The 137,194-nt window shown below is 48.9% G+C and overlaps 8 protein-coding genes, 3 long non-coding RNA genes and 5 other non-coding genes across 32 annotated transcripts; 6 read left to right on the top strand and 10 right to left on the bottom strand.

The window, feature by feature from the left end:
• Positions 1–2,178: 2,178 nt before the first annotated feature.
• On the top strand, positions 2,179–3,783 carry Nt5c (5', 3'-nucleotidase, cytosolic). Its single transcript, XM_046449598.2, has 5 exons — positions 2,179–2,474; positions 2,747–2,847; positions 2,924–2,984; positions 3,183–3,297; positions 3,400–3,783. Exons 1-5 carry the CDS (start codon positions 2,289–2,291, stop codon positions 3,543–3,545), a joined length of 609 nt encoding a protein of 202 aa, XP_046305554.1. The 5' UTR covers positions 2,179–2,288; the 3' UTR covers positions 3,546–3,783.
• Positions 3,784–13,180, bottom strand: Armc7 (armadillo repeat containing 7). 6 transcript variants are annotated; one of them, XM_046449600.2, is made up of 4 exons: positions 12,798–13,180; positions 12,562–12,705; positions 11,237–11,289; positions 5,139–5,420 (listed from the first exon to the last, which is right to left on the bottom strand). In XM_046449600.2, the coding sequence occupies exons 1-4, from the start codon at positions 12,886–12,888 to the stop codon at positions 5,280–5,282; spliced, it is 429 nt and encodes a 142-aa protein (XP_046305556.1). In that variant the 5' UTR covers positions 12,889–13,180; the 3' UTR covers positions 5,139–5,279. The 6 variants fall into 6 exon arrangements, 5 of the variants coding, with proteins under 5 accessions (XP_046305555.1, XP_046305556.1, XP_046305558.1 ...); XR_006852771.2 differs by lacking the exon at positions 11,237–11,289 and adding an exon at positions 11,425–11,654 and having other exon boundaries at positions 5,290–5,420; XM_046449599.2 differs by lacking the exon at positions 11,237–11,289 and having other exon boundaries at positions 3,784–5,420.
• A 1,145-nt stretch (positions 13,181–14,325) lies between these two features.
• Slc16a5 (solute carrier family 16 member 5) lies at positions 14,326–26,175 on the bottom strand. 2 transcript variants are annotated; one of them, XM_046449610.2, is made up of 4 exons: positions 25,711–26,175; positions 22,285–22,428; positions 18,165–18,974; positions 14,326–17,042 (listed from the first exon to the last, which is right to left on the bottom strand). In XM_046449610.2, exons 1-4 carry the CDS (start codon positions 25,907–25,909, stop codon positions 16,795–16,797), a joined length of 1,401 nt encoding a protein of 466 aa, XP_046305566.1. In that variant the 5' UTR covers positions 25,910–26,175; the 3' UTR covers positions 14,326–16,794. The 2 variants fall into 2 exon arrangements, with proteins under 2 accessions (XP_046305566.1, XP_046305567.1); XM_046449611.2 differs by lacking the exon at positions 25,711–26,175 and adding an exon at positions 22,874–23,140.
• Positions 26,176–33,609: 7,434 nt separating this feature from the next.
• On the bottom strand, positions 33,610–33,713 carry LOC124096104 (U6 spliceosomal RNA). Its single transcript, XR_006852781.1, has one exon. It is a non-coding gene; the product is annotated as a U6 spliceosomal RNA (small nuclear RNA).
• Positions 33,714–42,027: 8,314 nt separating this feature from the next.
• On the bottom strand, positions 42,028–49,797 carry LOC124096052 (E3 ubiquitin-protein ligase TRIM47-like). Its single transcript, XM_046449567.2, has 7 exons — positions 49,767–49,797; positions 48,857–49,527; positions 47,232–47,327; positions 46,804–47,037; positions 45,638–45,800; positions 45,392–45,454; positions 42,028–44,706 (listed from the first exon to the last, which is right to left on the bottom strand). The coding sequence occupies exons 1-7, from the start codon at positions 49,795–49,797 to the stop codon at positions 44,150–44,152; spliced, it is 1,815 nt and encodes a 604-aa protein (XP_046305523.1). The 3' UTR covers positions 42,028–44,149.
• A 19,757-nt stretch (positions 49,798–69,554) lies between these two features.
• Kctd2 (potassium channel tetramerization domain containing 2) lies at positions 69,555–81,717 on the bottom strand. The gene is made up of 6 exons (XM_046449618.2): positions 81,295–81,717; positions 79,429–79,537; positions 76,777–76,868; positions 73,560–73,655; positions 71,592–71,717; positions 69,555–70,537 (listed from the first exon to the last, which is right to left on the bottom strand). Exons 1-6 carry the CDS (start codon positions 81,631–81,633, stop codon positions 70,508–70,510), a joined length of 792 nt encoding a protein of 263 aa, XP_046305574.1. The 5' UTR covers positions 81,634–81,717; the 3' UTR covers positions 69,555–70,507.
• Positions 81,718–81,808: 91 nt separating this feature from the next.
• On the top strand, positions 81,809–87,067 carry Atp5pd (ATP synthase peripheral stalk subunit d). 2 transcript variants are annotated; one of them, XM_058580982.1, is made up of 7 exons: positions 81,908–81,951; positions 83,260–83,335; positions 83,633–83,763; positions 84,034–84,130; positions 85,043–85,114; positions 86,696–86,758; positions 86,867–87,067. In XM_058580982.1, the coding sequence occupies exons 3-7, from the start codon at positions 83,642–83,644 to the stop codon at positions 86,996–86,998; spliced, it is 486 nt and encodes a 161-aa protein (XP_058436965.1). In that variant the 5' UTR covers positions 81,908–81,951; positions 83,260–83,335; positions 83,633–83,641; the 3' UTR covers positions 86,999–87,067. The 2 variants fall into 2 exon arrangements, with proteins under 2 accessions (XP_046305575.1, XP_058436965.1); XM_046449619.2 differs by lacking the exon at positions 83,260–83,335 and having other exon boundaries at positions 81,809–81,951.
• Positions 87,068–93,184: 6,117 nt separating this feature from the next.
• On the top strand, positions 93,185–100,442 carry LOC124096076 (uncharacterized). The gene is made up of 2 exons (XR_009227262.1): positions 93,185–93,323; positions 99,529–100,442. It is a non-coding gene; the product is annotated as an uncharacterized LOC124096076 (long non-coding RNA).
• Trnar-ccu (transfer RNA arginine (anticodon CCU)) lies at positions 93,949–94,021 on the bottom strand. The gene has a single exon. It is a non-coding gene; the product is annotated as a tRNA-Arg (tRNA).
• Trnar-ucg (transfer RNA arginine (anticodon UCG)) lies at positions 94,205–94,277 on the bottom strand. The gene has a single exon. It is a non-coding gene; the product is annotated as a tRNA-Arg (tRNA).
• On the top strand, positions 94,356–96,470 carry LOC124096077 (uncharacterized). The gene is made up of 2 exons (XR_009227263.1): positions 94,356–95,561; positions 95,962–96,470. It is a non-coding gene; the product is annotated as an uncharacterized LOC124096077 (long non-coding RNA).
• On the top strand, positions 94,468–94,540 carry Trnar-ucg (transfer RNA arginine (anticodon UCG)). The gene has a single exon. It is a non-coding gene; the product is annotated as a tRNA-Arg (tRNA).
• Trnar-ccu (transfer RNA arginine (anticodon CCU)) lies at positions 95,078–95,150 on the bottom strand. The gene has a single exon. It is a non-coding gene; the product is annotated as a tRNA-Arg (tRNA).
• Mrpl58 (mitochondrial ribosomal protein L58) lies at positions 98,987–105,634 on the bottom strand. 2 transcript variants are annotated; one of them, XM_046449617.2, is made up of 6 exons: positions 105,496–105,634; positions 102,815–102,851; positions 100,458–100,517; positions 99,840–99,922; positions 99,578–99,747; positions 98,987–99,315 (listed from the first exon to the last, which is right to left on the bottom strand). In XM_046449617.2, the coding sequence occupies exons 1-6, from the start codon at positions 105,592–105,594 to the stop codon at positions 99,231–99,233; spliced, it is 534 nt and encodes a 177-aa protein (XP_046305573.1). In that variant the 5' UTR covers positions 105,595–105,634; the 3' UTR covers positions 98,987–99,230. The 2 variants fall into 2 exon arrangements, with proteins under 2 accessions (XP_046305573.1, XP_046305572.1); XM_046449616.1 differs by having other exon boundaries at positions 105,409–105,626.
• LOC124096075 (uncharacterized) lies at positions 105,617–123,020 on the top strand. 7 transcript variants are annotated; one of them, XR_009227258.1, is made up of 7 exons: positions 106,115–107,304; positions 108,363–109,085; positions 110,025–110,209; positions 111,917–111,990; positions 112,224–112,715; positions 114,016–121,355; positions 122,498–123,020. It is a non-coding gene; the product is annotated as an uncharacterized LOC124096075 (long non-coding RNA). The 7 variants fall into 7 exon arrangements; XR_009227261.1 differs by having other exon boundaries at positions 106,115–108,470; positions 109,011–109,085; XR_009227256.1 differs by having other exon boundaries at positions 106,116–107,304; positions 108,363–110,209; positions 112,224–112,418; positions 112,546–112,715.
• Cdr2l (cerebellar degeneration related protein 2 like) lies at positions 112,136–125,749 on the bottom strand. 3 transcript variants are annotated; one of them, XM_046449613.2, is made up of 6 exons: positions 125,215–125,748; positions 123,652–123,739; positions 117,190–117,302; positions 116,748–116,896; positions 116,016–116,180; positions 112,136–114,709 (listed from the first exon to the last, which is right to left on the bottom strand). In XM_046449613.2, exons 3-6 carry the CDS (start codon positions 117,226–117,228, stop codon positions 113,818–113,820), a joined length of 1,245 nt encoding a protein of 414 aa, XP_046305569.1. In that variant the 5' UTR covers positions 117,229–117,302; positions 123,652–123,739; positions 125,215–125,748; the 3' UTR covers positions 112,136–113,817. The 3 variants fall into 3 exon arrangements, with proteins under 3 accessions (XP_046305569.1, XP_046305568.1, XP_046305570.1); XM_046449612.2 differs by lacking the exon at positions 123,652–123,739 and having other exon boundaries at positions 125,215–125,749; XM_046449614.2 differs by lacking the exon at positions 125,215–125,748 and having other exon boundaries at positions 123,652–124,861.
• Positions 125,750–137,194: the final 11,445 nt, after the last annotated feature.

Below are 137,194 nucleotides of genomic sequence, written 5' to 3'. Positions count from 1 at the left end.
CACGGGTGGCCCCATGCAGGAGCGGGTTCCACAGGGGCACTGTTCTTACTAAGTAACTTGACGCTGTGTGCATGATGCTGGTGCTTGACCATGAAATGAAAGTCTCATCTTTAAAATGTGTGTTGTACCTCCCGATCCTGGACTGTTGCTTACAGTAAACAATGCCCACATTTTGAAACATTGTGTCCTGTGTCTCTTTCATATTGTTTCAGTGTCCTTCCTTTTACTTTTTTCTTTGCCACTATAATCCTGTCCAATGATTGGATTAATTGAAGCGGTTTAAAGGTTCAAGGCCAGCTTGGGCAATTTAGCCAGACCTTATATCAAAATTAAAACAAGGCCTGGGGTGTGGCTCAGGGGTGGAGCCACCACGGGGTGCAATCCCCAGCAACAAGATTAAAAACTTTGTTTCCATTTTGTGAGGTCCTTATCAAGAGGGCGTGGTGGTTAAACAGAAGAGGACAACAAAGGAAGTGTCCACATAATCAGAAAGTGGTGGTGGCCAAGGCCCCACAAGTGCTCTTTGGGGTCTAGGCAGAAGGTTCCAGGTCAACATGTCAAATGTCCAAATCAGGCAGTAAGGCCTGTTTTGGTGTCACCCATGCTACTAACCTGCCGTGCTCCTCTGGGCCTCAGTTTCCTCATTGGCAAAATGAGACTTTGGAAGTACTAGGCACATCTTTTGGAAGAATAAGGGAATACCAGATAAATCAGTCATCAGTATATTGAAACCGGCTAGCCCTATAAATACTGGCCTATACCAGTATAGGCTTATACCATCGACCTGAAAAGGAGGGAAACTGCACCCTTCTCTTCCTATTAGTAAGGGTGGGGCTCCTGGAAAAGAAAGGTCTTTGGTTTTTGTCACCACTTGATAGTTGTTTTTAATTTTTTGTTTTATGAAGATAAGCAAACACTTAAAATGAAAGCTGTTCTGGGGTGGGGAACAGTTGAGCCAGTCACTTTGGGACTATAGAACAGATTTAGCACTGGAATGTGTTATGGGTGTTCAATTGCTACTCTGGAAAGTGAAGTTTTTTGATCTTTAAACCGTGACAAGATGACTACTAAGTTACCCAAGGAGCAACTTCATTGGCAGACCTCTTGGCCTGTTTGTGTGACTAAAGTACCTTGGTGAAGGAGGCCAAAGACACAGTTGGGCACTGAGTACATCTGGCTTAATGCTTCCTGCCTCTTGCACAGTTTGAAACTGACTCACCTTAGATCAGGTTCCCCCTATGTGATGCTTTTGACCCATTAGTGTGGGAGTGGCAGGGTCCTCAGATGGAGAACATCACGATGGAAGGATGATAGAGGCTTCTGCTGTATGTGCCATTTCCAGAGAAAGAACAGCCCTGATTAGCAGTGCTTGAAGGAAATGGCCTCCCCAAGTGAACAGGAGGTTTGAACTATATTCTCCCATGTTTCAAACCTATTCTGGTAAGGCTGGGCCTGTAAGATGCTTGCCTAGCCCGGGTTCAGAGCCCAGTGCTACAAAAATAAATCGACTCACAGACCCCATTACCTTCAACAGTTTCATTCACTTCACATTAACGAGCAGCCCCCATGATCCAGGTCTTCAAGCATCAGGGGCTCTGGTCTGGGGTCTCTAAATCCAGCCTCGTCAAGCAGTTAGGACAGAACTGTCGGTGGCCTCAGACTTCGAATTTAATATGTGCAGCCAGGCCCACAGATTTTAAACGCGTTGCTTCCTTGTTAGAAGGTGCTTCACAGGCTGGGCACCGTGGTGCACTCTTGTAAACCCAGCGACTCGGGAGGCTGAGGCAGGAGGATTACAAATCTGAGGCCAGCCTGGGCAATTTAGCGAGGCTGTGTCTCAAGAAATGAAAAGGGCTTGGGGATATAGCTCAGTGGTAAAACGACACCGGTTCAACCTCCAGTACAGAGAAAAAAGGACGGGGGAGAAAAAAAGAAGATAACTTCCAGTATTTTAGATCGTGCCTTTTTTGGGAGGACGAAGGGTGGGTCACGAAAAAGCTGAGGATCATAAAAGAGATCGCCTTCAGCCGTCCTGCCCTGGTATTCCAGAAGGGGTTCCTGCCACCGCAGGTCGACAGGAAGACAGGTTTGAGGACCTGTGCCGGGTGTCGCCCAGCGTCCCCACCTGCGGCCTATGCAAATTAGCCGGGCTAGTCTGACTGGGCTCCGCCCACGGCTCGCGGACCGGAAGCAGCGGCACCCGGCGCCCAGCGCTCCGCGCTTCCGGCCGGCTCAGCCCCTTGGGTCCGAGACCCTCGAGACCCCAAGACCCCCGCAGCCTGGAGGCGATGGCAGCGCAGCGCGCGCGGCCTGTGCGTGTGCTGGTGGACATGGACGGCGTGCTGGCCGACTTCGAGGCCGGCCTCCTGCGGGGCTTCCACCGCCGCTTCCCCGGGGAGCCGCACGTGCCGCTGGAGCAGCGCCGCGGCTTCCTGGCCAGCGAGCAGTACCGAGCCCTGCGGCCCGACCTGGCGGTAAGACACGGAGCCCGGAGCCACGCCGCTTGGACAGGAGCTCCTGGGCTTCATTCCGGGGACACCCCTTTTGTTTGAAATGAACAAAACTCCCACTTTTGCACCCATAGTTCACCCCGGGACAGGAAAGGTCGGGAGAGTGCCCGCCCACCCTCCGCGACCCTCCGCGACCCTCCTCTCTCCGAAGCCCCGGCCTGGGGAGCTTAATGGAGATGTCTCCGGGGCTCCATCTGCTGGAGGCGAGGCCAGGACCGAGAACTCTTCTCTTGCAGGATAAAGTGGCCAGCGTGTATGAAGCCCCAGGCTTTTTCTTAGACTTGGAGCCCATCCCGGGGGCCTTGGAAGCCTTGCGGGAGATGAACGCCATGCCAGAGTAAGGAGGGAGGGGCGGTGACGCCCGCGGGACAGCGGTGGCTTCTGCGGATCTAACTGGGCCCCCTTCTCTGCAGCACTGAGGTCTTCATCTGCTCCAGCCCTCTGCTGAAGTTTGACCACTGTGTGGGTGAGAAGGTGCGGCCGCCTGAGCTAACTTAGCTTACCAGATCATGATTTTGAAAATCAAGTCAGCCCATGAAGACAGCACCAGCTTTGGCCTCCCCGGGTGGGGGCTGGGGGAAGGAGAAACATTTCAAGGACTCCCACTCACTCTGCGCTGTCTCTGGACGCAGGGTTCCTCAGGCCCCGCTGACTGATCTGTCTCCCATACAGTACCGCTGGGTCGAGCGACACCTGGGACCCCAGTTTGTGGAGCGCATTATCCTGACAAGAGACAAGACTGTGGTCTTGGGAGATCTGCTCATTGATGATAAGGACACCATTCAAGGTTGGACCTGTTATCCTTGGCAACCTCCAGGCATCTGGCCTGCCTGGATTAGGTAGAGGGTAAAAATAACCAGATTACATGTTCCATGCCTTTCCTTCCTAGGCCTAGAGGAAACCCCAAGCTGGGAGCACATCTTGTTCACCTGCTGTCACAATCAGCACCTGGCCCTGCCCCCTTCAAGGAGACGTCTGCTCTCCTGGAGTGACAATTGGAGGGAAATTATAGAGAGCAAGCGGGCAGCTGTGTAGTGGGAATGAGCTGGACCTGCAGGCGACAGTGCTGAAGTGAAGGCAGGCAGGCTGGCAGGGAATCCCTGAAGAGCCAGGGGACTCCTGCCATGCAGAATGGAGACCAGTAACCTCTGCCTGCACAGGCCCAGCCACCCGGCACCTCCAGAGACGGCTGTACCTGGAGCACAACTGGCACAGAAATACAATGGAAAATCAGCTAGTCAGGACCCTTTTAATAAAAAAAACTTGGACTGTCTGGTCTCTTAAAATCCTTTATTTGAGAAAGGAGAGGGATAAGAGCGCCAGGTGGGTGCAGCTGGAACAAGGGCTTATGAGAACAGACGCTTCCTCCCTTCTCCATCTTGTGGCTCCTGCCCCTGCTTCCACACCCACTTGGATAGCATTCCTCTAGAATGGCCTTTGTATGGCCGTCTAAGGGGTGCACCTGAGAGGCCAGGGCCCTCCATTTTTCCCAAACCACAACTTTCCACTGGGACCACATTCCTTTCTCTGTTGACCAGCATCAGGGGGTGCACACATACCTCTTCTTCTCTACCTTGAGCATCACCCTTTCATTTGTGCCCCTGAAATCCATGGGCCTGTGGAAACATCTCAGGGCAAGCCTTACCTCCCTGGCTGCTTCCTGTGACAGCAGATGGCGGCCAGGCTTTTAGTTGGAAGCCTTGGAACAGTGAGGGGAGACTATCCCACTCTAAGGGGTCCTGCTTTTATTCTGATGTGTCATCACTCTCAGGGCCTTGGTCTTAATGCTTGCTGGCCATGTTAACATCACAAGTTTTCATCCTTGAAACCCTTATACAGTGCCTACTAGCTAGAAGGGCTGTGGAGATACTTTATCCCAGGCCATAGTTCCACAGGTCAGTGTCCACCATGGCCAGGAGCCCAGCCTGGAAACTTGAGGGGGAAGTGTGGTCTTCCACAGCCCTGGAGGGGGAGGTGTGACACCTCAGCTTCCCAGGGCTCAAGTTCTTTTTTCTGGTATTGCTGGGGTCACACCCAGGGTCTCATGCATGCCAAACACACACACCTCCACAGCTACACCCCTGCCGCCCCCCAGCCAGGTCCTTTTAACGATGAGGCTTCTCATATCTACCTCAAAATTACACCAGACACTTCTGTTAAGGGCTAGTCCCTCACTGCCTCAGGCCCAGGGACCAATCCCAAGCCTCAGTTCCAGCTCTGCTCCCCAGCAGGCCCTTGTGCTACATCTGGATTTAGGGCCCGTGCTTTTGACATGAGTGTGAGCCTGGAGGTGGTGGCACTGGGGGTAGGTCCCTCACTTCCAGTGTGTTGAGTGTCAGCTCATGAAGACAGCACCAGCTTTGACCTCCACAGGTCTCACGTCCCTCCAACTGCCTTTTCAGCACAGTGTACACACTTGTTGTGCTGAAAAACTTCACCTTTAAGATGGTAGAAAAGGCAACACTTTGACAGACTGTGTTCCCCTACTTCCCTGCCAGGACTGTGGTCCCCAGAAATAACAGTGCTGTGGCACTGGGAGCTGCCTGGGTCAGGGTTGCTGCGGGGCCTCAGTCCTTGGCAGTGGGATACCCATGGCAGAGTGGGCCTGCCAGCTGCGAGCTTCAGCCACCTGACTTGGGGAACAGTAGTCCTCCAGGAAGATCTGGGCCAGGTTCCGGAGCCTTGTGTTGGCAGAAAGAGAGAAGCGCAGCATGCACTGGACCACAGGTGTGGAGGTCAGCTCGGGGTGGGAGCTGGCACCTGGTGAGCTCAGGTACATGAGCGTGGTAACTGCGGACAACACTGTCTCCTCGTTGGGACTGGACAGGCAGTTGGTGATGAGTGGGATGCCACCTGCTTGCAGAATGTGGTCCTTGTTGGCCCTGTCTGAGCACAGGTTGCAGAGGCCCCCTGGGGAAAAGCAAGGATGGGTTCAGAGTCTTCCTCCTATCACCTCTCCCAGTTCCTCTCCATCCTGAGTCCCAGGGAGGGGCTCAGGCCTATAATAAGCAGTTGGCCCAGGGAAAAAGGGATGCAAAGCTCATTCCAGGCTCCAGCCCACTCTCTCAAGGTTCCAGAAAGGCCTGCCTGCTATTGCCTAGCCTTTCAGAAGTGGCACAAACAGCAAAGCATGGTGGCATATGCCTGTAATCCCAGGGTCTTAGGAGGCTGAGCCAGGAGGATCACAAATTTAAAGCCAACTTCAGCAATTTAGCAAGACCTTGTCTCTAAATAAAATATTTTAAAAGGGCTGGGAATGTGGCTTAGTACTTAACTGCCCTGGGTTCAGTTCCCTGTACCAAAAATAAGGTCTGTGGCCCAGTGGTTAAGTGCTCCTGGGTGAAACAAACAAACAAACAAACCACAAACACCCTGGGTTGAGCATGAAGATGGAACCAGAAGACCCTGGAGAAGCCACAGCCAAGGCTACTTTGAACTCCCACCCTTAGTCTACCTATGTGTAACAGCCCTGAAGAACTAAGGAAGGCTGTGGGGCAAGAGCCACACAGAAGGGCCGAGAGTGTAGCATCGTGGTAGAGCACTTGCCTTGCATGCAGGAGGCCCTGGGATCAATTCCCAGCACCACATTTTCAAGAACTGGGTGTGCTGGCCTATAATTCCAGCAGCCCAGGAGGCTAAGCCAGGAGGATTGCAAGTTTAAAGCCAGCCTCAGCAACTTAGTGAGGCCCTAAGCATTTAGTAAGACCCTGTATCAAAATAAAAACAAAGGGCTGGGGATGTGGCTTAGTGGCTAAAGACCTCTGAGCTCAATCCCTGGTACCAAAAAACAAACAACAAAATAACCCACAAAACAACAACAACAAAGCCACCAGGTCAAATGAAGGAAACCAGATAGAAGAGTATATCCTGCATGATTCCATTTACGCGATGTTGAAAAACTGCTGGTGCATGCCTGTAATTCTAGGTATTCAGGAAGCGGAGGCAGGAGGACCACAATTTCAAGGTAAGCCTTAGCAACTTAGTGAAACCCTGTCTCAAAGTAAAAAATAAAGGGCTGGGTATGTGGCCCAGTGGTTAATTCCTGGTACCAAAACAAAAAAATAAAAACATGAAAAGCCCTGGGATGTGGATCAGGGGGAAAGAGCCCCTTGTTTCAATCCCTGGTACAAAAAATAAATAGGCAAAGCAATCTAGAGAGACAGTGGTTAGGGCTGTCATTAGGTCAAGGTGGGAGGGGGCATGCAAGAACCTCTGGTAGAGGGAACATTCCACATCTTTTTTTTTTTTTAGTCATAGGTGGACACAATACCTTTATTTTATTTTTATATGGTGCTGAGAATTGAACCCAGTGCCTCACATGTGCTAGGTGAGCGCTCTACCACTGAGCCACAACCCCAGCCCCAACATTCCACACCTTAATTTAGGAGTTGCTCCATGGAGGTGCACATAACTTAATGAACTGCATTGCACTGAACTGCACTTCCAATATCTGTACACTTCACTGTAGGCTGAGAACAATGCAATTTTAGGAAATGACTACAAAACAAAAGAACAAGTTCTGACAGGCTAATGAACTTGCTTTGGACAAACAGAAAAGACAAGGAAAAAATAGAACAAAGACAGGAAGAAAAAAATAGAACAAAGCAGGACCCTTGTAGACATCAGGATCCATGGATACCACTGAGGAAACCTCAACTGCAGCCTGGGATAAGAAAACTGGGAAAGGCCAGGAGATTGACCTCAGGTCACATAGCAAGTAGGGTGTTGGTGCTGGGAGGGGCAGTCTGGTCCACAAGGGCAGAGTCTGAAGGTTGTCCCAGGGATTAAATGAGGAGATGCTGACGAGGGCTTGGTCAGCACTTGGCACCTCGCCACTCAATGAGCTCTTCCAGGTGTTCCAAGGTATTATTACACTTAAGGCCCTGCCTACTCTGGGGTACTGAGTTGATGCAGCCAGGTCTAAATCTTCACTGGGGTTGGGTCATGTGCACCTATAGTTCCAGCTACTCCAGAGGCTAAGGCAAGAGGATTGCTTGAGCCCAGGAGTCAAGGCTTGGAAAACATAGACCCTATGTTATGGTCTATTAGGAGCCCCCCAAAAGCTCAAATGTGAGATCACGTAACAACATTCGAAGTGAAATGATTGAGTGATGAGAGCTTTAACCTCATCAGTGAATTAATCCCTTGATGGGGATTAACTGAGTGGTAACTGAAGGCAGGTAGTGTGTGGCTGGAGGAGGTGGGGCATTGGAGGGCATGCCTTTTGGGGTGTGTATTTTATATCTGACAAGTGTAGTCTCTCTGCTTGCTGGTAATGTCCTGAGCTGGGTTTTTTCCAACTCATCCTGGGCCCTGAGGAATGGAGCCAGCTGTCTATTGACTGAGGCCTCTCAGACTGTGAGTCCCAAATAAACTTTTCCTCCTCTAAAGCTGTTCTTGTCAGGGTTTTTTGTCACAGCAGCAAAAACCTGACTAAAACACCCTGTCTCAACAAAACAGAAAAACTTCTGGGCATGGTGGCTCCCCCCTGTAATCCCAGCAACTTGAGGGGCTGGGGCAGGAGTATCACAAGTTCAAGTTCAGCCTGGGTAACTAAGTGAGACCTTGTCTCAAAATAAAAAAGGGGTGAAAATGTGTGGTGAAGTACCCCTGAGTTCAATCCCAGGACCAGTAAACAAACAAACAAATGAACAAGGCAGCTCTTTACAGGTATGTCAAAATATGTTGCTAAATTGGAAAAAAAAAAAAAAAAAAGAATGAATATAGATTCCTCATGTGTAGATGTGCCATGAAAATGACACATACAAATTACCTGTTTGTAAATCCTAAAAAAAAAAAAAAAAAATCTCTGGAGAGCATCCAAGCAACTAATAATGGTGGCTGCCTCTAGAAAAGGCAAACAAGGGGACTGGGGCTGCAGCTGGGGTAGAAAGCCTGCCTAGCAGATGTGAGGCCCTGGGTTCTATCCCCAGCACCAAAGAAAGAAAGTGGCTACTGAAGGAGTGATACTGTTCACTACACACCATTTTAATTGCATACCATGTGAAAGAATTATGAATTTACATACATCAATAAAACACAAAACAAACAGTGCTGCTTGGGCCTAGAGTTAAGGGAAAGGGGTATTGGTCTTTCCAAGTCACACAGGGATGACAGAGGTGGCCTGGCTCAGGTAGAAGCAGCCTGGAGCTAGCCTTCTGAGCGGGGAGAGAGGAATGGACCAGAGATTCTCATATCACCTCTTTTCTGTGATGGGACAGAATCTTGACACAGGTAAATAGCTGGGGGATTTATTTTAAACAGCACAATGTGTGAGCCCAGAAGCCCAGCTGATCAGCACAAGGAGGTGCAGGGAGTCAGTCACCAAATATAGCAACAGCTTTGTGTCTGACAGATCCAATTAGAACCTCAGTACTGCCACTTAGGGAGGACTAGGGGACCAGAGCAAGCAACTCAGCTCTAAGTTTCAGTTTCTTCACCAGTAAAATGGGCAGAGAATTAAGTGATGTGATTAGGGCACCTGGCTGGCACAGGGTCATATCAGCAATCCACATGTACAGAAAAGTGCTGGCACATCCAGGTAGGGTTTAACAATGAAGAGGCAAGTGCCCACATAGCCAGCATGAGGGGAGTCCTCAAGCCTCTGCACATCCCTTTCTGATGCAATCCTCTCCCTCCCTCAGAGGTACAGTTCCCTGATCAGGGCATGAGTTTTATATGTATCTGGCATCAATTATTTAACATTATGTTGGAAAGATTATTGCACTCGGTGCATGCCTGTAACCTCCGCAAGTTGGGAGGCTGAGACAGGAGGATCACAAGTTCAAGGTCCACCTCAGCAATGTAGAAAGCAATTCAGCAGGACTCTGTCTTAAAAAAAAAAAAAAAAAAAAGAAAGAAAAAAAAGTCGGGGGGACTGCTGGGATATAGCATCCTGGGTTCAATCCCCAGTATAAAGAAGGAAAAAAGAAAAAAGAAATTGAATCTAGCTGTAGATTTCATTTTCATTTATTAATAGTATGAATAGTTGATGACATGGGTGTCCATTTTATTGTTCAATCATTCCAGTTTGGGATTATTACAGACAATGCTGCTAATGGTGTTTTTCTGCATGTGTCTGGATGTGCATGTCTCTAACCCTATGAACAGAAGTGCTGGATCATGGGTTACATTTATCTCCCATTTTACTAAACAATATTTTCCAGAGAGGTCATTGAGGGCTTATTTACCAACCTTTATATAAACACTGCTACCATCTGGTGGCAGCAACATGTATTGCAGGAAATGGAACATAAGAAAGCCATTTAAGGGCTGGGTTGTGGCTCAACGCTAGAGCGAGGCCCTGGGTTCGATCCTCAGTACCACATAAAAATAAATAAAATAAAGATATTGTGTCCAACTACAATAAATAAATAAATAAATAAACAAACAAACAAATAAATAAATAAGAAAGAACTTGAAATGAATCCTGGAGGGCCACTTATTTAAGTCCCACTTTAGTAGAAAAACTGTCAAGAATTCTATATTTTAGGATTTAATCAGTTTTACTGGGAGCAAAGAATTCTCTCCTGATTCTTTTACATCTTCAGGTAGCATCTAGGATGATGCAGGTGTATAGGGCACCTGAGAGTCACCCAATGGTGCTTTGGGCAAACATTCCTAAATGAATACAAGGCCACCAATGTTGTAAATTGGGGTTTCAGTTCAGAATTCTTTCAACCAATTAGTAGTTACTTTACATCTGGTTCCCATAATTCATCCACTTCCCATCCAATATCTCAAGTTGGGGCAGCTCTGGCTTGATCAAAGCCATCTTCCAGTGGTAGTTCCTCTATGACACTGACCAGATATGGCCCTGGGGACTGTGGGCACTACCAAGTTCAGGGGGGATGACTTCCCATAAGAACTAGCTCAGGGATGTGAAGGAGGAGGCCAGGTGCAGCAGAAACAAAGAACAGGGGAAGCTGATGTCCTGGGGCCTGCATATGGGTTGTCAGCTGGGTCCCCTGAGGGCAGAATCTTCCAGAACTAGGGTAAAATTGTGGCTCCAGTCATCATTAACAGTGTGAACTTCCAGTACTAAACTAACTTCCCTAAGTAGTTCCCTGATATATAAAGAGGGCTCAGCACCACCTGCCTAGTAGGTGGTGACAGATTCAGAGACCTTGCAGGCAGTGGTACAAGGTGAGCTGTAGTGGTATGTGGTGGCAAGGGACCACTACAGCTTTCAGGCCATTGCCACAACTGATGGAAATAAGTACAGTCAGAATGAAGCCCCCAGCAGACACCTGACTTCCAACCTCAGACAGGGAGGCAAAGCCATTGGACCCTGGAGCAGATCTCAGCCCTGCCTCATCAGAACTGACACAGATATCTGCTACTGTGGTGGTCTTCAGGGACTGATGGAAGGAAGCCTGCATTCTGACCCTGCCCGCTGTTAGCCAGAATAGTTGCAGATATCTGTGCCTCAGATTCCTTTTTTTTTTAGTGTTGTAGATGGACACAATACTTTTATTTTATGTGGTTCTGAGGATCAAACCCAGTGCCTTCTACATGCAAGGTGAGCACTCTACCACTGAGCTATAACCCAGCATGGCAAGAACTCTTAATACTGAGCAACACCCTCAACGCCAGGCTCCTCTTTTCCCCTATTACTCAGTGATGTTTTTCCAGAGAGCAAAATCCCTGGAACAGATGGGTGGCTCCTTTGATAGGGTGTTATCTAATTCCATCTCATTTTTCTGAGAGAAAAGGAATCTGTTTACCCTCAACCAGGTTCTTGGGTGCAGGCCAACGGCATCAGCTGTAGACACCGACCCTAAAAAAGCATCATATTTCATTTAATTCTCTCAATAATGTAAAAGGGAGTTACTGATACTGTTCCTGACAAATGACTAGAGAAGGGAAATCACATATTCAGACAATAAAAAGGCAGAGCAAGTCTTGAACATACCTGTATGACTCAAAGCCCAGCTCTACCAAACCCACTGTTACTTGCCAACAGACAGACACTGGTTTTGGTTTTGTGAGCCATGACTAAGGGCAATCTGATCCAGTCCTTCTCTCTGCTAGTTATTCCAGAAGCAATCTCGTTCAGGGCCACTGCATCAAGTCATGGCCAGGACTGCACACACCACGTTGGATGAATGAATCCCCCCTTCAGGTGTCCCCTTCTGTTTTCCTCTGCCATCAGAGACAAAACACTCAAAGTCTCAAAGCCCAGAACAGAGCTTTTTAGCAGCATAATAGGTATTTGACAGTGTATCCACCCAGTTCTGGAAACATTATGAGAAAGGAAAATGACAGAATTCACTAAGCATGTTAAGTAACACTGGGACTCTCTTTTACAGTTATATATGATAAACATTTGAGAAATACAAACTGCAGAGGCGCACATGGAAGCATTTGATACTGAGATAGGCACTGCATTTGGGACTGAGCACCTAGCTCTAGTAGAAAAAAGAAAAAAAAAAAGAAGCTTAGAAAAGCCCAGTCCTGGGCTGGGGATGTGGCTCAAGCGGTAGCGCGCTCGCCTGGCATGCGTGCGGCCCAGGTTCCATCCTCAGCACCACATACAAACAAAGATGATGTGTCCACCGAAAAAACTAAAAAATAAATATTAAAATTAAAAAAAAAAAAGCCCAGTCCTTTCCCAAGGACTGGCTTATTTATTTTTAGCACCAGGGATTGAACCCAGGGGCCCTTAACCACATCTCCAGCCCTTTTTCGTTTTTATTTTGAGACAAGGTCTCCCTAAGTTGCTGAGGCTGGCTTTGAACTTGAGATCTTCCTCAAGTTCACACCTTACAGGTGTGGGCCACCGCGCGCGCGGTCCAAGGGCTCATTTCTTTCTTTCTTTTTTTTTTTTTTTTAAGATGTCTTTTTATTTTTATTTATTTATTTATTTTAGTTGTAGATGGACACACAATACCTTTATTTTTATATGTGGTGCTGAGGAGCGAACTCAGTGCCTCGCACGTGCAAGGCCAGCGCTCTACCACTGAGCCCCAGCCTCAGCCCCCAGCCCCGGGCTCATTTCTAACACTCTCCCCTGCTCATCAGGTATCTAGGTGACTAGCCCCAGGCTTACCAATAGCGAACTCCACCAAGGTCTCATTCTCTTCCGACAGAGAATCGAGGAATAAATCCACGACTTGTAGTTGCCGCAGATACTGGTAGTTGCTGGGGTCATAGGCGAAGTTGGCAAGGTTGGCGAGGACTTGCTCCTTGGCGTCTGCGAAGGAAAAGAAGCGCTGGAACCAGGCCCAGAAGGCGGTCGCGGTCGGACTCCTGAGGGTTCCCCTGGCGCCCACCCGCGCCTCTCACCTTGGCTCTCGGTTTCCTGGAATTCCGTGACCAGTGCCTGCAGATACCCCAGCCGCCCGACATGGGGGTCTACCTTCGGCTTCTGGGCCATGGTCGGGGCCGCGGAGGGCTTTCGCGGGACCGATGGGAGAGGGGAAGGCGAGGCCCTAAGTCGGGCGAGAACCTCACCTGGCTCTCCACGGGTGGACAGGCGGCACGTGGGCTTCTTTCCTGGGTTCAGGTTCGGCTGGAACTTGAAGATGGAACTGATGTGAAGGCCGAGGAGTTGGGTTCGAAAATCCAAACTGGGAGACTAGGGGGCGGCGGCCAACTGAAGCACCGACTCCGACTCCTAAACCCCGGGCGGAAGCCGCGCTCGACCGGCTCTCAGGGAGCGGAAGGGGCGGGCCGGCCCCGGGGGCGGGGCTTCCGCTGAGTTCCGCCGAGTGCGTGCGCCGAGCGCTGCCCCCGGTGCTGGGGCTGCTGCGGTTGGGCACTGTGCGGCCGTGTACGAGGCTGCGTGGTGAGAGGCAGGTGGCGCCTCCAGGGCGCTTGGGAGCGCGCACAAGTCGAAGCCCACGCGGCTTAAGCACGTCCATACGCCCCACGCCCGCCTTCTCGATCCTCTGGAGCGCGGGGGTCGGCTCTCTGCGCCCCCATAGATCTGTTGCCCTTACGGTGGCCCCTCCAACCCCCAAACCCCCGTCGGGACCCGTGAGGATCCGCCACCTCTGGCCAGAAATCACGGGGACTGGGTCAGTCCTAAGGCTCTTTGTCAGCCAGGCGCAGCGGGGCAGCAATGACGAGCCCTGAAAAGCGCCTCGTTTTGCACAGAGGTACAATTCTGGATATTTTGGACGCTGGAGCCGATTGACCTGATTCCTATCAGGGGTTTTCGGGAAAGTTTGTGTGATGGGGGTCTCATGATCGCAGATGATAGGTCTTGTGGTGGTAGAGGTTTCGTTTGTGAGCTTTCTGAGGACAAGGGACCGTGTACCTTCAGCTCTGAGCCTGCCTTAAAGCAGAGTGGCCTCCACACTCTGAGGTTTAAGATCCCTGTGATCGGCCTCTACATGACACACAGCCTCAGGGCAGGGGTTTTGACCTCAGTCTGGGTGGTTGGGTTCCCTGGCTGCTCAGTGAGGGCTCCAGGCCTTTGGGCTTCTGTCGGGAGCCTGTGCAGGCTCAGGGAAGTGCATCTCAGCTCAAGGTGGCCAGGGCTCTTCTCTGCCTCTCCCTGGACAATAGAAGCAAAGGCCTGAAGGTGAGCCCCACCCTTCCTCCAGGAATTGTCCCAGACAGTTTCCATGTAATCAACTGAGTGGGTTCTGGAGTCATGTGGGTCACTCCAGTTTCCCTTTTTTATGTTTGGTTGCTGGGTTTGCTCTCCACTAAAACACTCAGGGGTCACTCCAGGGGAATGGGCTAATTGGGCTGCGGGAAATAACCACACAAGAGACAGAAATACTTTTTTTTTTTTTTTTTTTGGGGGGGGTGTGCTGTGCCTGCTCCTCTGACCTTAAGGGTCTACAGAAAGAGAGAGAGAGAATGTGCTGACCCCTTTTATTGAAGAGAAGCTATTCAAATAAGGCAAGGGGTCATGTTTCAAGGGGCTGAGTCTAGCTTCATGATGTCTGCTATCAGCAGGTTTACTCACATCTAGGAAGGCCACACCCAAGGGCACAGTAAGAGAAGGGGACATACAAAAGGCATTTCCATGGAACATTCTATCCTAAACAGGGCAAGGGGTAATATTACAAAGGAACAGGTGAGCATAGCTCCACCCATGGGGCTGTAGGAAGGCACATTCATGCACGAGACACAGTCACCCTAGAAGACCAAGGCTATCCAGCAGCTTGACCAGTGACCACCGCTGGCCACACCGCTCAGCAGGGGAGTCAGACCCAGTCACGTGCTAGTCAGCCTCCCACATTTGGTCTTGTCCTCTTCCTAAGGCTTCAGGGACCCTCCTCGTGAAAGAATTCTTAGTCCTTGGTTTTGGGCTGATGACAGCGACCAGGTCTTATTCCTCTACCCAGTCTGTGGCACAAATAGATTTTTTTTTTGCGTGTGTGTGACGCTGGGTATTGAACCCAGGACCTTATGCATGCAAGATGCAAAGCAAGCACTCTACCAGCTGAGCTATATTCCCAGCCCCACAATAGATGGTTAATTAATATTTTCTTATTTATTGGACCATTCCACTCCTCTTGGTTTTTTGCTACTCTTGTGTGGAGACAGGAGAGGTCAGAATTTCCTATGCTGAAGGTTCCTGGATATATTTTTTTCCTTATATGTTTTCAAGAAGTGGGCCATTTAGGAGATACACAGCATCTCAAAACTTGATGGACCTACCTACCAGCCACACTTCTCTTCTTCACTGAGTTGAGATGGAAAAATGTATCCCTTCAGAACACAAGCTACAGCTATTGACCAAGCTCAGTTGGGTGGGAGGCAGAAAGGCAACAGGAATCTTAAGTATACTCACATAATCAGACTTTTCAGATTGGAAGAGATGTTGGCTCATCCAAGATAATCCCCTTTTTTCAAGGCCCAGAGATAAACAGTTTGCCCAAAGTCACACAGTAAATTGTGGCTGAGTCAAACCTGTATCCCAGCCCGGTGTCCCTTGCCATATCTCTGCACTACCTTCTCTGGCCATAAGAGGGCACTTGTGATGAGTCTTGGGACACCACAGCCCCAAGGATGGACATTCAAACCAGATAGACAGGTGGAGGAGGAAGGCTGGCATCAGGTCATAAAAACAAAATAATTTTTCTTGATAAGGTTTTCTTGCTGGAGCCTGGTTGAGCCTGAATCAACAAACATGGTCCTAAGCCCAAGCAGCCCCTGCCAAGCTGGGAGAAAGGAAAGGGGAGGGAGGAAACTACTCCAGACCTGTTCTCTGCCCTTATTAGTTCAGAGTTTATGACCCACTGCAGGGAACATTTTTGTGTATAATTCAAACAAACTCTGTTTTCCTATTCCCTGGGGTACCCTGCTGGGACAAGCCTAGGCTGATGACAGCCAGTCCTAGGTGATGACTTCAGAGAAGGGCAACAGCAAAGTGGGGATGGACTGGCAGCTGGCCCAGCCTACTACTTGCCCCAGAAGTGACACTTCTAAGCACCAGGGAGAAAAGGGTTCTCTGGAGTCAGGGAAGGTTACATGAAGTCTTCTGTTGCAAACAGCCCTATTTCTCACAATGGTGCACTGCCTGGTGAGATTTCGCCTCCCTGGGTCAGCCAGATGTCCTGCTTTCCCCTGACCCAGCATCACTTTTCCCACCAAGGCTATAGGGTGGGCCAAAGGAGGAGGAAAGCCCTGGAGTAACCTACTGGGATGACAAGGCACCCCTCAGGCTTTCCCAATTCTGGGACCCAAGCCAGGGATTCCTCTCCTCTCTACATAGGTACCAGAATGGACACTCCACCCAATTTTAATCTGTCTCCATCCTACATCTAGGCCCACTCCTCAGCCCTGTCCTCCACTACTGCCTGTCCCAGGGCTCCAGTCAGCCAAGCCCAGCCAGTTGTGTGGGGGCAACCACATCCACAGTCTTGGCTGCCCTGAGGGTGAAGATGGACAGGAGGGTGAGCTCTTCAGAACTGTCTGGAAGCCATGGAAAGATAAGCAGAGCTGATGTTGGAGGTATAAAGGTTTGGCGTGAAGGTCCAGTGTGCTGGGTTGTAGGAACGTCATTCATGGCCCACGGCACACTGAGCTTAATTGGCCCTGATGCATGGAGCAGGGCTCAGACCCACCTTCTGGGCCCAAGGAGGAAAGCCCATTCCTGGTTTCTGCTGACTGGAAGGAACTTTGTGTCTTCAGAGACTGGCCTCCAAGTTTCCAGGTCCTGGCTGAGTCCCAACTTGCAGAGCCTGGACAACCTTCAATCCAGGCCTCCTGAGCTATCTTCTATACCAGCACCCTTCAAAGCAGCTGGAAGCCCTGTTCCTGGGTTGAGAAAAGGTTCACTGAAGGCTCAGATGCTGGTCACACATGTGACCCTTGAAGCTCAGACACTGGTCACATACATGACCTCAGAACACAGATGCTTCTTGTGATCGTCCTTGTCTTCCAGGGTTGGATCCTTTACTGGGGTGGCCTCTGAAATGGCTCCTTTGGCCTTGGCTTCCCTGCCCCGCCACTCCTTCTTCTGCAGGGTATAGAAGCTGCCACCCATGAAGAGGGCAGCTGAGATGAGGAAGAAGCTTGACATGAAGAAAATGTAGCTGAAGTTGTTGCTGGTGTCCAGGAGAAACCCTGGGGAGCAGAGAGCAAGTTAGGCCACTGTCTGGGGCTACTACAACCCACCCCCCACACTGTAACTGTTCCTTAGTGATAGGAGGGATTTTATTTCTGACTCTTCTAGATAAGAAATTATTGCTGGCACCCACCAGGGACTCATTAGATTATGGAATGGAAGGAAGGGAGGAAGCAGTAGGCCTACCCTGGCCTGGTCAGGAGTCCTCAGACTGGAAGAGAGATTTTGGGCATGACTCCCTTACCCTTGGTGTCAGGGAGCAAGGAGACAAGGCTAGCAGAGTCTGAGATGTCTTCTGAGCCTCTTCCCAGTCCCATCTTTATCCCCTCCTGGGGAGCTTCCTCCTCTTACTTGCTTGGGGAACCCCCTTGGAAATCTGGACATCTAACACACACTGTCAGAGGACTGGACAAATCTTCCCCCGTTTACTATCAAAGTCACTCTTAGCTGCCCAGCAAGCTGTCCCCCGTAGGTCTCTCCTTCCAAATCATGTTTTCCTTCCCACATAAGCCACCACTGTGGTCATAACTGTCTCTTTGCTTCTACTCTTGACTCCTCCATTGGGAGGTAAGCCCCAGGAGGATGGTTTTGGCCATGTGCACCTAGTGACTGGCCTGGGTGAATGAATGTCAGAGCAGGTGCTCTCTTCTGCATTTTTGCAGTCTTCATTGTGGCTCAGAGAAGGACAGTGACTTGTTTGGGTCCCACAGGTAGGGAGTAGGGGAACCAGGGTGCTAATAACAGTAAGTGTGGGCCCAGCCCTTATGCACTTGGCTCTCTACTAAGTTCTTTACTGAGAGCCTCACAGCAAGCCCATGAGGCGGATCCTATTATCATTCCCACTTCTCTGAAAAGAAAACAGAGAGGAAGGTGGAGTCAGGTCTAAGTCTGGTGTGCAAATCCATATTTTCAACTCTTCGTACCCTGTGTGCTAGGTGGGGAACAGGCTATAGCACAGTTCCTGGGTGCCTGGGGTAAAAAAAGTCCCAAATCCCTGCCCTTGGAAATGAGAGTGGACTAGGACCACATCTGTCTGGACTGTTCCCCTTTGCCCAGCCCCATACTCTCCCCACCCAGCTCCCATCTGGGCACACCTGGCTGCCCTCCCTCCCAGGGCTTACCAGCCAGTGGCGGGGAGATGAGGGAAGCGATGCCACTTAGGATGGTGAAGAGGCCCAGGGCGCTGGGGAACCGATCCATGGGGACAATGTCCATGAGGACCTGGAAGATGAGGATGCCAATGCCACACATGGACACGCTGTACACCAGGCAGTAGCCCACCAGCACGCGGAAGTCCGCGGACACTGTGCACACCAGGTTGGTGAGCCCGTTGAGCAGCACTGCCAGGCTGAACAGGTACTTGCGGTAGCTGGCAAATCTCTTCCGGCCTACCACCAGCCCCGCTGTGGGCCGCAGGAAGATGTTGCAAAAACCGAAGATTGAAACAAGCAGGGCCGCCCTGTCCTCGTCTACCCCATGCCACCTGGCATATGGGACCAGGAAGACATGTGGCAGCAAGAAACCTAAGCTCATCCACGTCACTCCCAGTGTATACACGCAGTAGCCCGTGTTGTGCCACAGGATGTCAAAGGCCAGGTGGTGCCGGATGATCAAACCACACCTTGCCAGGCAGCCACGGGCAGTTGTCTTAAAAGGTGGAGCGGGAGTTGTTGTGGTCTCAGGGGCTGTGTTGGTGGCCACGGGCCTCATGATGGCTCCACAGACACAGCAGTGGAGAAGGACCCCGCCGATGACAAGGAAGGTGCCCCTCCAGCCCAGGTCTTCCAGGAGGTAGTTGGCAAATGGTGGCCAGAGGGTGACGCCCAGAGAGACACCCATGGAGGCCAGTGCATTGGCCAGCACCCGCCGGCGGACGAAATAAAAGCCCAGCATAGTGATGCTTGACTGGAAGCTGAAGCACATGCCCAGGCCTGCAGGGTGAGAGAGGCGACAACTCAGGGTGTTCCGGGGCCTTCCACCTGCATCCAGAGTGGCCACGTCCCACATCTGCCTCCTCACTTTTAGCCCAGACTGACTTCCAAGTTCCCGTGCACTGAAGATGGGGTCTGCCTGTCTCTCCACCTCCCTGTAAGCACCCCACCCCTCAGGTCTGCCCTCCTTGGGCTTCCAGTGGCACCCCACTTAACACCTTCCAAACACTTCCCGTCACACTTGGAAAACATCCAAAGTATTTACTACGCCCTGGCAAGCTCTGTGCAGTTTGGCTCTGGCTCACCTCTGGGATGCCATCTCAGGCCACTCCCTGTTGCTCACCAGGATCAAGCCACATCAGCTTCTTTCTCTTCCTCTGGATACCAAGCTGCTCCTACCTTAGAGGATTTGCAGTTGCCATCTCCTCTGCCTGGAATGTTCTCTACTCAGACATTCCACTTGCATCCCAGCTCAAAAACTACTCCCCAAGGGGCCCTCCTGCCTCCTCACCTGCTCTGTTCCTGTTTAGCTGTGTTGCTAGAGACCAAGTTCAAGATGACGCATGACCACTGGCCCCTAATGGGCCCTTGGGCAGCTCCTAACAACACTACGGGCTTCCTTGGTCATTCACTCATCTTCCCCCTCTAGGTGACCATTTGGGCCTCTTCTTCCTCTGTGTGTTCCAACACCTCTTCCCCAGCCTCACACTCAGTCGCTCATCTGGGATTATGACCCACCCATGCAGTCAGAGGCCAACCCTCTACTTCTCCCTGCAGCTTGTCCACTCAGACACATGTCCAGCAATCCCCCTCTCTTCTGCAATAGCCTTTCCTCCCATCTTTACTAGATCATTCTCCTTTATTGTATTTCCCCTATTATTAAAAAACCAAACCCTTTTGATGCCACAACTCCTTTTGGGTTCTAGTCCATTTCTTTGGTCCCTTAACATAGAAATGCTGGAGAAGGAGTTGGGGATGTAGCTCAGTGGTAAAGTGTGTACTTAGCATGTGCAAAACCCTGGGTTTGATTCCCAGTACCACACACACAAAAAGGAGTTGTGTTCTTTCAGTGTTGCATGCCTATAATCCCAGCTAATCAGGAGGCTGAGGCAGAAGGATCATAATATTGAGGCCAGCCTAAGCAGTTTAGCAAGACACCATCTGAAAACAAGAATTAAAAAGGTTGGGCCAGGGGGGCTGAGGATATAGCTCAGTTGAGCTTGCTTCATATGCGCAAGGCCCTGGGTTCAATCCCCAGCACCACATACACATACACACACACAAAAAAAAAAGGTTGGGCAGGGTACCATGGCACATGTCTGTAATCCCAGCAGCTCAGGAGGCTGAGACAGAGGATCACAGGTTCAAAACCAGCCTCAGCAAAAGCGAGGCCCTAAGCAACTCAGTGAGACCCTGTCTCTAATTAAAATACAAAATAGGGCTGGGGATGTGACTCAGTTGTGGAGTGCCCCTGAGTTCAATTCCCAGGGCCAAAAAAAAAAAAAAAAAAAAAGATTGGTTGTAGCTCGGTGGTAGAGTGCTTGCCTAGCATGAGTGAGGCCCTCAATACCATACACACACACAAAAAAAAAAAAAAAAAAAGAAAAAAAGAAATGCTGTAGAAAGTTTTTTGGTTTTTTGGTGGTGCTGTGGATGACCCCAGGGACTCACACATGCTAGGTGTATATCTGTTATCTTTAATCCCCTCCTGTATGCTCTGTTTTGTTTTTTGTTTGTTTTCTGTTTTTGGCGACGCTAAGGTCCAGGTATGCTAGGCAAGCACTCTCCCACTAAGCTTCACCACCACCGCCATCACTACCAGCCACTGGCTGTTTTCTTTTGGACCTGATTGATCAGACCTTGACCCTCACCTCGGCACCAGACTAGCTCTTATCAAGGTGTCCAAGGCCTCATTGATGCAGAGTTCCTCTGGCTCTCATCTCATCTGACCCATCAGCAGCCTGGCACACTTCAGCACTCATTTTTTATTTTTTGGTTCTGGGGATTGAGCCCAGGGGTACTTGACCACTGAGCCACATCCCTAGCCATTTTTTTTTTATTTTAAATTTTGAGAGAGGGTCTCACTCCGTTGCGGTGGCTGGCCTTAAACTTGCAAACCTCCTGCCTCTGCCTGTCGAGTTGCGGGGATTCCAGGTGTGCAGCACTGTGCCAGGAATTTTGTCACTCTGGAGAAACTCTCCTGACTCTTCTGCCTCCCAGATCACTTCTTCCTGTCCAGACCTTTGAGCTGGGGATAGCCTGGGCTCAGGCCTCTTCAGCCACCAACTTCACTCCCTCTCTGACAGGAGGGCGATGTCTCAACTCGACTTTGCTCCCACCGTGTGGGGACTCCTGAACTGCCTGCCCCAGCTCAGGTCTCTTTCTGGAGCTCCAAACTGGACCTGTCCAAACCTGAGCGTCCCATCGCGTTTCCCCCCTATAGCTAATGACTGCTCCAGTCTTTTAGCGGCTTAGGGCAAAAATCCCTTGTGTCACCTTTTTGACTCTTGGAACCTGGGGTCACCTTTGGCTCTTCTCTCTGCCCGTCACAAGCATCCAGAGACTGACTTCTCCCCATCACTTCCATCTGCTTGGAATGCTCCTACTCAGATTGCCTCAAACTAGATTCCCTCACGCCTGTTCAATCTCTGCTTTCTGTTTTGGTTTAGTGTCCCCCAAAGGCCAATGTTGAAGGTTCAGTCCCCAGCATGGTGCTCTTGGGAGGTGGTAGAAACATAAGGGAGTGGGGCCTAGTGGGAAGTCTTTGGGTCATTGGAGGTATGACCTAAAAGGGGACAGTGGGACCCCAGCCCCTTCCTTTCTTTCTCTTGCTTCCTGACCATTAGGTGAGTGGTTTTGCTCTGCCATGCTGCCTCACCACATGCCTCAAAGTAACAGGGTCAACTTGATCATGACCCTGAAACTGTGAGCCAAAAGAAACCTTTCTTCTTTATAAGTTGATTATCTCAGGTATTTGTTATAGCAACAGAAAGCTGACTCAAATGTCACCTTCTTTTTGAGGCCCTCCCTGACTATGACTAGCAAACTCCCCCTGCCTGGTTGTATTTCCTGCACTGGCTGTGCTAGATATTTATCTCTTGTTTCACATTTGCCCATGCCCACCCAGGGCCATGATGCCTTCACATCTTCCATCCTATCTTCTCATGCACCGTTAAGATTAGGAACATCTAAGCCTTCTTATATATCTGTCCATTGTCCATCTTCCAGTGGACTGAAAGCAGTTTCAGAGAATTAAGAGGCTTGTCCACCCTATCCACACCTGCCTGCCCCTTCAGAGAAGGCCAGTTACCTGTGATTATTCCTGCTGTAAGGTACAGCTGGCTGAGGGAACGGGAGAAGGAGCTGGCCACCATGCCCAGGCTGGCCAGCAGCCCACCCAGCATCATGGTCACTCTGCAGCCAAAGCGTCCCACCAGGATGCCGCACAGAGGTCCTGTGGGGAGGAAACAGTCAGTAGGCGGCAGCGGATGAGAAGGCCTGCAGTCCGGGGGAGAGGGTTTCAGTAGGAACTACCCAGGTGGTTCAAAGTGTACCCTCCTGGCATCTCCTACCCTGCTACAGCGTGGCAGTGTGGCCCAGGCAGGTCTTGGTCCTGCCCTGTGCCTCAGTTTCTTCCCCAACGGAGGGAGGGGTTGGGCTGGATGATGCTGACCCCGATAAGCATCCCCAGAGGGGCAGACCCAGGCCCTGCACTGTGCCCCTGAGACCAGTCCTGTCCAGATGAAACTGGACTGGTTCATGGCCATATCCAGGGACGTCTAAACCATGGTGGGCACTTCCAGTCCCACTTCTATGCTGCTCCCAATCCTCTGGAAGTCTGGCCATCCTCCCTCGCCTTTGGATTATGTAGTTGGGTGGGGCCCTGGACCACCTAGTACCTCCTTGCTCTGGTCTCTGGAGTGTTCTGGAGAAAATCAGGCTAGGTACCTTCTCCTCTCTCCCATAATGTCCGGCCACCATCAAAATCCACTCCTAGGGCTGGGGTGTAGATCAGGAGCAGAGTGTGCTTAGCATACACAATGCCCTTGGTTCAATCAAAAACAAAAAATGCCCCAAACCCCGAGCTAGGCTCTACTTAGCTCTATGTGGAGAGGGCCTGCCACTCTATCCCAGTGGGTTTTTTTTTTTTTTTGGCAGTACTGGAGATTGAACCAGAGGGTGCTCTACCACATCCTTAGCCCTTTTTATTTTTAAAAATTTTGAAACAGGTTCTCATGGAGTTGCTGAGGCTGGCCTTGAAGTTGCAATCCTCCTGTCTCAGTCTCCCAAATTGCTAGGATTACAGGTGTAAATCACCACACTAGGGCCCCAGTGACTTTTTTTAAATTTAAACCAGCCACACCCTGCCAGATAGAAAGCAGCTAGTCCAGCCTGCCGATCCTGGGGAAGGATTTGGTTGCCTACCTGTCCTCCCGCCCACCCTACACTTTCACCCTACACTGGCTCCTCTGCTAAGGCCCTATAAAAGCCAAACCCTCTTGGGGGCCAGATGCCATTTGCCCCCATGACCTGGCTCTGCCAAGGCCCTATGAAAGCCAAACCGTTGTGGGGGCCAGATGCCATCTCCCTCAAAAAAATGTTCCCCTCCGGTGCTGAATAAAGCATCACTGGTCCATGAGGTGTTCCTCCATTTCTTTTCTTTTATTTCTTCTTTCTTTCTCCTTCCTTCCCTCCTTCCCTCCCTCCCTCTTCCTTCCTTCCTTCCTTCCTTCCTTCCTTCCTTCCTTCCTTCCTTCCTTCTTTCTTTCTTTCTTTCTTTCTTTCTTTCTTTCTTGTCTTCTCTTTCGTGCGCTTTCACTGGGCACGTCGTAGGGGCCACATTCACACAGTGCCCTGCCCCCAAGCACACATAATGGAGCTTCTCCAAATTACTCTCCCAGAGTACAGCCAGAGGGACAGAGAGAGCGTGTGTGCATGGAGTGGTGCGAGGGGGCATGTGGTGTGAAACAGTGAGGCATAAGAGCAACGGTGAGCTAGCAGCCCGACCCAGCAGTCAGGAGGAAGCTGTGGCCCGCCATCCACCTGCTGCTCAGGGAAAGGCAAGGCTGCCGGTGGGTGTGACCGCTGGTCCTTGCTTCCTTCCTGCCAAGGAGACTTTGGCCTGACAGGGAAAGGTGACTTTGGGAAAAGCCCTGAGTCACTGACTACGGGGTGGGGCTGGGGTGGGGACCTGGAGGCAGGTGTGTCCCTGCAGGGGCCACTGCTGTTTCCCCACTCCCGCCTGTACTCCACTACCAGGGAAAGCCTTGCACTTGGTACTTACTGCTTTCCTCACCTCTAAGACGTGTGGGGCAGGTGAGCCAAAGGATGATGATGCTTTTGTTCAAGTTTAAGGTTTCTACACGACTCAGACTGAGTATGGGCTAAAGATTGTGTGTGTATGTGTGTGTGTGTGCGTGTGTGTGTGTGTGTGTGTGAGAGAGAGAGAGAGAGAGACAGACAGACAGACAGACAAACAGAAATCTCACACTGATGGAGATATTGGTGCTCTGGGCTACAAGGCCTAAAGCTGGATGGGGAGTGGCGGTCCTCATAGGATGCCTGATCCCCAGCCTCTGGCCCAGGCCCTTCTCTACCTGCATGAGAAAGAAAGATTCCCACTGCCCACTCCAAACTTGGGTCATGCTGAGTGGGCCAAGCATGACCTGTCCCCTTGCCCTGAGTCCAAGCTTGGGGCAGCAGATTCAGGGGTCATTTTGGAGGGTGCTGATTCCTCCTGGTCTCCTCACTCCCAGTGCCAGGAAGGGAAGGACCTGGAATAGCAAGCAGGCTGCTGGTGCCAGGTAGAGGGAGTGGCAGAGAGGGACGCAGGAGCCAGGGCTGCTAAGGTAAGCAAACAGGCACCCAGGAGAGCTCTGTGGGTGGTCGGGTCTGGATCCTGTTGACCAGTCACCCTCCCACTGGGGTCGCCATCTGTGGAGTATCCCTGGAGAGCTCCCAGGAGTCCAGGGCAGGACCTGCACCCAGGGCTCCCGTGAGAACCCTGCTGGGCACTTCCTGCCCTGCCTCCATCACTGGGGTCAGGGTGAGGCGGGCACATTCCTGGAGCTGTCAACCAGGCTCTGGGGCCTCTGAGCAAGGAGCAGGGAAAGTGGGGATGACCTTCCCTCCAGGCTCCAGCCCTTGCAGCCTCCTCTCTGCAAGAAGCCCTGGGGAGAGGGGGGGGCCTTGGCCTGCCCAGTCTTGTTCCTGGCATCGTCCTTAGGTCCCTCTTCCCATCCTGAAGCCCTGAAGAAGGTCTATAAAATACTAATGATTCGCAGCTCCATATGTTTCCCCGGAGCCCACGTGGTCTTCCCTATCATCCCATGCAGCGGCTGTGAAGGATGCAGGGTGTTACCTCCTTGTAGCAGAGGGAGAAAAGATGTTCCAAGAGATAGTCCAGCTGCAACATGGTGGAGCCATGTCTGCTGGCCCCAGTCTGGTGCTGAGCGCCCCTGCATACCTACAGTCTGGCTCAATCCTCCAAGGGCCACCAAGAGGACTCTCTAGGCTCTTGGCTGGCTTTGCACCTCAGGTGCCTCCTCATTCTCCCCATCCCCAGTCCAATCTCCTGGGGACACTACTCAGTCCAACCTAATTCCAGTCAGGGGGGGCCAGCCTGCTGAAATTAGATGAAATTTTAAGAAGGTACCCAGGAGAGAAAGCTTCTGTGACTTCCTCCCCATCCCAGGCCCCTTTTGTCTCCACCTCACCCCATCCCCAGGCTGCTCACCCCCAGCATGGAGCATAGCCATCAGGATGGAGGGGAACCAGGAGGTCTCACTGTTGCTGGCCTGGAAGTCTCGCTGCAGGTCGGTGAAGAACACGCCTATGCAGGTAGGGAAGGCCAAGGTGAGAGCCTGGGTCACCAGGGAGGCCAGCAGTACCACCCAGGCCCAGCTGCCGTCCGCGTGCTCCAGAGCCTGGGGCATCCTCTTCTACCAATACGGCCACAGTCCTGTTCCGCCTAGTGACCACTGCCTGGAGAGGGGACAGATGGAGCCTGGTGGTGGGCAGGCTGCCAGCCCTCCCTCAACTCACTGCCGTCTTCCCCAGGTGCCTGAATCTGTCTCTTCCTCATGCTGCAGCACCAGGTATCACAGAGGGGCACCACCCCCTGGGAGGTGGCTAGAGGCCATACCTTGGCCTCGGCATCTCCTTTCACCCACTTCCCAGAGACAGCCTGGCAGGAGGAGGCAGGAAGTGCTGCAGGGGTGGGGCAGGCAGTGACCAATGGCACCAGGCTGCTAGGTAGAATTCTTTCCAGTAGTTATGTCACCTGGCGGTCAGCAGGTAGAACCTCCTGAGACCACTCAATAAATACTTATGAGCAGGATTGAGCAGGATGCAGGTGGTGCCTTGGTAATCCCAGTGACTTGGGAGGTTGAGGCAGGAGGATCACAATGCTAGGCCAATCTGGGCAACTTAGGGAGACCCCATCTCAAAACAACAACAACAACAAATATATATATATATATATTGTACCAGGGTTACTTAACTACTGACCCACATCCCCAGCCCTTTTCATTTTTATTTTATTTTATTTTTTTTAATTTTGAGACAGGGCCTCACTGAGACTGGCCTCAAATGTGTGATCCTCCTGCCTTGGCCTCCCAAATTGCTGGGATTATAGGTATGCACCACCACGTCCAGCCAAAATTTTAAATGTGGCCTAATGGTACAGCACTCTGGGTTCAATCCCCAGAAACAGAAAAAAGACAAAAAAGCACTGATAAAGTGCACTTCTAGGGCCAGTGAAATCCTAATGTCCCCATAGGTGCACACAGATACATTTTCAAGCATTCTTGACCAGGCTTCCTAAATATTGACATAGATTTTCACAATGCCACACGAATTGCCTAAGTTCATTGTCAACACTGCTGGGAAGGCCAGGGTGAATGGGCAGGCACTGAGTGTATGCAAGGAGTACACAGTTTGGCTTGACAAGGGCGTGTGACCGGTGCTGACCTGCAGCTTTTAAAGATAAGGCAGGAGGTTCACTCCAAGGCTACAAAGAGCTCAAGGCCAAGAGTCAAGTTCCATGATCTCTTCAGTAATGATCTGCCATCTGCAAAGGCTCTTCTGTCACCCCTACCACACATACACACACACACACACAGAGCCACACAGGCATGGATACACACAGTCGCACACAGACACACACAGGTACACAAACTCATATGAAGACACACACTCACATAGACACACATAGAGAATTCCAGACACACAGACACATACGTCACTGACATGTAGACACACATGGTCACACACACTATGCAGCCATATGTACTCATCCAGAGGCACACAAGTAGGTACACAAACACGTTGGCAGTCACACACACAGTTACACACAGAGATAAACACACTCGTGTGCACACACACTCACATCTTTGCTCTGAAAGAGCGAAGCCGGGCATACCTCGTTCAGCACCACTGCCCAGCTCACTGCTCCCATCGGAGGAGCCTCTGCAGATCCTCCTGACTCACTTCCTGCTCCCTGCCTAGGCCTCGGGATCTCACCTGCGCTCAGGCCTCTGGGCTGCGACAGGTAGGGAGGGAGCAGCCTCTGCCTCAGGTAGGACCTCAACCTGCTGGTCCTACAGCCCTCCTCCCTTTGGCCCAGGGCCTTAGGAGGATCCCAAGCCCCAGAGAGATATTTTTCTTTTCTTTTCTTTTTGAGGTGGTGTCTTAAACTCCTCAAGTCATCCACCCACTCAGCACCCCCAGGTTTAAATTTAAAAATAAATGTATATTTATTTTTAAGAATATTGTTCTAGTTATAGTTGAACACAATACCTTTATTTTATTTATTTATTTTTATGTGGTGAGGATCAAACCCGGTACCTCACACGTGCAGGCGAGTGCTCTGCCGCTGAGCCCCAGCCCCAGCCCTGGGCCCCTGGGTTTTAAAACAGCATCAAAGCTGCTCACACCAAGCTGTCTTCTTCAAGGTTCCAAACCTCTTCCCTCCCAGAGGGCCCCAGAACACCTGCCCAGGTAGGAAGCACCTTACCACAGTCTCAGGGTGTGAGCTGAGCGTGGGTGAGCCTGTGGGTGGGGCAGGGCGTCTCCTGCTCCCCTGGGCCTGCGTGGCACACTCAGCTCTAGAGACATCCCAGCCCTGTCTTCCTCTGGTGGTCCAGGTCGGCAGCGACAGGTGCCTCACGTGGGGCTCCTCCAGTAAACCGGTTCTTACCTCTCCCAAGAGCTCTGTTCCGCCAGCAAATGGTAAGGCCCCAGGTGCTGCTGGATTCCCTGGTGCAGCCCCAGTGCCACGTTCCACAGCCTCTCCTCAGGTAGGACCTCGACCTGCCTCCCCTACCTACCGCCTACCTACCGCCCCTCCGACCTACCTTCATACCCAGCTCCCACCAGCCTCGGGCTCCGCCTGCCCCTCCCAGCTTTCTCTCCTCACCGACCTGCTCTGGTCCTTCTTGTTCTCTCTTGTCTTGTTCCCTTGGGGGAGAAGGCTTATGAAATTGTCACTTTCCTAAGCAGCCTTTTTGGGGACTTTGCCCATGCCGCTGGGATCTTTTCTCTGTCATCTTCCCCCATACCTGTCAGTGGGGCGGGGGGGGGGGGGCTGGCTCCTTCCTGGTGTCTCCTCTCCCTAGGTCTCTGGAGGCCCGATCCTGGGGTGCAGCCTACGCAGCAGAGTCAGGGGACCCTTTGCACTTGACTCAGTTTGTACCCACAGGGAGCTGTGTCCCAGCTCTGTGGCCCCAGTCTCCCTCTGGGACCCCCTGAACACTCCACCTTCCACAAGGGGACTGTCCCTTCCCGCATTGCCAGAATTCCCTGGTCACAAGCATAGCATTTACGTCCAGTTGGTCTTCCAGTCCCCTCCCTTGGCCAGATGGTTCCTCCTTGGCTGCCAGAGAGAATCTGGTTGTCCTTCAGGATTCAGCCCTTGCAGCACCCCTAGGAGCCTTCCCTGACCCCACCGCAGGCGGGCCAGGTCCCTTCCTGTTTGCTATTCTGAATAGTGGCCTTCACGTCACACTGAGGGGAGTCATCCCTTGTTCCTTTCACTAACATCCCTCCTACCCTCTTCTCACTGGGAGTCGGGCCTGCTGCTGAGCACAAAAGATCATGTCCACGTGACCCACCTGTGTTTCTGGGAGCAGACAAGCCCAGGACCAGGGGTGACCTGGCTTCCTGGAGGGCTGGTGCATTCCAGAGGACTTAAGTGGGACAGAGAAGTGCGGAGCCTGGGGGCTGCTCTCACCTCTGCCCTGGCAGGAAAGTGGCCTTTCCTTCGCACTGGGAACCATGAGTCATGGACATTGATGGGGCAGGATTGGAACAAGGAGGGAGACAGAGCCAACACAAGGTCTGTGCTTAGCTTCTAGACGGCCATCTTAAGTGACAGCCGCCATTTTAAGGAAAAAGTTTGGCTTTCCTGCCCAAGGGCCTTGCTGAGAAAGGCTCACCACTCCCTCATAACAACCCAACTCTTAGCCACCTGCATTAGGACCCACCTGGCTCTGATTCCTGAGTCTCCCCATAAAAGTCCCAGAACCCAAGTCTGTCCTGCCTCTCTCTCCCACAGAGAGAGGGCCTTTATTTGTCAGCTCTGACAGATAAACTCTCTAGTGTATCTCTGCCTGGTCTCCGTTTTTCGTTTCTCACTCGCTGGTCTCTGGTTCCTCGCTTTCCCTTCAGCCAAGGCACTTTGGTCTCACTTCCTGTGAGTCGGTGTGAAATGGGCCACAGGAGCTGCCGACCTCAGCTCTCAGGGACACCCCACCCAGTGAGACCAGCTCCATAGACAAGTACCTTGAAGCTGGGTTTGTGGGCAAGACAAAAGCTCAGATGTTTCTGGTCCCTCATGTCATGTCACAGTCTAGTCTGTGTCTTCATCAGATGGCGGAGCCCTAAAGACATAGATGAGCAGGGTCATCAGATAACCTGATCTTCAAGGCCTTCATAATCCTTTCCCTACCTCCTTGAAGCTTGGAAGCTTCGTCACAAGGGTGAGCTGATGCTCTCGGACAGGGCCTTGGGGCCACCTATTGTCCAGAGGGGAGGGCAGCCTCTTTCCAGCCATGGTGGACAGCCCTCCTGGGAAGTACAAAAAGCTAGGCAGCCTGGTGAGCCCCGGGACCCTTCCCTCCCGAGATCTCATATTGAGCAGGCTCTGGTGCCTGGAGTCCAGGACACAGTGGGGAACAGAAGGATTCCCACCCATCAAGAGAGCTTGGGACTGTCAACTCCCTGAGCCTGGTCTGGGAATGGAAGGGACAGAAGTGGCTCCAGAGGTTGGGGAGCTGGGCAAGTCACCTCTCTCCTTCTCCTGCTCCCAAAGCATACCTCCTGCTGTTCCCTGGCAATGGGAACTCCATGACCTCCTCTGACTCTGATCCTAGCCTCACTGTCCCACCGGGGATCTCCTTCCTTCTTTCCTTCCTTCCTTCCTTCCTTCCTTCCTTCCTTCCTTCCTGTGCTGGGGATGGAACCTAAGACTTCATGCAGGCTAGGCAAACTGCCACTGAACTACACCCCAGCCTAGGGATCTGGTTCCTGCCCTCTCTAGTATAGATCTTCTCTGGGCTGGGGCTCTGGGATACCCTGGGAAAAGCCTGCCTGAACCCACCTTGAACCCAAGGTCTTGGAGGTTAGGGATGGTTCTGAAGAGCACCCTCCTCAGGTGTGAGAGTTTCTAGTCACCCCAGGTCTGAGGCTGTGCAGAACCTGAAGAAGAGGAAGACCAAGTCATGTAGCCAGGAACCCTAGAGGCACTCACCTGTCAGCCGGCCTCGACTGGGATATTTGCATGTCATTAGCATGTGGTTTGCATAACCCAGAAGCACACTTTCTGGTTTCCCCACTCTAGGCTTTAGGGCGCCAGGAGTTCCCACTGAGAAGTCTTATTCTCCCTCTCCTCTTCCTCTTTCTCCTCCTTCTCCTCCTCCTCCTCTTTCTCCTCCTTCTCCTCATCCTCTTTCTTCTTTTGTTTTGTTCTGAGGATTGAACCCAGAGGTTGGCACACACTAAGTGAGTGCTCTGCCACAAAGCTACATCCCCAGCTCTTTTTATTTTTTATTTTAAGACAGGATCTTACTAGCTGCCAAGACTGGCCTTGATCTTGTGATCCTCCTGCCTTAGCCTCCTGAGTCTCTGAGATTCCAGATGTGCACCTTCTCCTGCCCCTGCCTGGCTTGAGAAAGACCTTCAAGAAACTACATGGCTGGGATGGTAACCCAGTGGTAGAGCACTTGCCTACTGGGCATAAGGCCCTAGTGCATACCAACACTACACACACACACACACACACACACACACACAGAGACTTCACCTCTCAGCGTCTTGGGTTACACACTAATCAGTTCCTAGATGAAGACTGTTCATAAAGTGTGATCCTGAATGAAACTGAAAGGGGAAACTAGCTACCTCCCTTATCTCCTGCCTTTAGGTGCAGAGTAAAGGAGCATGCTCATAGCATCTGCGGAACTCCACCTGTCAGGTGGCAGTGACCCAGCCCACGCGTCCCCCTTGCTGGTAGGCATGGGGCAGCCCTCCATTTTGTCCTAGCTGTGCTTGAACTTGAGTAATAAAGCATCCACTACCTCTCAGTCGAGTCCTCCAAATTCTTTGGGATCGGTAAACAGTCCGCTGGGGCATTTGCAATCTTGGGGCAGAACACAGCTGGGGTGGGGTGCGGTGGGGACAGAGGCCAAGGTGGAGGATTCCCTTCTTGCTGACTTCAGCTGCCCAGGAGTCCTTCCAATGAAAACCTAGAGCTTGGAGGCCCGGGCCCACTGGCATGCAGGCAGACAGCAGTGGGGAGCAGGGCAGGCTTGTCAGGACACCTGTCACTTCCACTTGGACCCCTCTGAACTCCAGGACCTCCTGGAGCTTCTCTCCCACCCAGCCAACCCTTGATGTGCATTATTTAAAATGTATCCGATCACTGCAAAGTTAAAAATAATCAAGACAGCGTGGTGCTGGGGATACCGTGACTGGAACTTCTGCCCTAGTGACAACAGAAATGCAACCAGGCCCAGGAGTAGGAACACACAGGCAAAGCTTCAATTGACAGGTTCACCTATAGGAGAGGGGGGACAGCCTGGAGGGAGACCAGTCTGCTCCCTGAAAAGGGACAACCCTTTCCCTGGTGGCTGGGGTGGGCAGGGTCTGGCTGATGCTACCTCTGTCCTGGTTCCTCCAGGTGGCACTGGAGGGGTCCTTATCACTCCAGTGGGCAGCATCCATTTGTTTTGTGAGGTGTTATCTATTAGACCTGTGATCCTGGAGGGGGATTCCACTCCCATGCGGTGACCGATCCCGCTTCGGGGGGCCAGTCTTGTGGAGGGCTGTGGGCCTGCAAGGCTGCGCTGTCCCCGTAATGTACAGGGCAGTGAGTGGACACCTCTGGGTGCCCCTCAAGGGGTCTGGAACAGGACATTGTAGAAACTGGAAGTGGAGTGTCCCTGCAAGTGTTGAAAATACCTTGGTGACTCTTTCCTTGCTGTCTCCAGCCTCGAAACGGGAGGAGAGACGTGGGTAAATTTAGGGCCAACAAACCTTGTTTTACCAGTTTTTAGATGAACGTTCCTTAAGTGATTAATGTGAGCAGAGCTGAGCCTGAGCCTGATCCACAGGTTAAGTAATAAAGGAGACAGGTGGAAAAAGAAGACAAGGTGCCAAGCTTTATCCTGGCTTTAGTCACCCAAGGCGCATCCGCAGGCCCGAGTGAAGAGCGGGTGCTTTTCAGTAAAGGCAGCCTCTCTAAGGCTCTGTTATAATCGGGGCTTTGGGCTCAGTTTTCTTTTTTTGATGCTGAGGATTGAACCCAGGGATGCTCTACCACAGAGCCCACATCCCCAGCCTTTTTTGTTTTGCGACAGCGTCTCCCTAAGTTGCCAAGACTGGCCTCCTATTTGTGATTCTCCTGCCTGAGCTTCCTGGGTTGCTGGGATTACAGGGGTGTGTGCGCCACAGCTCTGGGCGTGGATTCTTGGATACCACACCAAAAGTACAAATGAAAAAGGGAAAACACATCAACTAGACTCCTTCAAAATCATCACGCTTGACCAGGTGCAGTGGTACACACCTGTCATCCAGTGACCCAGGAAGCTGAGGCAGGAGAATGGCAAGTTCAAGGACAGCCTCAACAGCTGAGTGAGGCCCTAAGAAACTTAGGGAGACTGTGTTTCCAAATAAAATGAAAAATAAAAAGATCTGGGGATGTAGGTCAGTGGCAAAGTATACCTGGGTTTAATCACCCATACCAAAAAAAAAAAAAAAAAAAAATCAGGCTTTCGGTCTTCAAAAGATATCATCCTGAAGGTAATGGTTACCTCACAGAATGGGGGCAAATATCTGCAAATCACATTTCTGATAAGAAACTTGTATCAAGAATATAATAGAGAACTCTAACAACTCAGTAAAAAAAAAAATAGCCCCATTTAAAGTTGGTCCAAGGACTCAAATAGACATTTCTCCCAAGAAGCGACACAAATGCTTCAGGTGCACGTGACAATGCTCAACCTCGTGAGGCAACAAGAAAATGCAAATGAAAGCCACAAAAAGCTGGAACTTCACACCAGTGGGATGGCGCAGTGCTGGGCAGTCGCGCAGGAGATGCTGTGCTTGTACCCGGCTTGGAGGAACATTTTATTTTTATTCTTTAAATATGGAATACCTCGTGGATTTGTGCGTTGTCCTTGCACAAGGATCATGATGATCTTCTCTGGATCCTTCCAGTTTGTTCTATGTGCTGCCAGAGCAGCTTATTAGACAGAGGTCACTGTGTTCTTGGGGTTCATCTTCTAGCTGACAATCTAAGGCATGGTGTTGGTTGTTGGCCTCCTCCTCCTCCTCCTCCTCTTTCCTGGGATCAAACTCAGGGCCTCAAACATGCTAGACTATACTCTACCACTGAGCTACATCCCCAGTCCTTTTTAAAATTTTTATTTTGAGACAGGATCTCAGTAAGTTACTGAGGCTGGCCTCAAACTTGTGATCCTTCTGCCTCAGCCTCCCAAGCTGCTGAATTACAGGTGTGTGCCACTGTGCCTGACTCACTCTGATCTTTAATTGCCAAAGAAGAGTTGCTTTTATATGAGGGTTATTCAGCTTAGTTCTAAGTCCCCTGGAGGAGGGGGGACCCCGTAAGATTTGCCTTATCATCCTAAAGAGATGGTCCCTGGTTCCTGTATGGGGAACAGTGGGTCACACAGTGGCACCAGGGCACCACCCCTGTGCCAGCTCGCCCAGTCCTGTGAGAACACCTTCAGAACAGGCTGGATCCAGCCTCCTCCCTCCTGTCCCTGGCTGCTCTGGCACACTCAGGGACTTACCCTAAAGACACCTTCCCCTCCATGAAAAACATCAGACAGGGGACGGGGGGTGGGGGTGGGGGGGTGGCTTAGTGGTAAAACACTGGCCAGGCATGTGCGAGACACTGGGTTCCATTCTCAGCACCACATGAAAATAAATAAATAAATAAATAAAGTCTATAATCTGATTTTTTAAAATATCAAACAGGGGAGTTTTCACGGGTCTGTGCTCTGAGAGCCCCACCCTGAACTTTGACCTCTGCTTCATCAAGATGAAGTTGATAGAGCTCTGGGGGCCCCTCCCTCACCATCCTGGACTCTGGTGCCTCTCTAGGGTGAAGTTCTCACTGGGCTGGGCATGGTCACTGTGGTTTCAGGGTTCAGGACAGGATCCCTCCAGCCTTCCCTGGGCCTCCCTCCTCTGTGCCCTGACGCAGGGCTGAACACAGCCTATTTCATGAAGGAGTTACCCTAAGTCCAAGTCAAAAGCAGACCCCATATGGTTACATCATACAAGCTGTGAGGGTTTGAAACTTGTGAAATTCTACTCTTTGCAAGGAAATCCTCACTTCGCCTGCAGTGAGCCACAGGCACTTGGAGCCCATGAGCCTTCGGCAGTTCTTCCCTGGCCAGTCCAGTCTATCAGGACCTGGCACCGTGTGTTCTCGCGCTGGTCACCCTGGGCTGAATTCCTTCTCCGTGTTCTGGATGCTCAGGACCATTGCAGGGAATTTCTTCTTAAAGGCCTCCCGTTGGTTTCTTTTTAGTGTGATCTTCAGCGATCCCCAGGACAGTGGGAAGGGTCTTCCTGCCCCCTTCCCACTGTCCTGGGGACAAAGGAGTCAAAAGAGTGGAGGTTCTGGAGGGCGGACATGCCGTATGCCTGTGGAAGGCAGCTGCAGGAGGCGGCGGGCCAGGGGACATAGTGTCCACAAAGCAAGGGTACTGCCTGTGGGCGCGGTGGCACACATCTGTAATCCCAGCAGCTTGGAGGCTGAGGCAGGGGGATCGTGAGTTCAAAGCCAGCCTCAGAAATTTAGGGAGGCCCTAAGCAACTCAGTGAGACCCTGTCTCCAGATAAAATACAAAAAAAGGGCTGGGGATGTGGCTCAGTGGTCAAGTGCCCCTGAGTTCAATCCCCGGCACATAAATAAATAAATAGGTGATCCGGTGGGTGGCTGATGAGTCCTCGGTGTCAGCTCAGTGACTGGGGCCCCCAAATAATAAATCCTTAAAATTAATAATAAGCAAATCACTAGTGATTAACGGCAGATTACAGTAAGAGTAATAGCAACACCACAAGATTGTTGCTCTGCCTGGCCCCTTGAGATCTTCACGTGGTTGTTCCCTTCTCCTGGGACAATCAGCCCTGATAATCCTTCAGGTTGGCCTTCAGGTGTTTGCTTTGAGGCCTCTTCCTCCAGGAAGGCCTCCCGGACCTCAGGTTGAGGCCCCACCCTGCTGGCTGTGGCCTCACACACCCACAGAGTCCTGAGGCTCAGCAGCTTCCCTTTCCCGCACTAGGCACATCCAGTAACCAGGGTGATCACAGCCATGGTACCGAGGCCAGCAGGATGGAGCTCAGATCTGAGTGCTCTCCAGTACTGGCTCCTGGGCTGGGTGAAGGAGCCGAGTCCTATCACCGAGTCACTGGCCTGTGACTGTATCTTAACACCCCAAGCCCAGGGCCTGGGGTCCTTTAGGGTTACTTTAACTACTTGAGAGTTCCAGATGGGCTCCTCGTCCCTCTGGCCTCCACCCTAGATGGGCTCCTCCTCCCTCTGGCCTCCTGCCCTCCTCTTGGTGGCTGATATGACATCCCTGGCATGACCAGAGTGCCCTCTGCTGGGGCGTTGGGGCCACATCTGCCTGGGCTTGGATGCTGCTGAGTGGCTGGAGCCCCCTCAGTGCCTTCTTGTCTCTAGGCCCTTCCTTCTGCCCCTGCTGCAGGGACACCTTCTCTGTCCTCTCTCCACGGAGTCCTGACGAGGCTGCTCCACTCGGCTTCGCTGCTGCACTTTCAGATTCATCTCCCACTTTCCAGGTCTTTCCCAGGAAGCTTCCCTGGCGTTGAGCTCCCAGACCACTCTGCCCCCTGCCCTGGCAGAGCTCCTGTTCTGTTAGCCTTTCCCAGCCCACCCAGGCCACCCACCTGTCAGTTCCTGTCCTCACCTGCGCACCACACTGCCCCTACCCGGCTGCCAGTGCCCTCGCCTCACCTCCAGCGCCCTCCTCCCCCAGCCTGGCTGGCTCCCAGCTCACACACTGTGTCCCCACTCCAGTCACCTCTCTGATGCCCCCACAACTGTCCTAAGCCAAACCGGACATGCTGCTCCCCGAGGGCCTCCTGTGAGCTCAGAGTGCTCCAGAATCAAGTCCAGGTTTCTCCTGGCCCCTGCCTCCTGCCGGTCCCTCTCCTGGGCTGTTCTCACCTGGTGCTACTCCCAGGCTCTGGGCAATACCCACTGCCTGCTGTGACCACGATGAAAGCAGAGCACCACCTCCCTGGGGACCCCTCCCTGGTGGCCGCTGATGTCACAGTTTCCCCAGGGCTGGGACCCCTGGGGCTATCTGCTCTGGCATCTCCAGCCCTGGTGGAGCACAGCGTGAGTGACACACAGGGCTCGCTGGTTTCTGGTGCTTCCCTAACACAGTACCTTGCCCTCGGTGACTTACAGCAGCAGAAATGTATTATCTCGTGGTCCTGGAAGTCATAAGGTCACGATGGCAGAAGTCATCAGGCTACAACCCAAGTGTTGGCAGGGTTGGTTGTGCCTTGAATCTCTGAGAATGACTCCATGCAGGCCTTTCAGCTCCAGTGGTGACCAGTAGTCCTTGGTGCTCCCTGGACAGCGCACACGCCTTCCTAGTCTGGGCCTGCGTCCTCCCTCTGTGCCTATTTTCTGTTATAAAGAATAATCCTAGGGCTGGGGATGTGGCTCAATCGGTAGCGCGCTCGCCTGGCATGCGTGCGGCCCGAGTTCGATCCTCAGCACCACATACAAACAAAGATGTTGTGTCCGCCGAAAACTAAAAAATAATAAAAAAAAAAAAGAATAATCCTAGATCCTATTCTAAAGAAGGTCACATTCCAGGTGGACATGAATTTTGGGAGGACACTGTCCAATCCCATACAGGTGTCCAGTGAGCACTTGTGGCTCTATGGATGCCCACCTTCCCTGAGGGGCTTTCCTCAGTGTCCCTGGCTTTGCCCTCTCCGTCTTCTTCCCTGTGGGGGGTTGTAGCATTTTCTTTCTTTTTTGGGGGAGGGGCACCAGGGATTGAACTCAGGGGCACTTGACCACTGAGCCACATCCCCAGCCCCATTTTGTATTTTATTTAGACACAGGGTCTCACTGAGTTGCTAGCACCTTGCTTTTGCTGAGGCTGGCTTGGAACTCGTGATCTTCCTGCCTCAGCCTCCCGAGCTGCTAGGATTACAGGCCTGTGCTACCGCGCCTGGCATTTTCTGATACCACAGACTCTTTCCCCTCCACTTCCTCCCCCACCCTCCTCCTCCTCCTCCTCCTCCTTTATACTGGGCACTGAAACCAGGGCACTTTACCCCCTGAGCCACATCCCCAGGCCTTGTTTCCTATTCTCCCTCCAGGTGCTGCATCACCAGGGCCTTGCACATGCTAGGCAAGTGCTTTACCCCTGAGCCCCAGACACAGCCCTTCCTTTGACAAATTGTGGAGGCTGGCCTTGAACTTGCCACCCTCCTGCCTCAGTCTCTTGAGTCTCTGGGATTACAGGCATAATTCACCATGCTGCCCTCCTCCTCCTTAAAACGCACTCTCCTTGACCTGCGTGGTGTAATTCTCTTCTGAATTTCCTCTCCGTCGTCTGGTCACTGGTCATTGCTCTGCTCTTGTTTATTTTTATTTTTTTTTGGGGGGGGGGCGGGGGTGATACTGGAGATTGAATCCAGTGGGGCTTTTACCACTAGCCACATCCCAGCCCTTATTTATTTATTTATTTGTTGATACAAGGTCTCACTAAGTTGCTGAGGCTGGACTTGAATTTGTGATTGTCCTTCCCCAGCCCTCGATTTTTGAAAGGTGAACCTGCAGCTGACCTTCACCTTCCCTGTCTCAGCCCATCCACCACCCCTCTCCCACCACCCCCTCCCACCTGCACACTGACAGTTCCACATCTAATAAGTCTGGACCTGATATCCAATCTGCACCTGTACTTGTATGCCTGGGAGGCTTTTTTTAATACTATTCCTTCAAGGACAGCAGACTGACATTTTTTTTTTTTACATAACTTTGTTTTATTTACTTATTTTTTATGTGGTGCTGAGGATTGAACCAGGGCCTTGCACATGCAAGGAGAGCACTCTACCGCTGAGCCATAACCGCAGCCCCGCCTCAGAGGCTCTTAAAACCCAGCATTGACCAGAACTTGTGTGGACACTGTCCTTCTCTGCCACAGCTTCTCTGTCTCTCTTTGTCTCTGTCTCTCTCCCTCGCTAGTTTTTTTTTTTTGTGTGTGTGTGTGTGTGGTGCTGGGAAATGGTAACAGACCAGAAGCTCTGCCAGGGCGGGGGCAGAGTGGTCTGGGGGCTCAACGCCAGGGAAGCTTCCTGGGGAAGACCTGGAAAATGGGAGATGAATCTGAAAGTGTAGCAGCGAAGCCGAGGGGAGCAGCCTCGTCAAGACTCCGTGGAGAGAGGACAGAGAAGCTGTCCCTGCAGCAGGGGCAGAAGGAAGGGCCTAGAGACAAGAAGGCACTGAGGGGGCCCTAGCCACTCAGCAACATCCAAACCCAGGCAATGTGGCCCCACCTGGGGCTGTGTGCACACAGGCAAGTGCTCTACCACTGAGCTTCATCCCAGTCCTTTTAATTTTTGAGACAGGAAGTTGCTGAGGCTGACCTCTAGCCTGCAATCCTCCTACCTCAGTCTCCCTGTTACTGGATTATAGGCATGTGCCACCATGCCCAGCTCCCGGCTCCCGGCTCCCTCTATTTCTCATATTTCACAAAATATCCTGCTTTTGGTTTTTCATCCAACTGATAAAAAAAAATAGAAAAACCATTATTAACTCACAAGTCACACAAAAACAAGTGGTGGTCTATAATTTGCTGATACCTGATTTAAAGAATTCCATGATTATTCTCTGCATCACTTGGTCACAAGCTCTGTGAGGGTAGGGACTAGTCTCTTAGCTCACCAGTGGGTCCCTACTACCTGACACATGGTATGAAAGAATTGTCCCCTCCCCAGTCTTATTTGTTGAATGAGGACGTCCAGTCAGTACACAGATCGACTTACTAAATCTGCTGTGAGGTGGATACTGTCATTATCCCTCCCCCCAAGAGAGGCACAGAGAAGCTAGCTAGTCTGCTTAAGGCCATACAGTGGCAAGTGGCAGAGCCATGATTTGAACCAGGCTGCCTGGTTTTGGTCCACGTGCTTTCCCACCATCTCCCCTCCCACCAGCAGGGACCTCCTCCCTACCTCAGGTCAACCTTAGCCCTGACACTTCCAGTCAGATGGCTCCATGGCCACCTCTTTATCCTCGGTGTGTAGCTCAGTGGGGTCACCATTGTGACTGATGTCCAGTGTGCCCCCCACCCTTGAAGCTATCCCGGGGCAGGGACTGGGTCTATCTTGCTTCCTGCCATACCCTCTGTGCCAAGCTTCATGTCACCCAGGGGACACGGAGCCAGGAGCTACTCAGCGTACTTGTGTGGAACACTGGAGCAGAAATCTAGCCGTCGGTGTCATCTCCAGGGATTGCTGTGTGAGACGCAAAAGCAACAAAGACACTTGTCCTCCAGGTAGGAAGAGCCTGTAGCCACTTCATGAGGCAGATGCCGCCTCCAGAAGCACTTGGCAGGACACCAGAAGCTGTTAAAACTGTGCCCTTGGGCTTCTGGCGCTTGGATTGCTATTTATTTTGGCAAACAGGAACTGTAGACGAAGTTATTTGAACTTCACGGCAGCAGTGCACGTGGGCGTTAGTAACACCAGGGTTGCTCTCAGCACTTAGGTTGTTCTGTTTTTGCTTTTGTTTTTTGATGCTGGGGATGACACCCAGGGCTCCACACGTGCTAGGCAAGTGCCGTGCCACTGAGCTGCACCCCCAGCCCTGGGGCGTGACCTCTTTCCCCTGCGGGACAGCTCCCAATCATCCAGCCACTCAATTCTGTGAGCATCCTCCAGAACTGTGTCACCTCCAGCTAGGGTGAAGGGGCCAAGCCACTTGCCTGGGGCTCAATATGTAAGGGGGACACCAAAAAGCTCAGTGATCAAGGTGGAAAAATTAATGCAAACTATGGCCCAGGAAGTGGTAACCTGGTTTTGTGAATAAATTTCTTTGGAACCAGGGCTGGGATTAGTGTCAGGGGGTGAGGCATGGTGTTCCAGCACCAGCTCAGGCCTGGTCTTTATTTACAATTTTAATATTTTGTCTGCTGTGGGATTTTGCATTGTTTAGTTTTGAGAAATGTTACATTAAAATATTACTTAGGTTGAATATTGAGTTCACACCTTCCCTGGCCTCACCCATGGTCCCTGCCTTGCCCAAAGCGCCGCTTGTTTCCCAACTGCCAGATCTGAGAAGCCCAGGGAGTCTAGGGTCCTCAACAGGTATGAATGGTGTCCCTATGCATATTTTTTTTTGGTACTAGGGATTGAACCCAGGGGTGCTTAACCACTGAGCCCCAGCCCTAGCCCTTTTTTGTATTTTGAGACAGGTTCTAAGTTGCTTAGGGCCTCCCTAAATTGCTGAGGCTGGCCTGGAACTTGCCATCCTCCTACCTCAGCCTTCTGAGACGTGAGGATTACGGGCACTCACCCTCATGCCCAGCCTCTACGCATGCCATTTTGCAGGTCAGGAAACACGTTGGTAGAGGTGGGTGTCTCTCCCCTCCCACACCTGTCCTGGAGAACCTTCAAGCTCTAGGGGAGGTGGAAATAGAGGTAGACACAGCAGGTCCTTTGCCCCCACCTAGCTGCAGTCAGCACAGTGTCTTAGCTTCATGAGGAGGAAAGGGGTAGTGAGGGAGAAGGAAGCAGGGAGCTCTGTGTTTGGGCCACCTACACCTGGCCTTACCTGACCCAGGAAAGGATCCAATTCCTTCAGTCCTGGTATCAACTCCTATTAAGCACCGGCTGTGTCAGGCAGGCATTAATGGGGAATTCTTATACAAAACACCAGGCAATGTGGGTGCCAGGAGGGGCACACGCAGAGTGCATTATGGGCACAGAAAGGAGGGAAACACATCTGCCTTCCTCCCGGGAAGAGTGCAGAGGTGAGTCTATGCGGTCTTGGAGACCTCCCACTATGCCGGGCAGGGCCTCTGCGGGGCTCCCACGGACTCCTCCCCCCACGCTCAGCCCCAAGCATCCCACCCTTTGGTGGAGAGAAGACCAAAGCTTCCTGCCCAGGCTCTTGTCATCTGGTCCTGCTTCCCACCCTGTCCACCTGTGGGAACGGATGATGACATACTGCACCATCCTTTGGCCCTGCTAGCACCCTCCTGTGTGTGGGCGGGTGGAACTTGGAGTAACATGGCTTTGGCTGGGTTGCCTCTTGCCACCACCTTTAGTGGGAACCAGGAAGAGAGATTAAACAAAGCCATAGGACTCATTTGTAGCTTGTTACATTATGCATTCTACAATGAACAAATTATTTTTGCATTTTGAAGGTAACTTAGGAAAACATATGAGTTGTAACTGTTTCCTGGTGTTCTACATCTCCAGCTGACCCACGGCTTTGTGCTCAAGACTGAAGGAAACACTGCAGGAGAGGGTCTTGAGGGAGTAGAACATGGGTGGTTTTATTTCCATATTGTGTGAGTTCTCCACAATGAACACATTATACAAGAGGCTGTGTAGCATAGTGGTTAAAAACAGACTGCTCCCTGGTGTGATGGCACATGCCTGTCATCCCAGAGACTTGGGAGGCTGAAACAGGAGGATTGCAAGTTTGAGAACAGCCTAGGCAACCTAGCAAGACCCTCAGCAACTTAGTAAGACCCTGTTTTAGGGCTGGCGTTGTGGCTCAATGGTAGAGTGCCTGACTAACGTCTAGCATGTGTGAGGCCCTGGGTTCAATTCTCAGCACCACATATAAAGGTCCAGCAAAAAAAAAAAGTCCCAGCGGTTTGAGAAAGCCAGTAAACCACACACCCCTTTGGAGGTGCGCTCCAGGGGCCCTGACTGCTCACATAGCACCCTGCTGCTAAGAATCCTTGCAGCCAGGAGGAGAAGGGGTCCTCCTTTGCAGCCCCCTACTGGGGGAGGACTGGGAGATCCACGTGGCCCTACTGTGTTCATTAGCCTCCTGGGCATCCCTCCTCTGGTTTCCCCTTTGAGTCAGGAAGAAGGAAGGTGGGGTGTGTTATGGGGGCACACACAAAAAATCTCTTTAATAAGGGGAAAGGCTCTCATCTCACTACTTGCTACATGCAGGGACAGCAGCCTCTGGAGAATAAGTCACTAGAGGGGCTGGGGCTGTAGCTCAGAGGTAGAACACTTGCCTAGCAAATGTGAGGCACGGGGTTCGATCCTCAGCACCACATAAAAGTACATGAAATAAAGGTGTTGTGCCCATCTACAACTAAAAAACTGAAAAGGAAAAAAAAGTCACTAGAGCTGGAAGACTCCAGGGAGAAAGGTCACCATGAGGTCACAGCTAGGGCTTGCTCAGAAGAGCTAAAGGGACTGCACCTCCAGGAGACCTTCAGAGCACACCCTAGGTCCCCGTTTTCTTCCTGCTCTGCCTGCTCCAAAATAAGTGCCTCAAGGGGAAAACTGGGTCACTTATTGCCTCAGAAACCAGCGAACCCGGGTGGAATCTGGAACACCTTGTGGGGTGCCATCTAACCTGGGTGCCTACTGCTTTGCCCTGGGGGATTTTCTCCCCGTGACTTGTACGGTTTCCTTTTGGGAGTCAAACATTAACTCAACTGAGAGAACCCTCAGTGTGGAACCTACAGGGACCGGGGCTGGTTGAAGCTGGAAATACCAAGGTGGTTTCCTGCTGGACCAGAATCCTCAGCTCCCCCATGGGGGTTGAGACCCCAGTCTTGGCCCTGCCAGGGTCCGGAGGCAGAGAACTGTCCTGGGTCCAGCCTGTCTTCAGACTTCCATCCATCCCATTGGGCAGGTCCGACGGCAGAGGCCCCCATGCTGTTGGAGCCCTGAGCCAAGTGGGCTCATGGCTTAGGGGCAGGCAGCTTCTCTTAGGAGCCTTAGGGGCGGGTGGAGGATGGTCTAAGTTTACCACCCAGCATGGCATCTCCAGGCTTGAAGCCACCAGTGGTAGGAGAAGCCCTGTGATGGGCAATGGGGTCAGCAGCCTGGGCCTCTGCTTGACCCTTGGTCTTCAGCCTATCAGTTTTGAAACCGAGAAAGATAGTCCTGTGTTCCTCCATCTTAACCTCCTAGCTCCCAGCTAAGCCAGGGCTCAGACCACCCCTTCTCAACTCTGTCCCTTGACACTTCTGTCTTTGGCCACCCAGGAAGGAGAAGCCGGAGAGAAGTCAGGTGGCCCAATCTCAGGCAGCAAGGCATTCGTGGACAGGCCCCAGTGCTGAGTGACCAGGATCAGCCTGAGAACCAAGGCAGGAGCCTCGGCTGGGGTGGGAGATGAGTGTTGGGCCGAGCATCCGGGGCAGAAGTGTCCTCTTCGAAGGCTCCAGGACTTGTCCTCATCCCCAGGGGAACTCCAGCCTGGTTCTTGTGGCCATTGCCCATTTGCAGTTCCAGGGACTGCCTGGCCGGAGCTGCAGTGGGAGGCAGGCGGGCCACCCACCCTCCACCCTGGACGCAGGGGACCACACGGGGCCGGCCACCCTCCCTTTGCGGCTCTGCCCAGCCAGCGCTCGGAGTCCAGCTTTATTGGCCGTCACCCTGAGCCGGCCGGGTGCCGCCTACGCGTCGGGGCGCTGCTTGAGCGTGACCGAGGCGCCGCTGCTGACCATGACCGCGGGGAAGAGCGGCTCGAGGAAGGTGGCGAGGAAGCGGTAGAGCAGGCTCACGCCGCCCGCCACGCCGTAGAAGGAGAGGCAGCCGGCGGCGCAGTCGAGCGCCACGCCCAGCGTGCGGTGGTAGGCGCCGTGCAGCACCGTCTGCGTGTTGTTGTGCCACACGGAGAACTTGAGCGAGTCCCACTCGAGGCACCACGAGTAGGGGTTGCGGCCCAGCAGGTAGACGATGTTGCGGCGCGGGACGCCGTTGAGCTGCGGGCTGCGGCGGTAGGTGACGCCCAGGCACATCCACGAGTAGGACACCTCCGCCTCCCAGTAGTAGTGGCCCTCGGACAGGCCGCGGGAGCACAGCACCTGCGGCCACTGCTTGAAGCCCGGGACCGGGCCGCCCGTGGCCGAGGGCTCCAGGAGGATGCCCAGGTTCAGCACCGAGTGGGTCTCCTTGAACAGGAACAGCTCCTCGCTGGCGGTGGAGGGGTCGAAGTTCAGGTTGCAGTAACCTGGCGGTGGGGGGAGTGGAGCCTGGGTCAGCGCCCTCGGGGAAGAGGGATGGAGGTCTCTGGGGGAAGAGGGGTGCTAAATTCCATGGCTCCCAGGAGTGGCCCCTCCATCCAGCCCCGTTAACCCCCCAACTCTGGCCTGGCCGCCCAGGGCCGGGAGTCCCCCTGCCTCTCCCACTAGATCCCCAAGTAATCTCCCTCTTTATTTGTTTAGGAAACAAAGCTAAGTAAAGACTGAGGGAGAGTGACCCAGAGGGGGACAGCAAAGACAATACAACCTTTAAGCTCAACGTCTCAGAGAAGCCTTTGGGATTTGGCCCCAGGCCAACGTGGGTGAGGGGCTACAGGAACAGCAAATGAATGGGGAGTGTGTGTCTGAGGAAGACATGGACAGAGCCTATTCACTCTGGCTCAGCTTAAGCCCCAGCTGGAGGCAGATGTCCTGCCACACAGGGTCCAGGAAGCCACACCAGAGCTGGTTCTGAGGCAGGATGGGACAGGGTCTCCTCCCCTTCCTACCAGGACCTAGGGCTTGGGACAAGTCCTTTTGAGATCTCCAGTGTGGAGTGAGAGGTCAGGCCACACCCTGGAGGGCCTGGCCTGAATGCAAGTAGGACTGGGTAGTTGAGGCATCAGGGACCCTGCTCCCCTCTCCCTCAGGCTCTGCCCGGTTCCAAGGACTCACATTGGAGGAGTGTTTTCCTGTCCATGGTTAGTGGCAGCACCTCGTAGGAGTTCATCCTAATGCCTGGGGAGATGGAGGAGCTTTGCTGAGGACCCTCTTATAGCCCATCCTCCTGGAAAGAGGCATGGGCTCCAGGAGACTGTGTCACCTGGGGAAGGTGCACTCAGGCAGGAAAGCTCCATAACCACTGCCCTGCAGGGCGGTCCCACGCCCTGGAATGCAGGCCCCAGGTCACCAGAGACTGACCCTTCATCAGGAGCTGGTTGACGAAGCTGAGACCCATGTCCACCAGCTGGGTCCGGAGCTCAGCCAGGGTCTCTGGCAGCTGGAGGAAGCTCTGTGTCTCCTCACAGCTGGTGCCCATCAGGGGTTCCACGGAGACTGGGATATGCTTCAGTTTGGGGAACTCCTGCCATGCAGGGAGGGGCAGGTGTTAACACTGTCAGCTGGGGACCAGGCAGGTGCCAGGGGCTCTTACTCACAGCAAGGGCCCAGTGACCCCCAGGACCACAGGCAACTGGAGGTTGTCTGTTTTCAAACCCGGACACCTCTTTCCCCTCTTCCTAGTTGTTTGGACATCTGAGGTTAGGATTCTCCCAAAGACCAGAACTCTGGTTTAGGACACTGAGGGAACGATTGGAGGATTCCCTTTAAACCTTGACTTGCTTATTGAAAACCACTGCTAAATGTGTCCTGTTGTTTGGGGACGGGGGAGTGGGGGGCAAGGTGAACAATATTCCTAGAAATCTTGCCCAGGTATGTGGTAGCAGTTTAAGAAAGGGGGTCTAGGCTGGGGTTGTGGCTCAGGGGTAGAGTGCTTGCCTAGCACTGGGTTTGATCCTCAGCACTGCATATAAATTTTTTAAAAAAGATATAAAGGTTATTGACAACTAAAAAAAAAATTAAAGAAAGAAAGAAAGATAGGTTTATGAGCAGGATTTGAGCCCCACCCACAGAGAAGACTGCTGCCACCTTCTGGCCAGCCGCATGCAACCACCTTCTGGCCAGCCGCATGCAAGCTGTACACCAACCCACTACATTCTTGCAGCAGCACCACCAGGCCATGTGGCCAGGGCTGGGGAGGAAAAGGGATTTTGATCAATGGATTTTCTGAGTCTCAATCTGACACTGGAAAAACTTAAGATACCCAGAATCCTAGGGCATACCCACCGTTCCATGGAATTCAAGGCAGGAAAGGAAGGATAAGGCTGAGCTGTGTGGAGAAGCAAGAAACCGAGAGTGTTGGTGTATGCTCAGGATGGTGACCTGGGGCTCCCCGAGGCAGGGGAATAGACAAAGTGATGCAGCCCCACACGCTGCTCACTTTTTCTGAGGTCTGGGCAGATCTGGTGTGTTTGAGGGTGGAGGGAGCATGGAGAGGCAGCAGGGCCGGAGCCAGGGTAGGGTCTTGCCTGCAGGAATTGCTCATCACTTCTGTTGGTGAGCAGGGTGTGGAGCCAGACACTGTCCCCCTCTAGCTTCAGAAGCCGGTTGTGGCTCTGCTGGATGGAGCTGCCCAGCTTCCCCAGGGCAGTTGCCTCCTCTTTCTCCACGAAATCCAAGACCTTTATCTGCAGCTGTTTGATCTCGTGGATGATCTCGGAGAAGCAGGTGTTCACCTCATCCCGCATCGTCTGGATGAGTTTCTGGGTGGGTGAGTTGACAGGCATCTTTGATCCGCACTCCTGTACCCTACTGTCATGGCCCTGTCTGTCCACCTTTTCTTCCTACCCCACCATCCTAGACCTAGACCCCCCTTTTTCAGGTCCCAAGAGGGCCCTCAGCCTGATGCAGGGTGCTGGGGCAGCCGGGGCCTGGGGTGGGGACAGGTCCACCTTACCGAGAGAAAGGTCACTCGCCCCTGGTGCTTCTGGCTGTCGGAGGCAATGATTAGCATCTCGTTCTCCACGTTGGCCTGGACTTTCCGAACCTCCATCTGGGGTAGGGGGAGAAGGAGGGGCCCTGATTCAGAGAAGGGGCCTTGGAGAAGCCCTGCTCCAAGCATCCCCTGTCCAAGCCCAGAAGAGATAGACGTACCTCTTGCATTCATCTGCTGGCCTCAAGGGTAATGAAAAAGACCAGAGCCAAAGGGTGGATGGGCCTGGCCCATACCCCTCTGCTCCTGGTCTCTCACCTACTGAGAGCCTATGCCATTCATAGGAATGAGGTTCACTGCTCCTAACAGTGATGACCATGGTTTCAGGCCACAGGAAGGGGCTGTGAAGGTTTCACTGGGCCTGGTGAGGGATAGCAGTCCCACAGCCACCTGCATTCCCCAGAGCCATACTGCCAGGCCCAAGTCCTTCTACACGAGCCTATCATTTCCACCTCTTCCAGAACTGGCATTTGCATTGTTAGATTACAGAACAGTGCTTTGGCAAGTGTCTGTCCACAGACGGTTGCTGGTCAGACTGTAAATTGATGTGGTGGCTGGGGCTGTAGCTGAGTGGCAGAGCCCCTGCCTGGTTGTGAGGCCCTGGGTTCAATCCTCAGCACCACATAAAAATAGACAAGTAAAATAAACGCACTGTGTCCATCTACAACTACAATTTTTTTTTTTAAATTGACATAGTGCTTCCTTCTTTGAGACAGTCTAGCAATGGGAAAAAAAGTGTTCCTCAAACTAAATGGTGAATTTAGTGATGCAGTCGGTTTACATTCTGACACAAGTGTCTTGTCTGGCTGAGCAGTGGCTCTGTGGGAACAGCACTGTTGTATAATATATAAGTCAGGGTATCTAAAATATAAGGATTTCTCTTAAAAACTCATCCAACTATATTCAATAAAATTCAAAAGTAGGGAAAAGGACAGATGTGTTTGTACTCCTGTATTTTTTTATTGTAATAGCAACAGAAGCTAGGGGCTCTCTACCACGGAGCTACACTCTCTTTTTTAACTTGAGACAGGGTCTTGCCAAGTGGCTGAAGCTGGCCTTAAACTTGTAATCCTCCTGCCTCAGCCTCCCAAATTGCTGGGATTATAGGCATGTGCTACCATGCCTGGCTTTATTTGTACCTTGATAATGTTGAAATAGACTGAAAAGTTCTTGGGTCCCTCCCCAATACAATTCTGCATCCTATTAACTTAACAGTGCCTTTTTTTTTTAAGTTGTCAATGGACCTTTATTTTATTCATATGCAGTGCTGAGAATAGAACCAGGCCCTCGCATGTGCTAGGCAAGCGCTCTGCCACTGAGCTCTGACCCCAGCCCCCTCAACAGCCTTTTCATGTCATGACACAATCCTGCTGACTATTGCTTCATCAACTGCGGGATTTTTTGTTTGTTTTTGTTTTTGAGACAAGGTCTTGCTCTGTTGCCCAGGCTCTGGAACTTGTGATCCTCTTGCCTCAGCTCCCGAATAGCTGAGACTGCAGGCACACGCCACCACCTTCAGCTTTAGCTGCATAATTTTCCTCTTAGGATGTGAGCTGAGAGCCCCCCACTCCCTGCTCCTGCCACCTCACCTCCTTGCGGGCTCGCTCCTCCTCCAGTGGGGCCGTTTCGTGGTTCTTGTGTTCCTCTAGTAGGCAGGCGCCACACACGCAGCAGCCTTCCGTGCGACAGTACAGCTGCCAGAGCTTGCGGTGCTTGCGGCACAAGCGGGTCTTGAGATCCTGCACAGGCTCTAGCAGCTGGTGGCTGTGGAACATCTGGTCTTCAAAGTGGCTGCGCAGGTGCTTCTCACACAAAGAGGCCACACAGTGCAGGCACGATTTGACAGACCGGAGCTTCTGGGGGGAGCAGAAGTCACAGGGCACGTCCCTGGGCCCAGCTGTGTTCCACAAGGGCCCCGTGGCCTGGTTCTTACCCTGGGTGAAGCAGGCCACCATCTCCCCTAGGACGACGTTCTTGCAGAGCCGGGGCCTGGAGGGGAAGCTCTCTCTGCACTGGGGGCAATAGTGGGTCTCCCCTGTGGCAGCCTGGTGGTCCCAGAAACTTTGGAGACAGGTCATGCAGAAGTTGTGGCCACAGGCAGTGGTGACCGGGTTATGGAACACCTCCAAGCAAATGGGACACAGGACTTGGTCCTCGAATGTGCGGAGAGCGGTGGTGTTATTCAACAGGAGCTGGCCTTGGGAAGGTCTCGAGGGCAAGGCGGGGAGCTGTGGGGCTGGGACTTGGTCCTGGGCTGGTCCTGGGGAGACAGAGCAAAGCCTCACTGGAGTCATGCTGCAGGGGTACAACTGTGCTCCTCTTGGCAGCAGCTGTTTGCCATGGGGCAACTGGACTGTGTCACTAAACCAATGGGAGGCATACATTGGGGACTGTGTTCTTGTCCCAGTCCCAACTGTGGGCAAGAGGGCAGAGGGGGGTAGGAAGGTGTTTCACCCACTGCCTTGGTGCTTGGAGGAGGTGAGAGGCACAAGGACTCACGTGAAACTTGCTGCATGTCAGGGAGAGCCATATCCGTTGCTGCCCTGTGTTGAGAAGGAAAGGACCTTGGGCACTCAGCCTGGGCGCCTCGCCCCAGCCCCACTCACCAGGTCCCCCACCCTGAAGCAGAACAGGTACCCCCACCCAAAAGACCCTTGCCATAAGTAAGCCTCTCTTCTTGTCAGAAAGATTTTTATACAGTATACCAGCAAAAAAACTTCTGCAGAGGGCATTGTGATTTGTAGCTTCCTCTTTTTGTAAATGCCGGATTTGCAGAAAAAAAAAAAAAAACTTGTAAAACCTCTGTCTAGTTTTAAAAAAGGGAACAAAAAGCACTTTTCATGTAAACCTTCAAGCCACTCTCTCTCACTGGGTATAAAGTTCAGAGAATTTCCAGATTCATTGTCCAGAGAGTTTTAGGGATTGACCCTCTGGGCCTCTGCCCCTGCTTCCTGCAAGTCCCTCCGGTGTGCAGCCTTTTCCGTCCTACAGCAACCTACGGGCCTCGCTGCTCTTGGGGCCTAGTGACCACGCTCTTACCTTTTCCTTTGGCTGCTGGTCTGCCCCAGCTTTGCTCCCCGATGTCACAATTAAAGTGCAGCCAGCCCCTGCATTCTGCTTGTGATGTCAGCTGAGCATGGCCCTGTGCTAAGGGAGGTGCTGCAGTGTGGCCGCAGTCCACCCCCTCACCAGCAGCAGGTGACTTCAGGACCCTCGTCCCTGGAGGCACAGTAGCCAGTGGCACCTGGGGTCACTTGCACTGGATCTAACAGCCCCTCATATTTCTGACTAGAGAAGGAAAAATGGCAAGTAAGTCACAGCAGGATGTTGGGCAGCAAACGTGGGCTCCTTGGACCATGGATCTTCTCTTGTGAGTCAGCGGGAGGATGGAGGGCATGAAGTTTCAAGGCCCTTTCTTGTCCAAAGTATGTTGGTCCAAGCATTATCTGATTAGAGATCTTAAAGACTGGGGCTTCTGATCCTGGGGGGCGGGGTAGATAGTCTTTAGACAGGGGTTCAATGAGGTTCTTCCAAGGGGCAATGGAACCTCAATTTGGCTCAGGTTTCTATGGCTGCTGAAAAGAATTCCAGGATGTGTCAAAGGCAAGGCACAAGTAAAGATTAATTAAAGGCCAGTAAAGGTGTACATGCCCCTAAGGCAGGTTGTGGGCGTCCCTCTCCTCTGGCATCTTGAAGAGGAGTGACACAGGATTGAGCTTTCTGACTTTGTACGTGATTGTGGGGGAGGGGTGCGGATTACTAAGGATGGAACCCAGGGCCTTGACATGCTGGGCAAGCACTGTACCACTGATCTGTATCTGAGCCCTTTATATGATTTTCCTACAGAGAAATGTGCAGGTTCTCAGGAAAGCTTCTTTGAAAGTCAAAAACCCCTTGTCAATCTTCTGGTGTTTGTGGTTCAGAATGTTTCTTTGTGGTTCAACAGTCTATGTTAGGCAAATGCTCTACCACTGAGTAACACCCCCAGCCATATAATTTTTAACATAACATAAAATATGCGCTTTTAACCATGTTTTGTGTATAATTCAGTGATATTAGATACATTCACAATGTTGTGCAACCATCACCACTATCTATAACTATAACTGCTGTCAACAGAATGTTTGTGCCTACTGAAAATCCCTATATTGAAATCCTGACCTTCGCTGGGTATGGTGGTGCATGCCTGTAATCTCAGGGGTCCGAGAGGCTGAAGCGGGAGGATCGCAAGTTCAAAGCCAGCCTCAGCAACTTAGGCTCAAAGCAATCTAGTGAGACCCTGTCTCTAAATAAAAATTTAAAAGGCCTGGGGTACATAGTAGTAAAGTGCCCCTAGTGTCAAAAAAAAAAGGAAAGAAAAGACTCCAAAGAACAGGGAGCTTTTCCCCTTTCTACCATTAGAGGACACTGTGAGAGCCAAGAAGCGGGTCCTTACCATGGAGTCTACTGGTGATTTGATCTTGGATTCTCCAACCTTCAGAACCGTGAGGAAGAAGTACTTGTTTAAGTTCTCTGTCACAGGCTCTGCAGCCCCTGGGATTACAGGCGTGGGCCAATGCGCCCGGCTCCTGGCTGAATCTTAAACATGAAGCGTCCTGGTGATTCACCCTTGGTCCTTGTTCTCTGGCCCTTTCGTCTGGACTGGGAAGTGCTATGCAGACGCGTGACTCTTCTTCAGAAAGTGGCACTTCTTTTATGTATTTCTTTTCTTCTCAGCACTGGGGACTGAACTCAGGGGCAGTCTACCACTGAGCTACATCCCCAGACCTTCTTATTTGTTTTGAGACAGGGTCTTGCTGAATTGCCCCTGGGGGGCCTCCAACTTTCCATCCTCCTGCCTTAGCCTCCTGAGTTGCTGGGATTACAGGTATGCACCACCACGCCTGCCCACATGTTTCTTCTTATCCTTTTACTTCTTCATAGAAGTCTCCTCTTACCAGGAACATCTCTCCTCCTCCTCCTCCTCCTGCTCCTCCCACTTTGATTTTAATCTTGGCTCTTGACTTTCTTTTTGATAACACCCTCCTCTTTACCTCCCTGTTCTGGTGAGCAGATTGGCGGGTGCGACTTGTGGGAAGGTAATGGTTCTTCACTCTTCTGTGTGGGTTTTCTGGTTTCACTAACGCCTTTTCTGTTCCCCGTGTTCTTTTCTCTCTATCCTCCAAGGTCCTCAGTGTTTGACCGTCCTCAGCTCCCACACAGGACAGGCGTCCCCACCAAAACCATCACGATGGAAGCCAAGACACTGAAGCCTCCAGCTTTCAGGAAGCTTCCCTCGTGTCCGGGACTCGGGCGGCCCGCGAGTGAGGCATGACACCGAAGGCCACCCTCAGGGAGTCTGTCCAGGTCTGAGGGCTCCGACGGCTGCAGCCTCTTCTGTTCCAGACCCTGAGCTGCGGGAGCTACTGTTTGGTGGAATTCTAGGGAGAACCTGTCTCTGTGCTCCGACCATTTGCCCAACCCTGACTGTGCCACTGGGTGCCGGGGCCCACATCCAATTTGGCAGAGAGTCATCAAGCTGCTTCTGTATTCTGTGATCAAGGGAGAGCAACTGTATTTTTAGTTTTAGAAGAATTTCTGCTTCTTTTTGACAGTTTTTAGTTTTCTGTTAAATTCCCCATCTTGTGTTTTAGTATTTTTTTTTTTGGATATTATGCATACTTATTTTTAAATCCATGCTTAATGACTCCATTATTTGTATCCTCTGTGGATCTTTATTTTCCATTTTTGTTTCTTCCTAGTTTTCACCCAGATTGTCTTTTGTCCTCATATGCCTGTAGTTTCTCTTCATAATTAAAAAATTTTTTTTTGTGGGCTGGGGATGTGGCTCAAGCGGTAGCGCGCTCGCCTGGCATGCGTGCGGCCCGGGTTCGATCCTCAGCACCACATACAAACAAAGATGTTGTGTCAGCCAAAAACTGAAAAAATAAATATTAAAAAAAAATTCTCTCTCTCTCTCTCTCTCTCTCTCTCTCCCTCCCTCTCTCTTAGAAAAAAAAAAAAAAAAAAAAAAAAAAAAAAAAATTTTTTTTTGTAGTTGTAGATGGACACACTGTGTTATTTATTTTATTATTTTTTTTAATTTTTATGTAGTGCTGAGGATCAAACCCAGGGCCTCACACATGCTGGGCAAGTGCTCTACCACTGAGCCACAACCCCAGCCCTCGCTTCATATGTTTGTGGTTTTATTATAAAAATTATAAGCATACTTAAAAAGAGAGAGAGAGGGATAAAACAAATCCCCATGTGTCAGTCATTCGTTTTTATCAGTTATTAACTTGAACATATTTGGTTTCACTTAGAGCCCCTCTCATTTCTCCCTCCTCCACTGGATCATTATTTTTAGTAGTAGTAGTAGTACTAGTAGTAGTAGTAATAGTAGTAGTAGTACTAGTAGTAGTAGTAATAGTAGTACTGGAGATGGAACCCAGGGGTTGCTTAACTACTGAGCCACATCCCCAGCAATTCTTAGTGGGCAACACAGTGAGATCTTGTCACAAAACAAATAAATAGTAAAATAAAACCAAATCATGGGGGCTGGGGTTGTGGCTCAGAGGTAGAGCGCTCGCCTAGCATGTGCTGAGGCACTGAGTTTGTTCCTCAGCACCACATAAAAATAAAATAAAATAAAGGTATTGTGTCCAACTACAAAACTACAACTAAAACAACAACAACAACAAAATTTCTCTCTCACACACGTTCCTTTTTATCAGGCAAGATTTAAATGTCCCCAGTTGTCACATCCATGTCTTTTTACTGTTGTTGGTTAGAATCAGGATCCAAATAAGGTCCTCATATTGTGTTTGGTTGATATTCTTCTAAAGGCTCTTTAAGTTTAAAACACTCCTTCTCCCACTTTCCTCTGCCACTTTCTTTTTTAATTTTTTAATTTGTTCTTCCTAGTTACACGTGACAGTAGGGGTATTTGACATACCTCACATACATGGAGTAGAGCTTCCCGTTCTTGTGGCCAAACGTGTCGTGGAGTTTCACTGGTTCTGTATTCATTCATACATGAACATGGGCAAGTGACATCTGATTCCTTCTCCTGACTGTCCTACTCCCTTCCCCCTCCCTTCCCTTCATTCCCCTGGGTCTAACCCACTGAACTTCTATCCCCCTCCCCACTTTCTTGTTGAGGAAGCCGAGGTATCTGTCCTCTACAGTTTCCACATTCTGGATGTGGCTGGTTCCATCTCCAGGATCTCGCTGAACATGCTCCTCCATTCCTTGTATTTCTTGTAAGCTGTTAGGATTCAGGTTGAGGGCCTGGGGTGCAGTTCAGTGGTAGGGTACTTGCCTTGCCTGTACAGGCCTGGGCTTGTGTGGTGTTGTGCAGCTCCTGTTGCTTCCCATGGGGCGTACCCAGTGTCCGGCGGCCTCTGCCTGTGCGTCCATTGTGTTCTGAATATGGTGTGTGAGAACTTGGAGTGGTTTGAGGCTGGATGATGCTCCATTCCTTCAGAGTGGATTTCTGGCTGCTTCTGGCAGGCCAGGGCCTTATCCCAGCCAGGGATGGAGATGCCCACAGCTGTGCTCCAGTGGCCTTAGCGGTCTGATCTGTTTCTGGCTCATCCCCTGCTAGGATGTGCTCCCTGGGGGGTCCCGACCTGCAGCCCAGAGCTTTTATCAGGGGCCCTTGCTTGGCACACCGTGATCTCCTGTATCCGTCCCTGCATCCCTGTGAGCCAGGGAAGCGCGTCAGCTTGCTCTCAGGTGCCTCTCCCTAAATTAGTCACTACCACCAGGAAAAAGCGGCTCAAGGCACTAGGTTCAATTCTCTGGGTTTCCTTCTTCCTCTGGATCCTGGCCTTGTCATTCCCTGCTAGAATGCCTGGGTGTGTGTGTGCACATGTATGCGCGTGTGTGTGCTCATGTGCATGTGTTTATGTGCATGTGTGCATATGTGCATGTGTGTGCATGTGCGTGTGTGTTCCATTCCCTGCCAGAATGCCTGTGCAGGTGTGTGTGTGTGCGCGTGTGCATGTGTGTGTGTTCTCTGTTTTTCATGTTATTTTCAAGAGAGAACATTGGTCAGGATTATCCAGCTCATGATCAGAGTGTCTAACTCTGCGCTCCCTCTACCTCTGTTTATTCCAGGCACTTGCATCTTTCAAGTGCTGACTGAGCACCCCTCCTGCTGATGTGCTGTGACTCTGTATTGGAAGCAGGAGGCCCTTCTCCACTGGGAGCCAGGCTGACTCTCAAGGAGGATTTGCTTAACTTTTTTTTTTTTTTTTGGTAGTGGGGATTGAACCCAGGGGCACTTTACCACTGAGCTACATCTATAGTCCTTTCTGTTTTTGTTTTGTTTTATTTTGTTTTTTGTTTTTTAATTTTGACACACGGTTTCCTTAAGTTGCTGAGGTTGGCCTTGAACTTGTGATCCTCCTGTCTCAGGCTCCAAAGTAGCTGGGATTATAGATGTGTGCCACTGGGCTTGATTTTTTTTTTTTGTATTGGGGATTAAACCCTCTAAGTCACACCCCAGTCCTTTTTTATTTTTGTTTTGATATAGGGTCTTGCTCAGTTCATATAATTTTTTTAATTTATTTTTTTAGTTGTGGTTGGACACAATACCTTTATTTTACGTATTTTATGTGGTGCTGAGGCTCGAATTCAGGGCCTTGTACGTGTTAGGTGAGCGCTCTACAGCTGAGCCACAGCCTCAGCCTAGTTCATATAATTTTTGAATGTATCTTTTGGCTCTTATTTTTTTTCCATCCCTGACAACCGTCTCTGTTTTCGCCTCGACAGGTTTCTGCTCTGAGTTCTGTCCTAGGAGAGTTTCTTTAAACTTGAATACTTTCCATTATGGCTTCTACCCCAACAATGTTAAGTCTTTGTTATTGTTATTGGTATGATGTAGCAGCGGAAGATTTCAAACTTTACCCACATCCACAGTGAGTGAGAAGGAGTGTTAGAGCCCACCCAGGACACTTTACATGTGATGAACCCAGCCTAATTCCATTTTAAGATTGGGAGCCTCAGGGCTGGGGCTGGGGCTCAGCGGTAGGCACTTGCCAGGCACGTGTGAGGCACTGGGTTTGATTCTCAGCACCGCATATAAATAAATAAAGATCTATCAACAACTAAAAAAAAAAAAAAAAAAAAAAAAAAAAAATTGGGAGCCTGGGTCTGAGACTGTGGCTCAGTGATAGAGCACTTGTCTAGTAAGTGTGAGGCACTGGGTTCTATCCTCAACTCCACATAAAAGTAAATAAACAAAGGTTTGTATACATCTACAACTAAAAAAAAAAAAAAAAAAAAAAAAAAAAGATTGGGGGCTGTTGAGAGCCACAGCCAAAGCGGCCCCAGCAAACTTCCAGCTGATTGGCTCACCAGGGCCCCAGCAAACTTCCAGCTGATTGGCTCCTCTGCGATGCTCATTGGGCTGTTTCCCCGCCCTTTCAGACCACAGAGCTGCTCATTGGGGGACCCTTTTGGCTCTGCCCATTTGACCCAGCCAATGGGCCTCAAGAGCGGGAGGAGTGGGGGTTGAGAGGCTCCCTGTGGCAGTTGGGCTCTGAGGGTTTTTCCTGAGGAGCTGTGTGGTGTGGTGTGTGGTTCTAAAAATAAAGTTCGTTTCTTTTGACAAGTGGCTCCTGAATTGTGCCCAGCCAGACTGCAGCATTTGCTGGGCCGCATGGGGAAAGACTGAGGGTAAGTGATAAGGTAAACTGCTCGCCCCTGAGGGCAGGGCGAGAGGATGGGTAGCCATTTTAAGATTCTTCTTTCATTTGTTTCACTTTTGTTTTAAGTTGCCTGTCCCTGGAGATGGGTGAGACGGAAGAAAAACCGCTCACACCTGAGTAAAAACTCTTTGCGTCTGGGGAACAGATAGGGAGAAAGGACGGATGGACATTTCAGGAGGATAGAAAGGCTGATATAATGAATTTTTGTTCCATTTTCGTTTCATTCTGTTTCGGTTTTGTTTGGTGTTATCTTGTTGGGTTGTGTTATCTTTATAGTAGAAATATGGGATCAGAAATTAGTTAAAAACAAACCGAAAGAGTGTTAAGTAAATTGTTAGAGGAAGGAGGCACCCCAGAAAAATCAAGAGCAGTCAGAGCATACGTTGATATAATACAAAAATGTAGCCCGTGGCTTTTTAAGGAGGAGTTGTTGAATATATCACAATGGGACCATCATGGTGAAGATTTAAGAGAGAGGGAAAAGAAAAACCCAGGAACTCTGCCAGTTGGCACATTGCCATTGTGGATGATGATACGATTTTGTTTGCCTAGTCCAAAGCCTTCAGTTCAGACTATGGTAGAAGACATGTTAGATCAAGTAAAAGAGAAGGTCTCTCGAGCTAGTCAGACAGAGGAAGAAAATTTAAAGGAGGAAAAGCCATCAGGGAAGAAGTTACAACAGGAGGCTGCTACTAACACCTTTCTATCACCAGAGGGCGTACGTGTCCAACCAACAGCTCCACCTCCATATGCTGGAAGGCCCTCAACCCCTGTAGTTGATAGATGGGATCCTGAGACAGGACCTCAAAGATCAGCATGCCCTGTAATTGAACAGGCAGGAGGGCAGCGAATTCACCATGTTTTAGATTTCAAAAAAGTGAAGCAGCTAAAAGAGGCTGTAACAACCTATGGTCCTCAAGCACCCTTCACTGTAAGCATGGTTGAATCCATTACCAACTTGAACATGATGCCAGCAGATTGGGCTAATATGTGTAAAGCTGTGCTAAATGGAGGACAATACCTGTTATGGAAGGTTGCCAATGAGGAATTTTGCAAGGAGACAGCTAGGCAAAATGCAGCAGCTGGTTATCCTCAGAGAAATCTAGATATGTTGTTAGGAAAGGGACCTTATGAGGATCAGCAGCTACAAATTGCATATGATCCTGGTGTATACGCACAAATTGCTGCAGATGCGGTTAGGGCATGGAAGACTTTACAAGGGCATGGAGGTTTACAAGGTCAATTATCTAAGGTAATACAAGGAGCTAATGAATCTTACGCTGAATTTGTATATAGGTTTATTCAAACAGCTACCAGAGTTTTTGGGAATACAGAACAAGCAATCCCATTAATAAAACAACTGGCTTATGAGCAAGCAAATCGTTGGTGCAGAGAAGTCATTAGACCATGGAAACATGAAGATTTAAACACATATATTAAATTATGTAGAGACATTAATGAACAAGGGCAAGTCATGGCAGCTGCAGTACAACAGGTTTTAGATGCCAGAGACATTAATGAACAAGGGCAAATCGTGGCAGCTGCAGTAAAACAGGCTTTAGATGCCAGAGACATTAATGAACGAGGACAAATTGTGGCAGCTGCAGTAAAACAGGCTTTAGATGCCAGGCCAAGAACATGGTACAATTTTGAACAAACAGGACATTTTAAAAGGAATTGCCCCATAGGAGGAGGGTTTAACAAAACTAGGTATCAAAGGAGTAGAATACCGGGTATTTGCCCACGATGCCGTAGAGGAAGACATTGGGCTAATGAATGCCATTCTCAAACCACCATAGAGGGTACTCCATTATCAAAAAACGAACAAGGACCAGGTGTTTATCCACGATATCATGGAGAAAGGCATCGGGCTCCATTGCCAAAAAATGGACAGGGGGGCCCAATGCTCCGGGGCCCAAAACCACAAATATACAGAGCACTGGAGGAACCCAGCAACCCCATCAGGGTAGTGCCCAGGACACATTGTCCATTAGATCCCTCATCAGACAAACCAGAGGGAGAGCAGGGTTGGACATCTGTGCCTCCGCCAGAGCAGTACTAACTCCAGAGATGGGAGTTCAAATCATTCCCACAGGGGTAAAAGGACCTCTTCCCAAAGGAACAGTAGGCTTATTATTGGGATGCAGATCTTCTACTCTAAAAGGACTTATGATAAGTCCTGGGGTAATTGATCCTGATTATGAAGGTGAAATAAAAATTATAGCCAGTTCTCCAAAGGGTATATCAGTAATTTCACCAGGAGATAGAATAGCACAGTTACTAATAATACCCAGCCTACATGATAAATTTTCCAGTTGTACTGTAGAAAGAGGTTCCAACGGATTAGGCTCCACAGGTGTAGATTGGGCTATGCTTTCTTTAAATTTAGATTCTTGCCCCATGCTAAAACTAAATATTCAAGGACATGAATTTAATGGACTACTGGATACAGGTGCAGACCTTAGCATCATCTCTCGTCAAGAATGGCCAAAACATTGGCCATTACAACAAGCCACTCAAATGCTTCGAAGCCTAGGAGTGGCGACTAATCCCCATAGAAGTGCAATGGTATTAGATTGGAAGGATCCTGAAGGATGTGAAGGAACTATACAGCCATATGTATTGGATCATCTTCCCATCTTCCCGTAAATTTATGGAGACGAGATGTCCTAGATCAATTAGGTTTGACATTAACAAATAACATCAACCAAAATGCACCCACTATTATGAGTAGACAAGCTTTTAGGAAAGGAAAAAGATTAGAAAAACAAGAACAAGGTATAGCAGCACCAATACAAATAGATCAAGGAACAGACAGACATGGGTTGGATTTTCAGAAAGGGCCACTGAGACAATAAAAATTACTTGGAAATCAGAAAGACCAGTATGGGTTCCTCAGTGGCCCCTGACTAAAGAAAAGATACAAGCAGCCCATGACCTGGTCAAACAACAATTAGCGGAAGGACATATACAACCTTCTGTATCTCCCCATAATATTCCCATTTTTGTCATCAAAAAGAAATCTGGTAAATGGAGATTATTGCAAGATTTGAGAGCCATTAATAATGAGATGGTTATTATGGGATCTGCTCAATCGGGGATTCCTCAATTGTCTGCTTTGCCAAAAACCTGGTATGTTTTAGTTATAGATATTAAAGATTGTTTTTTTTCAATTCCAATTCATCCTGAGGATAGTCCATGTTTTGCATTTACTATCCCTACACTGAATCATGAAGGTCCTGATCAGAGATATGAATGGAAAGTACTCCCTCAAGGGATGGCTAACAGCCCAACTATGTGTCAAATTTATGTTAACAAAGTAATCCAGCCACTTAGAAATCAAAATCCTGAACTACAAATATTTCACTATATGGATGGTGTATTATTAGCACACAAAGATAAAAACACATTGCTAGAATGTTATGCCACACTTACAAACTTATTAAAAAATTATAATCTAGAGATAGCAATAGATAAAGTACAATTAAATTTTCTAATTAATTATTTAGGAGTTCTATTATCCTCAACCATGGTCCGTCCACCAAAAATTCAAATCGAGTAGATCAACTCAGATCACTTAACGACTTTCAAAAGTTATTAGGAGACATAAATTGGATAAGGCCTTATCTAGGTATACCAACAGGAGAGTTGGGACCTTTATTTGATATCCTAAAAGGTCCATCAGATCCAAATTCACCCCGCATGTTAACGCCTGAAGCAAGAAAGGCATTAAAGATCATTGAAACATATATGGAAAATATGCATTTGGATAGAATTGATATAAGTTTGCCTTTATTATTTATTGTACTACCAACAAAAAATATTCCTACAGGATTATTTTGGCAAGAAGGTCCATTATTATGGATACATTTATCTTATTCTTCTAACACTATTCTTACTAGGTATCCTGAGGCTGTAGGACAATTAATACTCAAAGGAATAAAAGCAGCAAAGGGAGTGTTTGGAATTTCTCCCAATAAAATTATTACTCCATATACTATGAATCAAATTGATGAGTTAGCTAATGAATTAAATACTTAGGCAATAAACATGTGCAAATCTAATGTTTCATTTGATAACCACTTACCATCTAATCCTTTATTGTCTTTTTGGTCATTGCATCCTGTAATTTTTCCAAAAATGACAAGAAAAACACCTATTATGAATGCTCCAAATATGTTCACTGATGGGTCAAATAATGGTACAGCAGCAATAGTTACACCTGATCAAACTTTTACATTTTTAGTACCCAAACAATCAGCTCAAAAGGTAGAGCTTAATGCAGTAGTACAAGCTTTTGTGATGTTTAAAGATTCTGTATTTAATTTATTTTCCGATAGTCAGTATATAGTTAATGCTATAGTATCCTTTGAAGATGCTGGTAGGATTTCCCCTTCCTCTACTGTTTTCTCTTTGCTTTCCACTATACAAAGTCTAATCTGGGACAAAAAAGATCCATTCTTTATAGGACATATCAGGGCACATACAGGATTGCCTGGAGCCCTTAGTTTGGGCAATGATTTAGCAGATAAAACTACACATGACATACATATTTTCTCTACACTAGAAGAAGAAGCTACAAATTTTCATAAAAAGTTCCATGTCAATGCTAATACTTTACAAAAGCGTTTTAAAATAACTAAGGAACAAGCTAGACAAATAATAAAACAATGACAAAATTGTGTGACCTTTTTACTACAAGTTAATCTTGGAGTCAATCCTAGAGGATTGATACCTAACCATATTTGGCAGATGGATGTCACACACTTGCCAGAATTTGGAAAATTAAAATATTTGCATGTTACAGTTGATACTTCTTCTGGATTTTTGATGGGCTCCCTTCATGCCAGAGAAAAAACTAAAGATATTATAGCTCATTGCTTACAAAATTTTGCCACTGTGGGTGTTCCAAAACAGTTAAAAACAGATAATGGCCCTGGTTATACTTCTACCTCTTTTAAACAATTTTGCTCATCATTTGGCATTACTCATATAACAGGAATCCCATACAATTCACAGGGACAAGGCATAGTTGAAAGAGCTCATCAAACTATTAAAATGTACTTATTGAAGCAAAAAGAGGGAATTGGAAAGGGGTATATATCCCCCAAAGATAAACTTAAAATAACCCTTTTTACTCTAAACTTTTAAAATTTGGATTCATCAGGGCTTAGTGCTGTGTAAAGGGATATGTGTCCAAAAAATGTACATAAGCCCAAGGTACTTTGGAAGGATATTCTAACAGGACAATGGAAAGGTCCTGACCCAGTGATTGTCTGGAGTCAGGGGTCTGTTTGTGTGTTTCCACAGGGAGAACAGCAGCCGATTTGATTCCAGAGAGATTAACTAAGGTCCTGACCCAGTGATTGTCTGGAGTCGGAGGTCTGTTTGTGTGTTTCCACAGGGAGAACAGCAGCTGATTTGGATTACAGAGAGATTAACTAAAGCGATTTCTACAGACCAAAAAGAAGATGATTTGGCTCAAATCCATAACAGCTGATATCCAGAACTCCAGTTTGGCTATCCTTACATCTGTGACAGTGGTTCTCCCACACCTGGAGGCTAATGAAACCAGGATTTTTTTTTTCAGTATCTATTTTATTATTGCCCTTTCCCACATCATGAAGTTTTATTTTATTTTTTGAGCTCATACAGACTTAGGTTAATGTTTTGCTGATCAGTTCTATTTTTTGACTATAGAGTTTTTAAACATTGCAATGGAGATTTCACCTGTAAAAAGTCACAAGGCCTTTATTTTTATGTTATGTGTTGTATGTATTATGTGTGCACACTTGTGTTTTGTATTGTATGTTTGTATGTGTGTATGTCCATGTATCATATATGATGAGCACTCATGAAAAAATGGATCCAAATATTTTTTTTTCTTATTCATGTGATTTAAATGGTTTAATTTAAATTGGGCAAACAGCTGTTGAGGATTGTTTTAATATGTGAACAAAAAAGGAGATTAACAGATCTGTTTGTTTACTTTCACCTTTCCTTTTCATTATATTTAATAATTCTGTTCAGGACAATGTAAATTGTTCAGAAAATTGTTTTCTTTTAGTGCCTGCTGGAATGTTACATAATTTTTTTCTTTAGCCATTATTGCCAGAATTCCTATCTTCATCCCAGTGCCGGTGAAGACAAAAATAAAACTAATCTACAGCTTTTGCAATAGCCATCACTGAACTGCTTGCAGAACTTGCCTGGACTATGACTCACTTGTATGCATTGTGAACTCACCTGTATGCATTGTGAACTATCTGTTGGTGCAGTGACTTGTGGTAGTGTTGGGGTATTTTTGCTGATGATGTCATTGGTGGTACAATTTTTCCAAAAGGAGCCGTCAATTGGCTTGGTGTATCTTCCTCCCTTCTGCTTCTCATGGTCGTTCAGCTAAAATTTGGGGGCCAACAGAGGTGAGGCAAAGAACCTCACCCCCCCGCTGATACAAAGACCTATCCACCGGTGTGACCATATACTGGACCGGTAGTCAGTGACGGGTAAGATCCAATTGCAATGGTACCAACCTAAGACAGGAGGCTGACACCTTGAGGTTAGCTCATCCGATAATGGGTAAGGACCATATGTACTATTGGACAACCTAAGGCAGGCACGGTACCTAAGACACATGCTTGTTGTTTAATTAAACAGAGAGGGGGAGATGTTGAGAGCCACAGCCGAAGCGGCCCCAGCAAACTTCCAGCTGATTGGCTCACCACGGCCCCAGCAAACTTCCAGCTGATTGGCTGTTTCCCCACCCTTTCAGACCACGGAGCTGCTCATTGGGGGACTCTTTTGGCTTCGCCCATGCGACCCAGCCAATCGGCCTCAAGAGCGGGAGGAGTGGGGGTTGAGAGGCTCGCTGGAAGCTGGTGGTGGCAGTTGGGCTCTGAGGAAATTCCTGAAGAGCTCGTGTGATGCTGCGTGTGTTCTAAAAATAAAGTTCATTTCTGCTTGACAAGTGGCTCGTGAATTGTGCCCAGGGGGCTGTCTCATCATAAAGTCATGAAAAGTTAATATCTATTTTACTATAAATTACTGAAATTTCTAAACTTGTTTGGAATTCCTGTCTGTGCCTAGAACTCACCCAAGGCCGGCTTTCCCTGACCAGATAACAACCCTCTCTAACACCTTAGTGGAGCCTCATAAATCCTGGCTCCCCCTGACCAGATAACAACCTTCTCTGAAACCTCAGCGGTACCTCATAAACTCTGATGTTGGGATCTGAATTTACTACCTACCTTGAAATACCATGTAGATCATTAACCTACTATCTGCCTTTGTATTATGCTTGTTAAAATCCTGTTAGCTGTAAGTTCTCTTTGCAACTTTTTGTGCTATAAAACCTTGTTCCTGGAGAGCTGGGGGTGCTGATCTCTAGATTGTGTTGGGAGAGACAGATGCTGATCAGCTCTTTGTGCACACAAATACAAGCTTGCTTTAATTTGATTTAAAATTGGAGTTGGTGGTCTTGTCGGGGTTCAACAACATGGTCACTTACAACTGTGTAGGCTGGTGACCTCTAGTGCCCATTTTTCCATATCCCTTTAATAATAAGACACCAAAAATTCAGGAAGGCACATATGCCACCAAACTAAGACTGTGTGACTTTTAATCAGTGGGATCAGAGCAAAATTGTATGTGATGCCCTCCCTATTTCCTTCCCCCTTTCTTGATGCAATGAAGACCAGGAGGAAAGAAGGAGCTGCAATCTTAGATCACGGGGCGGATGCTATGTTTGAGAGTGGCAGAGAGATAAGAGAGGAGAGAGGGTCCCATGATTGCATTATTACGAGTAAAACAAACTTCTATTATATTTACATCATTGCTACTTTAGCTTTTGTGAAGGTAGTTGAACTGATATCTCAGCTAAATAACAAATAATAATTTAATAAATTATTGTACTATGGGCACACAATACACTGCAATATTTTCTAATCTGTTATATTTTTTAAAATGCCAAAAAGTAGGACTGTTTAAAGAACTACAGAGTGAATCTTGATAGGATTTTGGCTTGAAAAGAAAAAAAGAACACTAAAACTTTGGGATAATTGGAACTTGATATTTATATACTATTGTGAACTTGATATTTATATACTATTGTGGAATTATTAATTTTATTAGATGTGACATTGGTCATTACAGTCATGGGGAAGATTGTCCTCATTCTCAGGAAATACCTGCAGATGTATTTAATGGTGAAGTGTTGCAATGTTTAAAAAGTACTCTCAAATGGTTCAGCAAAACTTTTGTAATACAATTATAAAGCAAATATGAAAAAACGTTAATAATGGTTGAATCAAAGTTGATGGTGTACAGGTATTCATTATATTATTTTTTCAGCTTTTCTATGTGTGTGGGAATTTTCATAATGTTGGGGGGACAATATGAGTTTTGTCCTAATCAGCTGAGTTTCAGCCACTAAACCTAGAACACTGGTGTTGTAGTTGAAGAGTGTGTGCTCTGGGGCCAGACTACTGGATCTATCTCAGAGCCAGTCCCCTTTGCCTTTGAACCTCAGTTTCCCCAGTCCACGTGCTAGGTAGGATTTGGGTATGGTTTGAGTGTGTCTCCCAAGGTTTCATGTGTTGGAAGTTTGTTCCTCAGTGTGGAGGCGTGAGATCTGCAGAGACCTTTAAGAGGTGGGGCCTCCTGGGAGGTTGTTAAGTATGGGGGCATGCCCTTGGAAAGGGATTGAGATTCTTCTCAAGGGAGCCTGAGTTTGAGCTGGGGTTGTAGTTTAGTGGTAGAGCGCTTGCTTAGCATGTGTTGAGGCCCTGGGTATGATTCTCGGCACCACATATAAATAAATAAAATAAAGGTCCATCAACCACTAAAAAAAGAGTAAATGTTATAAAAGAGTGAGCTTAGCCTCTCCTCCTGGTTTCTTGTCTCACCATGTGCTCTCTCCCTTTTATGTGCCATGAAGGCATCTGCCATGATGTGATGATTTTACCAGTACTTTTGCCATGTTGTCTGGACTAGCAGCCTCCATCACTGTGTGTAATCTAAATAAACCTCTTTTCTCTATAAGCTACCCAATCTCAGGTATTTTGTTACAGTTACAGAACACAGACTAATGTGCAAATTCAAGAGCTATGGGACCTGGGCCAAACTACCTAGCACCTATGCCCAGGGTTTCTCATCAAAAACATGGGAATGCAAATAACTCATGAGTTATATGAATGCACTGAGCAGTGTGGCTCAGAACTTGAGTACAGCTTTCTTCTATCAGGCAGGTGGTCATGGGGTTAAGTGAGAATGTTAGTTGAAACGCCTACAGAACCAAGCTCCAAGTCCACAGTGATGGTGATCACCATCCACCCTTTAAGAGCCCGCCTTGTGGAGACTTTCACCTCTGTCCATTGTCTTGAACTCCTTATCTCATACCAAGTTGGCTCCACCTCATTTCCAGTCCTCACCTGCCCATGAGTCTAGGCTTCTCTGACACCCTGGTCTTCCTCTTTAAATCCTACAGTCTGCCTTCTAAGTTTGGGGATGGGGCTTAATCAGGATCTGCATTGCCACGCCACTGTACCTCTGCCCAGGTTCTGTGGCTCTCTCCTGGTTGTGACAGCAGCTTCCTGGGTGCCTGCCTCCTACCCCCGGCCCCAGCATCCCCTCCCCTCTGGTATTCTGCAGTCTTGGGCACTCAGACTTGAGACTTAGGTGTCTAGAGCATCTGGCTGGGTGTGTGTGGCACCTTCCAATTAGGTGCTTCTCAGCTACTTATCCCAATTGAGTAGAGCAGCCATATCTTGAGATTTTTTTTTTTTTTGTATTGGGGATTGAGCCCAGGGGCACTTAACCGCTGATCTCTTTGAACCTCAGTTTCCCCAGTCCACATGCTAGGACTTGGGTTTGTTTTGAGTGTCTTCCAAGTCACATTTCCAGCTCTTTTCTGTATTTTATTTAGATGTAGGGTCTCACTGAATTGCTTAGTGCCCACTGTTGCTGAGCCTGGCTTTCAACTCTCATCCTCCTGTCTTCTCCTGAGCCGCTGGGATTACAGGTGTGTGCCACCTCGCCCGTCTCACATTTCTCCTTTTCCAGCTTGCTTTGGACAGCTCTGCAAGGGGGGTGGCAAGGTGAGGGGAAAAAGAAGGGCTATGCTCTTTCCTGTTTGCTTCCTGTTACCAGCAGATCCACGGGGATCAATGGCAGCAGCTGGCTTGGCAATGGCTTGGTTTCTTGCAGTTCTCCCAGTCCCAGCAGCACCTGCCTGCATCTCCTCCGCGGGTCCCTCCTGTCAGTCTGCACTCAGCTCCAGCTCTCTCCACTGCTCTGTCCTGGGAGTAGACTGCACTCTGCAGTCCCCACGGCTGAGGCACCTCAGTGCTCCTGAGCCTCCCTTGCTCCACTCCTGGTCCTCAGCTGCCAGATCTGTTTCCCAGATGGACCCAAATGAAGGCACCTGCCTCCCGCAATCCCTAGTCTGCAAGCATCTCGTCTCCCTACTTGCAGGCCCTGTGTGGGAAAGGGTTCCTCCAGCTGTGCCAAAATACTCAATAGTAAGCTTTATATTCCTAAACCCCCAAAGTAAATAAAGGACCCCCACATGACCTCAGTGACAGACTTCCCACCATGCTGACTCATCTTCTTCCTGTGGAGAAATGGGCCCTGGTCGCTTCTCTTCCAGGGGCACATTTCCCTTAAAAACCTTCACATACTCCTCCCATGTCCTTCCAGCTCTCTGGTAGGCAGCCCATCTGTCCCCACCTTCTGTTCCTCAGCACTCTCCTGGGCTTTTCAGATTCAGCGAAAGGACAGGGAGGAGGAAGAAGGCCCAGAGCCCTTCAGGCAGTTTTAACAGCAGGAGAAATGAGGACAGGGACAGTGAGCCATCTTCTGAGACCAGCTTGAGAATTGGGGGAAGGGGCAGGGAAGCCGGAGTGGCAATGACTGAGAACATGGCCAAGGGCCAAGAGAGGGCATTTGTTTCATATCTTTATTGACAAAAAAAAAAAAAAGTCACAGCATTTCAAACACGTGAGTAGTAACAAAGGGCACCCACAAGTGACAGGCATGGTCTGAGAGGTCCAGACGTCCAGACTAAAGGCCATGCTGGAGGGTGTGGGTGTCCCTTGGGCCCTATTCCCTCTCAGCCTCTCTGCTGCTTCCCAGTCTTGCTGACACCCAAGCACAGTGTGACTATGCAGAAATGAAGTCACTTCCCAGGAGGCTGGGTGCCTTGCAGCCCAGCACGTGGGGGTGGTGGCGCTCCTGGGCCCAGCCAGCAGCATCTCAGCCAAGACCCAGGGCAGAGATAAAGGCAGAGATGCTCCCCACTTGGCAGTCTTGGCACAGCAGAAAGTGTGGGTCTCTGGTCACGTGACACCACCAAACCTACAGGCAGGCTGCTCTCCGCAGGGACCAGCAAGACTTCCAGGGAGAAGGCTTACAAGCAAGAACAGTGGCAGGGTTCATAAAGGGTTTGGGAAAATACTTCCCAGGAGCCATGAGAAATGAGCCATCTTCAGATTCCTGGAGCACGGGAACAGTTAAACTCACTGGGCTGCAGTAAGGAAGGAAAAGTTTAATACCAGCCCCCAAAGAGAGCAGAAATGCCACCTGTCTGTGGCCCAGAGCACTGGGCCTAACACTCAAAAGCAGCTGTGGTATTCTACAAGGTTAAATGAAGATATCAGAGCATTCGTGAGGTACCTGCTCAACATCTGCCCTCCAGCCTTCTGGCTGACAAAGCTGGGGTGGGGCCAGAGGCACTGGGACCTACCCCCAAGTATGAGCAACATAGTCCCAAACACTGCTGCTCCTCCCAGGCGGTCTGACATCACTTAACTCCATTTGGCCAAAGGCTTCTCTTCTGGGGTCTTCTGTCCTACGCTGAACAGAACATCTCTACTTGTCTTTGACTACACCCAAATCTTTTGTTTTCCTGAAAGGTGTGATAGGGTGGATGCCTGTGGCCCTTTGGAAGAAGGGGTGTCTACTCCTCCTGTAGGAAGTTCACCTAACACATTACAGCTATGAGAACATCAAGCACAGACTTCTGAGGCGCCAACATGTACATTTACACTGTGTTGACGCAGGTGCAGAAGGAGCCCTGTACACACGTTTCTACACTATTCTACAGAGAAGGAAAAAGCGAGACTCCTGAAAAAAGCTAAACCATCTGGGCATGGTCAGGCCACAAGGTCAATAGGCACTGGACTAGAGTCTAGTCCCTCCAGAAATCACTAACCTTGAGCCCCTGGCAAGGAGCTGAACTGTGGAGCAGTGAGAACCTCAATGGTACACCCTCCTCTTCAACCATGTGCCTGCTGATAGCTGTCTAGGGAAAATAAAGGCTTCTCCAGCCCCTCTGCCTCCCCGACTACTCATGGACACTCGAATTACAAGTTGCAATTACAAGTTCTGTGGTCACATCCTAAAGAGGCCTCTGTGGCATGCTGGTCAGAAAAGCACTCTATTCTCACCAATGTGGCAGTCCCCAGGAAGGAGCAGTGATGGGGACAGAGACACAGGAAGTCTGCAGACTGCCCACCAAAGTGCACACACTGCTGGGGATGGTGTGGAGTCACTACAGTGCTGTGGGGCAGGTTTGCCAAGGTTAGACGACACCAAGGAGAGACAAAATATCACATGTTTGGTCAGGGCATTTTCAAGACACAAATCACAGAAACAACACTTTTAGGTACGACATGACACATTTGGCAACTTCAAAACAGATAGTCTTCCCCACCCCAAGCCATCAAAGGATCCTCAAAGTCCTTTATCTTTGGTCCAGATTAAAAAGCCAGGGAAGATGGGGTCAATGGGTCTAAGAGGAGGCTGCAGAAGCAGCCATACCAACCACTGGCACTCCCCTGACTTGGTGCAGGATGCCACCTGCCTCAAACCTCTTCCTGAGGAGAGGCTGGTCACACTGAGCCCAGCTGCTGGAGACTAATCAGACAAAGCCACTTGTGGGAAAGCAGGAACCGCCACCCTCCCAAGGCAGAGGACACCCCAGCGTCTCCTGCCTGAGAGGCTCTGCTCACGAGAATGTGGGTCCTCTGGTGATTCCATCCTGTGTCAGAACCTCAATTTGACACACTGAAGCTAGAACCCTCTGCATCTGCTACAAATCTTGGAGGGTGCCCAGCAGGGGGAAAGAGTGGCACACGCAGGTGAGACCAGGGCACGGCTTGGGACAGTCCTCCTTTGTCTGCTCCAGCTTCCCTGATGGCTAGGCTGTTTCCAAGGACCTAGGCCTTCCTCCTTCTTCCTTCCCCCAGATCCCCAAAGGCTCCATTTGGAGACCCAGCATGCTGCTGTTGTAAAGATCTGTCACAACACTGGCTATAAGAACAAAAGCAGGTTCTGAAAAGGGGATCTGCAGCCAGAGGTGCGTCTGTCTGGAGTCCCAAGGGTGGGCGGGGTTCCTTTGGTTTTAACCAGGACACTTCTTCACTGGGGCAGGCTCAGCTTTGCTTTGCAGTAGCTCGGTTATCATACAGGTGTAGACTTAACTGCATGGAGCTGTTTTGCTGAATTGCCCTCTTGCCTTTCCGGATTCTGAAATTTTGGATTCTCAGCTTACATCCGAGATCCTCTCTCCTGAAGAATCTGAAAGTGGAAGATGGGGGAAAAGGTTGAGGTGCTGAGGAGATGACAAAGGGAAGGAAAGACCCACAGAAGCCTGGGTGTGTAGCTCAGTGGTCAAGCATGTGCTTATTAGTACGCACAGGCCCTGGGTTCAAACCCCAGCACTAAAAATAAATAATAAAAAATTTAAACCAGTGTATATGATCTGATTACAGTGAAATTAAGTTATAATTTACAATAAAAATGATTTAAAAAAGAAAAAAGGAAAGACCCAGACCTGCATCCATTGGACCCTGTGGGCAGACATGGTGGTAAGGCAGACACTAAGCCTTGAGTACCCTGGGACACTTGCTGAACACAGTTGGTCCTGAGTTTCTGTGCCACTGGACCAGTCTTCCCAAGCTAAGAAAATGGTTCAAGCTCCTCTCACCCTGTAGTTTAGAAGTGCATGCGAGTGTGTGTGTGTGTGTGTGTGTGTGTGTATGGTGTGCATGCATGTTTGTGGAGCACAGTGGAAGCAAAGAAGGTAGCAGTGTACAACAGATTTCTAGGAATGTAAGGCCGGGAAAAGTATGAAGAGACCTTTGTCCTTGAGGTGGGGGAAGAAGGACTGATACTGAGTTCTGAGATCTCTCCACGGAGTAATCAGTGCAATAAAAAGTTGCTTTTTCACTGACTTGTCAAAGGCCAAAGAAACCTCTTCAGGTTCACATTTTCTAACTGAAAACCCCTGCCGTGGCTCCCTAAACCGTGATTAAAATTCAGCCGACAATGGGGCTGGGGATGTGGCTCAAGCAGTAGCGCGCTCGCCTGGCATGCGTGGGGCGCTGGGTTCGATCCTCAGCACCACGTACAAACAAAGATGTTGTGTCCGCCGAAAACTAAAAAATAAATATTAAAAAATTCTCTCTAAAAAAAAAAAAAAAAAAAAAAAAAAAAAAATTCAGCCGACAAAAGAGCCCAAAGAAGGAAGTGCAAAGCTGCTGCAGGAGGGGGAGGCGGGGAGGAGCAGCAGCCAGGCTACGGCAGAGGGCTGGGCCAAACCAGCACACAACCTGGACAAGCCGCTTCTTACCTTCGCCTTTTCACTTGGCTCTATGACGATGCCATTGGTAGAATTATTTAGTTCTCTGGAGACAACACAGAGGAATTCTGCCTGGTCCTCATTTCCATAGTTATAGGAAGATCCAATGCTGATCAGCTGGCAAAAGAAGATGGTGACCAAACAGGCAGTGATGTGAAGATAGTCAAGTGCACCCGTCATACCCTTCCCCGACTGGATTTTGTGGTTTTATTTCTCAAGGACAAAGAACCCTCTGACACTACTGAAGTCCTGGGGGTTAACTGCACCAGGACATCATCAAGTAGGCTTCCCCAGAAGAGAAGTCTGAATTCTATCACTGTTCCCTCACCCTAGCACTTGAAATCCTCCTAAAGGCAAACACAATCACTGTCTGTCAAACATGAGGTGAAGAACGTTTCTGTGAATGAAAATGAACACTTGCTTCAGTCAAAACACAGACTGTCGATTTGTAAGTAGTAGTAGTCCTAGACAGGAGGTGGAGGTGCAGAATCACTGAACAGCTCCCCAAAGGTGCACACTGCTGATACTTTAACCCTTTGGAGAAATGAATTCAGTGCCTATTCCTAAATCAGAAATACACATTCAGAGGGAGGAGCTGAGCCCAGGGTGAGGTCATCCTCACAAGTGCACACGGCCACAAGATGGGAACTCCTTGCTGTCTGTCTGGGGTGGGGGCACTTCAGTTCCGTGTTCAGCTTCCTCTCTAGATCATAGAAGCAAGAACAGATTGTCCCTCCACAGGGCATTAACAAGATGAGGAAGCAACATAAATTATCTATTGGTTTCACAAAAAACACTCATATTTATAATTTTTTAAAAAAATACAGGGGCTGGGGATATAGCTCAGTTGGTAGAGTGCCTTGTATGCACAAGGCCCTGGGTTCAATCCCCAGTACCTCAAAAAAACAAACAAACAAAAAAACATCAGCTTGGCTTAAGACTCTGTATCAGAGCAAATATAGAGAGGGTGGAGGGATAGTCAACCATGCACAGCATTTTGCCATCCACACCTGAGCAAAAGCCAGGCCCACTGGTCCTGCAGGGGGAGACAAGGGTGAGGAGCGTCCCAGCACTGGGTCTGAAGCCAGAGGCAGCTCTGCGTTTGGTCTAGAACTGGGTAAGTTAACACAGATTCTAACTTTTATTTTACAAGGTGAGCTTACAGTGACAGCTCAGGTGGCTTCTTCAACTCTACAAAAAAATATATTCCCTCTATTCACCCTCAGCCTTCCTGTGTTTTGAAGACAATCGAAGAATTAAACAATTCTGCCATCTAATGGAAGAAAACAGTAAAACTTGACTCTCAGTAGTTTTGCTCTGATACTCAGACCTGAGCACAAAGCTGAAAGAAACAGAGCAGAGAGAAGCATGGGCCACAACTAAGCTACACTGGTCAGTGCATCTGATCCCCTCACAGCCACCTGCTCACCAAGCACTTATGGGAGAAGATAGGCTTGCTGTTGAACCACCTTCTTTAGGGACTCATCACAGAGCACTTTATTTTTTAAACACTTATTTTTCAGTTGTAGTTGAACAATATCTTTATTTTAACGTGGTGCTGAGGATCGAACCCAGGGCCTCACACATGGTAGGCAAACACTCTACTGCTGAGCCACAACCCCAGCCCAACAGAGCACTTTTGAAAGGAATCTCTCTGAGGGAAGAAAAACCAAAGGGAATCTCTTTGAAGCCTAGAAAAGCTTGCTGGCTCTGTTGGAAATTGTCAAATTCAAACTCTGGATGTGAAGCTGGGAGATGTGGCTCTCTCCTCTCAACCCTCCCCAACCCATCACATTATAAGCAAGTAATGGGCACCAAGTAACTCTCTCTTCCCACATTTTGGAATGGATCTCACCGGGCCTTACCCATTTCCCAGGGATAGCAATTGGTTGGACAGCAATTGAGGAGTTTGGCCCACTGGGTTGAGGTACCAGGATAGCTGTTCTTTGAGAAACATACCTGTTCAAATTTCCAGCCGTCAGACATGGTGGAGACCATCTGTGTGAGCTCTTCCTCTTGGCACTGCAGGACCCTGTACACATGCTTCACGGGGCCCTGCAACAAGCAGGCAGACTGAGCACGGCAGCATAGTGGGCAGCTGCTTGGTGAGGCCTGCAAAGGCTCTTGACCACCCATCATCCCACGACCACAGCATTGGGTTCTCAATGAAAACTCACCCAAGGAAAGAAGGGAAAAAGGGACCAAGAACATCAATCAGTGGGTGAACTAGTTCTAACTTGGGAGGGTGAATTATGAGAACAACCATGATAACAAACTTTAGATTGCATCCATTTCCACAATAACTCTGCATGAGAAAGTCATACTTTTTTTTCCCCCCCCTGAAGTGGCTTAAACTGATGTGTATGCTAAAAATATAACAGCATATTTTGGTTTATTCAGACTGATGTAAGTGATTATAAGAGTAATATATTAATAATATAAATATTTGATTTTTGTCTTAAATTTCTGGCAGAGCTCCCCAAACCCTTGGAACCTCCTATATAGTAAGAGTCTTTGGGGGTTAGGGGTGTGGCTCAGTGTAGAGCTCCTGCTTATCATGCCTGAGGTCCTGGATTCCAACCCCAGCACTGTATAACAAAAACAAAAATGAAACACTACAAAGAGCATTGCATAACTATCATTGACCAAGGTATTAAAAATTTCCTCCCATATAAAGTATATGACAAATCTTCTAAGGATTTCAATTGGCTCTATCCATATACCTGGAAACAATCAGGTATGTGTGTATGCATTTGTGTGCATGCTGGGAATCGAACCCAGGGCCTTACACATGCTAGGCAATTGCTCTACCACTGAGCTATACCCCCAGCCCTTTTTATATTTTGAGACAAACTTTAAGATCAAGCTAAATTGCTCAGGTTGTCCTTGAACTTGTGATCCTCTGCCGCAGTCTGGCTGTGGCCCTCAACAATCCTCCTGTCTCAGCCTCCAGAGACGTAGAGATTACAGGCATGTACCACCATGCCCAGCCATTCCCTAGTTCTTTATATTTTTTTGTTTTGAGATAGGATCTTACTAAATTGCTGAAGCTGGCCTCAAACTTATGATCCTCCTATCTCAGCCTCTCAAGCTGCTGGAATTATAGGAGTGTGCACCCAACTGGCCAGATGATTTGTATTACAAAAATATTGAGCATCACCAAAGATCTGTGATATTAGCACAGTTACCCAAGTCCCAAGTATTTAATATGGCATTATAGTGCCTCTGTTTTTCCTCCTCCAAAGTAAATCATGGGTGCTCCAAAAAGTACCAAGATTAATCACCTACAAAAATAACACTAATGACAGCAAAGCATTTAGAATGGTAGCAGCCACTAAACAAGCTAAGAGGCCACAAGAGAAAAGGTGGGTTAGAATCCCCACATCTTGGACTTGGCTGAATGCCTGCCACGTGTGAGGTGAGGGACTGCAGACAAATTAAAGGAGGTAATGTTTGGAAATCCATACACAGCCAACTTCATCTGAGAACCATGTGCACAAAGGCAAAAGAGGGTGTCTTTGAACAACATCAAATCCATTTCTCAGAGTTTCACTAAATAAAAAGAAGAGATGGAAAGATTAACATCAAAAAGATCTTGACAGTCCCAGAATAAAAAAGCTTCCAACTGGGTATAAATCTACAAGCCTTTAGGATCTAGGGGACTAATTAACTTAGTTGCTGTCATCAAACAGAAATCTTATAATGCTCTCAAGGAATTAGTTTATGGTAAAGAACAGAGAATGTTCAGACACCATGATTTGAAAACATTCAATATGTAGTTCATATGGTACCATCAACATTTCTACTAAGAAATCAAGTATTTTTTAGAATGTGGAAAAATAAGGATAAAACTAATTTCCAAAAATGTCTAAGCTATTAAATATCTATGGTAGTAAAAGATACCAGACATGTACAATGGCAAAGGGACTGGTGACACCAGATTGTGTCTCACATGAACATCTGCAAACCAACTACGAATTCACCTTTGAACATTAACAAGGAACCTTTTAGCAGTCGACCAGATGAGTCTTCTTTCTACCTTTGCAAATAGCCAGAGATAAAGGGGATGAGAGATTTATTTCATTTCTGGGTCACTCCTGCCAGCTTTCATCCAGATATTCCATTTAGAGCCAGAAAATGTTGATACATGAAATCTGACGCAGAAAGAGCAGAGTGCTATTAAAGAGAAACCGACTGCCTTCTTTTTTAACAGCAGACAAGTCCTAGGCTGCAACAGATTAAATAAAACATCCACCACCAGTAGCTGGTGGGATAAGAGGCAATCGTGCTACAAAGCAGATGGCTGTGGTGGAAAAAAACTCAGCCCCGTTTCTGCAACTCTGCAGTTGTTCTTTCTTAAACAAAAGAAAGGGAGGGTCTGTTTCTCCTGCTAGACTTGGGGTCAAGGACCTTCTGTTACACACAGAATCCAAAAGACCTAATAGATCCTGAGTCGCCATACAGACATATGATGAATGACATGAGAAATAACAAGTTAAGCATGCTCTATTATCTCCCCTTCCCTCAAACTTGTGGGAAATTCTGCTTCATTTGTTACCATATTTACTGAGTAAATACAAAGATCCAGACATCTTAATAAAAAGAGAGGCTTGAGGGCTGGGGTTGTGGCTCAGTGGTAGAGCACTTGCCTAGCATGTGAGAGGCACTGGGTTCAATCCTCAGCACCACATAGGTATAAATAAATAAAACAAATGTCTATCAATAAAACATTAAAAAAAAAAAAGAGAGAGAGAGAGAAGCTTGAGTACATTTTCTTGGAAGCATGAGTCATAGCTGATTTCAAGGGACTTGCAGGGGCTAGATGTGACATGCTTACAGGCCAGCAGGTAGAAGCAAGAGCTTGTTTAGGCTTTATGTTCAAAGTGATGGACCTTAGGTCAGAGACAGCAAGCAGGCTTTGGACCTAAAATGGCCTTGGCCATATGGCGAGCAGTGACATTTTCTTCTCAAGGGACATGGCTGTTCTGTTTTATTATTCATTCTTTTTGTGCTGAACAACCCTGGCCAAGTAGGCACCATCTGCATAGCAGACGGACAGTGTTCTATACAGACTCTAGCTCTGAGGGAAAAGCCATCCTTTTCAAGTCATAGCCAGACACTCAGACACAGAGAGCCACTGGGGACACTTTCCCCTTAACAGTTCAAAACACCTTACTTGTGAAGTTCTGTTCTCGTTGTCTCGTATCCTTTCCTTAACCAGCCGCACAAGAGAGGCAATGTTGTAAAACTCTGCTTCCTCCAGCACACCTAGAACAAGGACCAGACTGGTCAGGAATATTTGAGCTCACCAGGAAAACAGCAACTAGAGGCTTGCCAAAAACTGCATTTGTCATATATAAATTCAGTCTCTCTCCTTCAGCTTTGGAAATATCTCTTTGATGTTTAGGGTATACCCACAAACTTTTCCCCAACCAAGTCAAGTACCAGGGACTGCTTTGCTCACTGTTTCACCCCCACTGTTTATGTTTGGCCCCTGCCCATTAACTACAGGATACCTTCCATATGTCACTTAATTCCTGGAACTAGTCACATTGGCCACCTCCTGAGCTTGCAATTTTTACCCAGTTTTCCCTTAAAAGGACTGGCAGATAGATGTGTATAACCCTATGTGTATTGAATTTAATGGGATGCTTATTATTTTGAATAATATAAAAGGCAATCATTGAAAAACTCTCATGCGAAACAAAATCAAAGGCCTTAGAAAGGAAAACTATCAGATGTGTGATCCCGTACCAGGAAAAAAAAATTGCTATAATGGCCATTATTAGAACAGTTGGTAAAAATGAAATATAAACTGCAGATAGAAGTATTTATCTACATTAAATTTCCTAAGTTTCAAAGTAGGGTTATATGAGAATATCCCTTGTTCTTGGGAAAAACGCACAGAAATATTCAGGGGTAAAGTTTGCAATCAGAAACTTAGAACTATGGGAGGAGAGGAGAAAGAAGAGAAGATGAAAAGAAGAGAGGGGGAGAATGAATGTTAGCATAAATATAACAAGAAATGTTAAAAATCAGTGAATGTAGCCAGCATTGGTGGTGCAGCCTATAATCCCAGAGACCCAGGAAGCTAAGGCAGGGGGACTGCAAATTCCAGATCAGCCTGGGCAACTTACTGAGACCCTGTTTTAAAATCAAAAATAAAAAGGGCTGGGCTGGGATTGTGGCTCAGCGGTAGAGCGCTCGCCTAGCACGGGCAGGACCCAGGTTCGATTCTCAGCACCACATGAAAAAAAAAAAAAGGCACTGTGTTGTGTCCATCTACAAAAAAGATTCATATTTTTTTTCTCTCTTTCTCTCAAAAAAAAAAAAGAATTATAAAAAAAATAATATAAATAAATAAAAAGGGCTGGGGATATAGCTCAGTGGTAGAGTGCCCCTGGGTTCAATCTCCAGCACAGGGGGTATAGGGAGTGCGGATTGGTGAACCTGGGTAAAAAGAGTTTTTTGTACTATTCTTGCCCTTTTTGTAAGTTCAAAATTATTTCAAAAGAGTGTTGTGTTTTTTTTTCTTTTTTTAATTAAAGACATTAGAAAATGTTAATTAGGAGATGGTAATTGTTGAAGTTGGATGGCAGGTACATGGCAGGTACATGGAATTTAATGTTATTTTTAAAATTTTTTTTTAGTTATAAATGGACACAATACCTTTATTTATTTATTTTTATGTGGTGCTAAGGAATGAACCCAGTGCTTCACATATGCCAGATGAGCTCTCTACCACTGAGCCACAACCCCAGCCCAATATACTATTCTACTTCTTCTTCTTCTTCTTCTTCTTCTTATTGTTTGGTTTTTTGGTACCCGGGGTTGAACCCAGAGGTGCTTTTTATCTTATTTTATTTTTTAAATTGTAAGACGGGTTTCGCCAAATAGCTTAGAGCCTTGCTAAATTGCTGAGACTGGCCTTGAATTTGGATCCTTCTGCCTCACCTGGAGTTCCTGGGATTACAGGCTTATGCCACCAAGCCCAGCCTCATTATTTTTGTATGACTTTGAAATGTTTTTCAAAGAAGGACACTTAAAAAAAACCCCAAAAACCCCAGAATGTTTCCAAATCTCCCCCTATAAGAGAGCAACTCCTCTTTTTATTGCCTGAAATAGAACTGTTTTGCCATCACCTCATTAATGAGTATAGCCATTACAAGATTTCTTACTCAGAGCTCCAGCTCCGACATCAGAGCGCCCTGGATTTAGAAAAGGAACCTAAACTTCAGTTGAATGCCTCCAGTGAGACCAAACCAAGCCTTTGAGAAAGAGAGCTAGACCCACTTACAGTCTAAATGCTCTACAAATCAAAAAGATGAGGCAACCAATAACATACCTAACAATGAACTGGAGAATGAATTAGGTCAGCCTCAAAAATTTACAGGGAAGCATGAGATCAGAGTTTGAAAAAAAAAAAATGAGGCCAAACCTTTATTATTTTTTTACAGCTGCAAGTTCAAACTAAAATTGAAAATATGAATAATTGAATGTTAGAGATGTGGTGCTTCAGGCTATGGACATTCACTTCTAGCTCATAAGTAAATGTAAAAAAGGACTGTGACAATTCTGCAGGCTCAAAAAAAATTCCTGAAGCTATCTGCAAAGCTGATAGCTAACTGAGAAAGCTGAACAAAGCCCTATGGGGCTTCCTTCAACAAGATTCTCTTAAACAAGACTAGGCAACTGGAGGCTTCCTGCTCACTTTCATAAACCTGTACACCTGTATATGAGCCCCACAAAAACCTCAAACAAAACTCAAGTCTCTAACAGCCTTCACAGACCTGAATTTTGAAAAATTCAGTGTAAACAGAGCTCTTACCTTCTTCTGCCAACTCCTTGGTAATGATGAGTTTCCCATGGCGGAGGTAGTTTAGGATAGGACCAAAGTAAGTGGGGTCTCTGTCAATCAGATAGGCTCCTGTTTCATCCTGCCAACCAAGCACAAGGATATCACTGGAACTTTCAGTAACATTTTTAAATTGAGAGGGCTCCTTCTCTTTGTCAGTGCTCTAAGACAATTCAGTTCTTCAGCTAAAAAAAAAAAAAAAAAAAAATGTAGCAAGGAGCTGGGGTTGTGGGTTCAGCAGTAGAGCTCTTGCCTAGCACATGACAGGCCCTGGGTTTGATCCTTAGCACCACATAAAAATAAATAAAATTGTATTGTATTGTGTTTAGTAGTTGTATTGTGTCATACAACTACTAAAAAATAAATATAAAAAAATTTAACGAGGACAAATTTTGCTAGACATTTGCTTATTACAAACTATTGGCAAGTAGGCTGGCTTCGTGCATCTTGTGTTTTAAGATCATTTCAGGTCAGGTGTCAGAGATGCACAGTCATAGCCATCATCTAGGTGTTTATTTACTGGTTTGAACTTCTACAATCTTTGCTTGGACAATTACCAACATTCTTCAGTGGTATATTATTTAAAAAGGAGGAAGAAAATGCTAAGGCTGCATGATTTAAATCTTTGTTTGAGATGGACAGTCTTATTCTCCATTGCTCCCAATGCACATTCCTGATTCTAAGAAAACCTCTGCTCAGCTGGCCACACTCCTGAGTTCCAGGCCAACACCAGTGGGAGTCTCTGCATTGCCAGCTGTAATCTCACACACCCAGAGATCTGTGCCCAGAGGAAGCATGGTATTGCCAGGACTTGGCTCCAAGCAGCTTTAATCCTACTCATCTTTACAGTAAAAGGAACAAGATGAAACTGGTTTATACAGCCATAAGGAAGACTCAGGGTATATAAAAATAATTCCACATAAACAAGAGTTTTGGAATTTTTTTTAAAGTTAGGGCAGGATGGGTTTCCATCAACCTGAGATTTATTAGGAAATGAAATGAAAAATGAAACAAATGAACGTTTACGCAATCCCAATTCTGTTACAAGTTAACTGGCTGAGTGCTGTGTAGGATATAAAGTGATGTAAGTTATTGTCAGTGGCTCTAAGTTGGGAATTAAAGATGAATCTGTAAAAGTTAAAAACATTGATTCAAACAGTTCAAACTGGAAAAGGAAGTGTCTCATAACCTCTCAACCCTTTGGTTAGCAGCCATGCATCTTTGTCTAGCAGTATTTCTGGGTCTTCATTTTTACTGTCTTAACCGAGTCAACCTTGATTTGCACTGGATCTCAGGGACCTAAACAGCAACTGTAACCAGGTACAAGTTCTGGGACCAGGACTTTAGGAAAACAGAGTAATATAACAAGAGGGACTTCCTGGAGCGATGGAAGCCATTGTCAGGCCCAGGCTTTAACCCGGCTTGGCACGGGGGTCCGGCACGAAGTGTGGGAGAGCTACAGAGCTCCCTTCGCTTGCCCTGACCCAATTCTGGACGTATTTGGCATCAGCAGTGAGGGGCGGAAAGGCAGCCAGGGAAAAACTCGAGAGGCTGGGAGGACAGGGAAGCTGGTGTGGAGCCGGCTTTTGGGTGCGGGTGGGCAGCGTGGGGAAGCGCTGCTGAGAACCAAGGGCGGGGTCGCAGAGAACCGGGGTGTGCCTGAGGATGCGGGAATGGCGCGTCCTCCTGAGGCCCCGGGTGGCCCAGGGGGCGGGAAGGGGGAAGGGGCCCCGGTCTGAGCGCCCTGCCTGTGAGGAGCCTGCGCGGGCAGGACTGGGGAGACCGACTGGAAGCCAGGGAGTCCACAGGCCCGGGGGCGCGCCCGAGGGCGGGGCGCACCTTGTCCGAGTCCAGCTCCGGGTCCTCCTGGCAGCAGAGGCGGCAGAGGAAAGACTTGGGCTCCCGGCCTAGAGTCTGCCTGGTGGTCACGAAGTAGGTGCCGCCCACGTTCAGCCGGACCCAGCGGGCCGCGCCGCCGCCCCCTGCCCGCTCGGGCGGTCCAGGACCTGGGTCCAGCGGTTGCGCGACGGCGGCGGGCAGGCGGGCGTGTCCGCGGGGCGTGGGGCCAGCCGGCCGAGGACTGGGGGGCCCACGGCCCGGGCCGCCGCCGTCGCCCGCCCCGCTCCCGCCACCCCCTCCCAGCCCTGCCATCGCCGGGTCCAGCTGCAGCTCCGCCATCTTGGGCCGCCACCGCCGCCGCTGCCCGCGCGCCACCGGACCGGCCCATTTCTCGGCAGGGAGAGCCGGGCCGGCCCATCGGCGGGGGTGGGGCAGGGGGAGAGGGACGGGAGTGTCCCTAACTAGCGGGGACCCTGGCGGCGCAAGCGCCGCGCCCGCCCCCGGGGGCGGGACTTCCTAAACCAGCTCCGTCTCTATTGGCTGACATGTGAAGTGAGGACCGCCCCTTTGTCTTTGGGATTGGATGAGGGGAGGTCTTCCGGTGACCCACTTCCGTTACTTGCTGCTGAGGACTACGCTCTCCTGGGGTCGGTGAAGGTGAGCGGGGTTCGGGGCGTTAAGTGCGAACCCCGCAGAGTTCTTCTGCTTGGCGTCTTCCCGATCTCGCGTTTTCCTTGTTGCACCCCGCTGAGGACGCCGAGCTCCCGGGGTGTCCCGCTGGCAGAGTGCCCGGGGTGTAGCTGCGCTTTGCCCCTCATTCCCTTCTTCACTCCACCCCGCGCGCGAGGTCGCGGGCCCTAGCTGTCACCCGGCCGCCGCTAGTGTAGGCGCTGCCACAAACTGTCTGGTACAGTCTTCTGCTCCCAGCGCGGCCATCTCGGTCTTGTGGTTGTGAGGCAGGGACACACTCTACAGAGTTAATGCTGAGGGACATTTAGCAGGCTGCGGGGCTGCGCCTTCCCCTGCATCTGGAGCGTTCCAGGATTCCAGTTTGTGCAGCGTTCAGGACTTCTAAGCTCCAGGGTTCATTTACCCGTTGAACGAGTATTCATTGAGCACTTCCTATACTTGTGACCTGTTCTAGGCGCTGGGGAGTAAGCTATAAACGAAAGGGGAAAAGCCCTTTTCATTTAACTCTATCTTCAGGTGCTTGGAAGAACCTCTGTAAAAACATTGATTGTCTGGCACCTTAGTTTCCTAACAGTCTTAACCCTAACCCTTATGGGAGGAGAAGGAAGAGAGGTGTTGTTTGTTTGTTTTGGTACCAGGTATTGGACCCGGTGGTACTTAGCTACAAGCCATCTCCCCAACCCTTTTTATATTTTGAGACAGGGTCTCTCTGATTTGCCTAGGGCCTCCTTAAATTGCTGAGGCTGTGAACTTCTGATCCTTCTCCCTCAGCCTCCCAAGCCAATGTGAATACAGGCATGCACCACCATGCCTGGAGAGTCAGGTGTTTTAACAACTTTCTTTTTAAGATCCTGAGGAAGCTTTCTTCACCTTTTTCGAATCCACTCCATAGCTTGTAGAGAACTTTGACTTTACAGACTTCTAATTTCTGACCCTGATCTTAATTTAATTGAATTAAGTTTTCCTGTATGGCCTTGGTGTAAGACAGCTGCAGCCAATTTTTATTTTCTCTCATATTCATCTCTGTATGGAATGCCTCTTAAAATGCAGGGCATGTAAGAGTGCAGTAGTGGATAATTAGATATTAATCAGAAGGGTGCAGGTCTATGACCAATCAGGTGGGGCATAAGATCATACTGCAAGATGATGTGCATCTTGATTGTTTTTTTTTTTTTTTTGTTGGCAGTGGGGATTGAACTCAGGTTATGTGCAGGCTAAGTAAGTGTTCTACCACTGAGCTACATCCTTAGTGCCTTTAATTTTATTCTGAGACAGGGTCTCCTAAGTTGCCCAGGCTGATCTGGAACTTGTGGTCCTCCTGCCTCAGCCTCCTGAGTGACTGGGATTACAGGTGTGCACCCCTACTCCTGACTGGGAGCTGGGCTTTTAAGGATGAATAGGAGTTGGGGGAATACAGAAGGACAATCTAGTGGAAGAGAACACATTTATATGCTTTGTTGTATGGTTAATTTGAAAAAGTAAACCGCCCTTTCTTGATTTTATTAAAACTCATTCCTTTAATTGATAAAATAAACCCACCAAGCACTAAAAGGATGCTGATCTATTTTAAAAACTTGCATGTTTCTAAAATGCCCTTCTTCAGAAGATTCACTCCAGGATCACTGTTTTGATCTAACCTATCTTCCAGGATCCCAAGATGGCTGGGCGCAAACTTGCTCTAAAAACCATTGACTGGGTAGCTTTTGGGGAGATCATTCCCCGAAACCAGAAGGCTATTGCTAACTCCCTGAAGTCCTGGAATGAGACCCTCTCCTCCAGGTCAGTATGTTCCTGAGAGGGAACCCCCTACTTTCCACTGAATCTAGAAACAGTGTTTTGGGATTGCATATGAATTTTTGATACTCTTCAAACAAAAGAATAAAGAAATCCATGCATTTTCCAAATGAAAGTATTTTGGGGCATCATTGTGATGACAAAAGAGAAAAGTTGATGACACCCTATACCACAGGATTAAGAATAGGGAAATTACTGTGTGAATATTCTGTTTCTCATGGAACAAACCTGACTTTTGCATTTGCATGTGAGCAGGTTGGCTACTCTGCCTGAGAAACCACCAGCTATCGACTGGGCTTACTACAAGGCAAATGTTGCCAAGGCGGGCTTGGTGGATGACTTTGAAAAGAAGGTGAGACTTCAGATAACTAAAGCCCTGATCTTGTTAAGTGGCTTGTGAATGGGGAGTAGGAAGGTACATATACATATGGAAGATGACAGGGTAGATAAGGTAAATATGCCATATGACAGTAGGGGAAGAAGGGTGATGTTAGCACTCAGATCCCAAAGGAGTTTTAGGAAAGATGGGTGTGGCCAAAGCCCTTGCAGTGGTAGGATTTGAGAATTCAGGGTCTGTTCAGTCAAAGGAACACTATGGCCTTGCTGCCTGGAGCCAGACAACTGTTAGAGTTTCTTTCTAACTCTGCCTAAGTTCCATTTTAGCTTCCCGCTATCTCCTTTTGATACAGACCAACATCTTTTCTGCCCTTTTACTGTTTCCCTCCTTTTTCTCTGCTCTTTTTTATTATCCCTTAGAGCTGTAATTTCTTATTTATCTGTCCTCTCATGATATTTACACATTAAGTCTCAATATCCAAAGTTCATTTGCTTCTCCACTTGAGGGTAGTGTTAAGTGCTGGGCTATAACATCAAGCAGTCTTCTAAACACCATTTTTATCTCCATCATATATCATTACTTCTGCTGATAAGATCTCTGGGGTTTCGTGTCAAAGACAATTCAGGACTTCTTCAGAATGTGAGGCTATTTTTCTTGTTAAGTACAGCTGTCCTTTCCAGATGAGGAAACTGAAGTTCATTGTTATAAAGAAATATCCAAGGTCTTAAGTCAGTCAGTGATGGAGCTGAGAAGATCCTTGAGCTCCTCTTCCCAGTAAAATATTCTCTCTACTACAACATCTGAAATGCATATTGGTTTCTTCTTGGGGTGGAGAATATGCTTTAATATGATCTTTAAGGAATAACTTTGAGCCCTTTCTTTGGGCTTCTGGGTATATTGCTGCCAACTCACTGTCCCTATTTATAGTTTAATGCCCTGAAGATTCCTTTGCCAGAGGATAAATATACTGCACAGGTGGATGCTGAAGAAAAGGAAGATGTGAGTAATCGATGTTCTTTTTTTTTTTTAAACATATTTATTTATTTAGTTAGTTATTGGCAGACACAACATCTTTGTTGGTATGTGGTGCTGAGGATCGAACCCAGGCCACACACATGCCAGACGAGCGTGCTACCGCTTGAGCCACATCCCCAGCCCCAATGTTCTTTATTCTAAGTTTCTTTCTTTTTTTTTTTTATTCATATATATATATATATATATATATATATATATATGTGTGTGTGTGTATTAGTTGGACACAATACCTTTATTTATTTATTTTTATGTAGTGCTGAGGATCAAACCCAGGGTCTCACACATGCTAGGCGAGTGCTTTACCACTGAGCCACAACCCCAGCCCTATTCTAAGTTTCTTAACCCATTGTGCCCCAGCATCTCCTGTATAGGACACATGTAAAAGTTTTGAGCTGGATTACTAGGACAGCTATATATTACTTAGCAGCTAGTAAAAGGTAGAACAAACTAAATTGAAAATTAAGGTGTTGCTGGGCATGGTGGTGCACACCTGTAATCCCAGTGGCTCTGGAGGCTGAGACAGGAGGATCATGAGTTCAAAGCCAGCCTCACCAAAAGCAAGGCACTAAACAACTCAGTGAGACCCTGTCTCTAAATAAAATACAGAAAATAGGTCTGGGGATGTGGCTCAGTGGTTGAGTGCCCCTGAGTTCAATCTTTGATACCAAAAAAAAAAAAAGTGTTAACAGTAATAAAAAGGAATGAACTGTTAATAAATACTACAACATGGATTAATATCAAAATAATTATGCCGAAAGGCAAGGGTGGTGGCACATGCCTGTAATCCCAATGACTGGGGAGGCTAGGACAGGAGGGCTGCAAGTTCAAGGGCAGCCTCAGCAACTTACTGAGGCCCTGTCTCAAAATACAAAAAGGACTGGCAATGAAGTGTAGTGGTAGAGTGTCCCTAACTAAGTTCAGTTCCTAGTGTCAAATAACAATAATTACTATGCTCAGTTAAAAAAGCAGCAAGGAAAAAATGCAAATACCATATGATTCTATTTGTGTAAATCTCTACTAATCTATAGTGACAGAAGGTACATCAATGATTGCCTAGGGATGGGAAGGAGAAGGGTAATACATATGCTCACTGTTTCAAGCATGGTGATGATTTCACAGGTAGATACCTACATCAAATGGTGCTCTTTAAATATGTGCACCTTATTATATGTCAGTTATACCTCAACAGAGCTGTCAAAGGCAAGGTATTGAAATTAGGTAGAAAAATTATCCAGGTGTTCAGATACATAACTGAAACATTGGGACCTGATGATTCCCCCAAAGAGAAGTCTGGCTTGGTGGTCAGGTGTCTTGTCCTGGCTATTCAGTGCCCAGCCCTTATGAAACAGGCCATACTAACCTGTTTTTGTACTTGGGCTGCTTTGTGGGTGTTAGCAAAAGCTGTAGTTTAGCTCTCAGTAGGCAGGCAGCTACATCTCCACAGGGCAGGAGAGCAAGAGCAGCCTGGGGATTTCCCATACCTTGGGAGCTTCAGGGTCAGGTTACAACCTGGTTTCACAACAGAATCTGTTGGTTCTCTTAAAGGTAAAAAGTTGTGCTGAGTTTGTGTCTCTCTCAAAGGCCAGGATTGAAGAATATGAGAAACAGGTAAGGATGAACCACAGGCTTTGTCTTTGGTATATTTTATATCTTTCTTAAATTCTTGTTTTGCATTTTGTAGCCCTATTTCCCCTAACACATTTCTGCTCTTTCCAGCTGGAGAAAATGAAGAACATTATTCCATTTGATCAGATGACCATTGAGGACTTAAATGAAGTCTTCCCAGAAACCAAATTAGACAAGAAGAAGTATCCCTATTGGCCTCACCAGCCCATTGAGAATTTATAAAACTTGAATCCAGGAGGAATCTCTGCCCTTGTATTACAAACTCTGCACATTAAAAATATTAATTATATAGTTCTGAGTGTGTCATCTTCTCTGTGTTTGAGATATTTAAACCTCCCTCTTAGGTGTGGAAAGGTGAGCCCAAATGTGTCAGGCCAGTCATCTAAATTCAAACTGTGTAGGAGTCAATTACTGAGGCCTTAGGGCTGCTAAAATTTTAACAAAGTGTGTTTCCCTGGGATATGATAGGGAGGAGTTGTCCACTGAGGCTCTGGAACTTCATCTTTGCTTTCAAACCACAAGAAGTGCCACCTTTGGCTTGTCTTCAGTAAATCAACAGCAGGTCCAAATTGCAGGTGTAACTGCAGGGACTGACTTCTGTGGCAACTTTTAGGCACAGAAGTGGTAGAAAAGGAAACTTTGTTACAACGTTAACTTGCAATTTTTGGTATTTGAAGTTAACTTTGAAAATTCTATTAACTGATAGAGATCCTCGGCAAAAAAAAATCCTATGAGGCTGAGGTAGGAGGACTCTTGAACACAGGTAGAAGCCAACATGGTGAGACCCTGTTGCAAAATAGATGAGGTAATGTGCCGCAGTCTGGCTGGGCACAAAACCACGAGCCACTCAAGCAGGAACAAAGTTAATTTTTTGAAACTGCCGCCAATGTCCGGTACGGCCCTGGAAGAATTTTTTCTTCCACCCACGCGGCCTCCTCTCGGACTGCGGAGAGAGCTCCTCCCCCGGAACTCCCTCCTACTGTACTTCCCCAACCAATGGGAACTCTCCAGGAGTCCCATAGCCGGCCTAGGTGAACAGCAGGAGTCCAATATCCATATGAATGCAAATCTTAACATAATCATATCATCTCAATGGCTAGCTGGTGTCACCTTTCGACCCAAAATGCCATGCATCATATACTTGGCTCTTAGCAGTAATGGAAAGAGTTGCCCTGTTGTCAAAGGATCTGTTATGCCTGCCACTTAATTGCTGATTGTAGACTTATTATTTACTGTCCTGGGACTTTAGTTTTCTTATTTACAAACATCAAAATTAAATATCAGAAACCTTGTGACATTCTTGCAGATGCTGCAGATGGACTTCATTAGAGAAGAGCACCAACAGCTAACAGCTCTCAGGAAGTTTATGTCCAGTGTATGTGAGCAGAGGAGTCTGGTGCCACTCTCCTGATTTGTAGGGGTATTTGGGCAGGGTCTAGTCCACCTAGAGTTGCTTGTGTCATAGTCACACCCCTGCCTCCAGGCCTTTGAATCGCTCAGCTGGCACCCAGGCATCCAGCTGAAGATTTAGGGATTCAGACAACAGCCAAGTGAAAACGTGGAGAAATTAAAGAAAGAAAAAATTTAGGGCATAGTTAAAAACTTGGTAATTAGAGAAAACACCCATGTGAGTGCTGTTGAGTATTGTAACATGAAGGGAGGTAAGCTGCTTTGAGGGAGCCCTTTGGAGGATTTCCTGTAACAGTGAACAACAGTGTTCAGACCCTCAAAGGCATCTGGGTGGGTAGGGGTCACTTTCATTTTTTCTCTTATGCCCTCTTAGGCTGACAGTTTTGCATTGCATATGCATTAATTTTTTTTTTTTTTTTTTTGGTACTGGGGATTGATCTGGGGCCTTGTGCATGCAAGGCAAGCACTCTACCAACTGCACTATATCCCGAGCCCCTAATTTTTTATGTTTTTGTTGCTGGGGATCAAACCTAAGACCCCATATATGGTATACTCATGCTCTGCCACTGAGCAATATTCCCGGCCCCTAATCTTACATTTGAAAAATAAGTCATTAGCAGAATAGGATTTGCTTTGCAAATCACTAGGGGAGGAAGTTTATATAGATAGAAAGACAGATACACACACACATATATACTATATATATAGCAAAGTTATATAGTTAAAAATGCATAATTATGACAACGAAAAATCATCAAAGACGGGGCTGAGGTTGTGGCTCAGTGGTAGAACACTTGCCTAGCATGTGTGAGGCACTGGGTTCAATCCCCAGCACCACATAAAAATAAAAACAAAGATATTGTGTCCATCTACAACTAAAAAATATTAAAAAAAAAAAAAGTCATCAAAGACACCCCACCCCCATGGGAAGCAAAATTTGAGTTAGAGCAACCCAAAATGCAAGTACAAGCTGTCCATCTTTGGGTAGGTTGAGTAGTTATTGGGGAAACTGATTCACTACTCTAAAACTGGCATTGAAGCTGGGCATAATGGTGCACGCCTGTTATCCCAACGATTGGGAAGGCTGAGACAGGAGAGTTGAAAGTTCAAAGCCAGTCTCAGCAACTTAGCAGGCCCTAAGCAACTCAGTGAGACCCTGTTTCTAAGTAAAATACAAAATAGGGCTGGGGATGTGGCTCATGGTTGAGTACTCATGAGTTCAATCCCCAATATCCAAAAACAAACTGGCAATGAAGGGAAAAAAAAAAAAATTAAGCCTTTATCCTTCCTCAAGCAACTGTACTTCAGGGTATACAAATAGCTCAAAGTGATGAAGAAAAGCTCTTTACAAAGTATTCTAGCCAATAAATGTGGAAAAAGATTATATTGGAAGAAGATTATTTTTAAATCACTAATGTAATAGGTTATTCAGGCAGATTCTATCAGTGGATGAAACCACTATGTGAAAGGTTGATTGGTAACTTGGCAATGACAGATCAGGTTGTCACCTCTTAAGACCAAAAAGATGAACAGGCATTGTGTGTCCTTCCCACAAGCTGTTAAATACACAGCATCGTTTGAAAAAATTTTTGCCAAAAATTGCATTTGAATTTATTGAAGTCTTTAAAACTAACTTCCAGTTTAGAAATAGCTGAGAGTGAAACATATAAATAACACCATGAAGATATGAAGAGAGCTGGGCATAGTGGTGCACGCCTGCAATCCCAGTGGCTCAGGAGGCTGAGGCAGGAGGATGGTGAGTTCAAAGTCAGCCTCAGCAACTTAGCGAGGCCCTAAGCAACTCAGTGAAACCCTGTCTCTCAATAAAACACAGAATAAAGGGGGGGGGGGGCTCGGGATTTGGCTCAGTGGTTAAGCACCCCTGGAACAACAACAACAAAAAAGTAAATCTAAAATGGGAGGCATTCTGTAGGAACCCTTTTGTTTTCCATAAGTCGGTGGTGTCTGGAAGGGAAGGCAGCATTAGGTTAAAAGAATTGATAAGACTAACGTCAAAATGCTTGTCAGCCTCACTTGGACCCTCATTTGTACCAATTAACTGTTAGAAGGTATCTTTGAGACAATGGGAGCCATTTGAATACGGCCTGGGTATTAAAGCATACCAAGGAATCACAATTATTTTTGTGAGTACAATAACGGCATTGTGGTGGTGGAGGAGTAGAATGTTTGCCAGGCAGGCAAAAGGCCCTGGGTTCCATCTCCAGCACTGCAAAAATAAACACATGCTCACACTGTGGTTTTCCAAGGGAACACCCATGTTGGCATATGTGGGGATGAACTGAAATGATGTCTGGGGTTTGCTTTAAAATACTCTAGAAAAAGAACAGAAAAGAGAGAGAAAAGGGAATAAGTGCAAGATAATCTTGATAACGGATGAGTCCGGGTGATGGGGATGGGAAGATTCATTTACTGTTATACTTTTGTGTATATCTGAATACTTTTACAATAAGCAGTTTGTAAAGGAGGGACAAAAATGTGGAGTCATCACTATCTAGCAAAGTTGAATTCAAGACAAAAACATGTGAGACACTTTCTCAAAATAAAATAAAATAAAATAATAATAATAATAATAATAATAATAATAATAATAATAATAAAAGCTATGAGGATATAGTATGTATGCTGGTAGAGCACTCCTGGGTTCAGAAACTGGAAAGCCCCAGAACTGGAAAGCAAATTTAATTTTTCAAATGGTATTCAATAATAAAGGAAGGCATTTACTGAAAGAAACTGTTAGAAACTTTTAAGTAGTGAAAAAATAGCATTAAATATATATAAAGCTGAAAAGAGTTAAAAAGAAATTGCTGAAGCATCTGTTGTAATGATTTTAGCATGACATATTTGCAAAACAAACGAGATTACAGCAGACTGTTATAAAAGGGAGAATCTAACAGCTCATTTACTAGACTTTATATCATTCAAACAGGATAACTATGGGAATTGATAATATGAGATGAAGAAGCCTCAAGTTTTGAAAAAACTCACAAATTATAGGTAATATTGACTGATCCCAGTGCAAATATTACAGAAAATCAATAATTAATAGCCACAGAATGAAAGACAGTAACAAAACAATTTTAAAAACTCAGGCCCTTAGAAATTAAACTTTTCTCTCCTAAACCATGGATCAATGAGAAATCAAGTTTGTAACTACAGAATGTTTGTAAAATAAAAATACAAACATTTCATATGAAAACAATGAACAAATTAATGATATGTCATTAAATAAAAACTTTATTTTGATTATAGAAAAATACTTAAAACTTATCTACTTAAAACCACCCACTGGCTTCCTACTGTCACAGGACTAAGTATGGCCCCCCCCACCATCTCTGCCCAGCGAAGATTCTTGGGCCTCCTCTGCGCTATTGTTGTCCACCAGCCATGGCAAGTTGTAATCACACCTCCCACTCCCCCTATAACACCAGGCATTGGTAATTCCTGCTCATGCTAGAATATTAGAAAGAACTTGAGGGTTCCAGAACATTCCTTGTGAGTACTAGTACTATGATTTGTATTTCCCAGGGCCTAGCACTACGCTCTGCTTTTAGAAGAACCTTAATATTTGCCATAGCTCAATGGCACACTGCTTGCCCAGCTTGTGCTAGGTGCTGGGTTCCATTCCCTAATTCAGCACCCCCCTCCCTCAAAAAAACTCATTACTTATCTTATGAAGCATCATTTACTATGAGAAAATGGGGTTTCAGCCCCTGAAGGAGTCATCTGAAGGTGACAGGGTTGTGACACTTTTCGCTGTCCTCTGCACAGCAGCCTCTCCTTTTCATGTGCCTAATTCCTCCCCATAATTTAGAGCTGGACAAAATGGGCTCTCTACCTCTGAGCTACATCCACAGCCCCTTTTATTTATTTTATTGGTTTTCAGTTTTTTCCTGTGTTTGTTTTTGGTGCATTATAATTATACATAATGCCAGAGATTCATTGTCCTTTTTATTTGATTTAGTTTTGGTACTGGGGATTGTCACTAAGTTGCTGAGGCTGGTCTGGAACCTTTGATTTTCCTGCCTCAGCCTCTGGAGTGGTTGAGATTACAAGCCTATGCCACAGAGACTGGCTTTAATGCTTTGAAAGAGTGCTCACTTAGTTGCCCAGGCTGGCTCACACTTGTGATCCTCCAGCCTCAAGTTCTTTGGTAGCTGGGACCACAGACCTGTGCTACCAAGACCATCACCTCTTTACTTTGAAATTATCTGGTTTAAAGGAGGAGGAGAAGGAGGAAGAAGAAGAGATGATGATGAAGGTGATGATGATGTACCAGGGATGAACCCAGGAACGCTTAACCACGGAACCACATTCCTATTCCTTTAAAACATTTTTTTTCTTTTTAATTTTGAAACGGGGTCTCGCTAAATTAATTACTTTGCTAAACTGCTGAGGCTGGCTTTGGACTTTGGATCCTCCTCCAGAGCCCCTGGGATTACAGGCGTGCAACACCACGCCCAGCCTGGAAGATGGTTTGGGGGCAACTACATCCAAAGCTCAGCCAAGAAGTAGTGGCTACCCTAGTTAAGGACAGGACGTGCTGCTGTCATCAAATGGCAAGCTTGGAAGCCACAGGTAGTTTAAACTGGCATCCACCGAACTTTGGTGACCCCTTTGGGGTGGAGAGAACAGGAAGAATTCTGGATGGCCCTGGTGAAGGGAGCACGTAGTGTGAAGTGTCCCACCTGGAAAGGGCACATCTCTGGCCTTTCACAAAGGGAACGCACCTGTTCAGATAACAAGCAGACCTTCTGTGCACAGCCAGAGACATGAAAAGTCGTGCTCTATGTGTGCACTACGTGAAATGCATCTGCTGCCAGGTATAACTGATTAGATTTAAAAAACAAAGCCCACCTCTGCCGGCTCCCTGACCCCCTGGGCCGAAGCGACGTGCAGGAAACGCCATTTGGCCTTCTGACAGCAGATTGGTCTCTCCTACTCCGCCCCCAACGCCTTCCTCCCCTCCCCCGCGTCGCTCGTCCCGTAGCCGCGTCGCCGGGGTGTTCCCGGGGCTCCGGGTGTCGCAGGCACCGACCCTGCGCCGCCCCCGCTCGGCGCCGGGGCCCCGGCTGCTCAGGTCTCCGCGGCCGCCGCGCTCCGCCCCGCGCGGGCAGAGGTAAGGCGGCGAGGTCGGCCTCCACCCCTGACTCCCTCCCTGCGCGCGAGACCGGGGTCGCGGCGGGCTCTCCGCACCTCTCAGCCCAACCCGGCCCTGGTTCCAGGCCTCTTCCTCCCTGCCCCTTCCCCTGGGGCTCGCCCTGCACTGGCTCCGCCCGGGGCGTCCCGGCGCCGGGTGTCCCCTGCTCGAGCAGCGGGCCGGCTTTTCCCGCCGGCCGGGCCGACCCGGGGACGCGCTCCGCCGGTGCCTGGCGCACGCCTGCGTCCTCGCAGCCCGGGCGTCGGGGCGCAGCTGGCGACGGGCGTCCGACTTGCCCCTGGGGCTGGAGCGCTGCCCGCTGTTGAGTTTTACGGTGACGGGCTTGGACACCTCGCTCAGCGACGTTTGCTGGGGCTTGCAGTCTGAGGGGCGCTTTCCCGAGACGTTGACATTGAGCTCGTGCTGGTGCCACTTGCGCTCCCGCTGACTCACATCTCCTAGTAGGGCCTCCTCAAGAAGAAAAGGAAAATGAGTTGCAACACAGAAATGAAAAAACAGCTAAGTACCTTTTTAACAAAAAGACTAAACGTATGTGTTAGAATATTAAATTTAATTTGATTCCTTTAAAAATCCAAAGGACTATCACCCCAGATGGGACTCGAACCCACAATCCCTGGCTTAGGAGGCCAGTGCCTTATCCATTAGGCCACTGGGGCTTCACGCAAACGGCGCCCGGTCACATGCCTCTTAAACTGTGACGCTGCGGGCTGCGTCATGACGTCAAACCCAGAAGATTCCAAACGCAAAAGCTGACCATACTCACGGAGAATGGTTGAGAGGAGCCCAGAGGCCTTTCTTACCTAAAATGAGGGTTAAAACCATCGGGTTTAAAACGTTTACGACCACGAAGGGACTCGAACCCTCAATCTTCTGATCCGAAGTCAGATGCCTTATCCATTAGGCCACGCGGTCTTCTCCTGTTAGTGCTTCTGCTAGAAAATATATTTGGTGACAATGAGACGCAGCGCTACCGGCGCACCTGTGGATTCATGGTGCCTGCGATTCTCGCTGTGACAACTGCGACAGTTTCTGCAGGAGTCACTGCACTACCACCTCCTAGGGGCGGCACCTGGATCTGTCCCCCCGCTTCCTTGGGCGTCCTGACCACGTGGCCTAATGGATAAGGCGTCTGACTTCGGATCAGAAGATTGAGGGTTCGAGTCCCTTCGTGGTCAGCTTCATTTTGGGCGAGCGCCGCGGGTTGCTCACTGCCCTACAGACTTCTGTGAACCTGACAGCGGTCCCCTTGAGTCAGCCTTCCGTTTGCCCTGGCGGAGGTTGTGCTGCTAGTGCTGCTGTCCGGCACTCAGTCTGGGCACGTGCGCCTGGAGGCTCTGTGGCGCCTTCTTGGCCTGCCCCAGTGGCTGAATGGATAAGCCAGGGCTTGGGGTTCGAGGCCCTCGTGGGTGGCATCGGGGATCCCTCTCAGGAACGTCTAAGTGCGAGGGCTGTGCCCGCCTCCGCGCGGCGCCCGACTCCTCTCCCGCAGCCCGAGTGCGTTTATTCATTTCTAGCTGCCCCGGGTCGGGAGCCTCAACACTCCACGGCCTCCATCTGGGGACTTTTCTACCCGGGAAGAAGGTGTGCGGCCAACTCTCTCGGCCACCCCTCGCCGGTGTGGAGGAACAGAGCAGAGCCCCTCTTGCCCAGTGGAGCCTACCTGGAGGCCGGGCTCCATTTGGAGCTTGGGGAAAGCTAAAAATGATGGGCACTACCCCAGGTGGGACTCGAACCCACAATCCCTGGCTTAGGAGGCCAGTGCCTTATCCATTAGGCCACTGGGGCCTGCGGCGCGTGCGGCCTGCCTCTCCTCTGATGTGCAGTGCGACCTTGCTTGGCCGGGCAGGTCGCAGTCGGGCCGGCCCGGAGCTGCGGGAGGCGAAGGGACCGCACCGGGCTGGGCCATCGCCACGCTCCGGCCCAGCCGCGGGCGCTCCTCGGAACCTGGGGGCCGCCTTGAAGTCGCCTGGAAAACCTGACCGTAGATGCGGGAAGACCGAGGGCGGTGGCGTTTCCTGACCATTTTTGTGTACCTCTAAAGAACTGATGCAAAAATCAAGAATTTTAGGAGAAGGTAGTGCGGGAAGTGAAAGAGAACAGACACGAGGCACGGACACGGAGTCCGTCGTGAGAACGCACCGATCCAGCCACAACAGGATCCCGTGTACTGTGCACACCTGTCACGTTACCAACAGGGTGCGTGGATGGCAGCCGGGCAGAGTTTTCACTCTAGTATTTTCTTTAAAACTGTAAGTCTAATATTCCTTAACACGCGCGCGCACACACACGCACGCACGGTGGGCCAAGGTGCACAGCCGTAATCCCAGGGACTCGGGAGGCTGAAGCAGGAGCATGGCAAGTTCGAAGGCAACCTGGGTAAATTAGGGAGACCCTGTTTCACAAGGAAATTAAGGATTGGGATGTAGTTTAATGAACCCAGAGTGTCTCTGGGTTCAACCCCAGAACCAGGGGTCAGGGAAGGACAAAACAAAAACCTTCAGCCAAGGACAAATGTGTAGTCCCATTGTGCCTACTTCCAGACTTTGCAGGGTAAACAGGACTTGAGCATATTCCTCTTTGCTTCTCTCTAAAACAGAGTCTGCAGAAACAGGTCTCCTTCCTCCCCTTACTAGAGCAAGAAGGAAGAATTTCGCCCATGTGGCTCCAGTCCACTGCCTTGAGGACTTCTGGCTGTGACTGCTGAGGTTTAAAGGCAGGCAGTAATCACAGGTCCTTAGGACGAGCTTCTCCTCCTGCCTGAGTTATGAACCTGCCACTTCCATCAAGACAGGGAACCTCCTGGCACCTGCAAGGCACCCTGTGCCTCCCCAAGTCAATGATCTCCTCCGTCATGCAAATCCTTCTCTGACTCTACCACCGAGCTACAGCCCCAGCCCCTGTGCATGTTCTATTTTTCTCATCACAAATGATTTTACTAGTTTTCAACTTCATATAAATGAAATTAACTGTAGTCTATAATTTTATGAGGTCTGGCCTCCTTCACTCAACATTGTCTTTGAAATTTCGTTTTTATGAATGGGCTCTGCTCTCTGTCCCCAGTCCATTTCCTTCGCTTTTAAAAAAAATAAAATCTTTAGAGATTGATGGACCTTTATTTATTTGTTTGCGGTGCTGAGAATCAAACCCAGTGCATCACACATGCTAGACAAGTGCGCTACCACTGAGCCACAACCCCAGTCCTTGCTTCGCTTCTTTACCTTTCCCTTCCCTCCTGTATATCCCAGGGTGTTTCTGGGTATCTTCACCTCCCACCAATGTCTTCTGAAGGCCTCTGGCTCTGTGCCATGCCCCAGGGTCTCTGCTTTCCCTCTGCTCCACCTAGCCAAGTATTCCCCAGGCTCTGCCTTGCCTCATTCTCAGCGGCTCTTGTCCATTCCCAAGACACTGCCTGTCTGTGTGGACCTTGGATCTCCCCACAGCAACTTCACTCCCAGCTCCAGGGCTCCATTCCCTCCCAGTCCTGCTTGCATACAGCCCCTTTTGACTGTTGTCTCCGTGCACAGCATAACCCCACCACACCCCTACTCCCACACCACCCAGGCCAACTTTCTGTCCCCCCTAATGCTCCAGCATCTGGCACTTCTCTCCAACCCGCTGTCACTGCCCCGTGTGAGGATGGATCATTACCTGCTGCCCCAGATCCACTGGCCAACCCTTGCCCACTCCCCCGCAGTCCTTCTTTGTCCTTTCACGAGCAGGTCAGTCATCTCCTGACAGCCTCTGGAGGGGTGAAGTCTAAGTGTGTTGGCTGTCCCATTGAAATCTGACGTCCATTTGGTGTGGCAGACTCATCTTTCACAGCAACTTGTGCCCTGGGTTCCTGAAGAACTGGGCCAGAAGTCACAGCTGTCCTTCCCTGATTGCTTGCTCAGTGCACTAAGCACTGGTCACTCATCTAGATGCCCTCCCCTTGCTTGCCTGGGCAGCTCTTGCCCTCCTTAGGGCCCATCTCAAGCACCTCAAGTACATCTTCTCTGACCCACCAGCCAGCTCTGCTCTCTGTCCCCAGTCCATTTGCTTCGCCTGTGTCATTGACTATGCTTTAGGTCATGTGACTGTTACAGGAACCACCTTTCTTTCTGTTTTGTCATCATCTGACACATGCCAATTCTCTGGAATGATGGACTTTAGTTCACTGCTGACTCCTCACCTCTCGTGGCATCTGGCATTCAGTTCTATTGAATTACTGAATGAATGTTGTATGTCCTGCATACAGACTCAGCCCCGAGGCTCCGAGTCCTATCTTCCACATCTGTAGTTTTTTAAAAATATTTTTTAGTTATAGTTGGACACAATACCTCCACTTCACTTAATTTACTTTTATGTGGTGCTGAGGATCAAACCCAGGGTCTCACAAGTGTGAGGCGAGCGCTCTACTGCTGAGCCACAACCCCAGCTCCACATCTTCTGTATTTTGCCAGTCACTTGTAAATGACTTACCCCCTAGTCTGGACTTACCTATATGAACGATGAGGTGCCTACTCAAGTGTATATACTACTATAGTTCATTACCTTACACTTGGAGCATCATGATCTGGTATTTATCAAATGAGAGAACCGCATCAAAATAATATAGAGCATTTGAAGAACTTCATACATACCAGAATAATCCACCACTGTTACATTAGCCTAGGTCCCTAGCCTGGGTGCTTGTTCCCACACCCACAGGACTGCAAAAGTCTCTTTTCAATTCCAGTAAACTCTTCCTGCCTCTAAAGCCCACTGCCAATTTAATATACACCTAATACGCAATACTCACTCGAATTCTTAGTGGCTCCCTGTTACCTATTGTTTCACGAAATCCAAACCCTACCATGGTCAGGCATGGTGGTGCACACCTGTAATCCCAGCAACTCAGGAAGCTGAGGCAGGAGATCTCAAGTTTGAGACCAGCCTGGGCAATTTAATGAGACCCTGTTTCAAAAAAAGGTTGGGGTGGCTGGAGATGTAGCTCAGGGTAAAATGCCCTTGGTTCAATCACTAGTACTGCCCCAAATTAACAATTTACCTTGAGTTCCGGGCTCTCTAATAGAGCCTCTGCCTTTCTAGATGGACTTCCGACAAGCCCCTGCAGGAATCTGCCATTCAGTACCAATGGCTTCCTTGTCACATCCTGCACCTTAGCTCTTCTGTCTCCTGGATTTACACTTTTCCTTTCAAATAGCATATAATACTCCCTCTCTACTGATTGAAATCCTATACCTTTTTCAAGTCCTAGCTCAAATGCCCTTCTGCCTAGTTGTGTGTTCCTTGATGGAAGACCCAGAGCCCTCTGTTCTCTAGCAGTAAGCTGTGAAATCATCAGCGCTGAGGCAGTGATAGTGGGGTAGATTTCAGGTGAGAGAAAAGGTCAGTGTCTTGTCTTGAAGCATTCTGACAGGCAAGGCCCACTGAGCTTAACAAGTTTACTGCAAGCCAGGTGTACACCTGTAATCCCAGTGGCTCGGGAGGCTGAGGCAGGAAGATTGAGAATTCAAAGCCAGCCTCAATAACTTAGCAAGGCCCTAAGCAATGCAGAGAGTTCCTGTCTCTAATAAAATACAAAAAGGGGCTGGGGATGTGGTTCAGTGGTTAAGTATCCCCAGGTTCAATTCCTGGTATCAAAAAAAACCAAAATTTATTGCAGTTAGTAATACAGTCAATGGGTAACTATGGTTTAACAACGTGGTAATGGTATATGAAGACCTGCAACCAGTGCCTGAAGCCCTCATTCCAAATGAATACTCTCTTAACGGTTCCAATGTTAACAGCAAAGAAGATAAAGAAAACGAATATCCTCATGGCGTTACAGGTCTCTCAGCTGCAGCTGCTCCAACGCCCTGAAGAGTGGATGCTGGAGGGATTTCAGTCCATGTCTACCCTCCTGCTTGTCTTTATGGCAGAATTTATTCTCTTTTGTCTCAGCCTTTCCCGATTCATGTTTTCTATCCTGAAAACAAAAAGACCACAATGAGACCCAAATGCCCAATCAGTGCCTTTCAAAGTGGTAGGAATGGTGGGAAGCTGAGTGGGAGGGAGAATAGCCCGGTCACCAGGTGCAGATGCACACCCCGTCCAGGGTGAGTCCCTGCCCCTCCTGCAGATTCTCCATGCCTGCTCGGGCCTCTTGAACTTCATCCTGCCTCCTTTCTTTCCTGTGCAGCTCTTGCCTACATGAATCAGTCTACACAACCTAGGGCATCTTCTGGTACCTGATTCTCTGAAGTTGAGCATCTTCTTTGGATGGCTCCTTGGGCATCTGGCTGGCCTCTGCGATCATATCTCGAATTTTCTGTAGGCAATCTGCCAGATTCCGGAACTGATAGCGGCTGCTTTCGGAGGTGAGTATCAACTCTCCTTCCCTGTTGATCTTATTTTTATGCTGAAAGAACAAAAGGAAAAAGTGGACTTCTGCAGAGTAAAGGTTTAGAAGCCGCTGAGGAATCTGCAGGGAAATAAAGGGAGAGTGGTTACCTTGAGCGCAATCTTCTGCCTCACAGGCTCTGCAATCCAGTCAGCTGTGGCCAAATGGAATCTGACTTCAGCCTTGGAATTCACTGCGGATGAAAGAAAGGAGTAGTGGTCACTGAGACTTGGGAAGATGAGGCACCCAGGGGACCAGTGACTATCCTGGAACCAAGGGAAGCCAGATACCCAGCCATGCATGTGCTGGCCTTTGTCGAAGTTGGCCATGGAACGAGCCCGCAAAGGCAGTGAAGCTCTTCAGGACAAAAAACCTTCTGGTAACTATCCATGCAATGCTTCTCTTCCAGTTTTACTGGCTTCAGTAAAGAATGGGGGGAATGGGTTCCACAAGAATGAAGGAAACCTGTCTTGGAGCTGGCTGCCAGCTCACACTGTGAGTTCTCTTTGTTTAGCTTCACAAGCCAATCCTACTCCTAGCAAGCCATAGCTGACAGCCTGAGAATCAGACCACATTCAAAAGGATAAAGAGGATTGTTATAAGCTGGTGGTATTTAAGCTTTGGCTGAAAAAATCCCTTTATTCCACATGAATGTAAAAACAGCTCCCTCTTCAATCCCCTCTCCCAGCTAAGTTTTAAAGCAACAGAAAACACCAAGGTGCCTGTACCTTTGTTTACATTCTGCCCGCCGGGACCACTACTCCGACAGTAAGATATCGTCAAGCGATCTATAAAATGAAAGGATGCACACCCAAAGGGTTATCCCATGGCCAAATGTACAGACTGCTAATTATCAACGTAACTGTCCTTATTACACATCTCTTTCAATCACACAAGGCACACACAAATGTAGCATTCAGGCCAGTAAAGCTGTAGAGTATTTATAGATGTCAAAACTGAAATAAAGGGCAAGTACTTCCCCAAGGTCATATAGACAGCAGAGAAATAAAATTATGACTGGGTTCTGGGCTGTCCTCTTCTGGTCTAGCACATTCCACCAGATCCTTCTGCCCTATTTATTTGCTGTTTGTTTAAAGTTTGAACTTTCAAAAGTTCAAACTTACAGACAAGTTCAAGTATCTCAAAGTGTGGTGGACAAGGAATCCCCATGGACTGTAAGCTTCAGGAGGGCAGGACTGTGTCTGACTCATTGTGTGTTCCCAGAGCCTAGGTCACGGTCAGTGCTAAAAACATTTGCGGGAGGAATGAGGACTTGGTCTGGAGATGGGAGCCCTCACTTTGAACACTTACATAGCCACTGTGTGATGTTAGCAAAGTCCCACTGCTTCTCTGGGTTTTGGTTTTGTTTACTTTTAGTCTATAAGTTTTTTCCTTCCACTTTTATAATTAATGAAAACAGCCTAGCAGTAGCTAGGTAGTGAAGGCATGGTGGTGGGAAGGTTTCAGAAGACAAGCTGTGAACCGAAAGAGGTCTGGTGGTGAAGCACTGTGGCACCATGGGGGCAGGTGCAGTGCTCTGTGGGCAGTGATGCCCCATCTCAGAACTGCTGCTGAGGGGCCTTCCTCATTTGGAAAAAAAAAAAAAAAGAATTAAATCCTTGTTCTGATCAGGTAACAAATGGTCAAGGGAATGATTCTACCACGGGGCCCTGCAACCTAGCATGGAAACCCACCAGCCACCTGGGCCAGGACGAGAGCAGCAGTCTGCCTTTGCAGGAACAGTATGTGGTGAAGTCCTCCCAGAACAAGAGAGTATGGGAGGCCAGGAAGGAGTTGCTCAAGGCCACTGCCCACTGGGAAGCTGTCTATCTTCCTGGGAAGGCTGCACGAGACACTTCTCTGCCTCCAGTTCTGTTGATACATGGCTTTCCACTCCCTCCCCTCCACGCACTCTCTAGGGCTGAGCTGTGAGCTGTAAACCACTTTGTTGCGGCTCCTCACCCACAGGTGTCCTATCCCATGTGTTGCAGTCTCTGGCCTCTCTGCTTTAGTGTCAGAGGAACCCCAAACCTTTGGCTACTCTCCCTTTCACTGTTTGTGGGAGGCATAGCTCTCTGACTCTAAAGGCTCACTTTGCCAGGCCCTATGCCTACAGGTACAGAATTCTGAAGTTATGCATGTACTCTACCACTGAGCCACTTCTCTAGCCTGGTATCCAGGTCTTTGAGATATACACACACATGCACACTCAGATAAACAGATACAAATACACAAATGTAAATACATATGTGAAAGAAAACTGGCAGCTTTTAAGCTCCCCTGTACCTTCTTATTCCCACAAAAATCAACTCATTTACTGTAAAAACTTCTATATCATGAGCACATCAGGAGGTCTGCATCTGCGGGCATACTGGGTGGTACTCCACGAGTGGTTGCACTGTCGCTCATATGCTGTTTTAAACAATGCTAGAGACTTCACTTTTACACGCCCAGAATTTTTTTTTTTTTACTCTTCATTTCTTGGGATTTTTTATTTATTTTTATTAGTTGCACATGACAGTACAATGATCTTGACATTTCATATATTTCAGTCAAATGGGGTATAATTTCTCATTTTTCTGATTGTACAGGTTGCAGAATCACATTGGTCATACAGTCACATATATACATACAGCAATAATAATGTCTATTTTATTTTATTTTTTTAAATAAACTTAAATTGGGCTGGTGAGATCTGGAAGGAACATGTGAGGGGTGGGAAATGTCTTTTTTTTGTTGTTGTTCCTATTGTGCTCGGGATCAAACCTGGGGCCTCACACAGGCTAGGCCGACACTCTACAACTAAGCTACACCCCAGCCTGAAATGACTGGTTTGTTTTTTTTTTTGGGGGGGGGGTCAGGGCAGTATTGGAGATTAAACCCAGGGCTTCATACATGGTAAGCAAGCACTGAACTATATCCCCAGCCCTTTTATTTTATTTAATTTCAAGTTAGGGTTTCAAAATAAAAGGACTTGAACTTGCAATCCTCCTGCCTCACTCAGCCTCCCAAGTAAAGGATTATAGTCATAAGTTACTGAGCTTGGCTTAAAATGGCTGATTTTTACTAAAACAAAACCACTTACCTAGTGGGATGTCATTGCTGGCTTGCTTTGCATCATCCTGTAATGTAATATACACAGGTCACGTGGCTATCACCTGCTGGGTGACTCTTAGCTGGTCCAGAGCAATAAAAGAAATGATGGAAATCCACAGTGCAAATGTAATATGTCACTATTTTCATTTCCCCAGCAAAATCATCACATCAGAGTAACAGAAAAAGGATCCCCCAGTCTCCAGAGGCACTAACTCAGAAACACCCCTCTGCGAAAACAGAACTGGTGTCTCTAAGCCATTCCTAGAGCTAGTGCCTTAGATAGTACAGGCACCATCAAGGGCCTGGCTCCTGCAGTGTGTGGAGGAAGCCTCCGTGTATATGTTTCAGGAGATTTCCAAGGCAACACTCTCTGCCAACCCAGAGAACAACCCTGGTGGACCACTCTGTTCCCCATATGAGACTCACATGTGAGTGGGCCCACCTTGAACAGGACTTCAGGGTTCAGGTCAGCCTGAACTACTCTGCCCCAGGCCTTCTCACCTGCCTCTCCTGAAGCTCTTCCTCTGGCAGCAATACCCTTTAGCCTTCAATCTTTGGGTCCACAAGGTTCAGCATAAATACCACCAGCTCTGAGGCTTTTCTGACCCTCTAAGACAAAAGTATCCTTACCTGTAACCCCTGCTGACTGCCTTTATTCCCTTTATCTTAGAATTATTTGGAGATGAAACCCTTAGCCTGCTTACCTCTCCCCAGACCTGAAAACCATGGGCCACACCCTCTTTCCTGAAGCTTGCTCTTCCTCTTTCTCCGGAGATACCCTCTCCAGGTTTTCCTCTAGCTTCCCTGAGCCTCTTTCTCACTCTACTTTGCTAGGTTTTTGCAACTTTTAAACACTGATATGACCCTGAAATGCTTCTTCCTCTTTCTTCATCCCATCTGTGTTGCTGATTCCCAACTTTCTGGCTCAAATCCACCTCTTTGCTTAACTCTAGTCCCATGTCCCAGCAGCTACTCTGATGCCTAATGGTTGCCTCAAACCTCAGGCCTCCTCCCAGGGGACTTCCCTCTAACAATCTGAAGTAGTCCTGAATTTTTTCTACTATAGCACACTGGCCAATTCTTTTTTTTATCTTCTGATATTTTCCCGATTTGCTAACTGTTTACTGCTTTTACTAGAACACAGGCTCCACCAGGCAGGGATCTTGTCTATCATGGCTGCATCTGCTATGCTTGAAACAGTAAGTACACGATAAACTTTTTGTTGAATGAAAGGACAAATGACTGTTTTTATACTCTCTCATGCTAATATAATAGCAAGTCAATGCTTCCATTGCCCCAGGCTTTAGACTTCAATTTCACTTATTACTTCTCAGATCCAATCCATTAGCAAATCCTATGGCTTTCCCTTCAAAATATATTTAGGATCTGACCAATTCTCAAGATTCCTATTGCTTCCACATTGCTTATCCTCTTGTCTATATTAGTGCCATCTTCTAGTCTACTCTCTGTAAGGCTCTACAAGTGATCCTGGTAAAATTAAGGTGCATCATTCCAATCTTCTGCTTCAAACTCTCCAACAGGTCTCTATTACATTCAGCGGAAAGTTGAGGCCAATAAGCCCTAATCACAGGCCTTTCCCCAACCATCCTTCTCCTCTTTAGCTTTACTTCTTCTGAATGTCCTGTTCAGCTACACTGCTCCAACATACTACTGCCTTAAATGGGTTGCACTTACTGTTCCCTCTGTCTGGGATGTTTGCCTCCCCAGTATTCTCATGGCTCATTGTCTTGTTTCTTCCAGGTCTTTACTCGAATGTCACCTCTTCACTGAGGCCTTTCCAGACCACCCTAATTAAAACTGCAACCTCTGGTGCTCTCTCTTCCTTTGGGCTTTACTTTCTCCAGATACCATATCATACATTCTAAATTAATTATTATTTTTTTTGCCTGTCTCCCTCCAGTAGACTATAAACACCACAGCATTCGGATTTTTGTTTTGTTTACTACTCTATGCCCTGGTCTAGCCAGTGCAGCACAGCACCTTCCCAATAAGTTTGCTGGATGAGTGAGTGAATGAAAGAAAGAAAGAAACTGCATTATCTTGCAGTGCTGTAGGTGCTAGCTCAACAGAACCAGGTGGGTTCCATCGTTCTGGCATGTGCAGTACCTGCAAACAATGAGCTAAATAAATGGATCCTGAAGGACCAAACGGGAAACGCTGTTTCCTCTGCCGTGTTGGGGTTACTAGAGGCAATGGGCCATGCAACGTTCCAAATTGGTAGTAAAGAACTTGCCAGAATCGGTCTTTACTGTCCACTTGGGAGGGCCAGAATGCCCACATTTCCCTTGGGACACGAATTTGAGCCCGAGGACTGGAAAACAAACGCGGAAAAGCTGGTGGTCTCAAAGCAGTGGGTCTAGCCTGCTACCCCTGAGCCCGCGCAGCCGGGGTCACAGCCGGCGCCACTACACCTCTGCAGTCCCAGGCCCCGGTGATCGGCCAACCAGTCTCCTCCCGCGGCGACCCTTCGTAGCCCCGCGGCCGGCCAATGGGCTCCCGGCCTCCTGACGTCACCCAGCTGCGGGAGGAAACGCCCCTTCCGTCCGGCCCTTCCCGGCTCACCGGGACCCTCCAAGCGGTGTCCGAACCCTTAGAGTCAGGGTAGAGCTTGTCCAAGCTGTAGATGCTCTGGAACTCGGTGCCGTCTACCTGCTTGTGTAGAGTCCGGCACGGGAAGCGCGCGGGCGGCGGGAGCAGCCAGGCTCCAGTTCGGCTCAGGGCCCAGCGCAGGACCCAGGCGGTCGCCATGTTCGGCCTCTGGGCAGCTTCCGGCGTGCGCGCTCCCCCCGCGGTCCGCAAGATTACGCTGCTCTTCGGACTTAAGGTTCCGCGCAGCCTCTAGGACCCGCCTCCCGGAGGCGACGAACTACGTACCCGGCTGTGCTTCTGAGGAGGCCTGGTTGACACGGAGCAGATGTCGGCCAGACCCCCAAGGGAGCCGCCCAGCAAACAGACCAAAAAAACAAACAAAAAAAACACAACACAACCGGATTCGTGTTGTTCCCCAGAAGCCCTGTGTCGGTATCTTGAGGTCAAATGAAACACACCAGTGAGGTTTCCCTGCACCGCCTGGGTCACCGCCCACCGCCGGCCGCGCGCCCCGCATCCCTCTATTCTGCTCTGACTTATCATTTTTTTAAAATCACCAAGTCTTATTTTTCTAATGTAACTGCCTGTCTGTTGCCAGAAGGTAAGCTCCAGGAGGGTGCTGGCTCCCTGCTGTATTCCCAGCACCCAGAACATGGCACGGGGGGGGGGGGGGGGGGCACTCCACTGAGGTTGATCAAGTGAATTCTGTGGGAATGTGTTTGTTTTAAATATTCTATTAGTTGTTGATGGACTTTTATTTATTTATATGCGGTGCTGAGGATTGAACCCAGTGCCTCACACATCCTAGGCAAGCGCTCTGCCACTGAGCCACAACCCCAGCCCCAGCCCCAAGGGAATGTGTGTTTGAAGTTGAGTTCAGGTAGAGCTGAGCTTTAGGACTTCAGGTCTTCCCACAAGGCAGCCTGCGTGTGTGCATAGTACTGGCATATCCCCCCGTGCCGTGCAGGAATGGGAGGCAGGTCATGGAACAAATGTTCCCAAAACGTGGACTGGTCCACACCCTCCAGCTTTACGGAGAATAATGGTGGTTTCTTCCAGTTAGAAGATAAGGGGATGGTAGAAGAGTTGAGGGAGATGGCAGGCTAAGCAGAGCCCTGTTGACACAGGACTCCAGAACGCAGAGATTCTGATTCTGAAACAGGTTGGAAATAGAGACAGCAGTATTTGAAAACAGCTAACCCTTACTTAAGTGACTTAGTGGAGAGGCAGTGTGTAAAGGAAAACAGAGCTCCATAAATGTAATTATTAGTAGTACTTGTGGTGGTTTCTTAATGAAGGGTTCTATTGTTAGGAAAAAGCATAATTACCTAGAAAAATATGACGCTGGGATATTTTAAATATCTCCTGGGGATGTTGACCATTGAAACAGGAGACTGTCTTCTAATCAAGCCAGTACCATCTCAGCATCATCAGAATAAACCATTTTCCTACCCTGGCTTTGTATACTCCGACTAGGAAGGGTTGGCAATTGACTGCTCCTCTTGGGCACTAGGTAGGAAGGAGAGTCTCCTGGGTCCCTCCTTGTCTGACTTAGTCCCAAGACCCCAGAAGGAACATAAATGTCTCCATGGTAACTAGAATAAGCTGCTAGGGGGAGCAGAGCCAGGCGCTCAGGTCTAGGTAGAGGATTGTGAGTAATAAAGTTGGAGCTGTTTCAAGACAGCCTTTGTTCTCAGGCTGGACTCCAGCCTCTACCTGACTCAGAGCCATAGGAAAAGGAAACTGCAGGTTTCCATGGCCCCAAATAAACACAGCCTGCTCAGGCCATCTGGTGGCCTGGATTCTAGGAGAAGTGAAGGGAGAGAGAAGAATGAAACAAGCTGCCCTGGGGCTCGGGGGAAGCAGCTGGTAAGCTCCTTTCACCTGCTGCCACAGGGAACCATCCAGAATGAGGCCCTTTTGGAGAAAATGGGCCAAGAATGAGGAAGAAGAAATAAGGATAGGTAGAAAGGAGACCATCAGAAAAGGGGGAAAAAATCCCCACTTGGGTGTGGTTGCAGATGTCTGTAAACTCAGCTACTGGGAGGCTCAGGCAGGAGGATAAGGCAGTTTGAAGTCAGCCTCCGCAACTTAGACCATGTATCAAAATTTTAAAGGCAGTTGGTGGTATAGCTCAGTGGCAGAGTGTCCCTCGGTTTTCAGTCCTTAGTATCACAGAAAAAAAGAAAAGAAAGTGTAACTTTAAGAAACTCCATGAACACCCTTATCTTTGCTCCCCAGGCTGGTTTTCCTCCAGACCTAAATTCCTAAAAGGCCCCTGGATCTTAAGAGTATTGTGAGTCCAGTTAATTAATGCCAATATACATTGCTTGCTTACACAACATTTTCTTTAGCCCAGGGAGAAATAATGGGTATGTTTCAAATGTTATCTATTAACTAGATAATGTCAACCTAGAGATCCTGAAAAGAACCAGATCACCATGACCTACCCTGTGCTCCATGGTTAAAAGAATTGAGCTCACCAGACATACCTCTTCTCTTTACTCTTTACAAAATTTCCTTTAAAAAAAAAAGTGGGGCTGGGGTTGTAGCCCAGTGGTAGAGAGCTTGCCTAGTGTATGTGAGGCCCTGAGTTTGATCCTCAGCACCACATAAAGATAAATAAATAAAATAAAGGTATTGTATCCATCTACAACTTCAAAAAATATTTTTAAAAAGAGTGCTGCAGAGTGCAGTGGCACACACCTGTAATCCCAGTGACTCAGAAGGATCACAAATTCAAAGCCAGCCTCAACAACTTATTGAGACTCTGTCTTACAATAAAAAATAAAAAGGGCTGGGGAGGTGGTAAAGCACCCCTGGGTTTAATCCCCAGTACCACACTCTGTGCCTTTGAGTGTGCTTTCCTGAATAAATTTGTGATTGTGCCTTTTTCTAATGTATCCTGAATTTTTTTTTCTGCAAAGTATGTCAAGAGCCTGCAGGGACCAAGTTGAGGTCTCCTCTCTTCTGGGCGAACTTCTGAGACTTCCATTTGGTGACAAGAGGGACCACCGGTTTCCCAAGAAAAGCAGGTGCTGAAAGCTGAGACTAGTGTTCTTCCCCTTCTTGATCTTCCATAGGTTGAGATGGCGCTTCAGGAAGTGGGCATTCATGGGGGAGAAAGGAAAAAGCCTCCTCACCAAGCTATTCCTGGCAGCTGAGGAGCTTGCACATACCAGCCCTACTTCATGGCAGGGTACATTCTCACGCAAGGGGTCCACGAGATTTTCCTTTCTTCTCTGGAGTGCCTTGGGTCAGATAGCCTCTTAGATTTATCTCATCATTGTGTGGACCCAGGGACACGCAGCGAAGCGTGGTGAAATCGGTCAGGCCTGAGATGGATTATTTCTCTGTGACTTTGAATAGCTACCTTAACCTCTAAGCCTCCATATCCTCATCAGTAAATTGGAGGTTTTATAGCTGCCTCCTAAAGGTCCTGATGGTATTAAACACATGCAAAGCACTTCATACCATGCCTGTCCCAAAGCCAGTATGTATCAAATTAGCAGCTACTCAGGGATACTAGTGCCCATGGCAGAGACCTGATGACTGTTAGCTTTTTTCCTCTGCAGCCCTGGGGTAGAAAATCCAGCTCCACTGGACCCTTTTCCTTTCTTCCCTGAGGGGATGGACAGCGCACAGCATGAGTGAGTGGGCAGAACTGCTGCCTTCTTTCTGGAAGCTACTTCCTTTGCCACCACCACTTGGCTCCCTGGTCCCTGAAAACAGCCAGGATTTGCAGGCAGGGCTGAGACAGGGCTGGCTGGCTGATTTCCTCACTGCAGTGGCTCAGTGTATTTGGGTTGGCAGTGGGAAGATTGCCAGATCAGGGAAGAAGAGAGCCTGAGAAACGTGACACGGTGTCATGATGGTGAAAAGGCCACCATGAGATTTTTTTTTTTTTTTTTTTTGGTACTGGGGTTGAACTCAGACAATGCAGGCCCCCAGGTGGGGAAAGAGGGGGAAAGGCAGGTTAAAAGCCAAGGAGAGAAGGTAGCTGGATACAGGCCTCGAACAGCTTCCTTTGCTTCCCACATGATGGCTCTTTGTGTGAGCTATAATGTGCCCTCATGCCACTGGAGACAGGTGACAACAGGATGGGAAATCCTGGAGCCCCTGCAGGCTGCCCATGTAAACCATCCATGCTGTTCAACTGATGTAGGCACCAGTTTGGGACCCAGCTCTGGGCTCCCTTACCATACCTTCCTCCCTCCTTAAGAGCAGTGAGCAAAAGCTTGCTCTTTACCCACGGCCCCTGCTGGTCCCTGTGTCTACTCCCAAAGAAGACTTTGGAAGCTTTTCCACAGATGCAGTTCATGGGCCACAGAGCTGCATTTTTTCTCTATTTGAAAATGGGAGAGTGGAGAAGATGGCAAGAAAATGAACCCTAAAACGCCCAGTACATTTTCTTCTCCAATTCTGGAGTCACCCATGCCACAGACAGTACTGGACTGCAAGAGGGACCAGCAGGATCTGCAGGGCAGGGGGCAATCTACCGTGTGTGGGGGTGCAAGGTGGCTGGGTGGCGTACACAGCATGAGGTAACAGCAGATTTCCCAAGGTGCTCCTCTTACCCAAACCTTCAGGTATGTTTCCAGGCCTCAGATATCTGAGTTTGGGCAGCAATTCTCAAGTTCCAGGAGGTCATTACCAGATTTGAAGAGGACAGTGTGGGCATGGGAACTTCTAAAAAGGACACATGCTATCACTGTGCATTGAAGAAAGAGAAAACCCATGGACTGATTACACCTTCCACACCGGAGCACAGCGGGTGAGTGTGAGCCCCCTAGGTGACCAGCTCTCCTGCCTACTGTCCTCACCTCTCCAAAACATGGTGAAGAGACAGGTCTTTGGGAATAGCTGGAAGCTGTGAGGTATTTCTGTGTACATGGAAGAGAGGTGAGTGGTTGATAGGTTTGGAAATACCTGGAGAGGGTCCTGTGGTAATTCTTGCAACTCTCCTCTATTCCAAGTGGATCCCCCAGGGCTGGTCTGTTTATTCCTCTTTCATGGTCCCTTGGGGCTCAGCCTCTGTCCTGGGCTCCTTCACTTTTCCTATCATTCGACTTCCATGCAGTGGAAGCCTTAAAACTACAGATGACACCCGTAAACCTTGCAATCACTTTTCCTTGCATTTAGGAGGTGCAAGCCTCCTAAGCCTGTTCCCTGGGGGGCCTGGCCTCCACTCTCATCCCCTGCCTGGTCGTGCCCTACTGTTTCCACTGGTGCCTCCCCGGTCTTGAGTCTCAGCTAATCATCACACCAGCTGGTGTGCCCCAGCCAGTCTCATCAAGCGTTTCCCAATCTTCTTTCCCCATTATCAGTCTCCTTTTCCTCCTCGGGAGGGGGACACTTTCCCCCTAATTGTTCCTTCGTAAAAAAAATTATTGTGATTCTTTGGATGTTGGCAACATCCAAAGAATCACAATCAGGAGCCAGGTGAACATAGGCCTTCTTTCCATCAGGCCTGATCAGGGTGCTGACCTTGGCCACATCAACCTCACAAAGCTTCTTCATAGCCTGTGTGATCTGCTGCTTGCTGGCCTCAGCATCCATAGGGAACAGTCTTCTGTCTTCCCCACGGCCAACTCTGGTTGGGGAACCTGATGGCGTGCAGGTAGAGCCTGTTGCATTCGGGAGGGGGGTGCTCTTCCACAGCTATTTGGGCATTTGGAAGGCAGAGGGCATGCAGATCTTTTTGTGGCTGTGGCCACCTTTCAGTACTGCCTTCTTAAGAGTCCAAACCTTTGCTTTGGCTTCAGTTTTGGGATGGTGAGGAGCTTCCTTCTTTGCCCTCAGTGTCATGATGGTGAAAAGGCCACCATGAGGTTTCTCTAAGGCCACTATGAGGTTTCTCTCTTTTATTTTTTTTTGTACCGAGGATTGAATGAACTCAGGGACACTTGATCACTGAGTCACACCCCCATCCCTTGTTTGTATTTGATTTAGAGTTAGGGTCTCACTGAGTTGCTTAGCATCTCACTTTTGTTGAGGCTGGCTTTGAACTCAGGATCCTTCTGCCTCAGCCTCCCAAACCGCTGGGATTACATGTGCTGGCCACCGCACCCGGCTCCCCCATGAGATTTTTTTTTTTAATATTTTTTGTGTCAATGGGTCTTTATTTTATTTATTTTTATGTGGTGCTGAGGATTGAATCCAGTGCCTCACACATGCTAGGCAAGCTCTCTACCACTGAGCCACAGCCACAGCCCCCACCATAAGATTTTAACACCATAGATATACTGTATATCTCTTCATATACTGTATGCATATATCCACACAGAAGTGTTTTTTTTTAAGTTTGCTCCCATTGAGTACATGTGTCCTAGCTAACATGACACCAAGCCTCCTGCCCCCAGTTTTCCATCACCCTATCTTTGGTTTATTTTAGCTGACTTTGGGGAAATCTGCCCACACTAGAATGTGAACTGCAAGGCAAGACAAGCCCTGTCTCTTTTGTTCATTATTGTCTCCCCAGCATGACTGGTGACACTGGCTCTCGATGAACATGGAGATGCTATTTAGAGATGTTTGGATGCTGATCACAGAGAGGTGAGCAGTGAGAGGCTGAGGGGCTTCAGAGGAAAGGTAGAGGGTCACAGTGGAGGGGAGCTCAGGCACCTTCCTGGCCTTCAGTGGAGTGTGACAGGAGGAAGCCTGTGAGACACACAGAGATGGGACCCTGGCTCTAGGGCCATTTCTGCTTTTTAGAATACTGGTGCATTTTTTATTAAAGAAGAGAATAAAGCATTTGTAAATATATTTCTCTCACGTATACTTCAAAGGAGACGCTGGTCGGCGGCTACAGAGCTGGGGAGCAAACAGGCCAGAGCTTACCCCTTCCCCCAGATGACAGAGACATACGGAGGGCTAGGAACTGCCCAGCCCCAAAAGACAAAAGGTTCCAAGTTGCACAAACAGAAGACCAGCCGCCAGCTCACATCACAGTGCCGCCCAGAACAAGGTTTGAGGGATGTCAGGTATGCTTGTTAAGAAACCCCTTTACCCATTAGAAATAAATAAGGCATGAAGGTTCCCGCTGGGCTCCCAGCACAGAAGCCAGAGCCACCGCCTTCCACTGGATTGTATGGCTCCTTCAATTTCTAGGGTCTCAGGAAGGATGACTGAAGAACAAGAAACCCTGAAGGACTGCTGAGGACAAGCTGGGGACCTGGGCATCTCTTAGCTGAAACTTGACTAAGACTCTGAAGTCTTAAACCAAAAGATTGAACCTCTGACCCAGCTGGGGCTTCAAATACCCTCCACAAAGTTGGGAGGTAAAGAGCAGGCATTTTGCAGGTGGGAGGGCGGGAAATCATTCCTCATCCCCAACCCAATTCAGTACTACTTCATGTGCAGGGAGAGTCTCGGGTGAAGGGGAATGGGGATGGACACTGGGGCCACTGGTGGCCCATGTCCAGGACATTCTGGGGGCAGCAGGTATGACCTGTGCCAGGCTGGCCTGTGGGGAGCGTGGAGTGAATGAGACGTCATGGTCCCTGAGATGGGGCAGGTGCAGAGAAGGGAGGCAGAGGCGATATACAGACATGGGCTCTCCACCATCCGGCCCCTGGAAGGCTGAATGCCCAGAAGGCATTTCTGGGGCTAGAGCTCAAGGAAGCTGGCTGAGGGAAACAGGGTACCACTCATGTATGGCTGTCGAGGGGCTCCCTCTTCCCCTCTTCTGATTGGCTACAGTTCTGCGATGGGCAAGGGGTCCTTGCCAGGGTTGGAGTGGGGGACACTCAGGACCTGGCTGAGCCTTTCTGCTCTGCAAGGCAGGGGCTATCTGTGACCTGCTCAGGACTCTGGGGGTAGGGACAGCTGGTGCTAAGGGAATGACAGCGAGTCATGGCTGGCGAGAAGCAGTGGGTGGTCCAGGAGACCCCAGGAACCAGCAATAGCTGGCTCTGGGGGTCCCCTTTCAAGTGTTTCCAGTTGTGGCAAGGGGTCAAGGCGACCTTGCATTGCAAATCTCTCAGAAAAACTGAACTTTGGGGGTGGGGAAGCCAACTGATCCAGAATGGCTTTCAGAAACTGGGCCATCGATCTGAGAGTGAGGCCTAGGGTCTGGAAGCCAGGGCCAGTGGAGCTGGGGAAACCCCAGTGGAGCGGGGAATGTTTGGCTTTGAAACTGAGTTCAGGCTGAAGCTGGTGACCAAGAACTCGCAGGAGGTGGGACGAGTTGGCTGTTCCATCAACCGGGAACATGCAATGTACCCGGATCAGAGGGGCCCCCTTCCTCTGGCACCTCTGGAGTGGCCACCTGCTGTGATATATTGCTGCTAAAGGGCTCTCTTACTCACTGTAGGCTATGTAGTCCAGGCATGAGGGACCCCATGGCCTGGAGCCTGGGGGAAGCGGCAGGCCAGAAAAGGGTCACTTGCTGCTGTGTGTCTTAACTTTGGTGGAGTTGATGTCGGCCTTGGTCTTCTGGATCCTGGCGAAGATCTCTTTGAAGAGTGCCTTGTACTCAGGCTGGCTCTGCTCCAGCCGCTTGTCCACGGCCTCCACATGCTGGCTCAGGCTCTTCTCACCTGCCTTGGCCTCCCCCTGGCCCTCCTCGCCCCCCCGCAGGTCCCTCCATGAGCTGTCCCGGGAGATGGGCCGCGAGGTCTGCACGCCGGTGTGCCGCACACCAGCCCCGTGTTGCCGGCACTTGCTCAGCAGCTCCTCGTACTTCTCCAGCAGCGCGTGATACTGCTCATCCACCTCCCGCAGGATGGACATGCCCCGCCGGCGCACGCTGTTGGCGTGCAGCGTGAGGTTGCCTGCGTGCCTGCTGGCTGGGTCTTTGGCCACAATGGCATTGAGAGCCGTGTCGCTGCAGCTCTTACGCACCGCGTGGCCGGGGGAGGCAGCAGGTGAGGAGACACCGTCCTGGGCACCAGAGTCATCTCCGATGCCCGGCTGGGGATCGTCAGATTCAGGGGCCTGGGTGAGGGGTGCCAGCAAGGCCTCAGCCAGGTGGTCATCCCGGCCCAGCAGGTAGGTCTTGGCTTGTTTCATCTGCTGCAGCTCCAGCAGCTCGGCCTCCAGCTCCTGCACGCGCAGGCGGCAGCCCTCCATCTCACACAGCTGCCGCTCCAGCTCGGTGTACTCCTGCAGCACCGCAGTGTACTCGCGCTCTGCCCGCTCCTTGCGCTGCCGCTCCTGGCTCACCTGGGAACGCAGCACTCCCACCAAGGTCTGCAGCCTCTCGTTCTCCTGCTCCAGGGGCCGAGGGCCCAGCTCCAGGGAGGAGCTGTGCAGGCGAAAGGCATCCTCGCACCTGGGAGAGGAGTGAGGGTAGGTGGTCATCTCCAAAGCTCCCAAGCCCAGGCTCAGACACTTACACCTTGCTTCTGCCTGGGCTGTCTCTGCTGTCTGCTGCTGCCCACCCTACTCTACCATCCCCCCGGGGGTGGGGGGGTGGGGCACCACTACGGACAGCCTCAGCCAGGGCCCCTGCTCTCCTAAGCCCAGCAAAGGGAGGCACCCAGCAAGATGCAAAGTGTGTGGCCAGGGGCCTCCTCAGGCTTTTTCCTCTGTTGGTGCCAGCCAGGTAGTAATCCATCTCCCTTCCCCTGGCCCCTCAGCCGCTCTGTTGCAACCCTGGGGTGCTGCGGTTTTCATAACCTTGCTCTTCTTTATTAAACGCCCCCTCCATTACTCTGTGCAAAGACCATTACTGAAACACACACTAAACACGCAGTCTGTTCCCTGCCCCACCTCTGGTGCTGGGGATGGAACCCAGGGCATTTCCAGTGGTAGGCAAGTAAGTGCTCCACCACTGAGCTACACACCAGCCCTGTATTCTTTTTTTTTTTTTCTTGTGGCACAGGGGAGTGAACTCGGGGCGCTGGACCACTTAGCTATATCCCTAGCCCTATTTTTGTATTTCTTTTAGAGGCAGGGTGTCACGGAGTTGCTTAGCACCTTGCCCTTGCTCAGGCTGGCTTTGAATTCGTGATTCTCCTGCCTCAACCTTCCAAGCTTCTGGGATAACAGGCAGGTGCTACCACGCCTGGCCAACCCTCTATTCTTATATTAACCCATTTGGTCCCATCATCCCAGACGTAGAATGTCTATAAAAACTTAAATATAGTATACAATAATAATACAATTACTTTATACCGTAATAATTAAAATATATTAATTAAGGTCAATCAAATAATAATATACATAGGCTCTAGATTATTATTTCCAACCTATTTTAATACACCAGCATCAATTTCACTGAAATATTCACAGAATTGAAAACTTGGGACTTAATGGGTTAAATGATCATTGATCTCAGATTTAATGAGATCTGAAAGGTACGGTGTTTAACCCATATTGGGTTAGAACCCTGACCATGCCTCTTAATAGGAGACCTTGGATAAGATATGTAACCTCTGAGCTTCAATTTTCTAGTCTAAATAATAGGATAATAAAATAATACACTTCAGAGTAGACAATGAGAATTAAGCCAGTAGCGTAGTGGTACACAGCCAGTGCTCCATAAATGCAGCTGCTGTGATTGTCGCAATAGTCTCCCATGGCCTGGACAAGGCACCAGCCTTCCTTCCCACCTGCCTCTTATCCCAGCTACCTACCGCGGGCTGGTGCACAGCTCCTTGAGGCAGGGGAAGGTGTGGATGGTGCGCCTGCGTTCCCGCTTCTCCCGGCGCACGCGCAGCTGCTCCAGGTCGCGCAGCTGCTCTACCTGGGCCTGCAGCTCCTCCACCTGGGCCTGCAGGCGCTCGATCGTCTCTGTCAACCTGGCGTGGGGTGGACACATACATAGGAAAAGTTTTAAAGGGATGGGGTGGCCCTCACTGCAGCCCTGGATCCCTGCAGATGGAGGGACATGGGGTTGGGCACTGACAGGTCACTTTGAACCTTGCTCCTTGGTGCTGAGGTCAGATGGGGAACTGTCTGCATCCCAGAGGAGACGCCCTTTCTCACACCTCCCAGGCCAAGCTGATCACTCTGAGCTACCCTAGTTCCTTGTACAGGCCTCTGTCACTTATCATCCTGCTCCACAGTACGATATTTACACATCTGCCTCCCCCCCCCCCAGCTGGGGACTCCAAGAGGCAAGACAGTGTACCCCACAACCTGTGTACCCCGCCGTGGTATCCCCAGAGTCTAAAACCCAGCCTGGTGCCTACTTGATGCTTAAAGAAGGGTTGCAGGCCAAATGTTAAACCATGCAAGATGGACGTGGACAAACTCACTACCATCTGGGGCCCCTCGGCCTGGGCCTCCAGCCGCACCAGCCCCTGTGCCCTCGTGCTCCCAGCCCTGGGCCTCTCCCTCACCCGCAGCCTCAGCCCAGCCCTCACCCATGGATCTTCTGCTGGGCGGCCTTACTATCCAGCACCAGCCTCTGGTTGGTCAGCTCCAGGTCCCGGGCTGTCAGGTCCAGCTGCTCATACACTTTGGCGTGCTGCTCGTTCACGTGCCGCAGTGTGTCCAGCTGCTTGGTCAGGTACTAGGGGAGAGGGGGAAGTTGGAGCCGACTTTTAGAGCAGGGCAGGGGGAAGTGTCTGTCTTTGCATTCCTCCCCACCCTAGGTACAGTTTTGTTTGGAGGTATTTGTCTTCAGTTGAGTAGGCATAGAGTCAGTGGAGCAACGGAGCTGCGTGGAATAGTTGTGCAGGTTGTGAACTGCCCAAGGCTGTTGGACCAAGGCTGTGTCTGTTAAGAGGGTCCCTTTGGCAAAGTTGCACAAAGACATACCCTTGATGGCGGAGGAAAGCATGTCCAGGGCCCGAGGCCCCTTACCTCGATCTCCTGCACTTGCTCCTCGTTGGTGGAGTACATCTGCTGCAGGGACTCCTCCAGTTCCTTGTTCCTCTCCAGCAGGGTCTTCCCCAGCTCTGCGGCCAGGTGCAAGTCTGGGGAGGTGGAGGGCGGGGAACACAGCAGTGTGAGAGAGGGCCGCCATTCACCTCTCTCACTCATTCTGGGCTGGGTCCCAGAACTCCAAGGCCACCACAACACAGACTGCCCTAAGGGAGTCTCATGGAGGCCAGGAGCTAAGTCTTGCATTGCTGCCACTTACATCTTAAATGTCCTTTCCTCAGACATACCCTGTGTCCTCCTTCAAGTCTGTGCTTAGTCACCTTCTGGCGGGGGTGGGGGGGTGTCTTTCCGCAAACACGTGATTTCAAGTCACAGCCTCCCTTGCCCCACAATCTCTCCTCCACTTAATTTTTCTCTTTAGCATCATCTAACTTACCAAACAAGATGCTCATTGATCTAGTTCATTTCTGCTACTGATTTTGAACTTATGAGACAGGAATTTTTAAAATTGACTATCTCCAGACAACACCTGGTACAGAGCAAGTGCACAACAAATTTTTTTCAAAAGAACGAGTAATTGAAATATGCTAAGTGCATTTCTTTTCCTTTTTTTTTTGGTGCTGGGAATTTAAACCCAGGGGTGCTTTACCACTGAGTTACATCCTCAGGCCTTTTTCTTTCTTTTTTTTTTGTTTTGTTTTGAGACAGGGTGTTGCTATGCTGTTAAGGTTCTTGCTAAGTTGCTGAGGCTGGCCTTGACTTGCAATCCTCCAGTCTCAACCTCTTGAGTAGGTGGGACTACAGGCATGCACCATCATGCCTGTACCAAATGCATAGATAAACATAGGGGCAAAGTGCCCTGGGACAACAGGTAAGAGAGCTTCACTGTTCCTGGGGATGGAAGGAGGCTCAGACAAATGGGCCACTTTCAGGTTTTCTGTTTTGTTTGGTACTGGGGTTTGAATCCAGGGCCTTATGTATGCTAGGCAAGTCAGTTGGGTTTTGAAGGGTGAGTAGGAACTTCCTGAGATGCAGAGAGGACAGGCTACTGGATTTGGGTGAAGATTCAGAATTTCTTTTTTCTTTTGGTACTGAGGATTGAACCCAGGGGTGCTTAACCACTGACCAACATCCTCAGCCCTTTTTTACATTTTACTTAGAGACAGGGTCTCATTGAGTTGCTTATGGCCTTGCTAAGTTGCTGAGGCTAGCTTTGAACTCATAATCCTCCTGCCTCAGCCTCCTGAGCCACTAGGATTACAGGTGTGCACCACCACACCTGGTGTAAGATTCAGAATTCTTTGGTCTAACTTTTTCATTTTATGGATGACAGGTAGGAGAGGGAAGAGTGACTTGCTCAAGGTCATGAGCTGATTTCAAGTGTCCTTACCCTAATTGGTTACCATGTGCTAGTGGCACATGCCCCTCTCTTAAACCTTTTCCTTTTTCCCTGGGCAGCAAAAATATCCTCTTTCCCCAGCAGCCCTGGTTCTTGAACCTTGCTGGTAGAAATAACCTCCCCTCTTCTTGCCCAGGTAAATGAGCGCTATCAGAGAGGCTGGAGAAGTTTGTCCTCTTTTTACGGGGATGTGTATAAGGTGAATAAAAGAAAGTGGCAGTTACAGAAATCCCTAAAAATTTTTCTTATGGAGTGTATACCATCCTAGATATTTGGAGTGTATACCATCCTGCCCCCACAAATAAATATACTAAATATATTTATCATTTTCATTTCTAGAAAAAGACAGAAGGATGAAACTATTCTAAAATGGATTGCGGTAATAGATGCACAAATCTTTGAACAGACTAAAAGTCACTGAATTGTATGCTTTCAATGAGTGGATTGTATGGTGTATTATGCAATAAAGCTGTTTAAAAAAATTTTTTTAGGCAGCTTAATCAGGAGACCAAGATTGATGGAAGAGAGTAAATCGTTAAAGAGGTCCTTAAAGCAAGCTCAGGTTGTTTCAAATGACTGTTTTCTTTCTAAAATAGTTTCAATGTTTTTCTTTCTTTCTTTTTTTTTAAACATATTTATTTATTTAGTTAGTTAGTTATTGGCAGACACAACATCTTTGTTGGTATGTGGTGCTGAGGATCGAACTCGGGCCGCACACATGCCAGACGAGCGTGCTACCACTTGAGCCACATCCCCAGCCCCAATGTTTTTCTTTCTTTCTTTTTTCCAGTGTTTTTCTTAAGGCATGCTTGGTGCAAAATAAATAAATAGAACAGTACAGAAAGGTAAAAAAAGGTGATTAAAAAAATTACTTGAAATATACTTCATTTGTATGCTCTTAGATTTATGCCTTGGAATACTACAAACAAATGGATGACCCAAGATGGTTATGAAAGAAGAATGTCATTTGCTAGTAATTAAAATTACACTTTGTGTGCATGAGGAGGAAGGAGAAGAAGAATGGAGTGGGAGAAAAAAGAGAATGTACCAGATAAAAGTGCTCTCACCATCCTCCCAAACAGTTCTCTGTGCTTAAAATATGTATAGATACAGTTTTATGTGAACAGAGTCATATTTTTTCTGTTCCTGCCTTTCTCATTTAACCATAAGGCAGGGGAGCTTTCCAAGTCAATATAGACTAACACGAGCATTTAAAGAAGATATGGAATATTTTATTGTATATATGCTCCTAAGCAGCTGTCCCTAAATAGTCCTTATTGTTGGACCTTTAGGATGTCTTCAATTTTTTCTCTATTTAAAGTGAAATGAGCCAGCTGTGGTGGCGCATGCCTGTATTCCCAGAAGCTTGGGAGGCTGAGGTAGGAGGATCACAAGTTCAGCCTTAGAGAGACCCTGTTTTAAAACAAAAAAAAAAATATTAAAGGTCTGGGCATGTGGCTCAGTGGTTAAATGTACCAGGGTTTAATCCCTGCTACCAAAAAAAAAAAAAAGAAGAAGAAAAAAAGAAATGGGTGTTAACTTTTCATATAAAATCTTTGTGCAAATCACTGCCTATTTCTTTAGGACACTTTCCTGGAAACAGAATTGCTGGGACAAAATGGAGGCCTTTTTGATTCATTCGGCCTAAAGCAGAAAGCTTTAGTCTTTTTTACATTATGATGTTTCTGAAAACAGTCCTCAATCTAGGCTGATGGCATAGATCTGGTGCAAAATGCGTAAGGCAGCTCCACTGGGGCCGAGATGGTGTGGTTTGGGGACTCAGCTCATTAATGCTTCCCTTCTTAGGCACAGTGATAGCTCTGGGGTCCCTAGGGGGTGGAGGGGCTTTTATTCCCTGCTGGCAGGTTTCCACTGAGCCCTGTGGTATGCAGTGGACAGGCCTGGCCTGGTGGCCTCCTCTTGGATAAGCCTGGAGAGCAGAAACTAGGGCTGGGAAGCTGAGAGCAGAGCCTGCGACTCACTTCCCACCAATCTGGGTGAAAGCCAGAGGGGCCCGACCAGCCATTGGCCTGCATGAAAGACCAAGCTGCCCTTCAGGAACAAGTCCAGAGGAGAGGTTTTGAAACAGCCAGAGTGGAGCCCCCGTGGCAGGGCCTAAACCTGGAGAGGGCCCCACCTGAAGATGTCCTCTGGGAAGCAGAGAACAGCTGCTGCCCTAAAGCCAGGCTGCAATGGCATAGTCCAGAGAAAGAAAAGCAGCTTTCCCTAAGAAAACTAAGCTAAATTATATAAATCATAGATAAGAACATTTAGCCTTGAGCAATTAACTTGCTTCTGAGGATGCCAAGAAGAGTGGTTACCTAATATAAACTGGTAAGGGAACAAGAACACGTGCTGTAGTAATTGATAAACTGTAACTTGAGCAAAAGTCTGGAGGTGTTTACAAGGCGTGAAGTTTGATGTAGTGATTGGAGAACTACTGCCTTGTGTTAAGTCATGTGCTTGGTAGGAGGTGGGATCCCAGCGAGACCGCCCCAAGGTGGGGTGACAGTTAATTTCTGAAATGGGATGGCAAGCATTCAGCTCACCCCTGCGTGGTAGCAAGTAATTCGGGTATAAATGCAATAGAACAGAAGGCCTTCCTCCTAAATGTCTCCCGCCTTGGAACTATCTATCGTTCTGTGAACAGGCCATTGCTCTTAATACCAGCTCTGCATGGAGCTGCTGCAGCTGAACCAGAATCCACAGCATCAGAAGGGGGGTGAAGAAGAAAGGCCATGTGCAGGTGAGCACCATGCTCCTCCCTCCAGGTGAGCTCCTACCACTGCGGGCTGGGGCACTGTTCCCCGTGTGGTATGTACAGGGCAGTATACACCACACTGGGGATAGAACAGATGGCCCTGCAAAAGCAGGGAATGTGACCTGGGCCACCTAGCAGTTCAAGAATAGGGAGGAAAGGAAACATAATGGAAGCTTTGGGAGTGGGCGAGGAGAATCTCGGACTGATTCAGGGAAACCGGATCGCAGTGCAAGCTAAGTGCTCAAAGCTGTCAGGAGGGATCACAGGAGTCTGGAAGCTGCAGAGCAGGGGACTGAGTGGAGCCAAGTGCTGGGAAAGGACACCAACTTGCTGAGGACTACTGTTGGCTCCAGGCTTGGGGGAGGGTGGCCTGAGAGCAGGAGACTATGGGAGCTGGCTAAGCAGGATCTAGGAGCCCAGGGACCAACAGACTATCACAGCCAGATCAGTGGGCCACACTGGACCAAGCTGGGGTAGGTCCTGAGTTCGGGTTGACACCTCCCGACCGGAATCTGGTTTTTTTTTCTGGGGTCTCTTTCTGAGGACTTCAGTGGTTTTCTATGAGGCAATACCTGGAGGCCTGAGTGGGAATGGCCGGGGGGACCCAGGAGATCTTTTTTAAAAGAAACCTGGAAATTCTATGCTCCTTTTGGCTGTGTCAAAAGGATGGGGCATGTCCGACTCCAGGATAGAGAGGTGGGAAAGGGAGAGGGAACGGGCACAGAGAAGAGGAGATGAAGGAAAAGGGTGTGGGCCCAGGGTGGAGGACACCTGGTATAACCCAGCATGATTGTGGGGTCCTGCTACAGCCCTCGGGGCACAAATATCAGCAACTCAGGGTCCACACTATTGGAGTCTGGTCACCTTTAGGGCAAACAGGGTAGAGGAGGGACATCCCTCCCCTTGCCATCTCAGATCCCTCCCCAGAGGCCGAAGACTCAAGGACAGGCTGGGCAGGAGAGGAGACGGTCATTGCCTGTCTGGGACTTCAAATCTGTGACTCAGCAGCCATGTCTCAGCCTGGACAGAGATGTCCACAAGGCCTTCCATACTGGTCCAAGGTGGGGGAGGGAGGTGGGCAGAGAGAGCCTGTGCTTAATAATTAATGGCTTTTTCTATTTTTACAGGTGCTTGAGGCAGAGGGCAGAGGGAACACAGTGAATCTAAAGACCTCGCCTGTCCCAATCACCTCCTTCCACTGGGACAGAGAGCATCAAAGTCAAACAGGATCTCTGTGGTCACGCTGCTGGAGAGTGAAGTCAGGACTTGCCCTGGGGCATGGGAAACAGGCATGGAAGGAGAGGTGGCTGATGAGAAAACTATTCCCAGGCCACTGCAGGCCAACAGGGAGCAACTCGGAAGAAGAGAGTTCAGGAACTGGGAGTAGGGAAGGAGGAAAGGGCCCCTGACCCCCATGTGGCTGCTCTTTGGCTGGCCACCCTGCTCCACATTCAGCTCTCTGTGTGCCCTTAGGGGGCAGGAAGGGGGCTATCGCTCCAGTAGCTGCACCCAGGACTTCCTCTGTCCCCCACCCCACTTGCTTGTCTTTTTACAAGCCTCCAAGCCTTGGTACTAGCATCCCTTCTCCCTAGAATGCCTTCCCCTTCCTTCCTTCACTTCCTGGCTCAAAGGAGCTTTGGCATAAACCTTTTTGAGTCTCTGCTCTCACTCTCTCTGGGCCAAGGGGTTACAGAACTCCTTGCACTGTGATGGTCATTAATTTGATCCCACTGGTCTCCTCGGCTGGAGTGTAGGGTCCCCTAAGGGCAGAGACTATATCCCTAGGTTCAACATGGCACCTGGCCCATGGCAAACAGACAGCTTGTTTGGGGTGAAAAGCTCCAGTTTCTTCTGAGACTATTTCATTGCTGGTTCCTTTCATTCCTGGGCTCCAGCTCCCACTGAGGGTGCTGACCTAGCCACAAGCCAGAAGGGAGAGAAGCTGGGCCTGCAGTGCCCATCCCCCACCCAGCCCCAGAGCATAGCTGCTCAGCCCTGCTGGAATCTCAATACCTCTCCCTTCCTCAGAAGCTGCACAACTCCCATCCCTACTCCCTAGCTCCTTCCTCCCACATCTGGGCCGGGCATGGTGCCAAACCTTGGTTAAGGGTGCAGGAACTTAATGATACTGCATTAGTATCAGCATCTGCCTTCCAGAGAGGCCATCTTCCCCAGAACTCCAGTTTCCAACCTTTCCTTCTAAGCCTGCTTCTTCCAGGAAGCCATCCCATAATGCTATACTACCTATTTTCTTAGTTACAAGTAGGCCTCCTCCACTCACCAAGAATACTGAGAGGGTCAGGGCTGTGATTGTTGCCAGCTCCTAGGATGGTGTCTGGCACTTAAGTGAGACCCATAGGTGTTTGTGCCTAGGATGGGGAAGAAGGGCATCACAGTCAGTGTAGGCCATCTCACTGGGAGGCCGAGGCTGGACTCCAGGGTACTGAGCATGGCAGGGTATATAGCCCAGAGCCTGCATCCCACATGGTCTGCTGAGAACCTGATTAGCCCATAGTCTAAGCATAAGGACAACAGTTCATCTGCCTGTGAATCTTTTTTTTTTTTTTTAGAGAGAGAGAGAAGGAGAGAGAGAGAGAGAGAGAGAATTTTTAATATTTATTTTTTAGTTTTCAGCGGACACAACATCTTTGTTTGTATGTGGTGCTGAGGATTGAACCCGGGCCGCACGCATGCCAGGCAAGCGCGCCACCGCCTGAGCCACATCCCCAGCCCCTGCCTGTGAATCTTGGCAGCGTAGGAAGTGGGTCAGGCCCCGGACACAAAGCTTCTAGGACTTGGGTGGATGTTTCCCTTCCAGGCAAAGCAGGAGCGCAAGTGCCCTGGGGATGGAGACCAGGGTGTGATGGCACACATTGCACTGCTTGTGTCCATATCCTTTAGGCATGCCTGTGACCATGGGAAGGTCATTTCTCCCTGGACATACTTCCTGGCCCCCTCCAGATCTCATCACCCAAGAATGAGGCACCTTGGGGGAGGACAGTGTGGATTTGACTCCACTCCAGCAAGCCTTGGCCCTGACCCTCTCAGGCCTCCTCCTTCCTGTCCCAACAGCCCTGCTCCTCCCTCCTTGCAGTGATGTCACTTTGGCCACCTCATCACCAGCTCCTAACCCCCTTCCTGTGGCCCCCTCTTCCTCAGATGAGAGGCTGGTGGATGTGGCTCTCCTTATTCAGGCTCTAACTTGGCACTGGGAATTACCTAAACGGGTTCCCTCCAAACCCTGAGCCATTGGGAGGGGCCCCAGGGAAAGGAAGCCTTGGGAGACTCCTTCCTCATGAAGGCAGATAGAAGACTCCACTTTCCCCTTCTCCAGCAGCATGGTCCCTGCACCATCCCTTCCCTGGGTAAAAGGGAAGCGAGTTGGGGAAACTTTCTGGGAGTCTCAGAGTTTAGATATCCTGGAGGGACAGGTGCTGCTAGATTTGGAACGAGATGACTTCCCTCTACATACAGCACCCTCTGAGCAAAACATACCATTAGCTCCCTCCCACCTTCCAAAGACCTTCAGCCAGTACCCAGGCCTCTAACAACACCAGGGGCATCTGGGCAGTTGCTGCCCGCAAGATGAGGCGGGCGAGCTGGATGATGGATGCTCAGTCGGTTGGAGAAATAGGAAGACCGCCTCCATCCCCTTTTGCAGCTCTATCAGGCGATCAGTCTGGGTCTCTCGGGCAGCGCCCCTCTTTCCCCGTCCCCATTCTCCAGACGCATCACTGCTCAGAGTCGGGCTCACTAGGTCCAGCCCAGCCCTTCTTGGGGTGATGCCGCCCGACAATGGAGTAACGGACCCCCGCTTCCCCACTTCCCTTCCTGCCGCGCTCACCCTGCTCCAGGTCCTGCTGGTCGTACCAGGGCTCCTCTTCCTCTGCGAAGTCCTCCATCCTGGTGGCTCTCCGCATGGCCCCGCCGGCGGCGGTGGGCGGGCGCTGCGGTGGCGCGGCTCAGGGCCGGGGCGCGGGGTCCGGGACAATGCAGCGGAGGCGGGACGAGCCTCCCGCGTCGTGGACTCGGGCTGCAGCGCCCCCGCCCGCGCCGCGCCCCCTGGCCATCGGCTGCGAGCCGGGAGCCCACGCGGGGCCTGGAGCACCGCCGCGGTCCCGCCCGGCCGGGGTCCCGCGGAGCCCGGGGGCGCCGGGCTGCGGCGGCACAAAGGGTGGAGGGGTGGAGACGACCGCGGGGATGGCGGCAGGGAGGGCCCGGGGCCGCCGTCAGGTCTGGGGCGCTAGGAGCGTGCGGGTGTCGCAGCGGGCACCCCGTGTTCGGCTCTGGCCGGAGCTGTCCCCGGCCCGCCCGGCGACACCCGGAGCCGCGGCTGCATCTTGGCCCTGCAGCTTCCCGAGCTGCCAGCTCCGTGGGGCGGTGCCTGCCGCCGTTGGCCAATCAGGAGGCGTATGCAAAGCTAGAGGCGGGGCCAAGGGTGGGACCTTCCTTGTGTCCTGGCCTGGGAGTTACTGGATCAACCCCCTTCCTCCTTCCCTCCACGTCCGACTTCTTCAGTTCACTGCTCTCTGGAATTATTTTGTTTACCTGTTGTTGTCTCTTCTTCTAGATCTCCTGGAAACAAGGATCTTGTTTACTGCGGGTCCTCAGCGCGTAGAACCGGCGGGCCCATTAATATCTTCCATGGACATTCTTTGAATAGTGTTAATTTACAATTACCTTTAAAAACGTGAGTGCTTAAAAGACCAAAGCCAAAAACTGAAGGCTGGGAGTGACAAATTTTGAGGATGTGTTACTTGCATTCTGTGCTTTTCTCTTTTAGTTTCTATCTCCCTTCCTGCGGACCCATACCTGTATCCGATTACGATCACTAAAGTCTCATTGTTTCACCTATCCAAGCATTCTTTACTTTAAAGGAATTTTCAGACTCAAACATCCATGTAATCCATTTTTATTGGGGCCCAGCATGGGCTGACATTGTTGAGGCACTGAGTTTCTCCAACTCAGAATTTATGTTGCAAAATATCCAGCAAAGGATTTGTGTCCAAAATAGATGAACATTTCAAATCCTTAGGAGAAAACCGTGAAAGACATCTGCTCATTGGCGGAAACCTCCAAAACTGGGCCAAAATAAAACCTTTATAAGTTGATGTGTTCATCAGTTTTCTTTATTTCTTTTTTTGTTTGTTTGTTTTATTTATTTTATTTAATTTTGTTGGACCAGGTATTGACCCAGGGGCACTTAACCACTGAGATATATACCAGCCCATTTTACTTTTTATTTTGAGATAGAGTTTCCTAAGTTACTCATTAAGTTGCTAAGGCTGGCTTTGAACTTGTGATCCTCCTACCTCGGCTCCCTGAGCTGCTGGATTTACAGGAGTTCGCCACCATGCTTAGCCCGTTTTTGTTTTATTTTATGGTATTTCTATCTTGTTTTCAGTATGTGAACACTGGGATGTTTTACCACTGTGTTTTATCCCTGGCCCTTTTTTATTTTGAGACAAGGTCTCACTAAGTTGCCCAGGCTGGCCTTGAACTTGTGATCCTCCTGCCTCAGCCTCTCAGATCACTGGGTATAAGTCAGCTTTCCAGCATTATGACAAAATAACCTGAGATAAATAAGCTTATAAGGAGAAAAGTTTTCTTTTGGCTCCTAGTTTCAGTTCATGGTTTCCTTTGAGCCTATGGTGAGGCAGTAGATCATGGGGGAAGTACACAGCAGAGAAAACTGCTGCCCTCATGGCTGTCAGGATGCAGAGAGACAGGAAGGCCTAAGGCCTAACAGCCCCTTCACTGGACGGGCACACCTCCAATGAACTTCCTTCCACCAAGCCCTACCTCTCCCAATAGCACCACAGGATGGTGACCCACCTTTAGCACATGGGCCTTTGGGGACACTTCCAAACCGTAACAGTTGCTTATCTCGGGTATTTAGTGACAGAAAGCTGAGTAACTCACACTACCCACCCACAGTGGCAAAATATCATATGTGTGTGTGCGTGTGTGTATTTTAAATAAAATACTAGGGCTGACAAGAATACTGAGCAACTGAAACTCTCAGGCTGCTGGTGGTATCCCGGAATGACCACCTTAGAACATTTTTTTTTTTTTAAGAGAGAGGGAGAGAGAAGAGTGAGAAAAGAGGGAGAATTTTTTTAATATTTATTTTTTAGTATTTGGCGGACACAACATCTTTGTTTGTATGTGGTGCTGAGGATTGAACCCGGGCCGCATGCATGCCAGGCGAGTGCGCTACCGCTTGAGCCACATCCCCAGCCCCAACATTTTTGATAATATCCATGAAAGTGGAAAGAAGATATTGCAGGTTGGATGCCCCAGAAACTGATCTGAGATGGAGATGAACATGCAGGAGTGCTCTCCGGGGAACGGGAGGAAGCAGGGTTGGGCAGAGGGAAAAGCTGGGTTGGGATGTAGCCTCAACAGAAGCCTCCCCTGATCCCTGAAGAACTCTGAATCTGGGGTGACCCTTTAAAAATATTACAAGTGGCAATGGAAAAGGAGCCTTCACATCCCCCTACTGCATGTATCAACCAGTCATCAAGTGGATGCAGGGTAACTCTGGGAAGTATATGTGCCCCTGACCAAAGGAGTCCTTTTCAACTGGGGCACATACACAGAGAGGATTGGCATCTCAGAGTGGTCAGCTAGCAGCCCTTCCAGCAGCTGGGGAATAGGTCCCGAAGCTGTGATGCAGAATGCATCACCGTGTCCACTGTATATGCAAGTTCTATAATGCAGCAATTCTATTCCTATATATGTGCAACAGAAATAAGCTCTTATGTTAGCATGTAGAAGAAATGTATAAGAATGTTCCTAGCAGCATTATGCATATTAGTGCACACTGGAAATAACCATATCGGCAATTGATGAGTAAAATGTGGTATATTCATGGAATGAAATGGAATATTATATGGTACAACTCACATGTTGGGCAAAGATGCCAGGAAAAAATACCTACCTGCATTCATTTCCTGTTGCTCTGTAAGAAGCTGCCTCAACAATGGTGGCCTGAAACACATATTTTCTTATGTTTTCATAGAATTGAAGGCTGACATGGATCCCACTGGCTCAGGTCAAAGTGTGGGCAGAGCTGTGTCCCTTTAAGCTCCAAGGGGGAATCTGTTTCTTTGCCTTTTCTAGCTTCTAGAAGTCACCAACCTTCTTTGACCATTGCCCTTCCACCATCTTTAAAGACAGCAACAAACAGGTGGAATCCTTTTCATGTTGCATTGCTTGGATCTCTTTTGCCACCCTCTTATAAAGACCTTCGTAATGATATTGAAAGACTTTTGTAATGATATAGGTCCTGAAAAACTCAAGGACCTAGCTCAAAGTCCTTAATTTAATCACATCTGCAAAGTTCCTTTGCAAGGTAACACATTCAGAGATTCTGGGGATGAGGATGTAGACCTCTTTGGGGATCATGGTTCTGCCTATCGCAATTGTGTTGGCTGCTTTTCATCGCTATGACAAAATACTTGAGCTGGGTGTGGTGGCACATGCCTTTAATCCCAGCAGCTCAGACTCCGGAGGCTGAGGCAAGAGGATTGCAAGTCCAAAGCCAGTGTCGGCAACTTAGTGAGTGAGGCCCTAAGAAACTCGGTAAGACCCCGTCTCAAAATAAAATTGTCTCAAAGTAAAATATACAAAGGGCTGGGGATGTGGCTCGGTGGTTAAGCACTCCTGGGTTCAATCTCCATACCCCCCCAAATTGAGAAAAACAACTTAAAGGAGAAAAGCTTTTTTTCTGGTGGGGGGCTCAGGGGTTCCGTCAGTAGTCTTCACTATTTTGGGGGCCTTTGGCAAGGCAGAGCATCATGAGAGAAAAGGGAGAAAAGCAGAGAAGAAAGGTTTTGGGACAAACTATGGTCCCCAGGGGCATGCGCCTAATACCCACTACCCACTCCCTTCAACTAAGTCCACTTCCTACATTTTCCACTACCTTCCAATCGTCTATTCAATTATGAATCCATTAATGGATTCATTCACTGGTAAGGTCAGGCCCTCATGATCCAGTCACTTCCCGAGAGCCCCACCTCTGAACATAGCTGCACTGGGGACTAAGCCTTCAACACTGAGCCTCTGGGGGGACATTCCAGGCCCAAACCATAACAACAATCCTATTTGATACAATTTATATAAAGCACAAAACTCATTAGGAGAGTGTTTGTCCTCGGGAAGACATGGAAAATTCCAAAGAGTTGGGAGTGCTTTTTACATTATTTTTTAATTTGAAAATGTTTTTTTATCACAATAAAATATACATGGCATAAAATGTACCATCTTAACTTGGTAAGTGTGCAGCTCAGTGGTATTAAATACATTCATAATGTCGTACAGCATCGCTGCCATCCATCTCCTGGATTCTTTTCAGCTTGTAAAACTGAAACTGCTCCATTAAACACTAACTCCCTATTTGGGAGTGTTTTGTTTCGTGACCTGGAGATGGTTGCACAAGTGTGCTCACTTGGTGAAAATTCATCCACCTGTACTCTTAAGATGTGTGCACTTTTCTGAATATATCCTATACAACCAAATAGTTTGCTCAAGAAGAAAAAAAAAATTCTATAAGTGAGACACAGGCAGTACCTGACCTCGTGTAACCTCCATTCTCGTGGGGAGACAGATGGTCCATAAGTGTCCGTAAGTGATTACAACCTGTGACGTGTGCCACGAAGGAAATTAATGGGACTCTGGGGGAGAGAATTTGGGGGTTGTGTTGTAGTCGGCTTTTGCATCAGTGTGATCAAAATACCTGACAAGAACAACTTGGAGGAGGAAAAGTTTACTTGGGGCTCATGGTTTCAGAGGTCCCAGTCCACAGACTGCCATTATTCTGGACCGACCCAAGATGAGGAGGCACCTCATGGGGAAGAACCCAGTAGAGTAAAGCCACTCAGCTTGAGGTTGGCAGGAGGCGGAGGGTGAGTGGAAGGGAGAAGGGGCCACAGGGAAGATGAACACTTCCAGGGCAAGCCCCTAGTGACCCACCTCCTCCAGTCATGCCCCACCTGCCATCCTGTCTGAGCAGGTTAAAGCTCTCACAATCCAATCATTTCACCTCTGAACATTTTTGTCTCAACAGGAGCTTTTGGGGGGACACCTGATATCCAAACCACAACAGATGGCTTCTAACCAGTATTCCAGAGAGGCCTCTCTTAGAAGGTGACATCTAAGTTGATACACAAAGGATGGGATGGCACCAGCCATGCCAAGCTCTGGGGGGAGAATGTCCTGGGCACAGGCAACCACAGATCAAAGGCCTTGGGGCAGGAAAAAGCTTAACATCCAATAGGAAAGGAGGAAAGGCCAGTGTGGCTGGACTGGAGTGGGTAGAGGAGGGATGAGCTAGGAGTTAGGGTCATGGGGAGGAGTCGGGATGGATTATTTATTTATGTGGTGTGGAGGACAGAACCCAGGGCCTCACATATGATAGGCAAGCGCTCTACCACTGAACCTCAACCCCAGCCCAAGGATTTTTTTTCCTAAGTGATTTTCATTTGTAAAGTATCATTCTGGTAGTTTTGGAGTCTGGAATTTCTAGGAAGCAAGAAAATAAGCTTGGAAGCTCTTGTAATAGTCTAGAAGGGAGAAAATGGTGAGATGGGCAAGGCTGTGTCAGTAGATGTGGAGAGACGTGAGAAATATTTGGGGTAGCACTGATAAGATGTGCAGACAGATTGAATTACAAATTAAATTGCAATTCAATCAAAGCATCAGAGCGACATCTTAGATTTCTATCTCCAGTCACTGGGCGATGGTGATGCCATTTATCAAGATGGGGACAAAATGAGTCTAAGGGACAAGCAGATTGAGGGACTGAGTTCCAGAAGGATCTGGTCAGGACCTTAAGCTCACTAAGTATTCACAGATTCAGCTTCTGCCCTGCCCCCAGTTGTCCAGCTGTCTGTCATTTTCTTCACTCTGAAGCTCTGTGGGAAGGTACTCACGGGAGCCAGGACTACCTTAGGGAGCTTCAGAAGTCCCCAGAGGCAAGCAAGGGCAGACCAGCAAAGGGCTGAGGCCAGGCCTGGGAGAGCTGCCTCAGTTTACCAGGCCTGGGCACTAAGGATGCTAGCAAGGTCTCCCTCTTGCTGAAGCAGTTAAAGGTAGTCTCCTAGCCCAAAGATTCACCTCCAACCCCTGGAGCTAAGGATGCTTTCAGGGACCACTTAGGTAACCCCGCGCTTGAAAAACATCCAGCTCCTGGGCCATCTCTCAGCCTTTAGCTTTGCCTACACAGGTCAAGCCCTCAGCATAATTAACCCAAATATACCCCTTCTGTAGCCACCCTCATCCTGCCCCAGCCACAGGCAGGGATGGACAGGGCACACATCAGTCAACAGGGACTGAGGATGTGCTGGGATCTGGTTTTCCAGAGCTCAAACTGCTGGTGCAAATTTGGATTCTCAGTGTTGGGTGCCATGAGGTTGGGCCAGGGGTGGGTGTAGGGCTGAAGCTGGATGACCAACTGACCCAGGTGGTGGAGCCTCCCAGTCCCCCTCTGCAGGGCACAAGAGTGAAAGTCTGAGTGACCCTGGAGTTGTGGACTGGCTGGGGTTGGGGGTGCCTGCTATATGCCAGGCCTGTGCTGGCCCTTTGATCTGGCTCAGCAGAATGCCTGGCCCTTGGTGGGGTGGGGCCACTCCCTGTGCTTGGGGCGCACAGAACATTCTAAACTATTCCATGAGAAGGGACAGCAGACCTGCCTTCCAAGAAGGAAATTCCTTAGCCTCCCGGAGCTATCAGCCAACAAGCCCTGGGATCCATCTCAGGCTTTTCTCTGTCAGTCAAAGCTGAGTAGAGGGCAGTGCCCAGGGGTGGGACATAATGGACCACCTGACCTTGGTAATCCTGGATGGATTCATGACCTTCCAAGGTTTGGACAGTATGATTCCCCACGGGTCTGCTTGACATCCCCTACCGGGAAGCCAAGGGTTCTTCCCGGCGCCCACCAGAGCCATTCAGAGACCTGGAGATGCAAGCCCAGATCCTGGCTTTGGAGCTGGGTGCAGACTCCGAACCCAAACCCGAACCTGGAGCTCACAGCTGCTGCCGAGACGGAGACGGAAACGCCCTGCCCGCGAGCGCCACTTTGGCGCGGGTTGGGCTGGAACACTGATGCGATAGCGGCGGCACGGACGCCTCTGCCCACCTCCTGGCCTCGATCCTCCACCTCCGCGCCCAGCCAGGCTCAGCCGCCGGAAATGACGCCGAGCGCGTGGGCAGCGCTGACGTTGGCGGGTCCCTGCCGCTCCCGGTCACCCCAGCCGCTCTGGGGGAGGGGACGGCCGTCCAGCCTGGGCATGTGAGCCCTCAGGGTGTCAGCGGACCCCACGCGCTGTGCATCTTGGGTTGTGGTCAAAGGATCAAGTGATACCAGCAATCCTTCCTCGGGTCCCCACGTTCCTGCCGTCAGCACTTCCCTGCCTATCCCCAAACCTTGTGTCCAGTGAATGTCCCTCGCTGAGTGCACAGTGCACTGAATGATTTTGCTGGCCCCATCTGTCCCTTTCACCAGTCTGAGGTCAGTGCCTGGCGGGGTAAGGCGCTCAATATAGCCGAGTGAGTGAGGTCATCTGGTGTCCCTTCCCTCTCCCTGCCACACCATCTGAGTTGGTCCCAGACAACTGTCTGCTCTGAAAGAGAAAGTATTGCAGATTCTCACAGCCCTTGTGGGCAGGAAGTGCCTCCATATGTTTACCTCAAATCCTTGCTGCTTAACCCCTCTAGGCCTATCTAGGATACTTTTGCCCAAAGCATCCATCCTTCCTCCTTTATACCTCCTCAGGACTTGTTGGAGGATTGCAAGAGTAAAGCAAGCCAAAGGCATAGGAGAGTACCCAGGGCCCAGGCAGCAAACAGCACTATTCAGTGTTTGCTGTTAGGATGGAGATACACACACACACACACACACACACACACACTTGTGTGCGGTGTGTATGTGTATGTTTACTTTCCTGGCTGGGGGGCAGGTGAAGTCCCAGGCCTGGGGCATCCAGAGGAGAGATTTGTGGGGAGGCCCCGGGACCCATTTGCCCACTGTGACTGCTTGGGCTCCCACTGCATCTTGCACAGTAGCATCTCTTCTCCTAGCCCCACTGCCTGTGGCAGGTCTCCCTCCCAGGGAGCAAGGACTGCTTGAGCACAGAGACTCTGGCTGGCACACAGCAGGTGCCCAATGAATGAACAAACATGATCTCAAACCAGTTGCAGAACCAAATTCCTTGGCCTCCTTCTTCACCCCTATCCCCCTATGATCACATTCCACAGTTCCCCTTTTCCCTTTGTCCCAGGCCAGATCAACCTGCCCCACCTGAATAGCTCGTGCGAAATCTGAAAGATGAATTCTGGAAACAGTTGGCCCAAATATGTCACTCCTACCACTGAGGCAAATGGTTACCAAAGTAGCGCCACCCAAGCCAGAAACCCAGGAGTTTCCTCCATTCTTCTATCCAATAAATACTTGCAGTGTGCTGACATGGCCCTAAGAGTTGGGGATACAGAGAACAAGCAGGCTCAGTCCTTGTTTATGCAAAGCTTGAATTTCAGTAGGAGAGACAGACATAAAACAAATAAGGAAAAAAAAATTGAAATGGTGGTAAATATTTTAGGAAACACACTGGGGGCTGATTAGCTAGGATTAGAAAATCTCTCAGGGAAGGAGACTTTTAAGACAAGGCCCTGAAGGATAAGAGGGAGACAGCTCTATGAAGAGTGGGAGGAGGGATGTCCCAGGCCAAAGGAACAATGTGTACAAAGCCCAGGAAGGAAGAGCAGAGAGAGCTGCGCTTAAACTGGAGAAACTGGGTGGAACCCAGGGGCTGATGGGGGCAGGAACAGGGCCGCTCAAACCCTGCCCGGCCTGAGGGGGGCCCTGCCAAGACTGTTTCATGAAAGGGTAAAGAGGTTTTTCAGTGGGGCTGAGGAAGGTGTTGTGAGCTGCATTTTGAAAGTCCGAGGGTTGTTGTACTGGAAACAGATGTGAGGGGCCCACTGTAGAGAGAGGCAACTGGGCCCTGGCAAAGGTGGGGGCAGTGGAGATGGAGGCAGAAAGATACGATATATGTTTGGGGGACAACATTATCAGGACTTACCAGTGGACTGATGTAGGGGTGAGGAGAGAAGAGACATTAAAGGCGACTTGTGCACCTGGGAGATGCCATTTTTTTTTTTTCTGGGAGGAGAAGATTTGGAGCCAAGGGTCAGAATCAAGGAGGGTGAGGTTAAGGGGAAGGAGTATGGAGAACAGAATCACCCACAATGTGGAGTTTTAAATGTGATGCTAAATTCTTTGATCTTCCTTCCGAAGAGAGGGGGCTTCCCTTAAATCCGTGGGCTTGAGACTATTCTGACCAATAGAGTATGGCAGAAGGGACTTGGGGTGTTGCTCCCCAGGCTGGGTACACAGCTTCCCTCTTGTTCTCCGGGAGCAGCCTCTTTTCATATGCATTTTTTTTTTTTTTTTTTTTTTTTGCACCAGGGATTGAACCCAGGGGCACTTATCCACTGAGCCACACCCTCAGCCCTTGTTTATATTTTATTTAGAGACAGGGTCTCATTGACTTGCTCAGAGCCTCACTAAGTTGCTGAGGCTGCCTTTGAACCTCCTGCCTCACCCTCCTGAGCCACTGGGATTACAGGCGTGCACCTCTGTGCCCCGCTATATATATCCTTGAGATGCTCCCTCTTAGAAGTCTTGGTGCTTTGTCTTCGGACTCAGTTGAGCCCAGCCTTTGGGCTTTTGCAGTGCAGGCATCAGAAACAAGAGTGAAGAGCCTAGTCTTCCCAGCTGAGACTCCAGACACATGGAACAGTCACCAGCCATCTCAGCAGGCTCCCTGTCTGAATTACTAACACATAGAATGCAAAAACATAAGAAAATGGTTATTGTTTTATACCAAGTTTGGAGGGGAGGTTGCTTATACCTCAGTTGTACGTAGAACACAAATCAGAGGAACCACTAATTAACAGGGTTCCTTTTGCTTTTTCTTTTCTATCCACATGTTACTGCTTTGGTTCAGCTCTTATCAACTCTCACTTCCAGCTGTGTTCTCTGTCTTCCATTACTTTGTCCCTCCTGCCCCAGCTAGGATGATTCACTAAGACCCAATGAGGACATATTTCTCTACTTCAAAGGCTTTTTATTGCTCATAGAATAAAATTCAAGCTTCTTATCAGGTTGTGTGTAGGCTCAAACTTTCACTAGTCAAAAGCTCTACATTTGGGCCAGGTATTCCTGCTCCCTGGGAGGGCCAGGCTCGCTACACTTCTGGGCCTTCCTTCCACTCGCTCTAAGAACTGGGTGCTGGCCCTTGCCCATTTGCCCTTGGAAATCTCTTCCCATTTCCTGCACTTGTCTCCATGCCCCACAGGCTGAACTTTTATGGGGTGCAACAGTGGGCTCCCTTGCCCTCTTGCTTTCTGTGGGTTCACCTGATGGGCAGGAAATTGGAGGCAGGAGAGGGGTGGGGGTGGGGTATCTAATGCACATCTCCCTCCCTTCCAGGCCCTGAGACACCACCGCTCCTGTGGCAGGCTCACTCCCTCTCTCTTTGAATTCTGGATATCACTCGTTCCCTTGGACCCTCCAGCATGTGAATGGTTGAGGCAGATCACCCCTTCTAGCCTCAGAGTGTGTCCCAGGACATAACCTTTTGAGTAACTCTTTGATTACTCTGTCCAAATGTTCCATCCATGTCCAGCTGGGACCCTGACTGATAAATTCCATCATCCTCCATGCCTCAGCCCCGCCTCCCCAATCTGTCTAGTCTTTTTTTTTTTTTTTTTTTTTTTTAACCTGCTTCCACCAGGGCCCTGGACAGATGTCCAATCTTAACCGCAAAACTCTAGTTTTTACTGTTGCCTGGTACATCTTGGCAGTAGGAGCTTACCTTTGTAGCTTAGACCCCGGTACCTTGAATGGTACTCGGCACTTTGCAGGTGCTGAGTAAAAATGCTTGTTGGATGATGGTTGGACTCAGAAAAAGGGCTCCGGGAGGGCCACAGGAGCCACAGGCCAGAAAGCTTTCCTTTGAAGCTGGGTGTAATGGGAGGGTGAGATGTGGTTTCAGTAAGGAGAAATCATAGCAAGAACCTTCTTGGGGGCTGGGGTTGTGGCTCAGTGGTAGCGCGCTTGCCTACCATGTGTGAGGCACTGGGTTCAATCTCAGCACTGCATATAAATAAATAAAATAAGGGTCCATTGACAACTTGAAAAAAAAGAACTTCTAGGGAATCCTCAAATTCATAAGGGATAGGTAATTTCTTTAAACGTTCAAAAGCTCTGTTTTATTTCCTCCTAATATTTTCATGCATAAAACTAGACTTTTTTTTCTATTTACTATACACTCTTGGTTCTTTTTCTTTCATTTAAAAAATCAACTTTCTCAGGGCTGGGATTGTGGTTCAGTGGTAGAGCAATCGCTTAGCACGGGTGGGACCGGGGTTCCATCCTCAGCACCACATAAAAATAAAAAAATGCATTGTGTTGTGTCCATCTCCACCAAAAAATAAATATTTTAAAAAATCAACTTTCTCGAGGTCCAGTTTATGTACAGTAAAATTTACCTTTTTGGGGGCATTTAGTTACAGGAACGTTGACAACTCTGTACAGGCATGGGACCACCACAGCACGGAGTTTCCTCATTCCCTGTCTCAGTCCCCGCATTCCACTCCCAGCCTATGGCACCTACAGTTCTCTTTTCTGTGGCCCTTGTTTCTCCTTTTCCAGAATGTCATATAAATGATAATGTTGTACATTTTACTTTATGCCTAGCTTCATTCACTTAGCATAAAGCTTTTGAGATCCAGGCACACTGTTGCTGTGTCGGTGGTTC

Source organism: Marmota monax, unplaced genomic scaffold (assembly GCF_021218885.2).
Source record: "Marmota monax isolate L192 unplaced genomic scaffold, Marmota_monax_Labrador192_F-V1.1 WCK01_AAM20220418_F8-fsc00292, whole genome shotgun sequence".
NCBI classification, from domain to species: Eukaryota; Metazoa; Chordata; class Mammalia; order Rodentia; family Sciuridae; genus Marmota; species Marmota monax.
Note: the sequence above shows the minus strand (reverse complement) of the source record. Positions and strands in the feature narration are given on the sequence as shown.

Bases quoted from the DNA above. Each gene is read 5' to 3' on its own strand.
- Mrpl58 (XM_046449616.1), bottom strand. From the start codon at position 105,594: ATGGCGACCGCCTGGGTCCTGCGCTGGGCCCTGAGCCGAACTGGAGCC. The intron at 102,852-105,408 runs GTGAGCCGGGAA...ATTACATTACAG, and splicing joins ACACCGCTTGGAGGGTCCCG to GATGATGCAAAGCAAGCCAG. The intron at 99,923-100,457 runs GTACAGGCACCT...TTTCATCCGCAG, and splicing joins CGGGCAGAATGTAAACAAAG to TGAATTCCAAGGCTGAAGTC.
- Kctd2 (XM_046449618.2), bottom strand. From the start codon at position 81,633: ATGGCGGAGCTGCAGCTGGACCCGGCGATGGCAGGGCTGGGAGGGGGT. The intron at 73,656-76,776 runs GTAAGGTGTTTT...TGCTTGTTGCAG, and splicing joins ACGAGAACAGAACTTCACAA to GGCCCCGTGAAGCATGTGTA. The intron at 71,718-73,559 runs GTATGTTTCTCA...TTCTTTTGCCAG, and splicing joins ACGGCTGGAAATTTGAACAG to CTGATCAGCATTGGATCTTC.
- Nt5c (XM_046449598.2), top strand. From the start codon at position 2,289: ATGGCAGCGCAGCGCGCGCGGCCTGTGCGTGTGCTGGTGGACATGGAC. The intron at 2,985-3,182 runs GTGCGGCCGCCT...TCTCCCATACAG, and splicing joins ACCACTGTGTGGGTGAGAAG to TACCGCTGGGTCGAGCGACA. The intron at 3,298-3,399 runs GTTGGACCTGTT...TTTCCTTCCTAG, and splicing joins TGATAAGGACACCATTCAAG to GCCTAGAGGAAACCCCAAGC.
- LOC124096052 (XM_046449567.2), bottom strand. From the start codon at position 49,797: ATGGCTCTCCCTGACATGCAGCAAGTTTCAC. The intron at 49,528-49,766 runs GTGAGTCCTTGT...CTGTCTCCCCAG, and splicing joins TGACATGCAGCAAGTTTCAC to GACCAGCCCAGGACCAAGTC. The intron at 45,455-45,637 runs GTCAGTCTCTGG...CCATCTCCCCAG, and splicing joins CAACCAGCTCCTGATGAAGG to GCATTAGGATGAACTCCTAC.
- Slc16a5 (XM_046449610.2), bottom strand. From the start codon at position 25,909: ATGCCCCAGGCTCTGGAGCACGCGGACGGCAGCTGGGCCTGGGTGGTA. The intron at 22,429-25,710 runs GTGAGCAGCCTG...TCCTCCCCACAG, and splicing joins GGCTATGCTCCATGCTGGGG to GACCTCTGTGCGGCATCCTG. The intron at 18,975-22,284 runs GTAACTGGCCTT...CTCACCCTGCAG, and splicing joins TACAGCAGGAATAATCACAG to GCCTGGGCATGTGCTTCAGC.
- Atp5pd (XM_046449619.2), top strand. From the start codon at position 83,642: ATGGCTGGGCGCAAACTTGCTCTAAAAACCATTGACTGGGTAGCTTTT. The intron at 84,131-85,042 runs GTGAGACTTCAG...CCCTATTTATAG, and splicing joins TGGATGACTTTGAAAAGAAG to TTTAATGCCCTGAAGATTCC. The intron at 86,759-86,866 runs GTAAGGATGAAC...TGCTCTTTCCAG, and splicing joins TTGAAGAATATGAGAAACAG to CTGGAGAAAATGAAGAACAT.
- Armc7 (XM_046449599.2), bottom strand. From the start codon at position 12,888: ATGGCCCAGAAGCCGAAGGTAGACCCCCATGTCGGGCGGCTGGGGTAT. The intron at 12,706-12,797 runs GTGAGAGGCGCG...TTTCCTTCGCAG, and splicing joins CCAGGAAACCGAGAGCCAAG to ACGCCAAGGAGCAAGTCCTC. The intron at 5,421-12,561 runs GTAAGCCTGGGG...GCTTTTCCCCAG, and splicing joins CTTGGTGGAGTTCGCTATTG to GGGGCCTCTGCAACCTGTGC.
- Cdr2l (XM_046449612.2), bottom strand. From the start codon at position 125,290: ATGCGGAGAGCCACCAGGATGGAGGACTTCGCAGAGGAAGAGGAGCCC. The intron at 117,303-125,214 runs GTGAGCGCGGCA...CCACCTCCCCAG, and splicing joins CCAGCAGGACCTGGAGCAGG to ACTTGCACCTGGCCGCAGAG. The intron at 116,897-117,189 runs GTAAGGGGCCTC...CCTCTCCCCTAG, and splicing joins AGCAAGTGCAGGAGATCGAG to TACCTGACCAAGCAGCTGGA.